General features: G+C 36.1%; 1 protein-coding gene across 5 annotated transcripts; it reads right to left on the minus strand.

Annotated features, from left to right (window-relative positions):
• Positions 1-10330: 10330 nt before the first annotated feature.
• Positions 10331-90848, minus strand: RTTN (rotatin). Of its 5 annotated transcripts, none has more exons than XM_071554904.1 (49): positions 90793-90848; positions 89547-89734; positions 88143-88284; positions 86415-86504; positions 85247-85325; positions 83945-84059; positions 83301-83451; positions 82206-82371; positions 79522-79703; positions 76135-76250; positions 74321-74491; positions 72805-73017; positions 71455-71567; positions 70191-70317; positions 68120-68245; positions 66575-66691; positions 64700-64839; positions 64288-64459; positions 63137-63236; positions 61617-61705; positions 59633-59750; positions 59305-59401; positions 58497-58565; positions 57981-58169; positions 56751-56990; positions 55408-55552; positions 53959-54113; positions 52495-52714; positions 50592-50720; positions 47778-47885; positions 46929-47087; positions 45605-45676; positions 42087-42279; positions 39964-40046; positions 33941-34052; positions 33044-33242; positions 31881-31971; positions 30718-30871; positions 30439-30576; positions 29318-29529; positions 27249-27354; positions 23125-23219; positions 19557-19634; positions 17958-18084; positions 15995-16194; positions 14028-14295; positions 12733-12836; positions 12334-12403; positions 10331-10793 (listed from the first exon to the last, which is right to left on the minus strand). In XM_071554904.1, the coding sequence occupies exons 1-49, from the start codon at positions 90821-90823 to the stop codon at positions 10711-10713; spliced, it is 6642 nt and encodes a 2213-aa protein (XP_071411005.1). In that variant the 5' UTR covers positions 90824-90848; the 3' UTR covers positions 10331-10710. The 5 variants fall into 5 exon arrangements, with proteins under 5 accessions (XP_071411005.1, XP_071411004.1, XP_071411007.1 ...); XM_071554903.1 differs by having other exon boundaries at positions 88143-88341; XM_071554905.1 differs by lacking the exons at positions 10331-10793; positions 12334-12403; positions 12733-12836; positions 14028-14295; positions 17958-18084 and having other exon boundaries at positions 16028-16194; positions 88143-88341.
• Positions 90849-116928: the final 26080 nt, after the last annotated feature.

The following is a 116928-nucleotide window of genomic DNA, read 5'->3' on the forward strand; positions in this document are numbered from 1 at the left end:
CAGTAGAGCTTTTGCAAGAAAGGTATCACAGTCAACTGTGAATTAATGGAACCAAGGAATATCTGCTGCAATCATTTGTTTTAGTAGAAGTAGCATAATAGTGCCATAAACTTCTGTCTGATACACTGCAACATATTACATCTGTTTTATGCTAATGTAGTTCCAAAGAAATCAGTTATATTTATACTGACACAAAGCAGTGGTGAGTCATATTCTCAATTAGTATCTTCAGTCTGAGAAGGAATATCAGGGATTTTTCTTTATTTTTCCAAAATTCAGCCTGTAACTGTATTCACTGATTATTTCTAAGAAGCTGAAAATTTAATTACATCTATAGGGCCTTATGAGCACCCATTAAAAATTATCACAAATTATTTTGGGCAGATTTAACTTTTAAATTGAATTATTGTGACTGCATAGATATTTTGTTTCATTAATATGTTCGTAACAAGAGGCACTGATTTCTGACAGATTTTTTTTTTAAACTATGTGTGTGTGATCTATAGGGATCATAAAAAACTTGTAAAGTAGTATATCTGCCCAAAAAACCTTATCAACTATCCTAACATAACTATCTTTACATATTGATGCTGCCATTAATTAACAATATTATGGTTTGATTTCTATGTTTGGATTCAACTCCCCTTAGCTGAAATCAAGTGTGAAGCCCCTGACAATTTTAAATACAGCACAGCTGAGAGGGCTGGAGTTGTTTGGCCTGGAGAAGAGGAGGCTTGGGAGAGACCTTATCAGTTCCTACAACTACCTGAAAGGAGGCTGTAGCCAGTGGGGGTTGGTCTCTTCTCCCAGGCAACTAGCAACAGAACAAGAGGAAATGTCCTGAAGTTGCACCAGGGGAGGGTCAGTTTGGACATTTTGAGAGTTTTCTTCATAGAAAGGGGTGTTAAGCATTGGAACAATGGTGGAGTCACCATCTCTGGAAGGATACAAGAAATGACTGGACATGGCATTTAGTGCCACGGTCTAGTTGACAAGGTGATGATCAGTCAAAGCCTGGACTCAGTGATCTTGGAGGTCTTTTCCAACATGTGTGATTCTGTGATTTGAAACACCCAAACTGCAAAACTGCAGGTATTTATTTTATTACAATTATGTCTTTCTATTTTTAGTGGAATTTTGCTTTATTTTTGTTAAAGAGATTTTTTTTTAAAGATGGTGATCTGAGTTTATGATGTGTGAATGTTCAAAGGCTTGCCAGAATAATCTGATGCATTAAGCAGAAAGGAATTTAATCAGATAATCTGAGATAAACCTTGTTAGGATAAATTTAAAGAGTTGGCTGACTGAGCTTAGTTTGATCAAGAATAACCAGAGACCTTGGCTTTGCAGGCAGTTAATTCCTAAAGATCTAATGGGAGAGGGCTCCTCATGCACACACTAGATTGTCACACATACAGCTTCAGGTTTTGGGTTATTCAAATGAACATCCTGGATCAAGATGTTCAAGGCCAAATTTGCATTTTTTTAACTTCCTTGCATCAGTGTTTGTATCCGTTGCAAACTATACTTATTTTGCAATGGCAAACCTGGCTATATAGAAACACTATTTTTGTTTGATTATTTTTCAAAACATAAAATGATTCATTGTATTATTATAGCTGTATTTTGTCCCTGGACTCCTGGGATTGAGGGCTTTGTGTATTGGTTTTTTTGTTTCTGTTGTAGATGATGGTAAATGATATTTCCTGGATATTACTTCTCAGTCTCAATGGACTTTTTGTATACAACTGAACCAACTATTTTTTTACTCAGCCTGAGATGAATATATATTTGTCCCCCTTTTATTTACGTAGACATTCTATTGCTTAAAAAAAATATATATATATATACACAAAATTCAATAATATACAAAATATGGCTGCTGAATGAATTCATCAAATGGTAAATAAATTCTTCTGAGAACAAAGATACAATTTTCTGTCATTCTGATATTAGTCATTCTTTGTACAGGAAGCGTAGCATTAAAAGCATCTTAAGTAGCTCTCAGTTTGCTTTTCTGAAAAGATTTTGACAGTGTTAATTACTTCTGCTAACAGAAATTTCTGACACTTTTATGACCTTCCTCTGCATATGAAAAAGGCTGTCATGGTTGGTGTACTGATACATGCAACGAAAATCCCAGGAAATGAAACTGAATGAAGCAAATCTTACCCTTAGCTTTGTTAGGTACCAAGTAAGGCATTTCCAATGACTTCATCAAAACATAGATGATACTTCTGATGGGGGAGGGGGATTTTTGTGTGAAGAAATTAACTCTGTTGGAATGCAGCAATAAAACACATTGATTGCAACCTTAAAGTGGCTGGAAAAAATCTATTGACTATTGAACTGTCATTCTTAGAGTAAGAGTCAACAAAAGTTTCTAGAACACCAGCAGTGGAAAACTCCTTAATTGGGTCATTGCTAAACACAAAGAAAAAAAAAGGGGGGAACAAAAATAAAGATTAAGCAAATGAAATTCAAACAAACTGATGACAGAGAGCTGCTGTTTTCACAGGTATTTATAACTTGTCCTTTGAACTTATTTTCTACAGTATTTGGCATTTTACCTGTTTTACTGTTTCTTTCTTCTTTTTAATTTTTTTAAAATGTTCTGTTTTAGTTAGATTTCAAGTCCTTGGTTTAGCACTTAGCACCTACCATTCTTTCCAGTTGTCCATTTTGTCTCTAACTAAAAATTAAGTTATGCCAGTATGTTGGAAAGGAAGCACAGAGCATTTTAAAGAATCATATGAACAAGTGTGTAGGCCGTTGAGGATCTTTCTTCCGATACATGATGGCAAATACACTTCCAGCACAGGATAAGGAGATTTATTACCATTAAGGGATATTTCAATTCAGAGAGAGAATAAAATAATCCACCCTGAAGAGCTGTGTTCTGGGTGATTACATTTTGACCTCAATTCCTGCTATATTCCCTAGAAAATTTGTCCATACAATAATGTTTCCCCTGCTGGGACCTAGTACAATACCACCTGAAGTTAGATTTTTCTATTGATTTTTATGGTCTTTTGCTTCTTAAAATCTGTTGTTGTTACATCCATAAAAAATTTTTGTCTATGCCCCTTGTTCTGTCACAAAATATTTTTTAAAGCATATTGGATAAATCCCACATTAAACTGCATGTTTAACCACATGCAGACTCAATAACATCCAGGGAATAATACAAATCCTTATAATCCATTGCTATGTTACAATTTTTTTCCTCATTTTATTTTTACAGGATGCAAACTTCCTGTCACTAAGAAAGTCAGCTTTAAAACCAATATTTAAAAAGCATTTTTGTGACCACAGCCTCAGTTGTACTGTCATCTAAAACAGTATAAAAATATTTGCTTTATTCAAATTGGAGTGGGGAGGGGATTGCCCTGTTGTATGATAAATGTAGCAAATGGAAATAATACCATGGCAAATTACTGTCAACAGACACCCAAAGTGAGCAGAGAATTTTTCTCCTATAATGCAAAATGAAAATAATAAGGAAAGAGTTTTGGAAACCCTGATTAGTTATAGGCTAAACATAACACCACTCACTTTCAAGTAATTCCTGTTATTTTGTCCAGTATTTGATTGCTGATTTTGCCTCCCTGCCAGCACAGGGCACAGACACGGAGGGAGTGGGACTCTTGAGCAGCAGAAGCAGGACAGGCTGCACAGTGCCACAAAAACTCAGAGTCTTCCTTGCTAGTTGTGCCAGCTTCTGACAAATCTCCCGCTGAATGCTCCACTCCTTATGTGTTAATACACATTTTTGCAGGGATGCTTTTCAAACATTTAATTATAGCAGAGCACTTTTGAACAACGCAAGATGTTTCACGCAAGAGTAGCAGTTTTATTAGGTCAGAAACCAGCATGAAGGTGAATTTAATATTCCTTTTTTAAGCTTATATTTAATGCTGAAAACTGTACATCTTGCAGGCATGAAGCAACTACACCAGTGGTTCTAAGGAACAGCCTCCTGAGTTGTGGATTAATGAGCAGATGATATCTTAATTTACACAAACAAATTAAAAATCACACCAAAAGTTTCAGAAAAATGTGAATTCCGGTGACAGTGCTTCTACCTGTGGGAGTGAAATTTCACAGTTATTTGCCATTTATGAGAAACTTTCAAACTGCAGAGCATAAAGGCACTAAAGCTTGTGAGTAGATCTACAGGATTCACAGAATTGTTACGGTTGGAAGGGACCTCTGGAGATCATCCAGTCCAATACCCATTCACCAAATTCTAGGTTCAGGAAGGCTCTGAAGTTCCAATAAAGTAGTTGTAATTGGAAGCAACTCCAAGTTTTTATTCAGGTACTTTTATTCAGCTCTGGAAGATACCTTTCTGGAAAAATATCCTTATGGGCAAGAAAAGGTCTGGCTGAGAAGGAGTGAGTCACTTTCCAGCTGCCATGGTAATGGCAGAACATCCCTCTGCAAAACCTCAGTTACAGAGTCATAGAATGAAAACCAAGAAGAAAGACAATTTTCCTTATCCTGATTTGGTGAAATTCACCCTTGAAGTTCAATCACTTTGAGCTTGTCTAGAGAGCTCTAAATTTGGATGTATGCAATGAGTACTACTATGCTGACACTTGCATGTTAATTTATGTTGCCTTAGTTGAGAGTTCTTCTTTCTCAACTCACCTAGATGTTGACAGCTGTTTTTCTCAAAATAGGTTTGTTTGTTTTGTTGGTTTTTTTTTCAGACACCCACTGATCTCTGAAGTCAGTGGAAGCCTGTGATGCAGCATTACACAGGAAATTAAACTGAGGACCTATTATCTTCTTGTTAAACTCAGTTAGCAAACATCATCTAAATTGGCTATAAATTTCTAAATAATACACATTTATTACCCCTGGATCTAAAACACAGACACAGGTAAGCCTATAACTCCCAGTATGTGTAAGATATGAGGCCACAGGCTGTGAGGACATCCCCCTGCTCCATTTCCTGTTCTGCTGTGTCTCTGTGAAGCTCTGCACTGCCACTTAGGGTTAGTGAAGGATATTGCTGTGAAGGAGAATATTTGGTTTTAAAAGGCACTCGCTGCTGCTACTGATCTCATATGTATTTCAACTTCAGGTCAGTATTCTGAAAATATTCTCAATTAGAAAACATTACTAAAACTGACTTTTTAAAGAAAAATGTGCAATACCAGTGAAAAATTACAAGTCACATATATTACTTATTCTAGTGAACTAAATCATGTACTACCTAAGCTCTAGGAATTACCAGCCTGTGTTCTTGTGGCTTCAAGTGCTTCAGACATTCAACTCAGTTTGTTCAAGTCTCTCTGCAGAGCCTTTCTACTCTACAGCAGATCAACACTCCTAACTGACTTAGCCTTAACACAGCCCTGAGGAACACCACTAGAGACTGGCTGTCAACTGGATTTAGCTCAATAAACCACAACTCTCTGGTTCTGGCCATCCTGCCAGGTTTTTACTCATTGAGCAATCAGCTACATCAGATTCCATATTTCAGAATGTTTTGTTTTCTTCAATATGCTTATTAAACAAGAATTCCAATATAAACAAAGAAATCTTGCCTGCAGGTTTAAAACACTTCATACACAGTGATACATTTGTCTAAAGTACTTAGAATATTGCATCATTTTTAATATGCATAATTTAGCATTAATAAAATATTTTCACTTGTGATACATAATGGTCACAACTATAAATTCTGATAACTTCTTTCACTGGATTTGCAAGGGAAGGAAGCAAGGTTAGCAAAGTTTTCAGCTTTTTGCAGAGAAAAGCACATTCTCTAAGTTACAGCAGCATATCTGACAGCTTAGAGATATAAAAAGCTTTCCTGCATCACCCATGCTTTGCAAATCTAGACCCAGATACCTGCTAGCTTCTTCAGAATCATCAGCTGCATTTGGTAGCAGGAGATCTCAGTAAATTCACTTGCATGTTGGTCTTAAGGTGGGGAAAGTAAAACAAACAACAGATGCTACTTAAAAAATACAGGATAATAAAAATTGTAATAAACCATTAAATTTTCAATTAAAAGCCAAAGAATATTGAAAAGTCTTTTCTCTGTTAATTTTAAAAGAATCAGTGTTCTATTTCTGAGCAGTTTCATAACAATGACATAATTATTCATATTAAGTATTAGAAATGTCAAATCAAATACAAGATTCATGTATTCAACAGAATCCCTGGGAAGAATTTACATTTTCAGGCTCTAAATAATGCATTATTGGATTTAAAGGGGAGATAATGGTGTGTCAGTGATCCACAACAAAGGTAAAGAGACAGAATAAAAGCAGAAAAACATTAGCACTGAAGTTATTCAAAATTTATTTGAATTTTCTGAAAAAATAGAACCATCTTAAAATACATGAAAAACCGATAAAATGTAATACTAATAAAAATATATTAATATATTTATTCTGTATAAAGTGGATTATTTGTACTTTAAGCTGAAGTAGAAACATAGAAATATTGCAGAACAAAAAATGAACTTGTTTCCAAACAGCTCCATCATCTGTTTATTGAAATCCCATCTCACTGCAACTCTCTCCCAACATTTCCATTTTGAACACAACACTACCATATGCAGTATTGATTTCTATTAAAATTCCATTTCTGCTCAGCAAAGACTTGCATGCACATAGTAAATGCTAAGGACTCAGATCTAAAAATGTACACATTTATAGTGCTTTTGGCAAGGAAACAAGAAGCTGGAATAACAACATAACATTCAGATTGATTGTTCAAAATAGGCCCATGTGCTTATGAAGAATGAGTACATTTATGACCCTGAGCACATACGTTTCCTGTAAATCCAAGACAGACTGACAGTCTCCATTTTGGATGCAGAAAACCAGGTGTTGTGAGAATCTTCCCTTCCAGTAAGATCGAGACCTGCTTTTCCTTGAAAAAAGGTTGTGGTGGCTGAGATAGGGTTGAAAGGCTGGAGGAAAACATGCAGATGAATACCAAATTGAGCTGTAAAATCCTTGCTGCTCATGTTCAGCACCTACACCACGAGCTGTAAAATAAAGATGTGCTCAAGAACAGCTGGAACTCAGGAGAGAGGACACAGACTGACTCTTGTCCCAAGGGGACAAATCCTTCTGGGTTAACACAACAGGGAGACTAACCAGGTCTTGGGAATACCCAGAGGCCACACAGAATTGCTGAATGAGGTCAGGTAATCCCTGAAGGATGATGATGAGGAGGTGATTAATGTAGAAGGCACATCTTCCACAGTGCAACCCAAAGGCCAAGAGGTGAGCCCACAAGGACTGCAGTGCTGTGAAATTATATTTATCATAACTCCCTCTCTATCCTGAAGTAAAGGCAGTATGACTGCTATCACAGCAGTGTAGCTGTAAATGATTACTTTAGGAGTCATCTGGGAGAGAGTTGAAGGAATTTTTTTTTTTTTTGCAACCAGAAGAAAACTCAAGTGAACTGTAGAGTGTCCCTAGACTTCCCCGTGGACAGCAATCTTCATGTGCCTGCTAACCACTTTATTTCCCCCTAGAAGATAGTAAAATGTTTCTCTGAAGGACAAGCAGATTTGAGAAGCTGTCACAATAGCTTCTACATTACTGTGCTGGGAAATCCTTATAAAATTCTGGGCCAAAGTCGCAGTAAAGAAAATTTCTGTCCCCAATCTGACCAGTACTGCTGCCACAAGCCCACAATTGCTGTAATTGGCAAGTTTGATATGGAGGAAAACCAACACAAAACTCCATCTGGGGCTGCGTAGCTGCTGAGTGGGGAGAATCCATACGACTAAATTGCTGGAAGAGCACAAAACAGTTCCTTTCTCATAAATGAAAATACTTTTTCTGAGGATTTTCAAGTAGGCTTGAAAATCCATTACGCAAAGGTTTGAAAACTTCATCAGCAAGTCATGGCTTAATGTCTCTATTTGCATGAACACACACAATCAAAACTAAATGATTTAAGTTTAATCTACAATTTTTTACCACTCAAGTGAAAATTATTTCTTTGAAAGATTTGAACGTGCACTAGATGACACATCCGTCTTTAAAAAAATCTGAAAGCCTGTCTTAGTGGATTTTATGCACTTACCTCTTTTGAATTTAATAACTTTTTTCTTGATTACGAGCTTATCATAAAAGATACAGCAACCAAGTAAGAGCATGATATATCTGCACTTAGTGCAAATGGTAATTGTGTTCTGCTTGCTAAGGATTTTCAAGAGACTTCTAGCTTGCATGGCCATGCCTCTTATGAGGGAAACCAGAGGAAAGCTGAATTATTATCTTTTAAAATTCTGTACTCTATTCAAGGAAAGCATCTTCACTTTAATTGCACTTTCCTCTACAGAGCAAGAAATGATTTTACAGCTTTTAGAATGTGAAGGTATTTTAGGGTTTAATTTCAACACTGATGGATCTCCAAAATTTTGAAATTAAGTTTAACTGTGAACAAGGTCTAAATATTTTCATTTTCTTTCATGAAAGCTATTGAGACTAAAGGTTATTGTGAGGTTATTTATGCTTATATAAGTGCCAGTGAACAGAAATTATATGGTCATATACGTTTTATAATTCACTTTAACATGCAGGAAGCCACTGTCTGTCCCCAGTTTTCAAGAAAAAATATGATGAAGGCAGTGCCTTCCCTTAGATAAATAAATAAATAAGCCCTTTCCTTAATATTGAAAGAGAAACGTTTTAAGCATTCACAATGAGATTATAGACATTTTCATTTTAGCCCTTAGAAGTTAAAAATTGTTTTGTTTTTCCAGAATAGCAAACAGAAGTATTTACTTATGCCATTTCTACAGTTGCTTTCCACAACTGTAAAATGTTGTAAAATAATGAGAAAATAGCAGTTAGATGTATGCTCATTTTGAGCTAAACACAGCACTTGCACTAAGACTTACTGCAACAACAAATGTATTAGCAATTTATCAAAATTTTCCATATGAATAGTTTCTTCAAGAACTTGTACAGCTTAGTAAAATACTAATGTGCAATAGAAAACAAACATCCAGATCTTCTATGGTGTTATTATATTGTATTTACATTTAATGAAGTCATGCAACTCTGTAGCCCTATTTCACCCCACAAAATCCACAACTATTTGTACACTTTGAATGAACTCTCGGCATCCTTGAGGGACTAGTTACTTTCATTAGAAACCATTTGGCATTGTGTGGTCTCATTTTTTATGTCTCTAAAATAGAAAAAATGGCAAACAATCTGCATATTGACTTATCAAACTAATTTATGAGAAAGATCAGTGGGGTTGAATATGCTGAAACATAAGTCTCTGAAGAGACTCAGCACCCACTAGTCTGAGGGGAAGAGACCGCCCCATCAAGCCCAGAGAGAAAATGCTGACTTGCAGAGCTGTCTGCTGTTGAAGCTCTCCTGCCCTGCAGCTGACTGTTCTGAAATACTACGGGATGAGCGTGACAGCATTTAACAATCACTGCAAAATTCAATCATCACACAACACAGCAAGTGGGAAAGAATTAGGCTCTGGGGGTCCATCCCTGCTTTTCGTTTGGAGGGGTGGGAGATCAGACGACAATTACATTTTTCGTAATGATTTAATCCAGCCATAAGTATCACTTATGGTCAGCTGAATAATTTACAAGCATTGCAAAACAAACAGACAAACAAAAATCCCCTTAGTCAGTGGAAAATCATCTGGTTAGAAAGAAAAGACTAATTACAGGTAGACATGGCCTTGCAATAACTTTTAGAGGTGTTACTTCTTGCTTTGAATTAGCTCAGTTCTCTCTGACCCTGACATAAAACAAAACCCTTATGTGTTGAAAGAAATTAAAACACCCTGCTAGGTACTCCAGAAGCACGGTCAGAAAAACTGTTGTGCTCAGACACAAAAGTATTTTTCTCTCAAACTTTCAGAATAGAATATTCAAAAACTTAGGACAATAGTTACATAGTAGCACTTCAAAGACAACACATGCCTGGATAATAGAGAGGTTTCTTGCCTCAAGCAAAAGATTTGAAGGGCTTATAAACTAGAAACCAGCAGATTTTTTCCTCAAATATTTTCTACAGTGTTGTAACATAACTAAAATGGATGCATACACCTCATATCCTGAACAAACTGCTATATTAACATAACTGTCATCTGTAATACCAGCAACTGAGAGCTCTTTTCCAATTGTTAGCATATTAAAAAAATGCAGCAGTTTGAACTGAAATCACCTCCGAAACTAAAACACACACCTTGTTGTTCTGAACCTAACATGTATAACACAACTGCCAACATTGTCAGTTCTTGAATCCAAGGATAGTGCACACCTGCAATGCTAAAAATTACAATTCACCAACAGCAAATGATGACCTCAGTTAAAAACCCCTTTATTAAGAACAATCCAAACCAGAAATTCTAATACATCACACAGTAACAATTTCCATGTTCAATTTAAGAAAATATTGATTTTTCACATCCTTTTCCCTATGCATTCCTTCTTCTCTGTACATACTTTACATAGTAGAATAATATCCCATTGGGATTACAGAGTAAGTAGTTTGAACCACATTTAGTGCAATTTCTTTGGTTCAAAGCAATGAACTCCATCTCCTTCCTCAAAGGCTTCATAAATTTCTTCCATAGCACTGATGCTGCTGCCACAGAACTGTGAATCAGAAGTGCTTTCTTTAAATTTCAGCCTCCCATTGAACAAGCTGTTCAATGTCAATACAAGAAGTAGGCTGATGATCACTAACAATCAAGAAGCTGAACTATATTCTCTAAGCATTTTATATAGTAGGCATGTAGTTCATTTTCTTCTGGCTGTGGAGAAGCTGAAAGAAATTAAAAAAGAATTTCTAGTTGATACTTAATACAAAATTACTTTTCCAAAATTACATCAAATGCCTTGCTAGAATTCATGGGGTTTTATGACCTTAACCTCTGTATTATGAGTAGCAAATCAAATACTAGTACTTTATGTTGCAAAGTCTGTTTTGGTTTTCTCTTTGGGTAGGACAAAGCAGGAGCTGTCAAAGAACAATAGCCATGTTGAAAAATTCTTCCACTGCACTCATCCCAATTATAACTATGAAATGATCAAAGCTTTAATAGTATAGGCTAGTTGTGAACCTTAATACAAGATGATATCAATGATAATATTGATGACACATTACATAACTGTCATAAAATCTTTTATACTCCATATTTTGATATGTAAGTACTTATTGAAATAAAAATCAATACTTCAGTCTAGGACCTTACGTTCTAAAGCAGAACACAAATAAATGGGGATTAATGTTATGATGCTCATCCATAAAGCTGCATATTTCTACCTTGTTGATTCAACATAGCATTTTGAAAAGTCTGATCAGTGGTAGCTATGCTATAAAGAACAATACAAACATATCTATTTATGAATATATTATCAGTATATCAAACGTTGCATTGTTATGTTCAATGATTGACTTAGTAAAGGCTGAGTTTGAAACAACAGTACATTCACAAAATCAGTGGATTTGGGTGCCAGTACAAGAATTATCATGAGATGTTCTATGAAATACACATCTCCTCCTTATTAGGATACCAACAATGGCAAATGTAGACAGAAAGTTTCTTGCAATTCTGTTGTGCAAAATACTATGGAAATACTATGGTCTTATAAGCCCTTCGATCAATAAACCTATTTATCTACAGAACAATTAAAATTAGTAGGAAAGCTCATTGACTTAAAATGAGACATTATCATATCTTTTCAAGATCAGAGTCATGATGTGTCTAACAACCAATAAACCCATTATTAGCTACTGAAGCTCCAGCTACATATCAGTGTTTTAACAAAACACCTTTCAGAATGAATGTTCTTCAGCTGAATGTATTGTATCAAAGCCATTCAAACAATAGTTAGGTTCAGTTACTTGAGCAAAAATCTCAGGCTTTCAAACATCAGGTAACTCATGATATTCATTTTAAGATTGGAAAAATGCTTTCTTCTGATCCCTTCTCTATGTAGTTGAACACTGAGTCTGAGCACTGTTAAGCAAAGTCAATGCTAAAAGAAAAATTTTTCTTATCACTATATTTAAGAATTAACACAGAACTGTACAGTGAAAATAATTTTGTTGCAAGCATGATCAGACCTACCAGTAGAAACTACCCTTAGCAATTATCCAGGGCCTTATTTACAGTTTGTTAACCAAAGGCATATTTCTCTATCTGTATTTATAAGATGCCTAACCATATTGCTACTTGTGATTTCAGAGACAAAATCCTTTCAAAACCTACTGCAAACAAAAACTTGCAGCGATGATATAAATTTAAATGTTATAATTATGGAAAAATAAAGAATTTGCATTAGGTGGCAGTAAGACTTACTTTTCTTCACTGAAGAATAAGCCTCATCTATTCTTCTCCTTACTGATGGATTCTTCAAAGTCACTTTTGCCTATAGGCACACACAAAATACAATGAGTTGATTTTCTTTCCCACATGATCACACTTCAAAAGCAAAGTTTAGAAAATTACAATAATTCAGTAGAACATGAGATGCAAGAATTTTAGAATGAATATATGACTGTGTCATCATACAGATTGCATTTATAGAAGCTGTCACAAATTAGATTCAGCCACTATGCGACTAAAATAAAATCAAATGACTACTGTAAACTTTATTAAACTTTATCAAATGACTACTGTAAACTTAGAGACTACTGTATTGTTTACAGCATAAAAGTATAACATTACAATTTCTTCAAGCATTTCTCAAACACTAACCTTCTGATAGTTGTGAAGCAAAGCCCAAAGAGAAGCTGCTCCTATTCTTTTAACAGCAGGACTTTCACTTTCCAAACAGGCAGACAGTACTGCAATTGCTTGATCTAGTGAGAGAAATAAAAAAAAAGAAACCAAAAGCATCTAGAAAATATAATCCAAAGCACACAAATATATTTACATACCTCAGTATATTGATGCTTGGAGGACACTTATTTTTATGACAAGTATTGGTATGGCAGAGGAATTACAGAAGCTTTATTATCGATTAAATTTCACTATTCTCATGAAATCAGCAGACTACATTGAAAGAAGTATTGAAAACAACATAGCAAAACAAAAGACAAGTGATGCTAAAAAATTAAGCTATCAGTAATAAAACATGTACATTATGTACAGCCATCAGCTATGCATAGGGACTGGGTAAGCCATGAAACTGTTTTATAACTCCCAGTAGCTGCAATTAGAGCCACATCAGGATGGATATTAAGATGTTTCTATTTTCCTTCATACTTATTATGCAGATGATTTGCAACCAATGAGAAATATCTGCCCCCCCACTGTAGGTGATTTAATTTTCTATCACTGCTGTGAAGCCAGACTCTTCCAGTTTGGTTGTTCACAACAAAAATTCACAGATATGTAACTGAATAATGTATGCTTAATCAAGGCAGCAAATCCATATCTTAGGAACGAACAAAAAGCATGGACACTATGAAAAACATGCTGAAAACGTATAACGAAGACAGGAGCATTCTCTCTGCAATTAAATGGGGAAAGAAACATGCCTTTTACTAACAACCAAGAAAAAACTTCTGTGCATGATGGGAGATTAAATATATAAGCCATGATCATAACTTTATCATTATCATAAATGTTTTCTGCACATGACAGAACACAAAATAGTTTGTCTCAACATCTCCTGACTTGCAGGAGCTAACAAGGTTTTGTTCAGCTGAAAGGCAGAATCTTCAGTTATTTCAAACTGACTGACACGAAGAATCCTTCAACCTCCCCAGAAAAACTAGCTGTTTGAGAAAACTACAAAACCTCTTTCATTCATAATGTGCTACTATAACCAAATGATCTGCCTCACAACAGTTCTTGATTTTCTTTTTTAAAACTCTTGATTTGCTTATCCTTTTACTATGTATTATTTTAATTGCCAAAATATGTGCTCTGTAACCACTTCTACAAAATTATTTTTCATAAAAATGCTTTTCTAAAAAGCAACATTGAGTTCTTGGTCAGTAACCCAAACCTCAAAGAAAATATGGTCTTCTGGAAGCCATACTTACCATTAGCTAATATCTTTGGTTTATTAGCTGGACTAAAACATATGTTATGTAGAATAAGAAGTGCCAGATGTTGGCTGCTCTTGTGTTTGCATTTACACATTTCCACGATCTGGTCTAAAAAGCCATTTATCTTCATGACCATCTGCTGTCCATCTTCTCCAAAAGATATGTTCAGTAGCAGCTTTAGCCAAAGAGTAGACACATTACCAGGATTTTTATTACTTCCTTTTGGTAATGAAAGAGACAAAAAGTTTTGCAGGAAGTTACTCTGTTAGAAAGAAGAAAAAGGATGTTAGAAGTGATAGTATTCCATGGTTTGTTCGCGGCTGTTTGATCTTCCAATCTATGTATTTAACCAAAACCTAGTAATTCATTTACCTATTTCAGACACCCCATTATTAGTCAAGGATTATTGAAAGAATTACATATGAAAAAGAATCTACTTCTTAGTTCAAAATAAATGGTAAAATAAATTTTCTCCTATAATAATTTATCTGTAAATACATGAAAGTTGATCCAACACAATATATTTCTTTAAAGGTTAATTCTCGCCACTATATAAGCTTTTTGTTTTGCACTTTGCATTTCTGCCCGAAAAATAAGCTAGAAACATTTTAAGTTGATCAATGCACTACTTAGATAATGTATTCTAGATGTTTTATTACTGCATGTGTTATTTGCAAATGTTAAAGGTATCACAGAATATCTCAATTTGGAAGTGACTTATAAGAAACTACAGCACCACTCCTCCCTTCACTGACAGCCATAGGAATGTTCTCTATTTTTGCAAGAATTCCTATAATTCCTATAATGAAAAAGTCCTTGACTGAATATTCCCAACCTCACTGTCCCTCGACAACATATACAAGCATCTGGTCAAAAGTAAACAAGGCAGCATACAAACTCATTGTGGTTTTCATCATGTGAATGTAATATTGGTAATTTAATTTTCAGAGATGGAATTGGTTATTTAGCATTGCTTACAATTATGAAAGGAGAGCTCAGGAGAGAGAACAAAGACTATCACACTAGAGTGAAACTGAAGAGAGTAAAAGCAAAAGCAAATCAGAGAATATAACAGCTGCTACAGAAAAGATCTCAAACTCATTGTTTTCATTAAGAAGTTTGAGCATTAGCCATTTTGTAATTTTATGACCAGGTTTTATATAATTAGCATCACAAAAAGATCATATTTCACCCTGCCTTTTCTAACAGGTAATTAGGTCCAGGTACATTAGAACATTATTAACAGAGATCAAAAGAAATAGTTGCAATTATCAAATTACTATAAAATATGCTAAAAACAAGCACACTTTTTATAATTTCTTTTGTGTTAGCTCATGAGGTCACTACTACAGCTGACTTTCTACATGGTATGGCTTCTCAAGGTGTTGAATTTACTTAAATGATCAAAGTTCAAGAGAAACAGACTTTTCAAAGAACATGTGATAAAACAGAGTAAGGATTATTCTATATATAAATTTTAAAAAGCAAAGATACTACATACCTTTGTGTAATAAGAATAGATTTCTATTCAATATCCAGTTACTGACATGTAGGACATCTTTGCTAAAACTTTCATAAAGATTATAATTCTCACAGTATACCTAATGATTGATAATGTTTAATTTTTTCTTTACTCACATGCAGTTTGTTCTACTGCATGTTCACTTTCATGATCCACTAGTGATTGTCATCAATATTTATGGGTATTAAAAATTTTACACTTCACTGAAATTGAGAGGTTTTAAAAAGGCTCTATCAAAAATTGTCCAGCTCCATATGTTGCTTCTGTCTAGACTGTGAATATGACTGAATTACATGCTGCTCTTAGGGAACAGTATCACAACTGACTGAGAAGACAAAATGGTTTTGATTCCTGCAGAAGCATTTCTATATGATCACAGGACACTCCATATTGAAATATCACCATTTATCACTATTTATCAAGAATACTATTTACTTACCTTCTGAATAATGCCTTTACAGTCATGAGACAGAGCAAGGTTAGAAATTAGACAAAAGACCACCTGCTGAACTGGGCTGTTATCATTTGACACTTGGGAAGCCAATTTCAAGATGCTATGCATTAATGAATTGCCAGTTGCACCTCGTGCAGCTGGAAGAGATGATTGTCCACCACTGGCCCAACAAAGTGAAGCACAACCTTAAAACAATGAAACATTTATCATATTAGAAATGCAGATATATATTTAAAATAAAAAGAAATCTATAGAAAGAGCATCTAGCAGCTCGGAGATTGAGATGGAACTTCTGAAAAGATCTTTTTACATATAATATATGTATGTATTTTTTCCTTGAACCACAATGAAGTCAGTGGTACATGCTTTGATTAGAAACCTGTCTGAATGTGGCAGTTTACTGGAATAGGCATCTACTGTCCTATTGTTCTAGAATTTAAGAGGCAATTCTGCTGTTAAATAGAATCCATTTCTCCATCTCAGAGTGTTTCCTTAAAAAACAAAGCATTCTATCTGAGGCATTATACAATTATTTGGCAACAGAATATGAGCGGATCCTCTGAAACTGGGTCAGGAAAAGAGACGTCTCTGTATAATCAGAAAGGACTAATACAAGTTTTTAAGAACATTTTTCTGAGAAATAAAACCCCTGTCTGCACCCATCATTACACTGTACAACAGTAGCATGCACAATCATATGCCACAGAGCTACAAGCTCAATTAATACAGCAGCAGGGAACAACTATGCTACCAACCTGATATTTATGCACAAATATAAACTTTTTATTTAGTGGCATTTGGCACCTGCAACAAGGGTTAGTTTCTGACATGGAAAAAGTAAATAAAAATAAAACATGATCTACATGTATTTCTTTGACTACCCTGAGGAGGAGTGGTTAACCAGTTCAGGGTAAATTTGGGACACCTCATAAACCAGCTATCATGAACAGAAAGAAAAACCACAACTGATCAGAGAAAACTTGCTTTTGTCAGCAAGGAAAATAAAAATGCAGCCTAGAGTCACTTGAAGCTAAGAAACAAGAAAGACCATCAGAACTTCAGCTTGATTTCTTGCACAGGACATTATATTTAAATTTTATACTCTGTGATGGACTAGTACACATTTGACCTTCCTTCAGTCCATATAAAAAAAAAATCTTTACAAAAAAAGCAGTTGCAAGATCATTTAAGGTTTGGAGACATTTAAACTTAAACACAAGAGTGAAAAAAGCTCAGAGATTTTTTGGTTAATATATTTTAACCCTGCTAACACTTATGGTGTCTTGATCAAGAGAAATGAACTGACATATATATCTCTTCAAGTCACTAGCAAGTCATTATCTGAGTAAATAACCAAGATATGGAATGAGAAAAATCCATACTAGAGAAAAGATCAGTTTTTAGTAGTGGGGATAACTATCAACAGAAATAAAAGTTTGCTCAAATGAAAAAGAGAATCCTTTTGAAAATTATACAAATGCAAGCTACTGAGTCCAAGGCATAAATAAATGGAAGAAATTTAATACAAAATTAAATTTGTTTATTGATTATTTCAAAACCAGGATTTTCTCAATAAGGATTGAAGTACAAACAGTATAAAGTACTGAAACACTGCTCTCTATCAAAGAATTCCTAGAGTAGTACTTCTATAACTATTCAGCTTGGTAGGACATTCAGTGAAACCTTCAAACGTACTGATTTGAATTAAATGCTATTTAATCCTTTAGTACAATTGTACTTTTGCTAAATCCAACTGTCTGAAACAGGATCCGAACAAAAGTCTTCAATATATTAAAATCAAAACTCTTTATAGCCTTTGATGGACCAGAGCTTTTATACTTTCCTCTTATGGTAGTAATAAACATTCTTTTCCTTTTATTATGCTTTTCCATCTTAATTATTCTGGTCAAATATTTTGATGTTTTACATCACAGAGTGACTCTCATACCTGCAGGATAGTTTGCAGTGTACATACAAAGCAAATGCAGAGCTATTTGCATTGAGGAATCATCTGCTAAAAACCACGGCCATAGTGAGTGCAGAACAGGAACAAGATGAGCTTTAAGTGCTGCCATCTACAAGAACATGAGGAAGAATTTAAACTATTATATTCTTAAATACTTTGAAAATGAAGTATAGAATAAGAAACGCATATTTTTATCTTATCGCTTAAAAGATTGTGCAGAGAAATGACATCTCATTTCAACACCAATGAAATTAACTCTATCCCAGTCAAAATTAGGATGTGTTTTAATTCCTGACAGACATGCAAACAAAAGTAAAGATCCTACTGTGATTGCTCAAGAGCTCTCTATTTAATAGTTCTATTCAAGTCCAACCAAAGTAACTATCGAAACTCAAAAAGCACGGAAATACAAGAGTGCAGTTGCGTACAGAGTAAATGACAGAAATCTTCAGCTATCAACAGCAACCTCCTTCTCTCCTCCAAGCAACTGTCTCTGCAGACCCTGATCAAAATAGGAAAAACATTCCACAATAATATTAACTGACATCATGACACAACCAAGTTATAGGGACATTAGAGATTAGATGGCTTATTCAGACACAGGTGTTCTCTTTACAAAAGGACGCTAACACATGCCCTAGAAAAGGGGTACTTCTGGAAATTCAGGAAATCTTATGGTTCCACTAATGTATTTGCTAAAAGCAGAACAAGTTGTATAAATAGCACAAGTAACACAATGCCAAGACAAATTAAACTGTGAAAGAGAAAATGAAAATAAATATGTGAAGGGTATCAGCCATAAGAAAGAGGAAGACCAGTGATCAGAAAAAAAAGAACACAAGAAAAAAGGAAAAAAATGTAACATTTTCCCTGTGGAAAAAATAGATAGGTAGAACAAATGAAGTTGAAAAGAATTTGAAAAGAAAAACACTTGAAAAGAGAAAAAGATAAAGAATGTGAAATGTGAAAGAATTTTAAGACTCTGAGGAAGAAAAATGATTTTAAAAAAAATCAAGATGAAAATAAAACTGTGTTTTGGAGGATTAGTGCACTTACTTTCAGATAAGAAAGTAAAGGGCAAATTATTGTTTATGATTTGTTTTTTGTGTGGGGTGCAATTTTGGTGGTTTTGTTTTGTTTTTTTTTCTGCTTGTTTGCTTTTTTGTCTTTCAGAAAGGGAAAGAATATAAGGAGAGAGGAATAAGGAGCAGAAACCACTTTCCTAGATCTGAAGTGTATTTCTGTGTGCCTTTCTGGTGGCCCAACACTTTTCTACACACCCATTTTTCATATTATATGCTTTGAAAATTAGAACTATTGAATTAAGCAAAACAGAAGTGGATATAAAAGATAACAGCCATCTGAAACCATTGGGAGATGATGTTTCAATAAGAACACCGAGTTCCTAATGAATGTATGAAATATTCTGGGAAACTGGGCTAATAATGAAATTTGAAGCATTTCCTGCCATTAAGATCAAACTTAAATTTAGCCAGCTTGAAAATAACATCAAAGTAGAAAAAAATTGTCTTCATTCACTAACTGAATGTGTTCATATTGCTTCAGTACAAGAATACTTACTTTGCATTCTTCATTTTGAAAAAGACAGTTTCTGAGGAGCTGCATAGAACACCTTAACTCCTTGAGAAGGTTATCCTCCTATCCAGAGAAAAATAATTGAAGTCATCAACATCAGACCAGAATGAATTTTGCACACGGAGGAAAGAGATTTCTAAGGAGAGGTGTAAATCTAAAGCATCAGCATTTGGGTCACATTTCTTCCACTGTTTTCTTCTGATCTCAAGTAGAATTCATCTCAGCTAGCTTCAAGCACATTTACTAAAGCCATTTATAACAAGTTACTTAGAGTCATCCTCATCCCTCTCACAACCCACATATACTATTTCCAGGGGCACCAATCTCACCAAATGCAGAAATCTGTAATGTTGAGCTCCATTTCTCTTACAACAGTGAAAAATGGCTGGGAACATTTCTGAGTATTTGGCTCCATCCTAATGTAAACATCTAAAACAAATCAAATTAATCACTCCTAGAAGCACCTTTTTTCTTCCTCAGATGAAAACAAGGTTAAATTAGCTCTGTCCTGCAGATCTCTACATTTGGTCACACTAATCCATCCTTATATTCTCAGGGTCATGGTCCCCTATCCTTAAAAAAGGAAATAGCTTCCAACCTGATAAAAATGTTATAAAGATAAATACAGAACTTTGGACTGTGAGGTACTATACTTAGATTCAAGTACACAAGTAAACAAAAAATTAATCTTCATGATAGAGCTGTGATGCTAGAGGCTAATGATAGCCATCCTAACTTCTATAAGGTTGACACACTAAACAACTTATGAAAAATGATCAAATTCCAACATGCTTGTTCACCAAAGGATACTCTCTCTTTCTGTCTTATAAAGGAACAAAAGTGTAAAATAGGATTCATGCTTAATCTCAGACAAGGCAAAAGAATAATATGTGCTTATACATCATAACATGCACTTTTGATAATATTTAGAGAAGAAGTAACAGTTAATGAAACAGGTTAATGCAAGTCAGGTGTAGTAGGTAAAGAAAAAACATACAAATCATCATTAAAAATACATTTTATAATGGTTTGTTTCATTTTTAGCCAAATAAAATGGTAACTCCAATACATTCTTTCAAGGAATTCCCTATGTATTAATTTAGTTAATAAATAAAATAGCACTAAAATGCTACAAGCTACAACTCATTTAATGAATAAACTTCCAGGAGGTTGAAAAAGTTATGGATTGCATTGATGATGCTGTTGCATCTATTTATTTTAGGATATCTTGATTTTTACTAAGATCCTATTTTAAGAGCTTTTTTTGAAAGCTTGACTGTTTGTAAATACTTTTCATGCTCTTGGTTGGCATCACACTAATTATTGTGAAAGAAATGGAATATCAACTAAAACACATCAGTTGCTCTGAGAATGAAGCCAGGTCAAACACAATTTTCCTAACAGTTTAAAGAAAAAAGAGAGAAAGAAAAAAGCTCTCATAACTTCCCTTTGAGAGCTGTACCTTGAAGTGCGCCAGGGGGCAGTTTTGTGAGTGATCAGCTGTATCTACTATGAAAGCAATGTCTCAGTTTCCTTCACATGAAATTGTTTGTCATTATGCACCACATATGATAAAAATCACACTTACATGTGATGAAGCAACCTACAGTCCCAGCTCAGCAGGAAAATCTGCCATGAAGTCTTTTGCAAATCTTTCGAAGAATTTTTAATTAAACATAAAGAGTCTTTCTGACCTTTCTCAGAGGCTCCTTTCCTCCAATTTTCTTCAAGTTTTAAATTCGTTCTATGTTTAGCAGAGGAGCAAATATTCCTAGTTTCCCTCTTCTCAAGACAACAACTGCAAAGAACTATCTGACTTCAACCTTACGGGACATATCCAGGGCAGGACACTTTCAGCCTTCAACCCTTGGAGAAGGGATAATAAAGGTGTTTAGGAGCTCTCAAGAAAAAATACTGTAGCCTTCAAATGTCAGGGTCAAACTCAAATTTTTTTAAGAGTTCATTGTTATAAAACATGGTTCCACACTCTCACAAATCAAGGTTAAAGTCTGTGCCAAAACCTCAGAGAAAACTATTGAGCTCAAGAAATGCAGAAATACTCTGCAGAAAGATGTTTTCTGCAATTTCTGCTTGATGTGGGAGTGGACAAGATATCAAACTTGACAGTAGAGGTTACTGCTTGTATCTTAATAATGCTCCTAGAAGAAAGTGGCAGAAAATAAGCAGATTGCAACAAAAATCTTATGAAACTGTTGTACGATGTAAGACATATTTTACATCTAGATGTGGTAAAGAAGGGTTGGGTAATACTACAGTCTGGAAGAACTGGAAGGTTGAAAAAAAAGGCTAAATAAAAAAATCTGTGAATGGAGAAAAGAAACTGGGAGTGCAGGCAGTGGAAAGACTCTAAGTATGAGGTTAAAAAAGAAACTGACAAAAAGTTAAAACCAGGGACAACAGCCTGATGACCAGAAACTGAAATATCCAGACCAAGTTTGAAAGAGAACAGAAAAAAAAGTACAATTGGAAGCCAGACAATAGGAGAAGGTGGAGAGGAAAAAAACTATGATTTATATGCCTAAGCAGACTGGAACTGGTTTGGGGATGGGAAGGAGACTGACTGACACAAGAACAGACAAAATCAAAATGGCTAGCACTGGTTGAAAGACACTGAGAGAAAACTTGAGAAAAACAAAAGTCATTTTTGTGGAAACAAGATGGGAAAAATTAGCTGGATTGGATAGGACCATGAAGTCACAGCTGAAAGACCAACTATGTTTCAAAACTAAAGTACTCTGATATTGCTCTAAGGCTAATAAATATCATAAATTACACACACTGACAATATTACAAAAGGATATTTGTGTATGTGACTGAATGTCTGAAACTGAACTTTGAACTCTCAGTCAGAAGCCTGCTAGTTGCTGGCTTCATCCAGAATGGGCCAGTTGCTAATTCTGATAACCTGAACTAAAAGTGGAAATACCTGAATCCTCCAGTTAATAAAAAGACATGAAACAGAACTGGTAACTCAGAGGCTGATCATGTGCTGTACTTCACATATAGATTATTAAGGTAAACAGGAGCTTGGAGCTCTGGAAAGAAAATGTGGTGGTAAAAGGATTCCAGCAAAGAAATATTCCCCTGAAAGAAAGAAATGGGCCCAAAAAGAACATGAAGATTCTGGCTAGGATGCTGCAACTGGGAGAAGATCCTGGGGACCAGAGAGATGAATGGAGAAAAACACCAGTACATGCTCAGGGGCTTTGTCCAGTAAAGACCGAAGACTGAGCAGCTGCAAAGTATGAATGGACATTCATTTGCCTGACATGCCTGAAATAGCAGTCATCTCTGTGTTAGAAAAGTAAGTTGAGACCTAGTAAGACCTCTGGGTGGGAGAGCATGTGAGATAATCAAGTTGGTAAAAGATCTAAAATAATTGAATCTTATCCAGATCTACTACACGTTGTCATTTATTCTGTCTCATCTGTGACAGATACAAGCAGTATCTGCCTCAAGAAGAAAAACAAAAACAAATGAAAGAGAGCTGGGAAGTGCCTTATCATATCAGTCTTTCAGTTTTTATAGCTACCTTTTTTCTCTGCGCTTTCCCAGGCTTTAGGGAATCCAAGTTCAGCTGTGCATGAACATGCTTCATGTTTTCTATACAGCTGTCTATCAGGTCAACTGGAAAACAAAAACCAGTAACATTTATAATTACATTCACAATCAAAAATATTTTAAGAAACACAAAATATCTTTCTGGCAATGATCTTCTTGATATCAGAAAGTAACTAACAGTTTCTGAGGTGAAGTGAATCTAGTTGAATGATCTTGAGAAGCAAGAATACATTTGAGTCCTCTTGCAATAGAGTTGCATGAGAAGAATTAAATCTTGGTTGTAATAATGCCAAGGTCATGGGTTCAATCCCATGTATGGTCCATTGACTTAAGAGTTGGACTCAATGATCCTTGTGGGTCCCTTCCAACTCAGAATAGATTCTGTGAATGCCCAGAGGAAGGACAGGTATGATGGAGAAGGGAAGATGATTTGGGGAGGAGAGAATAACAACTTGTAACTCTTCAAGATACCTTCCATGATGCTGCTTAGAAAAGTGAAGCTTCAAGAGGTTAGAGAATCCATTTGTATTACCCAATCCTTCCCCAATAACAGCAGATTTGCTGCATCTGAGGTGGGACAAAAGAAAGCAATAACATTTTGAGTTAGGGTCTTTTCTTTGGATCTAGAGTCTTGAACTCACTACAGGATCATGGAGTGATTACATGAGTGGACAAGGTAAGAGCTACAGATGTTGTCTATCTGGACTTCTGTAAGGCTTCTGACACGGTCCTCTACAACATCCTTCCAAATCGGAGAGTTATGTAATTGACAGGTGGACCGTACCACCAATGACGAATGGGTTAGATGCTCACTCAGAGGGGAGCAGTCAATGGCTCAAAGTCCAGATGGACACTGGTGACAAGTGGTGTCCCTCAGGGACCATATCTGGGCCAGTACTGTTTAATGTCTTCATCAATAACAGTGAGTGTAGCCTCAGCAAGTTTTCAGATGACACCAAGATGAGCAGTGTGATTGACAAGTCTGAGGAATGGGATGCCATCCAGAGGGACCTGGACAAGCTCAAAAAGTCTATCCAGATGAACCCTCATGATGTTCAACAATCATGTGCAAGATGCTGCAGTTGGGCTGGGCCAATCCCAGGCATCAGTACGGGTTGGGGGATAAAGGGATTGCAAACAGCCCTGACAACAAGAAATTAGGGCTGCTGGTGGATGAAAAGCTGGACATGACTCACCAATGTGGACTGACAGTCTAGAAGGCCAAATGCATCCTGGGCTGCATCAAAAGCAGCATGGCCAGCATGTTGAAGGAGGTGATTCTGCCCCTCTGCTTTTCTCTGCTGAGACCCCACCTGGAATACTGCATTCAGCTCTGGGGCCTCCAGCATGTGAAGGACCTGTTGGAGGGAGTCTAGAGGAGAGCCACAATAACAATGGGAGGGATGCGATACATCTATGAGGGCAGGCTGGAAGAGTTAGGATTGTTCAGCCTGGAGAAGAAAAGGCTCCAGGGAGACCTGATTGCAGTCTTCCACTACTTAAAAGGAGCTTAGAAGAAAGATGGGGACAAACTTTTTACCAGGGCCTGTTGGAATAGGTCAAGGTGTAATCATTTTAAACTATAAGAGGGCAGACTTAAGACTACATATGAGGTAGAAATTTTTTTACAATGAAGATAGTGACACACTGGTACAGGTTGCCCAGAGAGGTGTTGGATGCCCCATCCCTGGCAATATTTAAGGTCAGGCTGGACAGGGCTCTGAGCAATTTGACTAGTTCAAGATGTCCCTGATTATTGGAGGATTGGACTAGATGGCCTTTGAAGGCCCCTTTCCATGCAAACCATTTTATGACTCTATGATCATGGGATAATTCAAGTTGGAAGAGATGGCCTCCAGAAGTCAGAGTCCAACCTCCTGCTTAGAGTACACTCTATGAACAAAGTTTACCTGCAGCCTTATCCAGTTGGGTCTTGAAAATGTCCAAAGACAGAGACTGCATGCTATGTCTAGCTATGGCTTTACTGCCTTCAAGGGTTTACTTACAGGCAGTCTGACTCACATTTCAGTTTATGGCCATTCTCTTTCATCCTTCTACATCATGCACTGCTGTCACAAACTTGGCTCTCCTTTTTCAAATCTCATAGGTATGAGAAGACTGTTATGTCCTCTCAAAACCTTTTCTCCAGGCTGAACATAGTTCCATTAGCCTCTTGTCTAAGGACAAGCAGACACAACCACCCAAGTGGCCTTCTGCTGAACTTGCTCCTGTTTGTTGACATTTCTTGTACTGGGCCAAAACTGGAGGCACTAGGCTAGATTTAGTCTAACAAGTGATAAGTAAAGGAAAGATAAACCTTTTCCCTTGACCTACTGGCTGTGTTCTTGTTAATGCAGTCCAGGATGCTGTTAAAAGTCTTCTCACATTCAGCTTGCTACCCAGCTCTTTTCAGCTCTCCAGTCAGCCTCTATGGCTGTAAGGGGCTGTTCCTTTTGAGGTGCAGGACTTGGTATTTGTAACTTAAAGCAGTCCTTTAAAGCTGAACAGGTGATGTTAGAGCTACAGATGTCTTTAGGACAGTGATTCAAACTCCACAAGTCCTCTTCCTCTTTTCTAAGATCTATGTTGCCTGACAGCAAGGATGACTTGAAGGCTGCTCAAGAACAACATGATGCACTTCCTGCAGTGGAAGTGTCTTCATGCCAAGTCAGATCTTAAATGATCCAGTAGGTCATCAACAGAAAAAGAACCCTGACTGAAGCAAGGGCAGAGTACAGCACCAATACACTGGGAAAGAGTAGAAAACAGGATCTGAAGCTCAGAGTTTTCTGCCACTGTTGGGATCAGACACTGAGCAGATATGTCTAGGCTATCTATTTCAATGTAGTGTTGGTTTAAAAGCAAAAAAACCCCAACTCATAGATATAAGGAAAAAGAGAGCACCAAAGAAAGTGCACTTAGACTGATCAGAAGGTATTAAACACATGATACATGAGAAATGCAAATTAACCACTCTCCCCTGTATTCTAGAGGGCAGAAAAAGCCTTTGATTAGAAGTTGGTTTACTACTGTAAAAACCTTAGGCATGAAAGATATTGGACAGCAAGGGAAGAAGGTCCTTCTTTTAAACTGCAAAATGGGACTAAAGAAACAAAGAGGCAGACAAGAAAAAAGCTTTGAAAAAGAAGTCTCTTCTTGTCTAGGCACAGCTAGAACTGAGAATACAGGGCATACTTTCACCTATGAAAGTGATGCCTCAGAGGGTTTTTGACTTTTTTCTGGTTTTCTAATTTTTATAGATTTTAGAAGAAATTGTAGTGAAAATGCAGACTTTAATGTGTTAGTATTAAGTTCAATGTTTATACATGCCAACCTCTACTCCATATCAATGCCTCAAATTCTTTTAGCTATTTAGTCTTCTCTTCAAGGTAGAAGGCTGAATAATATCTTCAGGCCTGTGCTACAGACATAAACAGTGTCAGAGTGACCTCAAAGCCAGAACACTGGAAATCTCCAAGGGTCCTACGTGTCCTGAGGAAGACAAAGATGATGAAAACAGGGTCTCACTCTCCCCCAGGGGTAGGACAGGGCTGGGCCGAGGAATGTGGAAATAGCAGATTGGGTGGACAATATTATAAAAACCATGGAAAATCAGTGTTCAGTATGCACGTCGATATGTATTCCTATAGGCCTTAGGCCTGGACATTAAAGGACATTCCCTTTTTATCTTATCCCACACTAACTTGGCTCGGGGTTCTACTTTTTGGGGTCTCTCAAGGCATCAAAAGTGTCGGCATACCATAAAACAAGAAATGGAACATACTGCCAGTACAAAATCTTCAGTTTCAAATGGATGACTATGCCATTAGCAGTAAAAGCTCGCAGGTCTCTTCTCACTCTAACCCAGAGCTGTGACTTCCACGAGTTCTTAAACTAGCTACAACATAGTTTTTTATCTGCAGGTGAAAACTTTAATTATTAATAAGATTTCTTAGTAAAAATCCAAAAAAACCCTTGCCACTGAAACCTAGGTTTTTTGCTTTGACAAAAACCATTAGGATTTAAAGATAATATGTAAAACACCTGCAAGCATTTCATTCATAAATCATTTAACGTACATTTTGAAATGCTCACCTTCCAAAGCACATTTCTGGGCATTTTTGCTGACAGCTAACAGAGACAGCAGTGCATTTGTAGCAACTTCTTGCGGCACATCCTTTGAAGATTTTCTTTCACAGACCTACAAAAAATGCAATTTTAGTACAGAAATGAAAAAGTGACCATATTAAAAGTAGTATTCATATCTATAAATAAGTTGTCATAGTCTATATTTTCATTTGGATAATTCATCACTATATTCTTATATGGAGCTCTCTCTATATATATTTCTGTTTATGGTCAGTCTGCACTAAAGTGTTTCTTAATTTTTTGTAATTAAAACGCTTTTTAAAATTAAATTTTTCTTTTGCTCATAAGCCCACTGCTCTTACTCTTTTCTTAACATTCTATCTTTCTAAAGCCTAGATGACCAGCCATCGTATTCCAGGCTTTTCCTAATATTCAAGGCTTGCTATTGCAGACATGCCTTTAGTGCCATCTCACTTTTCTTCAACACAATGATGAAGAAGAGACACTAAATACTAATACTAAATACTTCCTTAGAATAAAAGTACCACTGATAACTATTTTAGATTTTTCTTCCACACACATAATGTATTAACAGCCCAAGAAATTTTTCAGATTTTAATATGCAATATTGATGCATTCTCTAGGGTTATCATTTATTAAAGTGTTCACTGCAACCAGGAGTGACAAGGTCAAGGAATAAAGACTAGGAAGTTGATAACTTGAAAAAAAAAACCCATCTACTCACTGATAAGGGCAACTGACACCAAATTAAAGCATCAAAGCATGGACTGGGTTCTGGGTTTATAACAAAAAAAAGAGAAATTTTCATTTTGATTACACCTATTTTATTAGATTTAGTGTGAAATCTCTGCTTAGAGGCTAGAGAGCCACAGTGCTGCAACACAACAGCAAAGGAATACAGTGCATGTGAGAGATGTTAGCTAGTTCAGGACAAGTCTTGGTAGGAGTAAGGTTATTCTACAAGATTTTAGCACTTAAAGCAAAAGGGGAGATGAAGTGATACTAAGAGAGCATTATTTTGGTCCCACCATCCAATATGTACGAATAAATGTCAAATCAATTACATTTTACATAGCAAAATCTTACTAAATAAAACACTTACTAAAAAAATAGTTGCAAGACAATGACTCTAGAACATTAGAAATCTCAAGCTACACTATATGAAATGTGCATCATTCAAACACTACACTTTGAATCATAGATCATTATTACTGTTACAGTGACAAACTGCATATAATTTAAAGGCAGACAATGGGTATGTAGATAAAAAAACTAATTTGTGAGGGAAACAAATTATACACAAATTTCACACGTAACTTTGCTTATTACTAAGTAATGGAAGACATTTTAGCAATCCACAAATAAGTGAAGGGTGTAAATACAAAGGAGGTAAAAGAGTAATTTAGGACAGTGTATCGAAATATTAATAAGAATGAGATTACACTAAGTAGGACAGGACACTCAGAACAAATCTCAAAAAAACCCCATCTTGTCACCAATATGTATTATGTTGGTTGACAAGTTCCTAAAAGAATTAGTGAAAATACGGTACCTGGCCAATTGAAAACTAGGTTGGAAAATACATTAATATGTGCTCCTTAAATGTAACAACACTGATCTTACACTATCACAGAATGAACTAGAAGGCTTAATGATTCATTTTGGTAAAAAAATTTTACAAAAGTTATTAAAAAATACAATGTCTCAAACTTTAAAATTATTATTACATGTTTGGAAAAGCAGGGAAAAAAATGTATTGGTATTTGGCCAAACATATTCTACCTATGTATCACCTTCTCTACGTAAGATTTCACACCCATACTGTTGCAGCATTTTTGACTTTTAAGGCACTTCCTAGAAGTTGCTTCTTTGCAACAGTTCCAACTTATTACATGAATTTCAAAAATGAGTGTATAACAGATGTCTCAAAATAAAGATGTCTTGGTTTATAACTGGAAACAATTGATTTTTATTAGGTAACTATATATTCCTTTTTAATAAAATACAAAAATGAAAAAATGTATCCTGTAATTACATTGTCAAATTTTAAATACCTGAATAATTAATGCAGTAAGTTGAGTTACTGATGCCTGGCATCCTTCAACATGATCCAGAAGAAAGCTAATAGTTGGATTTTGACACATGCTCGGTTTCTCTTGGAGCTGTCTTCTTCCTTCCTCATTCAAAAGGACAGAGAGGAACTGTAAACTAGCCACATATAAAGCAGGATATGTTGTAGACAGAGGAATACAATCAGAAATGGTATCTGAAAAGTTAAATAAAAAATAAAACTGTTTACATTTCATTGCAAATAAAGCTGAACTGTTTTGGAATTCAGAAAGACTTATGAAAGAAAGTATGCAAGCAAGAAGCAGTAATATCTGTGCACTGCAGAAGGAATTCTACAAATTCTATGCATCTAGTAAGTCTTTTAAAAGAAACTAATAAAGAAAAGTTTGAGGTTTATAAGATTTAAATAAATTAATTGCTCTGCAATGATTTGACTATAAACCAAAATAAGCCATTTCCATTTCACACAAATCACTCATTTGTTCAACAATTTTCTGAACTTCCCTCAGCTTAAATTTTAAAATCAACAGTATTATCAGCTGCTTTATGTGCAATGGGATTTGGATTCACTAGATCACTTAACATGCATCTGGTTGAAATCACAAGCGTGTCTGGACTATGCTCATATTTCAATATTAAAACACTGCACAGAATCTTGCCTGACTATGCAAGCAAGTAATGTGAGAATAATTAAGAAACAAACTTCTATATAATAATCTTAAATTCCTATGTCTCTTATCTCCCCTCAAAACTTTGCTTTCATTTTAAGCAAGATATTAAAAAAAAATTAGGAAAAATGAAGTGCTAATGGATCATTTCATGAATACCACATTTGGCCAAGGTTTACAACTAAAATCACTAATCTATACATGCAAAGAAAACTACTGAATTTATCTGGCAGTTCAAAAGTTTATCTGATGATACTAGAAAGAGTAATAAAAATTCATTTAACAAAACAAGTCAGTCAAGCTCTGGACACATTTGGCTTTCGTTCTGGAAATCTCATTGATAATTACTTAACAGCCTCTAAACATGAATGACTCTCTTTTCTATTTGCTTATTTTATTAGTTGCTAGGTTAAAATCTATCCAGGAATAGTCATTACCAATTATTGCTGTACAATGATTTGCAAGGGCTGCTGTCACAGATGGAAAAGATATCTGACCACTTTTCCACAATAATGTAGCCAGAAGGCAGAAAAAGTCTAGCCACGTTTCATGAAGTACTGATGTTAACTCAGGATCTGCAAAGACAACACAGAAAAATCAATGCATTTACAAATGTGCACAAATCTGGAAAGCTAAGCCTGACAACAACATGAAGGTGGTCCATAAATGAAGACCTGCCTCTGTCTGGTTATACTGGAAACAAAGTACTTTATTACCTAACCCATCTTTGGGGCGTATGGCAAGAATCCTGAAGGTATTTCTCAAGAAAGGTTTCAGCAATTCATTCTGGACTACAAGCTGAGAGTCCACCAATAAACATGATTTTAGAAGCCTGGACACAGATGACAAGTACTGAAGTAGAACTATGACCTGTTAAATATTTAGAGAAAGATATGAAATAAAGCCACAAATATACATCTGCCATATTATTTTCAATTCATTCACATCAACTTATTCATAACATTTTGAGTTAATATACATCACTTAAAATAAGTAATAGGACATAAAATAAAAAAGTGTTCCCTTCATTTTTACTGTTGAAAATGAAACAGAAGGCCTAGTCTGGAAACATATGCGTGCAATCACTTTCCTAGTAACAAAAAAAAAGGTTTCCTATGAGAAAGTTATGACTCTTGCCACATATACAGAAGCACAGTCACTGGAAACTCACAAAGATAAACATAAAAATGGTCATTAATATTGAGAAATACATGTGTATTTCCTGAAAACAGAAGGTTAATTTGAAGATTTAGGAAAAAAATACCCCAGACATATTTATTTATTCTTGTAAGATTTCTGCAGAAAATGCGTTTCTTTAATCACAGGAGTAAGTTTCTTCAAAATAAATCACAATGCAGAGCAGCAGAAGCTATAAAATGGTGCTGTGCCATGAAACAGTATGTTCTATATGTTGTATATACAGAACTAAATATGATAAAAAAGTAGTTCTATCAGCAGTAACCCTACATGGTTTTCATTCATCGTATTTTGAAAACTATGTAAGTGTCTGCAGGATCAGAGACAAAGCAAAGCAGTCAGGTTTGTGCAGTGTATGTGTCAGTAACTGCATCTGGCTCATACCTCAATACTACACAGAGAAATATTATTTTATAATTTCTTTAATGACTAAATTCAATTTATATTTTAAAAACACAACTAATTTTCAGTTTTATGATTCTAATATAGTTCTAAGACAGAAATTAATTATTCTGGGTTGAATAAAATGGTTTATTTTCACTTAAGCCTTATCTAAAGCACAGAGACTCACAGGAGTGCAGCCGATAGCAGCATGTCTGGACTACGTTAATGATACAGATTATGCTAACAAAATTAATTTCACAACTTCAAAAAGTTAGAAAGTAACAAATGCTTCTCTAACCTGAGCTTTTACATGTTCTGTATGACATGGATGACCCAACAGAGCTTTCAGTTCCAAGATATATCTCTCAACCAGATCAGCATTTACAAGACTAAAATAAAAACTTGGTTAGAAATATAGTTAAAGAATCGAACATTCTACTAAACATTACATAAAAGAGAACGATACAAATAAACAGCAAAAATAAAAGAAGAAGCATTTACTGGTAAACTCCCCTATTTTGAGAATATCAAGGGCAATAGCAACTATAGTAGCAATTTCGTTGTTTCAAAATAGTTAGACTAATGTAAATTCCAATAGCTGTTTACTGTACTGGCAAAAATCAATTGTTTCTATTTGATTGTTTATTTTCTTTCTTCTGGAAAAATAAACAGCTCTGTGATGATATAAACTGAATTCAAACCAGGGTTGTTAGGGTCTTTTGTTTGGTTGGTTTTCTTTCATTTTTCCACTAATTGCACTATGAAGAGCAACTATAAAAGCTCTTGAAAACCTTTGCAAAACAACTGAACTAATTTTTCATGCTTCACTTCAGGACTTCCAAACACCTTCCACGGATGAAAGTATTTTTTTAATGGTAGGATTAGAAAATGGAAAACAATCTGAAGACTATTTTGAAGTGGTTCCTTCTTCTAAAAGAAGAACACTAGGGTTCATCATCCACACTTTCTCAAATTTGGCCCGTGTTACTTAATCTCTGTTAGTGTGAGAGTCCTTGGTCTATCTTCAGAATATTCCATACAATTCAAAGTACAATGTCATAAAGTGAACTGAAATTATGTGCAATTCCACATACTTTACTATAACATACATTGTTTTACTAAAAAAATAAACTAAAAATTACCCATGCAAAAGAGATGATTAAATGGCCATCTAGACAAAAACCTAGAACATTATGAGAGGAACAGAGTTGTCCCGTAGAAGACAGACACCACAAACTGAATCAGCACTAAGAATATCTATTCTGTGAAAAAAATAAATAATCCTGATTCTTTACTTCATTGTTTTTCTTTTTAAAAAAGGCATTTCTGAACACTTCAGAAGCCAGAAGTGATCACTATGTTTAACAGCTTTTGTAAGAAACACAGGTAGATCTCATTTGAAAATTTTGAAACCTCTATTGCTACACCCTGTTTATAGTTTAACAGTTACTGATCTCATACCTGCTGAGAGCTGTTAGCAAATGTGCCTGTTGAAGAGCAATTCCAGTATCATTTGGTGTGACAACCAGCAGATTGTGCAGAAGACTGCAAACAGCTGACAAAAGGGCAGGTGTGACTACACCACGTTGTTTAGACAGAGCAGCAGACAGGGGAAAATCATGTTGACTTGGAGACTCTGTTATGGTTGTATCACTTTGACCTAGAGTGTGTTTAATAAAAAAACCAAAAACCACAAAAGATTAAATTACAGCAGTTACATAAAACAGTTTTTTATTTATTTTTAAGAAAACATCCAAATCCTCTCTGTATTTAAACTGTATATTCTGGAAAGAATAAAAAAAACAAACCCAAAGAAATTAGTTAAAAAAATAGTTCTGAATAGTTAGTTCTGATGACTCTACCGTGCACTACTTGTTAAAGACAAACAGTAAATTTGGAAAGACATTCTCATACTTGAACAGAAACATATTTTATATTTGTACATAGTTCTCTCTACATAAATGATTTCGTATGTATTTTTTCATTATATTCATTTTTATATTTTTACAGACAAAGAGAAACATCTCTGTGCATGTGTGTGCACTTGAGTGTGCATGTATGTACATGACAGCTTTATCTTGATTGATTTTTTTGTAAGGGTGACTAGATGCCAGGAATAGAATCTAGATCTTGACTTGCATTTCAAGCAGTAGTAACTATTTTCACTTACTTCTGTCAAATGTATTTAACCCCGCTTCATTTTAAAGGAATTGTTTGTCTTTTAAAACAGGAAGCATCAATGGTGATTGTTCCAGCAATATGAAAGCTGTACAAATGTATAGTATGGACAAATACTGAAATATAGGCAGGCTAATACACTGTAGTCATCATTATATGCACAACTCAAGCTTGACTTACCTTGTGCCATAAGCCGATCAACTACAGTTTCAGGAATAAAACTGGTTGAACTGGTTGGAACTGTTGTCTGAAGCTCAGTAACACTCCCCAGCAATGGTGAGGCAGACAGAATCTAGAAAGCCAGGAAAAGGAAACTAGCTGATTCCAGCTTTTGTAGACCAGGTCTTCTATTTATTCTTTCTTGGAATAGGAGAACAACCCACCATAACCAACAAATGCACAAATCCAAAAATTATATATATATTACTGTCCAAAACAAACTTGATCAAATTTTGTCCATTATTTGTGTGTGTATATATATAAAATAAACATCCAGTAATTGGAACTATTGAAATATGTGCAATAAGAACAGCCTGAAACATTTCAGTTAAAAACTGATCAATGCCCATGTTACTGGAAATACCTTCCCCCTTCATCCTTCTTTGTCATTCACATAATTGACTCAACGTACATTTGGATAAAGATAGAAAGATACTACTGAAGCATTTTTTAAACTCAAGTTTTTCATGGACTATTTGTTCTACTGAGAACATCAGCACTTGTCTATTTATACCAGAATACACTCCAATAAAGATATCACAAGCACATTTGTTGATGTCCCAGCGTCTTTCCAACTCTAGGTATTTCTCTTAACCTTAGTCCTGTGATCCTTATATTCACTAATTTCATAGTGAAGATATGAGATAGTACATGAGAATAGATAATTTTACTGCCATATTACCATGCTCCTCCTATCAATTTCACATCATCTACATTATGAATTTTGAATGTTTTCAAAAGTTCTTAATGCTCTTGCTACTGTGTTTAAAACCACAAGCTTGAGATCAGACCTGTATGATTTGTTTTTGTAATATGGGAAAACCAGTGATCTGTTTCGGAGGATGGGACAAGTATATATCATGTCAAGTCACTTTTTTCACTTCTGATTTTTATTTTCTAGATGGTCAATTCACATCAAACAATTTTCTTCAAGCATGTTAGTGTACAGTGCAAAGAATACAGAATGTTGGGGAATCCAATGAAATTCCAACACAGTTACAGCTTGAAGAAGACAAATGTTATGAGACTTTTCCCCACAGTGAGCTTTCTAAGGAAGATTGAAATATTTCAAAGGTTTGGGTTTTTTCTTTTAAGTTTTACTAGAATAACTGTTGGAATATTTTTTTCCCTAAGGAAATGTAAAAAATTATTTAACTGGCAAAAAGGGTGGATAGAAGGAAATCAGAGATCACTCGCTTCCTAGCTATTGTATCCTTGCAACCTGCATGTTGCAACTCCTTTCTCTCTCACATTTTGTTCTGGTCTATTATTCCACTATTATTCATCCTACAGTCATGAATTTTTCTCCTCAAGCCTGCTCAGTTGCTCCCCTCAAAAAGCAATGAGGTTATGGTAACACAGAAAACAATCTACAGTAAAAATGGGGATGTGTGTCCAAAACCCAGGATTCACACAGAGCTTGGGTCACATAAACACTTGGGCAACACTTGGCTAAATAATTTCTTGTTAAGCAAAATGTAGTACCAAACTGTACTGAGCAATTGAAATTCAAATTCTATTTTTATTATACAAATAAAACCCATATTTGCCAATTGAAATAGGCTATTTAAAGTTTTATGCTTGCTAATTTAAATAATTATTAACATCCATTATTTATATTAAACCCATCCAGCTTGACACATGGTAAATTTTGCATTTATTCAGCCCTATACTTAAATTCCAAGCATACTAGTAGGTAAAAAAACCCAACTCTTTTCCTTAAATAGTACAAACCCAAAATGTAACTTCTATCAGTCCATATGGTTCTTCTGAAAGAAGTAAAGCCCTAAAAGGAATTATAACTATACTGAGTGTCTTCTTACAAATATTATTACGAATTATACAAGCTTTCACATATTAGTAAATAGTATCAGCTAAATTGCACAATAATTCTTTATCTTCTACACTTGTTTAAACACTTTGGGCAAGGAAATAAAAACAAGTCCTTAGTTATGTTAAAAAAAAAGTTAAAAAAAATATCGGTAAAAGCTTTATCTGGTTAGAAAAATATCAGCTTCCTGCACTGATGGAACATTTATTGGTAATTGCTTCACAGTGGGATATAGGTTAAAACTATAAATTTTTTGCTGTCTTAACGGAAAACACACAGTAATACAATTAAGTTGTTTCCACACTCTTCTGCCTTCCAGGAAAAAAAAAAGATACGAACACTTTTATAAATCACCTGTGATAAGGATGAACTGGGAGTCTGGGACATAGCATCTAGTAAAGGATATTTACTACTGCCACCATAATGTTTCTGGGAGCAATGAGGCATTGTGTTGCTTAACAGTGAGACTTTGCAAGGGGGTTTAATAGGGGAAAAGGTTCATGTGTGTGGAGAGGGAGATGACGACTGCCCATTAGAAGTAATTCAAAAGAATACACAAATTGTCAGAGTGGAAACACAGGAGAAATGCAAGGGTTTTGCTATTAATCTACTAGATAGGAATAAAAGGTCTTTTCTTAACCTCTAATACAAAAATCCCTCTGGCATTGCTTTAATAGGTTTGCAGTGATTAATTCTATTCAGTTCCCTTTTCAAAGGTTTAAATCACTTAACTCTATAGCACTCTGGTAACCATGGTTCCACAAAATAAAGCACACATTTTTATAAAATAGCAAGAAGATTTCATAGCAAAGAACAGCCATGAATTAAAGCTATCTCAGAAATGTCTTAGATCTTTAACCCACACCTTTTGTATCTCAGCATTTTAAATAACTGCTCACTTTCCTAAGCTGTCATGGGCACAGAATAGCCCTAGAGTATTTATACAGTGTGAAGCAAGTTGGTATCTCCATGCAGATTGGTGGTCTCTTATCATATGTACTAAACAAAAACCAAACATCTTGGTTAGAATAAGGGTAAGGATTTTCACTCTCTAATTATAATGTGAATTAATGTTTAAGCTATTAATTCTATAAAAGACCAAGACTTTTAATCCTCTCAGACCAGGGCTTTTGAAGTATACACATTGCAGGTCACAGAAAATAAAAATAAATGTGACAAAAATCTGTAATCCACTGGGATCTTAAATATAAAAAATGCCAAGCATATGAGTTAAGAGATTACAAACAATCCACTTCTGTTGCTGTCTTTTACCATAATGCTGAATCACTGATTACATCCCACATGGCAATTCTTATAAAATGAGCAAAACTGTACTTATGGCCCCTGCAAGATCACTGATTTCCTTTTCAATTTTCTCAATTTTTCTTTCTGCAAATTCGGAGAAATATTTGGAGATGGGAGGAAAAAAGATGAAGTCAAAAAGTAATATAGATGCAATTTTCACTTAAGGTCATATGACCCTATGTGGAATCAGCTCTTGTTAACAGAGAGCTCAAATAAACTACTGATTGCATGAAATCCGAAAGCAGAGAAAATTAATAGTGTGTTAGGAACAGGAATGGATTTGGACATATTTAGAAAAATTTTTTTAAAAAAGGTAATAAAATACTACAGAAGAGTTTCTGACAGAAACAATTCTACTCTGTTTGATTGCTAGTTATCAGTTATTTGTGGCTGCTGTCATCAAATCTGTATTATGCACAAAAAAACCCCCATTTTTCCCTTCAATAAGATCTGTAGCTTCCTTTTCATCTGTGATGGGGAAAGCACGCCATCTCGTGGGCTTGGAATAACACCACCTTCCTGGTACCACCGACATGAAAATTGCAGTGACAAACTTTACGAATTTTTGGTAATGCCTTTATAAATGTATGTCTTTCACTTGCATATCAAAACTTTGGGCCAAAAATTTGAAGTTATATAAGAATAAAGTACAAATGTCTGATTTCAGGGCAAGTTTGAGTTTTCAAAAGTATTTCCTAACTTTACTAGATGGACACTTAACTGCTCTTTGAAACACAGTTTGCAATTAGGCTCAGCTAAAGTTAGATTCCTCCATCTTTTTGTCCTAATAAATACTGGCACTGGAACATCAGACCTCTGCATCTTGCCCTTTAGCTTGGAAACTTAGAATCCTATCATGTCAGCACTGGTATTTTTTTAAAGGTAAGAAACTTAGTTAATTAAAAAAAAAAGAATTTGCAGATGCTAAAAAGGTCAGTGAAGGACAAATGGAAATTAACTTGTAGAAAGGACGATCAAAAGCCTTTGTGAGCTATCTTCATATGTATCAGAGAAAGAAGGAAAAAACCCCAAATGAAACACAAACTTTTACAAAACTCTCACAGTTAGCTGTAAGACTATAACCTTAAGCAAGTATGAAGTACAATATGTGGAAGAGTGATATAAAAGAGTGTATCTTAGTATTACATTCTGCTTTTCTCTTTTAATAATTAGTTGTCCATATGTTGAAGGGAACTGTTGAGCTAAGCTTTTATGCTAAACTATGATGCTACTTTACACATATAACACATTAATTTGATCTAGTAGATTCCAAATTATTGTTTCCTTTTTTTTTTTTTTTAAACTAATGAAGCTGAGGAAATTTAACGTAATGAACTCTTCAATTCTTCATAAAAACTCCAGCACAATTTTAAGTAGATCAGACATCCAGCCCTGATAAGAATTGTTGAAATTCAACTTTTCCTTCAAGTAACATGAACAAAACAACATGAAATTTGTTTAACTTTCATTCCTATTAGCAAGTGGCATTCAATTTACTCAGTAAAAAGCAATCTGGAAAAAAGAGCTTATAAAAACCCTGAGATTCTTCATGTAAATGCTTTTCATCAGCAATCATGATACCATATACTTCCTGATTTACACACACTTTCATTTATTTTAGTTTTAATCTTCAAATTTGAATATTTGTGGTTAAAATAAACTTACAGGGCTGGGGTGAGGGGTTGTTTTGGATCAATTAAAATCAAATTAATAAAAATTAATAAAAAAATTAACTTAAAACTAGAGTATATTTTTTCCTCAATTATTAAAAACATGCTAGACAACAGTACTAGACAGCAAAACATTTATAAGAGGGAAGCAAAACAGTAAGAAAATTATACTTGTGGAATATTTTGAAACAAAACTTCAATACTGGCTTTTCTGGTTTTATTTTTATTGTGTTTCATAGCAAAACAGGGCATAGCAATTTTAGGCTTAAGATCTTGCAATTTTTCAGACATTGTTATATCAGCATGGACATCTGTTTAACATAAAAGAAATTTCTGAGTGATGCTATTCTGGCTTCCATAACAGATTAGACGGTTATTCATAAATGAAAAATTCTTGAATATAAAACTAAAAAAATGGATTTCAGTGCAACATGTCAAGGTTTTCTTGGAGCTATACTGCAGTCTTTGAAAAATAAATTATTTTTACCAGGTAACTAATGACTGCTATAGAAGCTTCCTCTACAGTCTCAAACTGTAAATCTACCTGGAATTGAAAGAATGTATTTCAACTTCTCCTCGTTTGCATTTGCCAGAGATGGCACATGTTTACAGCCTTTCATTGCGATAGTCATCCTTGCCAGAACCAAATTTTTCAAGTATGTCTATTTTGGATCTTGCAAACACTTGTCCCACTTTTATATTCTACAGAAGTATTTTCAGAATCCAGAGCTAATTATGACACAGAATACCCAATGTACTTATGTGGTTTTGATTGATCCAGTTCTGTTGCTGCGTCGTGCAAATAGGAGTTCACTCCGAAAGGACAGTTTGGATAAAAGCAGCAGAAATGACGAGAGATGGAGATGTTCATATTTTGTCAATAAAGCCAATTACAAAGTAATCTCTACAGAATACGCCTTGCTGTAAGAAGCTACAGAATTTAGCACTGCCTTATGCACTTAGCTAGTCAAAGTAAGCTATCTTATTTACTTTTGCTTAGGTTAATAACCATAAAAGGTTTTTCCAGCATATTAAAGCTACTCTAGAGAAAATTTCTAATTGATTTCAGGTTTTGTGTTTTGCTAGAGTTTTCTAACATTTCCAAGAGTGCTAATTTTCTTGAAAGCATTTCACAGAGAATTCTATATTTAAAATAAATAGATTATTCTGCTAGTTACCATAGTTTCAGATGTTGAGTGAGAATGTGAAGATTTGCTTTGACTGGATGGAGCCTTCCAAAGATTAAGAGAATCATCAAAATCTGTAGAAAAAAAAAGAATAATAATCAAAACTACTGTAAGACCAGCAGAGATCATAACAAGCTTTTCAGAGGACTATTTCAGTGAAAAAGCAGCCAACTGCAGCTATCCTGAAGATCTCTGAATGTAGGTTTTCGCACATTGTGCCTATGAATTCTTATACATCAAATTCCTTGAATAAACAGAAATTAAATAAAATACTTTCAGTGCAATATAAAATAGTCTGGAAAAAGCTACACTTAGCTCAAACTGCAGTTGCATAGCCCTTAGTAATTTGAAATAGTTCAGATTTAGTTTTATTCAAAATGCAATAGTACAGAAGTATTGAAGATACTGGGGTCTCAAAGCTGAAGTATAATGAACATGGTAGACATCCTTGTCTTCCAAAAACTTCAAATTCACATTTTAAGACAAGGAGTTTCAAGGAATCCATATTGCTAAATATAATGAAGGCAGAATTACTTTGTAAATCTGTTTCAGAATAAAAAGTGCCAAAAAATTTTATAGTACAAATCTGTCAATAACAGGTTTTGAAGCTTTCATATATTTAGAAAAGAAAATAACAAAGAATAAAGCACAAGACTACACAGATTGTGAGTGCAAACTGCACAAAAGTAGAAGTCCTATATGTATCTTCACTAACTAAACTGAGCGAACTATTTTATTTTAATATAAATTTGCAGATGAGTATTTTACATTCCTGAAAAGTGCGAGAAAAATACTTAGGGAAAACCAAAACAAAAATGTTTCTAGGCCCTGTTCTTCCTTTTTTACAGAACCAAAATTTTGTTAGTTATTCCTGAAATACTACAGATTATTTCAAAGCTCCTGTAAAAGAAATTTTCTGGCTTTGCTTTTTAATGACCTGATATAACATATCTCAATTTCTAACTGAACAGTTCTATAATCCTAGAGTTTGAGCTGCTCTTAGATATGATATTGCATCACCTAACAGAACTGCCAAAAGGCACAAATAAGGACCCATGGGAGCAGTGAAATATGTTGGATTGAAAAAATTACACTTAAATAAAGCAGACACTGAGAAACTGAGGGTTTTTAAGGCTGGCATTTCGTGTGCTGCTGAGGTATTCCTCTTATAACCCAGTAAGTTAACCAAGAATGTTTCTTTTCCTTGGGTCTGCCATAAAGTCATAACTTAGCTGGGGAAATAACATTCCTCTTCTGTTCATGCTTCTGTAACCTAAGTTTAACAGAAGCAGACTTAAAAAAACCTGTTTAAATCTGCAGCACTAAAAGATGGAAATACAGACACTTAGGCCCCCCAAAAAGAAAGCAAACAAAAACCCAGAACTTTTTAATTTTCTATCCCTTGAAATTTTTATTAATTGACCTCTGAAAAATTCCTCAGCTTTCTAAACTTAAGGTCATAATAAATATTTGGACAAGAATGTGTGTTCCCACAATGCATCATAGTGAGCCTCAGAAATATTGTTCAGAAAATAACTATTAAACATAAAATTTATATCTGAGATACTCCAAAGATATAGAGGTTAAAAACCAATAAATAAATCCAATATGAGTATTAAATTTGATCAGTATATGAATTAAATTGTACCTGAACATCTTAGAATGCAACTATATTCAGCATATTAGTCCATTCCTACCCATGTAACTTTGAAGATGAACACATCAAGAAACAGGAGTCTTAAAAATAGTCCATATATTTTTTTCCCTGAACTTTCATTGTACTGAATGTCATGAACTGATAACTGCTAAAAGTATTTTACCTACCATATTTTGAAAGAAAATGTTCTGCAGAACCAGTTACATCTTTTCCATGTGCAACTTTTTGCAGATGTAAGTAAGTAGCAACTCCGAACTTTTATCTGAGATATATTAAACTAGTGACTTTTCTACTTAAATACTCAGATGAATTAACTTGACTTCACAGCATATTTACGTGCATGGTTTCTATATTTTCAGTTCCACTTCTATGAAGAATTATTGGCGGTAAGTTGCTCAAAACTAGGAGCTGTTTAAGTAGGTTTAAAATACTACAAGACTACATTAATGTCACTTACCAGTTACACCACCTTTTTCTATGCTGAGGTTGTCTTCCTTATAAGAATTCAAATCAAACATGTAACATCCTAGGTAACAGTGTTTCACCATCTGATTCACATGTTCATAGAACTGGCAGTGGTACAAAAGGGCCTTAAGTGCAGGTATTCCTGTCTGAGAGAGCCCAGATTCTTCATTATGTACACAAGGACCCTGCAGACAGGAAATTTACAAACATAAGTTCTTTAAAGAAATGTTTTACATAAAATAAACTGTCAAAACCCCACACTCTAATTAAAGCTAAGACTGTGTATGTGTGTCTATACTGCTTTACAGGCTATAACTAAAGAGATTCCAAAAATGAAATGCAGATTTTAAGGCTGAGCTAAATCACAATATTTTACAAAACTGTCATGATTTAGCAAAATGTAAGTCACTATTTACTTCAGTAGAAGTGTGCTAAAAGCTAAGTAGAAACCTATGAAAAGCTCTACATGAGTGGCTTTAAGACAGTATATGTATCAGTAGACTTTACAATTTTAATATCTTGTTTAATTCTACTTACAAATACCAAGTAATGAAAAAGTTTTCTCTGGAAAAAACAGTACACTTATACTAACATAAGAGTAAATATCCCAAAAAAGTCATCCTGCTCTTCTGTATTGACACAGTAGCTATATGAATCTTCTATGAGAAAAGATATATTCAGAAAATAAGACACAAACTGAAAGAAAACCTCTTTGAAGCATGGTTTTCAGTCATTATTTTTAAATACTGACTTCAGGGAAAACTTCCTAGAGCAGTGGATTTATACCTGATGATAACGACTTCATAGTCTTATTTCAAAAAAACCCTGATTTGACTGCCTTTGTTAGTGTTTCTTCAGTGTTTTCCATGGTAAAACAAGAAGCTTTTTAAAGATACACAATATGGTTTAGACTGACCCTAAAAATTAGAAGTGCAAAGAAGGAAAAAGAACTCAGACTGAGAAAAATTCAACCCACTTGCATTCTGCAAGGCAGTTTTAGAAGGCATCTTGCAGCAGTTCAAAAAGAAACTAGTTAAAATTATGCAAAGAAAAATTTTCAGTGCTAATTAGAAACTTTCTTTGGTAGTCAGGAGAGAGCAGCGTTTGATCAGTGAAAATGAGTAATTTGAAAACACTATTTAACCCCAGGAAGCTATCCCCCAACCCCTCCATTTACACTGAATACAAGTTTATTTCCCAATAAAGCAAAACAAAAACAAAACCAGATCAAGCAGAAGCAGTAAAACTACTTTGTATTACAGGATAAGTTATAAACAAAGTTTTAGATGGCTACTGTCATTCTTTTTGGTTGTTATAATATAGGAACTATTTTCACTATTTACCTTTTACGCCAATTAGTCACATATGACAGTTTGGAGCAGAAAGAAGTATTTCAAATGAACTATTTATGATGAATTATAAAACTCTACTCATACACTGTCAGCATTATACCTAGACTGTATCAACTATGACAAAAGCAAACTTTGCAAATCCTGTTGAATTTGGTCCAAATTTTACTACTCAGAATTGTCTTTGCCAATTTAAAAAGCCATGCGAGATACTTTATTGTACACTGGGGACTTTGAAAGAGTTCTTCATCAATTACACTCACTGAATGCTCTGACTTCAACAATCTTTATGCCACACAGTATGATTCAGCCTTAAAATATTTTACACAAGTTGATTTTACTAATGACTAAAGAGCAGCATAGGAAAATTTTTAAGCAACATAGCAAAATGCATTATTATAAGGCAGATCAACTAGACAACAGTAACACTGGAGACCTTCTCATGAAGATACTGGCCCATAAACTATTTATAGTCTTTTCTTTTCCAGTCCCATTTCTCTAAGGGATAAAACTATAATGTTCTACTTTGGCTATGGTACAGTATTCCTACTATTTCCCAATTACAGGAAACAGGCAAATCTCATTCAGTTTCAGGGAAAAAATAACTCTGAAATATCAGATTTATCCTGATGGTATCTTACAGTTTTAACTGTTTTTTGTATTTTGAACAGTTTTAATTTACCAGTTGCCATAAAGTGTTGTTTGATAATACCTTTCAGCATGAACACTTATTAAGTGATGAGCAATTTCCATTAAATTGCAGTTCTTAATAAGAATCACATTGACTCAAAACTTCTTTTAATTGCTCTGGAATTCATCCAGAATTCTGCAACTGGATTCAATTTTTGTCACCTCACCACAGTCACTGAAATTTTTAAAAAGGACTAAAAAAAGTAACTTTTAATAGAGTCTATATTGCAAGTTACAATGGCTGCCCCTTTGTAATTCCCCTGCTATTATGAATTTCAACAATTACTATTTATACCGATAAATTAGATGTAATAAGACTGAAACGAAGACCAGATTTGCATAACTGCTTTCCCATCTTCCTTTATGATCACATGTAAAGAAAACATAAGACATTCTGTACAATTCAACTCTGTAAGAAATAGCATAATTGATTTTCGGTGCAGCCAAATCATAGATAACCTATCCTAGTGAAACAGCTGGAACGTCTTTCAGCACTAATTTGATCTTTTGCAGAAAGGAACAGACAAAAGACGATATGGTTGCATCATCAAATTTGTTCAAAAACTAACACACACTGTTCTCATATAGGTATGATCTCACATACTGGAAGGAGGAAAACAGAAAGAGCAGGCATCAAGGACACTAAAATCATAAAAATTGGAAACTAAGATCTAAACATCTGTATGTACAATGGACCAGACTTGCTGAAAGTAAAATGAGATGACTTCCAGTTCTGCTCTTGAGTCAAAAGTCTCCAGTGGATCTTACCAGTTTGCATGAATATCTGATTTATGCAATGGTACGAGAAGGTAAAGAGAGACAGGCTCTTCTTGTTGGTATCCAATGACTTATTGGTATCCAAGGAGAAAAGGCAAGGAGTAAAAACTGATATAGAGGAAATTCTGTTTAAACCTAAGAAAAAAATTTTTCTATCTGAGGGTAGTCAAACATTTAAATAAGTTGTCAGGAAGGTTGTGGAGTTTTCATTCTTGGAGAGACTGAACAACCTGCTCTAGTTCACCCTGCTTTGAGCACAGGGCTGTCTTTTGGAAGCATTTAAACTGACCTAAGTAATAATCTCTTTTATCTTTCTTTAAAAACATTTTATGAACATCACATTCTTAAAATTTCCTCATACCCTTCAAATCATGTTTTATCCACATCCCAAGTGTGGGTAAAATAAATGAGCAATTTCTACCCTAAAACATTAACGATATTATGTAAGTAAGCCAATTTCCCAGGAGTTCATATTCATGAAATGCAGCATATATACAAACTAAATTTTGTTCTTTTATTGAGCTTGCTGGCAGTTTGAAAGAAGTCTGTCAATTTATTTCTCTTTCCAAAATGTAACCTTAGACAGTAATCTTTAAGTTGATATTTTATAGGTATGCTGACACAAGTTTTCATATCAAATGACAATCTCTCTGTGACACTACGACCTTTCTCATCAAATGTAATAATCACTCACTTGCCAAATGCAATCTTTCATGTCTTCTGTAGGAATTGGAATCACAAGGAGATTTTGTAGAATAAAAGCAGCCTGAAAGAAATTACAATATCAATATTGCCATCTAGCTATCACAGTTCAAAAAAACCACATCAGATTAAATAGTACAGCCTATGTTATTACTCCACTGTTTCAGATGTATGCTGAAACACAAAGAATTGTCATATTCATGTTGGGAAGAAATAATTAGAAGGGTATAACTTAAAAGCCCTCAAGCTTTACCTACAACACATGTCATTAGGGCATGGCATAAAAGAAAGTTGGTAAGAAAAATAGATAAGGAAAAGATGGAATAGAAATCACTAGGAAATGAATTTATTTTTCTGTGAAATACTTCCAGTACCATCAATCCTATTGAATGAGCATTACCTGGTAAGAAGTTCTAGAAGAAAGAACTCCTGAAACTGAAAACCTAGATAACTGTTTATGATCACACACTCTTTTAGCCTCATGTTTTTGGACATTTTTAATTATTATAAAATAATTGGGAAAATGTGGGGAACACACTAGGACTCAAAGACAATTTTCAAATATTTTCCTTTCTAAATGCGTGGCATGTCTGTTTATCTAATTTATATTACACACATTTCACATCTCTATGTGTGGATTATATAAAATAATAAAGCACGCATTCTCAAAAATATTTTGCATATATAAATTCAAATATTACTTTGAAAAATGTAATTAGCTGAGCAATAGACCTGAGAAAAAAGAACTCACGGAGTGTCAGGGGTTTTTCTTATTGATTGGAAGAGAAAAACCTTACCACTACAACTGATAGAAAGTTGCAAATAAAACATACAGTTCTACAGTTATATAGTTCTATGTGCTGGTCTACCAAGCTTTCAGTTCTCATGCATTAACCTTACTGCCTAGACAAATTAGATTATTTCAAGTCTGCAATGAAGAGATATTTACTGCAGATCAAGTGATAAGTTTGTACTGAAGCATTCATAAATGGAACAGAGCAGCCATTAAAGTCTTGGCTAATTAGTTATGCTTTAGCAACCTACTTGTCTGCTTGAATAAGTCTCAGGGGGTTTTAAGTGTTCACTTGTATTGTTTACATCATTTCTGTTTTTAAACAAGTAATCTGTATTTGTTCCATCTTGAGTAATTCTAAATAAGGTGGTAAACACTTATTTTAATCAGGTAGTGTCTAACTTTCAAAGCAGCAGGCATTGTACAGCATCAGATAATAGATACCTAGAATTAAAAAAATATTTTCTCTGTAATGAAAGAGAACTTGACAACCTACAACAGTAGAAAGACACAAGAAACATACCTCCCTGCGTACCATGCTACATTCCGATTGATCCAGGAGGATGTTCATCGCCGTTCCCCACAGGCCTCCTGAAATATTCTGGCAACTTCCTGCTAAAGCAATACATCCTACTTCAAGAGATGTAAGAGCTGATCCTATTCCAAGTGCTGTAAATCTGACCTAGTACATATAAGCACAACACAAAATGATATTTATTTCTTCTGGTAATTAGGCAACACTTTTTTTTTTAATTATTAAGTTGTAGCAACTGAATCTGGAGCTTAAGGAAATCTCTTAAAAAGGAACAACCTTTTTTCATATATTTCTCTGGGTCTATATTCATAATCATAGAATCATAGAATCGATTGGGCTGGAAAAGACCTCCAAGATCATCGAGTCCAACCCTAACTATGTGCATGCAAAAAATGACAAAAGTATTTTTAAGTATTCAAAAATCTATACATTAGTTTTCAATATTCTTCATATTTTACCACTTGAATATAGTTCCATTTAGCAAACTCATATAGTTTAACATATTTGCATCAAATACATTTGCTCTAAATATGTCATTCATGTAAATGTTTCTGTTTTGCAGCTACGTAACAGCAATGACAATCTAAAGTGCCCATGAATCATGATCAGGAGTGAAGAATGAAAGCATAGAACAGAGAAGAGGTAGGGAAGGATTTCTCAGATGATGTTTATAAGGAAACATTCTCCCTAATGTATTACTATTGTTATTTATGATACAGTAACATTTTAAGTATTTCAAAACAGCAGTTTCAGTATTAAACAAATTAATGAAACAAAAGATTTTCCAAATGCTTAAGGGTCCAAATAAGATACAAACTTAATATTGCATTAACTAACCTCAGGGTCTCTGTCTACCCATAATGGAATCAGCCATGCCAGACCTAGATGAGACAGAACTTGTTCTTCACTGTTTTCATAGGGCAAAGACCAAAGAGATATCCAGTCCTGATTAGAAAAACAGAGAACAAATTAAGAATTATTTTATAAATCTTTCAATCCATTCTGGTCTACCAACAGCCTGAGCTACCATCTATGTACTAAAACACTTTAAATGCACACAAAACTGCTATACCAGGAAAAAAGACTCTACAACTATAAACATTTATTTAACCTGCTGGTTTTACCTACAGGATTAAATTAAATTATGTCGTCTTCTTCATAGAATGAGGGCACTAGTGCTACAGGGAGATTAAATATTTCTCTTCAAACACTGGGATAATTATTTCCATTCCAAATTTACTGCTTACGTGTTTTATTTTTGCTTATTATTTTAACATCTGCCTTCCTCTCTTATACATGTGCAGAAAACTACAAAATGTGTTATTTCCTTGCTCATAATTCATTATTTTCTTCATGTACCTGCCACATGATGAAATAAAAATCTTGCAAACTACCTCATACCAGTTAGCTGCAGATTCCATGAAATCTTACTTGACTTTGTCAATCAATTTATTTAGCTCAGGTTAAAAAGAAAAAACAAAACAATTCACAAACCATACCTGCAAAATGTGGGGTTTAATCATGGTACTGCATCTACCTTATCACCCACAGGGGGCTGGACTAATTGAACGTATGAATATAACAGAGGCAGTACGAGTTCTGAACAATCGAGCATTAACTCCTACTACGACTCCTCTGCTTTTAATGAAAAGAGAATCTCCCACAATCTGTAAAATTAATATTAATGCCCAGATATCTTACCAAACAGGTGATCAGTATGATATAGTAGGTGGAACCACAATTTTGGAGCTTAGCAATAAAGCTCCACACAATTATGGACCACAAAAAGTCAAATGATCATAATGAATCGTGACAAGTAAAATTTCATGTATGTGCCTTTGACAATCTCAGTCCTGTATAATTGTACCTAGTAGACAGCTACTGTTTTATTTGGAGCAGAATATTCTGCATGGATTTTCTCAGTATACACAATATCAATTACAAAAAGTGCTGTAGTCTATAACCTGTAACTTTGGAGAGAGAGAACATTAAAATATAAAATTTAATAAAAAACCAGGTCAATAAAACACAACCAGTGAAATGACCACAGCAAACAAACAAAACATTGCAGCAGTACAGCCTAAGTATACGCTCTATTTCTCATGTACTCCTACAAATATCTGTGGAGTCCATCAGTATAAGCTAAAGGATCTTATGTCTGACTTAACAAGGTGGCTTTTCAAATAACAAAGAACCAAAATGGTTCATAATACTCTTAATGAGAAAAAAAATGCCTTAACTAGTTTTAATTGCAAGTCATTAGACTATGCATTTTAAGTTACAGCGTTTTTTAAGGTAACTTTTGGCCAGTGTACTTTATACAACTTTGCTTGCACAGAGGAAGGATAATTTTGTATTTCTCCTTCCACAAGGACTTAACACTAGATCACATGATTGTAAACAACAGCCAGAATTTAAAGTTTCTTTGAGAAGGTAAACAAAAATCAGTTCAAGTCTACTCCTTCATCCATGTATTTATGATCTAATTCTTCGGAGGCTTCAATTTTCCTCCAGTGTACTTAATACTCTGTTGCCCTGTAATTTTAATAAACTCTGTCAGTACTTAATATCTTGAGAAAGAAGTAGAGAACTGAAGAAACAGACATCTGCAATGTAGAGAAGCAGGCACACTGCTATTTCTAGTTACATGTGTGCTTAATCATAATGAAAGGTTTTCACTTATGGCTATCACAAATATTAATTGGAGTGGATTTTAATTCTCTAAAATGATTACACTTAATTGCAGAATTTGCTTTACTTTCTTCAGGATAAACGCTGCTTTTTCCCTAAATTCCCAAAAATCTAGCTCAAAATATGCACACAGACACAACGAACAGATACGAATTTTGCTAATAAGTAATGACAGCTCCTTTTATCCAAAAATCCTTGTTTCATGTATACATATATATATATATACACACGTGAAAGAATACACACAATATGTTTAAACATGTTAGAAAGCCAGTTATCTCTATGAGACTGAAGAAATCATGATGTCGTAAATCCTTAAACTTATTCATCCTGTGGGGGGAATGGCTTAATTCTACAGAGGAAGATCATCCCAAGGAAGTATGGGCAATGTAGTTGCAGTATGTCCCTGAGGAAAATGCCTGACCTGCATATGGCCACGGGACTGCCTTGAGGAGAACCCGCAGGAAATAGCACACTCTCCCTCTGATGAATGTTTAACTGACTGAGTGTGCTCCCCATAACAGACTGAGAGCCAATTGGATGGGGGAGCAACGTGATCCCCATGGGTCACTGTAACTGTCCTCTCTGAAGGGGATAAAAGGAGTCCTAAATCCATTAAACGATTAACCAGCTGGCTGGGTGGTCCATGTCTCTTTGTCACTCATCCCATATAAAACCCTAATTTTTCATTTTTTATAAGAAAAAATTATACCTTATTCTCAAAGAAGGCTTTTCAAAATCCACAGAATTATTTACAAAATATTTTCAGTAAGGCTAGAACTGATTGTTCAGCTTTCTTGCATACTATATCCTATTGTGTACATTTATCTGACATTATATACCAAATGAGATCAGCACTTACAAGACATCAGCTCCACCATGTATGGAAATTATCATTTAAAACATATCTGTGCATAGCCCTCACAAATGACAAGATAAGGACAACTGTAATGCACTCACCGTATCCTTGGCTTGAGTCATCATTTCATGAGATAAGTGAAGCAAGCAAAGAACTGTGCTTTTTGTAACACCTTTTCCCATGAAGGACATGGCATTTCCCCCCCATTCAACATAAAACGATGAGATGACCTAGGATTAGGGGTACAAGTTCAGGGGAGCTTTACTGTAAGCACTATTACAAAGACTCTTACATACCAAATCATAACTTAAACTCATAAAAAGATGACAGATTTTTAGCTGAATTATAAGAATTTCTTTATTTCTGAGCCATTTGGTCATGTGATGCTTTCCTATACAATTAAACTTCTGAAGATCTGTGTTTTCTAATTGCTTATTCAAATGAAGAAAGCAGTCAAGCTTAATAATAAGCACAAAATCGAATAGAAACCTGAAAGTTTCTATTCATGGACCTGAAAGTTCATTTATTGTTCCCTGGGCTTCTTTTGTTGTTTGTAATTAAAAATAAAATTTGTTTTCAAAATTCTATGTTCAAAGAAAAGGACAATTTATATCTTTTATTGCAACTTGAATTGGAATAAATTTATCAGCTTTCTATATCAAATACTAATAGACAGAAACTCACAGATCATAACAGAAATAAGGGTCATTGGACCATAACAGAAAAATATGCTCTCTGACCAAATATCTAAACATACATATTAAAATAAAGGTTTCATCAAAACATGCCCAAAAATACTTGTTAAAAAATAATAATCTAAAAACTTACATCTCTAGATATGTTTTTCTCTGAAAAATGTTGTTCTTTCTCTCAGTGTCCCACTCTACCAAAATTCTTTTAAACCCACTTCCTCCCCTTGTCCCAGAAAAGAAACCAACATTTACTTTCATATTCAGGTGAAGTAAAACTGCATAACTCTTCTATACATAGAGCTTATGCATCACTACTTGATTTCATTCCTTAATATCATTATTTTTTCCAGTAATTATCTTTCTTTTGCATGATAACAGCTATAACCTTGGTGCCATTTTTAGTCTAGACTTCAAGTCACAAGAGTTCATCTAATCAAATAACTCTAAAACATTTATTATTTTTTTCACTCAAGAAATCTTGGAAAGGTAAGACCCACTCCCAAAACACTAATTTATTTTGCATCATAAATGTGATTAACATCTACATACTATTATTCCAGATACTTATCTAGTTGTTATTCACATCATTCAGAATCACAAATTAATTAAAACTACCTTAAAGCTTTTAAAGCCTCTCCCAGTATAACAAATAGATTTTGGTATTTGAAACAAAAAAACCCAAAACCTTCTAAATGTACATTACTGAATACTTGTTAAACAAAGAGAAAGTCAGAATTATGCTTTTTCCTACAGTTTTAAAACTGCAGTTTTCAAAATATATAATTTTAGGAGTAAAAATTAGTTGTCTACCACATCCAGGGAGTTAGCAAACTAATCAGAAAAAACAAATAAGAATAAAATGTTGTCTTCCCAACAACTGGAGCATCTTGAACTACCTCCTTCCTGCTTTTTCAGTGTTAACAATCTACCTAAAGAGTTACTGTATCCCAAGACCACCTTTCATGGATGGATATTGCCTGTGGGAGATTATCTGGGATTTCTCCTCTTAGCATTTCAGCCATCAGAAACACCACACATAATCTTCATCTTGATTTTAAATCTATTTGTATTATCTCTTAAACTGGTAACGAAAGCACAGGCAGTACAACAAACCTTCATAACTACACATACACATCACTCAATCAAGTCTCTATATTTTTTCTATTCATTTGGCACAAAAAGCATCTTTCCCACAGATATTCTTAGTGATGACATTCACTAAAAGTACATTGTAAAAAGTACAGTGTCATTGGTTACACAGCTCTTTACAAGCATTCAAACCCAAAGCTAAGTAAGAACATAAGCTACTTACCTCAAGAAGACCTATTAAGTATTTCTTACATATTGTGACAGGTTCAACTGCAGCAGAATAGGTACTCCAGTCTGGAAGTGCAGTAACATGAACCATTCCACGTAATGTTCTCTCCAGTGAAGGAAGTCCATAAAAGTGTGGTGCATCTGTTAGCCTTAAGCATTGAAGCAACTTCAGAGCCAGCTCTGTTCTGAAAGAGCCAGCAAGTTCCAGGCCCTCTCTGGTTTAATTGTAAAAAACAAAAAAGATCAGCCATCAACACGAAGCTGTTACAATGAATCATTTTGCAAGAGGCCAAGGCCTCATTCTTCTTACTGTTAAGTCTGTGAGGCTCAGCATCTCAATTAGCTAACACTGTGTTATGCAGAGAATAACACCAAATTAAATTTGACATTTCTAGCTAGCTTCATCCAGGTTCTGAAAACATAATATTGCATCTGATTACAACAGGGCTACTTAACTAAAAAAAAAAAGACAAATAAGATACAACTCTCATCATTAAGGAGCATGTTAAATAAAGACCAAAAGATTGAGGATGATGGATGTCACAATGAGAAGAGTTGCAAAGCTCAGCAGTAACAGAATCAAAGAATACTCTCAGTTAGAAGGGACCCACAAGGATCAGGGAGTCCAGCTCTTACATGAATGGTGTGTTACACGTGTTTGTTCTGATTCAAGAGACAAGTGAAAAATATTTCCTGGAAAATACAATAAATCTAGAATTCAGTACATAAAAAATACAGGAGTGTGAGATATAACTAGCAGGAATTTCTAGAATATGTCCCTTTTCCCACTGTCAAAATTTTTAGAATACAACCAAGTGGGAATGACGATGAAGGTAACATTTTAAAAGAATACTGACAAACAGTTTTATTGTGGCACTCAAATAAATAAATATTATCTTAAACTGCAATTTTAGTAGCTCTTAGAATACACTTGGATAGATTTAGTGTTGGGGAGGTTTTATGAGAAACTTGAATTAAAAATAATATAAATTTATTTCTGTGTTTGCACAATTGACAGAAAGTTCATGCTAAAAAGCAGTTGGCCTAAATAGGCCAAAAAGGAGTTTAACGAATATAGACATTTCTTGATATTTTAAAATATTTCAATGTTCTACTTTGCAATAAATGTTACAAAATCAAAGAATTATCATTTGCTCAAGTAAATTTTCAGCAGTGAAAAATAAAAAGCCTGTCTTCTCCATGCAACCAATTTAATTATCCAGTTACTGAAGTGACCACTAGCACAGACTTTGTCAAGTATCCTAGTTAATTTCCTTACTCTACAGCAAAAAGGACTATCTAATGTTGATCTTCACTTCAAGAAGCGTATATTCCATTTTTAGAGTTCAGAACAACTGAGTGATGATGGAATTATATTGAAATTCTGACCAGAATTCAGCAGCAATAGGTGCTATGATTCCCAGTCAGAAGTACACAGGCAAGTCCATTGACACTGTACCTGTCAGCCACTGACATGGAACAAACTAACAACATGTTGAAAAGACAAATGAGTTCTTTATCCAGTCGCTGCCTGACAGCAGTCTGTGTTTCATCCATTTCATCCCGCACTTGGGATTCTGGTCGTACCAGGAGGTCCAAAAGGGATTTTGGCTGCTATAAGAAACGAATAAAAATACAGTCACATAATGCATTGTTTAAACTCTGTTTTAAAATCTGCATTAAAGTAGTTTTTCTGTTAAAAGCTTGAAAATTGCACACATTATAAATCACAAATTCCATTATTCTTTTACTAAGAAGTAACTCTGTAAAATGCACAGTGAAAAATTCCTGTAACTAGTAATAACTTAAATCTTGACTCTCCTAAATGCCATAAAAGAATCTACTGTTAAGGCCTTTAAAATTTCCTCGCATTAAATACAGTGTATTTTGAAGCATGAAAGAAAACTCAAAGTTACATACAGCAATAACCCGCAATGAAAAACAGACCACAAAAAAACAGAAAACACAATCATAGCAATATCAGTTCAGGTTGTATCTTGCATATTTCAGCTGCTTGAAAGACTTTATATCAAATGGTTTTAAGATTTTATATTAATACATTGAACGGGCCATAGCTAAAATTTATAGGTTTATCAGCTAATGATATAAATTGAAGCACTTGTACTCTATAAGAAATTGAAATTAGGTCTAAGAGCATTTTTTCTTAAATGTTTAGATTCTGTTTTCAGTTGGGAAAATGCAAGTGCACACAGACTGTATTTAACACAACATACCCTTTGTAAGACCATGAATAATCTTGCCTATGAGAAGAATGGCCTTGCTTTGTAAAGAAAAGTACTTCAAAAACTTCTAAAACTGCAGCCATCACTTTTATCCTTAGTATTTTACTATTGTTTTCATGCACCAAGGCTGAATTATTATATTTCACCAAATATAATACAAGTTGTTCTATATTGCTTTATATTAGTTTCTATTTATTTTTATAATTTCCAATTTTACATATCTTAAATGAATGGATCTCAAATATAAAGCACAGGAGACTAGAAAAAATGGGAGAAAAATCCCTTCTTTAAATATTACACAAGTATTATACTTACAGCAACTAAACTATAACACTCATATAATACCTTTCTTGTGCTTATAAGTATTTTATTTACACATAAAGTGCACCTGAAGTCCGAAGTTTACTGAGAAACACACTGAAAGTAAAAGCCTATGTTCTAACTTTCAGTTCTTGCTCTTAATGTGGGACAGATAATGTTTATTTATCTCTCTCTGTCAAACAGAAGCTTCCAATATAACCATATGGAACCTCACCCTCTAAGTTACATAGATTATATATATATATGTAGCTAAGCTTAATCTTATGCAGATCTATATGAATGTAACATGCATGCCAGTTACATAGTCAAACAAATCATATACATATATACAATCCCATTCTTACATTTTTAAGCAATGATTGCAAGATCCACTTTAGATGGTCTGACTCCAGACTTGATCTCTGCTGTCTAAGCAACTTGTTTAAAAATCTTAAAACATCTACTAAAAGCTTTTCATCCTCCACAGAAGCTGGAAGCACTTGGAGAAACCTGCAACATAAACAAAAATACTTTCATACTTGTTGCACATTAAAATAGAGTTTAAAATCTCAGGCTAATAGGACTGAAGTCACCTGAAAGTGTGAAATTATATAGAACAAATATGTCTATTACACAGATTCAAATACGGAAAACATGGAATTATATTAATATATTATACATATCATGTATTAACTATATTTAAACAGTTTTATGTCAAATACTGGATATATTAAACAATATTATCTGTGTATTATTATAATAGAAAATCGTGATTTATATTTTAAAATGTATTTATATACAGTAAGTATATAATTCTATATAGTAAAAGGTCACTGACAGTAAAGTTAATTAGCTATTAAATACAAGCATTTAATAATAACAACAAAGGCTACCTACACATTCTAAACAATCCTTATTTTAAACATAACATTTTAAATATTAGATGGTTTTTTTGTATATACATTAAAAAACCACATAATTTTTGAGACTGGAAGGGACTTCTGAGGTCACCTGGTCCCTGCCATCCTGCTCACAGCCTGCAGCTGGTTGCTCAGGACCATGTCCAGGCAGCTTTTGACTAACTCCAATGATGGAGATGCCAGAATTTCTCTTTCAACCTCTACCACTGCTTGGGGACCCCTTCACAGTAAAAAAATGTTTCCTGATGTTCAGAAGAAACCGATTGTGCTTCAGTTTGTGGCCACTGCCTCTTGTCACCGGGCACCACTGATATGGTCCTCATTCTGAGCCTTCTCTTCTCCAAGATTCATCAGTCCCAGGTCTCTCACCCTTTCCTCACAGGAATGATGCTCCAGTCTTTCATCAACTTTATGGTGCTTCATTGGATTCCCTCCTGTATATATTCTCCATATGATTCTCTATTATAGTGTAGAGTCCAAAACTGGACAGAGCACTCCAGATATGGCCTCCCCAGTGCTGAGTAGAGGGGAAGGATCACCTGTCTCAACCTGCTGCCCACACTCTTTCTAAAGCAGCCCAGGATACCATTTACCTTCCTTGCTGCAAGGGCACATTGCTGGCTCACGTTCAGCTTGGCATCCATAAGGACTCCCAGGTCCTTTTCTGCAAAACTGCTTTTTAGCTTGGTGAGCCCCAGCTCAATTCCAGAAATTTAAAATATGAGAAGTAGGAATTTACCATTTTAGCATCACAATCTTTAATGGATTTTCGTAGTCAATATGCTTACCTGTTCATTGCTTTTTGCCAAACAAAGCTCTTTAAAATGGTTCCACAAGACCCAGAACTGCATTTTAAGGCAAGTCTGTCATTCAGAACATAGAAACTAAGTCTGATGACAGCACTCCTAACATCCTTGTGGGATGCTGCCTGAATGATTGAATTAAGACAATCCTGCAATCCGTAGTTTGTGTGAGTTATTTTCATTATAAGAATGTCTTCTGGAGATAGTTTTAGCAAGTCTAAAAATCTGAAAAGGTATAGAGAAAAACTGTTAACAGTCAGTATCTTTACAAACTGTTTCAGAGTGTTGACTTCTTCCCTCTCCTGTTTAAATAAAAAGATAAAACAGAAATCACCTTAAAAATTTATTTTGGTTAATTAATTCTTTCTCAAAAAAACCCCCCAACAACAAAAAAAAGCACTTTTTAAATCATGAGGTGTTTGGGTTTTTTTGAGAAATGGCAACTCTCAAAAAGTTACCCAAAAGGTGCTATTTCAACTGTAACAAACTTTTCCTCCATGTTATTATAAATCTTGGTCATTTGGACTATTTTATTTTCCTGTTCCCTTTTTAAGAAATTGCTTTTGCTTTGCCAGAGGGCACATAAAATTAAAATGATCTGTCAAATCAATTACTGCAGGTTCCAGTGCTTCAGTACTACACTATTTACTAATAAAACCTGTAGGACCCTTTACAGAACACAAGCTAAACTTAAGAAATTGTGAAGATGGACAAAGTCATAGATACCATCATTTCCATACTATTAAATCAGGAATCTGCTCAATTAAGAGCCAAAGGAACCACAGAAAAATTTCTTCATTTTCTATTCTTAGTATTGCCATTAAAAAGAATAATTATTTGAAATTTAAATCCTCAAGGATAGAAAGGGCATGCAATTTTAAAGTTGGATAGTTTGTAGTAGAGGAAGACAGGTAGCTTCCTAAAAATCCACAAGGAAAAAGAGCCACAGCACCCATTTAAGATTGTTTGAAATTAGCCTAACCATCAATAATTGTTCTAGACTTCGTGTTAAAATGGAATTTAGGTAAAAAATATTAGCTGTGAGAACATATCTTCATCCTCTGGAGATGCAATCCTTTATGTTTGAAAGAATAGCATTCTCAAACCAGTACCAACTTGAACTGCTATGTGAAGTCAAACACCTATTAAAACTTAATGGAACACTAATTTAACTGAAATATATTGGGATTTGAAATGAAAGATAAAATGGCTCACATTTCTGCTTCCTTCTCATAATTTGTCAGTTGCAATAGGTTTTCAATCCCATGGTACCATGACAGATTCCAAGCCATCTTAAGCATATCTGACACAGGTTTCATAGCCAAGCACTCAGAAGACAATGGCATCACAACAGCATTAGGGCTAACGACATGATGAGCATTGATCCTGACTGGGAGATGATACCTAAAAACAAATAGCAATAATAATTTTTAAAAGTTGTTGGTGAGTGGTTTTTTGTTTCCTTGGTTTTTTAAAAAATTAAATCCTCTATTAGTGCTACCTTTTAAACTTGCAAATCAAGTTTTTGAAACTCTTTTTTTTCAGAAAACAAAGACTTGTGAAAAAAGCTCCATGTTTAAAAACGTTGACAACTTTTGATGTTAAATCCAAGGTTTCCCTTCATTCTCCCACCTCCATACTTCAGGAAGGACAACAAATGGAAAGCAGTAAACTGTAAAATAAACAAAACCAACCACACAAAATAAAACCAACCAAAAAACCATGACCTACCTTCTAACAACAGCAGCAGGTAAACTGAAGGTAGGCATGCCAGTCTCATTATTGGTTATGCCATCAGTCCTGCAAGAGATTTAGTCATAATTATTGTACTCTCTTTTAAAATTTCACTTTCTCATAATGCTACAGTCATTATTTCCTTATTATTTTTATATAGATGTATTTTTTCCTTCAGATAGATCTTGAGAAACCCATTGATGAATAATTTGTATTAATAAACAATGTTTCTTCATGATTATGCAATATTAAGATAGTTATTAGATGGAAAACTTGTTGCAAATATAGTGTACATTAAAAGTCCCACATGCGTGTCTCCCTTTTTCTATTAGAAAAACAAAATAGGCACTGTAATTCTTTTCAGGATATTTCATGTGTGTGAATTTTAAAAGAATATTTTTTTCTCATGTCTATGCAAATTTTAGCTGACATCTTTAAAGACAACTGCTACACAAAAGTCAAAGTAAATAGAAGAATTCTAATTAAGTTAAATTACATGACTATAGATAGTTATTTCATTGTGAAGTTTCTATTTATGGAAAAAGATGTATTACAGACCAATCATGGTTTTTTGAAAAATAAAGTAAACTTACCACTAAGGTATTTTTACTGCAAAAATATGTCATGTACACCTATACAGCATGTAAGCCAAGTGTTGAAACAACTTTATTTGGACTACAAATATGTGATTTTGGATCTATAAAAGTTTAGGGCATAACTTGATAGGAGAGTCAAAATTTATTTCCATTTAAACCTTAGAATTGGAACTAGAGAATATGCTATTAGGTAACCAGCTTTTTCATACCATGTTTCTGTTCTTGCTACTTCATCAAACAACAGAAGACAAAGCAATATTGTAGTTTCAGTTAAAACTGCACGATCACTTTGGAGTGTCAGGGAAACTGAATAAAATAAAGATAATTAAAAACATGTTAGGAAAACATTAACACCTAATAATACATAGGACACTAGTTAAAAGCAGTTGCTCTCCACAGTTTTGTGCCAACATCTTCAACAGATGCCACAACATGGGTAACGCTATCACACAATAGTTTATCATTTAAATATCAGACTCAAGTGATCCAAAGTTCTTAAGAAAGTGATTGGTTAAACATCCAAAATACAATCTTTACCTCTGAATAGCAAAAGCAGTACAGAGGATTGCTGCGCTAGGGACAGGCGAATTTCTGGATCAGCATACACAAGTTTGCGCAAGAGTGTTAGACATGGTAACGCTATGGATTCCATAATCTGCAGGACCAGAGAAAAAAATTAAACAGAGATAACTACTAGCATTATCTATTATGAACTGCTTAGTACATACTATCATACTAGTAAGCAATGTATTCCATCATTTATAATAGAGAAATCTAGAACTTCTTTAGACAAAAACGTTTCATCCAGATGACAACTGTAAATTCATTAAAAATTTTTATTCATTTTTTGTTTGTTTTTTTTTTTATTAATTGATGGTCATTTTAATGGTTTCTGGCTTCACAATACAATAAGTATCAGTGAGTGGCCAACAACATGACCAAACTCACAGCTCCTAGGAGTGAGAAAACAGTATTTCACAGTACCATTACTTTGCCTGTGAGTTTCTCCCTTTAAAATTTGTTTTGTAAACTGTCAACAAATACAGCTAATAGTTTAATTCTGAATGAACAAAAGCTCTGCTTATTTACCATGGAGTCATTTGCACAGCTATAGATAAAACCTTATTTAAATGGTGCTTTTTCTGTCTACTACTTATTTTATCCTCCTCAGTAGCACCTTTTCTAAGAACATCTATGATTTTTTGTTGGTTTTTCTTTGAGGGGAGACCCACAATCTGCAGTAGATTCCCTCAGGATAGCATTCTAATGTCAATGGAGAGTTGTTGCTTGAGCGCTGTCTGGACTAAATTGAAGTTTACAAAGGGCTAAAAATATTATTCTAACGTTCATACCAGGCTCTTACTTGGCTATGAAGGATCTGCTTAGGGCAATATATTTCCAATGCTTGTACTTCTGTAGTATTAGGCAGTATCTACTCACTACACAAACCAAAAATAGCTGCATTACTCTAACGAAGGTAAAATACCAAAAAACTGACATTAAAAAAAAAAACACAGTAACAAAATTGAGAAATCCAAATATTTCAATTGTTTTCAAATGCGTTTGAGTGGTTTACAGAAGTACTTGTATACAAGCCATCATAAACTGGACAAGACATTCCTAAATGCTACAGTGATAAAACAATCTTAGCTATTCATAATTAGGAAAAAACATAACCATTACTGAAGGAGAATACAATTTCCATTAGTTTGAAAAAAATAAGGATTTCCACTAAGCATCAAGAAGTTCTTCTCTCTGGTACACTTCTTGGAAAGAAGTCACTGCTACATGAGAATTCTCATGGTTTCTTAAAATAACTCAAGGTTTGGACTGCTGGACTGTGATAACAATACTGTGCAATCAAGTCAAGAAATATGCAAAAGATTTATCAACTGAAGTTACATTGAGCACCTCATAGCCTAAATATGCTCGCATAAAATGATTTCAAAGAATAAATTTCAGAAAGAAAATCAACAATCTGATTAGACACATTACAAAATGTAAGGCTCCACCACATCTACAACAAATATACAATCAACTCTAAATAGCATCTTATCTCTTGAGACCCTCCTTGGTGAGGTGATCTACTGGTCATAAAATCTGACACATTTATAATACCATGTCATACAATAATATGTAGTTTTTAACTATAATTTGCTTCAGAATTTAAGTTCAGAGCCTATGATATATAACTTAACACTCTGGGGTTTTTTAAGGTCATTAGATTTTTTTTTAGTCTCTACTGAGAAAGCTTCAAGGAAGCTCTGGTATGCTTCAGAATTACACCATACATGGTTATCTGGTTAGCTCTTCTCATAGGTAGGCAAACCATTCCCTCATTAAGAGAATCTCAGCATTATCAGAAATAGAATAAAATACACATTGCAATTACAATTGTTACTAAACATTTGAATTCAGTGCAGTATTAAAGTACAAAATCTAGTGTTATAAGTGCAGAAAAAGGCAAAGTCTACTACTGTCATGCTGCAGTGCTTGCAGAAGAACCTGTAACAAGTTTTACCTTGCCATCCACATGTATGCACTCTTTAAGGTAAGCCAATATCTTTTCTACCACACCCAACTTTTTCACAATGTCATGCATTTTGGTATCTGTAGGAAAAACAGAAGATAGTAAGAATAACTGATTCCACATAAATTTAATACTGAACTTCTTTTTGTAAGATCACAAACACTTGATGTTGACAATGAGTTGCCAAAATTTCCAGTCGTACAGATTTCTACTACCAAGGCAAGCCTCCTCAAACTCTTGTTACCTGGTTACTGTAGCCTCTTAAACACCAGATTCTTAAATATCTTACATAACTTCTTGTAAGAATTTTATGTTCAAGAATTAGAGCAATTCACAATGCAACTCAATTTCAGTCAAATGAAGATTTCACCTTTTTATATTTTAAAATTGCTTATAATTGAATATGGAATTGAAAACGGTATTTACTCAATCACCATATTTTCCACCAATATCCCCCCACAGGATACCTGCTTTAGGAATATTCATCAGCAACCAAAAAGGTATGTCATTTGAGTTTGTTTGGTTTTTAATAACTAAAAAATGATCCTTCATATGACATTTGTCTTGATAAAGCTACATTTTTTTCCTTTACAATTTCATCCTATGCTATGTTTCAATTTTGAAACATCTGAAATCTTTGGCAGCCATAACCAAATGTACTTTTTGAGACAAATAGGTTTATGAGACAGAGTAGGTATTTCCTCATTTTTCTGATAATTTTTCTGACCACAAAAAGTTATTTTTAATATTATGTAAGATTTCACCTTCCCATGGTGAAAAGCTTACACTCTACCATTAGAATTTAAATTCCTTGAAGAAAACATTCTTGAATCAGACATTGAGTATATAGAGTACAAATATCTAGGTTTGAAACTACAGTTATGACCCTGCCTAGAGTAAAATAATGCTCTAAGCAAGATTGTTTATTTGTATCTTAATTCAATCATATCTCCTTTACCAGAATTGATAACTTCTCCCCATGTGAGCAACAGAACTATAAAAAACACCTGTGATTCTTCACTAAGTATAAAATATCTTTAATTCACCTGTGTAATCTAAGAATTAACTTCTCTAACTAAAAAACACCAACAACATAAACATATATATATTTTATATATAAATGATTGCGCATCAGAGTTAGCAATAGCACACAATTTGAATCACCATTGTTTCTGAGACAGATCAACAAACTGATGAACATTAAAAAGGAAAAGCAGAAGGAAAGCCCTTGCAGAGCTTACAGAATTCAGCTTCCTCCTCTACTACCAAAAGGAGCTGTTTTTTTTAAATAAGATTACTGCTCTTTCTTGTTCTTGAGGACAAGAACGACAAATAACTATTTTTATTTTATTTGAGCCAGGACATTACCCACAACAGTGCTAATATTCTGGTCCAACAATATATATAAAAATTACAAAGAGTACTCTTAGCATAAGCATATAGAAAACACAGCAAAACTGTAAGCTCTCAATTGACCAGCATGTGAATACAATTTTTCTGAAGAATTTTACCTTCCAAAATGACAACAAGCTGCTCAGCTGCAGACTTCCTTAAAACTAGGTCAACAGCATCAGAAGTCAAGATATCATACAGCTTTTCAACAGTTTCTGTCTAAAAGTAAAACTATATTAGATTTGTATCCAGTATGGTATCATGACACAAGGTAACCAGCCAAATTTCCCAATGAAAGTGGAAAATAAAAATATCTAAATTCCTTAACAGAATGTATTTGGTTAGGTCCCACATGATATAATAGGAATGTGTGAGGTTAGAATATTTTCGCAACAGATCTCTAATAATACCTGTGGAATATAATAGTCCAACAGTATCTAGTGCACAACAGATACAGATTTATAATAAATAATGGTCAATTGAAGTACTACTACTCTAATTCAAGGACTACGTAAAGCTCAACACTATACAGAAATGCTACAAAATACACTTCCAAGTCTGAAGGGAACTAACTTATGATGGCAACAGGGTTACAGAAGTGGATGGTTAGGATGTAGAGAAAAAGAGTACAAATCAACTGTACAATGAACTGTCAGAATAACTTTTTTCAGAGGGCAAGCATCTTATCGTTTGTTTATCATATTGTTAATCTGTAAGAATTGAGGCTAAGGAAAGAAACAGGATGGAGGGGGGATGACAGAAACGGAAAATCAAAAAGGATATAAGTTTCCCCATGGGTAAAATACTCATGATTTGCTTTTCACTTCGAAAAAGCAGCAACATTAAAAAAACCCACAGACCAAAGTTTCTAATCTGTTTTAGAGTATTCAGTGTCAAAAATCATTGGTGTCTGTTTCAGGAAAAATTCATTTTGTGGGGAAATAAAACCTCTATGTGAGGAAAAAAAAGTAAGATTCTATCCATGCACAATGAAATTGTTATAAACAAAGCAGGCCTGTGTTCTCTGCACTCAGGTTAAGTTTTCTCTGCAGAGAAATAAAAAAAGAAAAGGATTTTTTTTCTTATTGCTGCATATGGTAGCATAAAAATTACTGTTAAAGTTCATACAGAAAGAATGTATCAATGGATTTCTTTTTATGAAACAAGCCAATTTGTATGAAATATTGCAAACTTCTGAAAGGATAACTACAGTGACTGGGTAGGTAGAAGAGCTCACCAATGACACAAAATTTAGACATACTTTACTCACCTTAATTATCGACTCCATTTTATCATCCAATTTTAGCTCAATAGCTCTTTCTATAATAAATAAGTTGGAAATGCTGGCAAGCACATTACTATCCAGATGTGGGCGTTTCAGGTTTGCCCCTTCTTCATTCAACAGATGGAATGCTAAATGCTTAGGTGCTACAGAACGAACCCTATATGAGTAAACAATTAAAATAAATAAATGAAGCCCTCATACTGGAAAATTTTAGTTGTGCAGTTAGAAATTACTTTATAAAATGAATACCGGGGAGGGGAGTAATTATTCAACTCAATATTGATTAATCAACCTTTCCAATCAACCCACTGCATAACAATCAGTGTTTTTTTTAAGAGAAGACATTGTTGTCATCAGCATCAGAGGAGATGCTGAAATGCTACAGAGCATTACTTACAACTGCTTTTTTGAGAAGAGAAGACGCAGAGCAGCCTGTAGCCTAGCAGTTCTGGAGAGCAGACCCTCTCCTTTCTCAGAGCTTGTTTCACTCAAAGAGAGGATGCAGTTACCTAAAGTATCTTTTGTGTCAGCATAACCCTAAGAAAAAAACCAAAAATTTCCAAAATTAAAAAAATGCACTTACTAACTTAGAAAATTAGACAAGCTAACTCCATTTTTAGAGGTTAAGGGAGGCTGGGGAAGAAAAAAATTAAGTAAGTATTCAAAATCTGCAGACTAATATTCCACTCTGAAAACAATTTTAAAAAATAGTAAATGAACCTGTACATAAATAAAAATAAAGATTTTTTTACATGGCCCAGAGGTACTTTGACCTGAAGTTTTACCCTTCATTATATTACCATGATGCTGCTCTGTAAGGCCAGTTTCCATTTCAATAAACAGAATTCAGTCCCTACAAGAAAGTTGCTTCAAAACTTTAAATTCTATCTATCTACAGATCTTTGTCAAAGCATTTTCACATACAAACAGAAAAAACAGATTCAGTTATGTCAAGCAATGATACTGCAAACCTTTTAAAAGTAGAGTAAAATACATTGCCTTTTATATGCATTGGGTAAACAGAGGCCTCTCTAAAGCTCTACTCAAATATCTATTGTGCATAGCCACTACAGGCTATAGAGGGAAATTCTACTCACAAAAATTTCTCACATTTAGCCTACAGCTTATACTAAATCCCCATCTATTTAATCTTGAATATCAATCATATGTTGGATGTGTATGCACATAACAGAACACCTAAAACTACTGGTTGAGAAAAATCTTAAGTAATCTTTCTCCCGCCCCTTTCAAGTTCTCAGTGTATTTCCTCTGCATATCTCTCTGCCTGAGCCACCTATTTCATAGCCCGCCTTATTTGTAATTATTTTTGCCTTGATTTTTGTGCAGCTTGAGTAAAGGCTTAAGTTCCACAAGCAGCTTTTTCAACTTATGGCAACTGAGATGCAGGCAACTAATGAATACACAGCAGTGAAACAATTCAGTAGGTATAAATATCAGGAGAGGTATTTTTAGAGAAAACAAAGACAAAATGTATACTTGGATATATTAACTAAGTTTAAAAAAAACAGAAATAAGGCAAAAAAGAAGGTACATGCAGTAAAATATCTAATCTGGAAGTCTACAGCCAGATCACAAAAAGGAAATTTCAAGTACTAGAGAAAAAAACAGCAAATAATTCAGATGAAGTAATTAGGCTGAAAATCAGACTTAGAAAGGCAAAAGTTCTCAGTATATCAAGCTGAGAGTAAAGATAACGAAAATAAAATTTACACATTGTTGGAAATATAAAGACTAAGGTCTAAAGATAATAGTAACTGCTGATACTTGTATAATACTGGAAGCAAAGAAACAAAAAATTATCAAAATATACTGAAAATACAGCTTACACCTTTTGCTATTTTTTGAGTATGTGTTTGATCAGAAAACTGTATCAATATCATAGAGGAGTTATAATTTTCGAATTTTGGATATGAAGGACATTCTAATAATTATCATCTGATTTTAAAAAGCATACATGTTTTAATCTGTACTTGGATTATCCATTTGTGTCTTCAAACCATTTACGTTCCAGACAGTACTCGCCCATTTGTACAACATCCCAAATTTCATATTCAGTAATACCTGTTTAAAATTTGTCCAAAAATTCAGCATATTAACTCTGATAGATATTAGGACCCCTATAAAATATTTCTCCATTTGACATCTGTCTGTAGGTATACTACTGCTAATCTATTTTCCATCTCCTGTCTGTTATTTAACATGATCTACATGATTTTGTACATCAAATTCAGACTGAAGCACTTAAAAGTACCTGTAAAACAGGAACGACAGGACAGAGGGCCTCAATAAACTTGTTCCAAGTCAGTACTTCCATCATTAACTGTCCTTGTAATAAATGTATCAGAATGGCCTTGGCTGTTGAGTTCACCTGCTCAATAACAAACAAAACCATACCACAAATGCAACTTCCAACGTGCCTAAGTTAGTTTGTCAATGGTGTAATTGGAAATGTTATACAAAAACATGTCAAAGACAAATATTATTACGGTAGAATGTTACTTTTATATTGCCAGTTAGAATAAACTTTAAGCTGTTCGAAAAGCCTCTCACAGGAAACACACAAATAGTTCTGCCTAAATAGCATCCAATCTTTCCCCTTAGAACTCTGGCTTGTCTTGTCTGAAATAAAATAAATCATTACTTCAATTTATAGTATTGGTCTGTCTATCCTGCCATTAAAAATATTCTGTTTCTTTTCTTTCCTGATCCTCCCTTTCTGGGGCATTTTAATCCCAATTTATGATAAGCATCTGGAGATACAGGAAGAGGAGAGACTTAAAGCCTCTTACATGGCCATTTCACTTGCTTGAGGCAAACAGTCAGAAAAAGGTTACCAATTATTTCAAATTGTACAATAATTCATCTGAAGTGCTTTAGCAAAAAGGAAAGAAGGTATATGATAGAGCAGTTATACTGTATTCATGTACGCAGTATACAATCTATACAATATGCAATATTAAAGTATTTACAAGCTATAACTACTACCTCAATTGGAATAAAGGGGAAAATCCACTTCTCAGAATTCACTCTTCCTTACATAGCCTAAAAACACCTACTATTAGCAGCTAAAATCCTGCATTTTATGCCAGAGCTAAAAAACTCTCTCAGCCCAGCCAATAAGGACAGGCTTTGATTACACAACTCTAGCCTATCTTTAAACAGAGACTGGCTTTATAAAATCATATGGCAAATCTTAAGCCCAACCTTGGAATACAAGGTTCTTCTCAATTTTTTCTCATTGTTACATGCCTGAAAGATTCAATTGATGCTTTATGGAAACTTAAGTAGCAGATATACATCCAAGAAGTAAGAAAAAAAAAGGCTTGGATATGATCTTCATTATCTATTCTGTTAAAAGTAAAATAAAAATACAATATAAGGTAAGGAGAACAAAATTTTGTAAACATACATTCTCTGTCTCTGATAATTTTAAATTCAACATGCAATATCAATTGAAATCTATTTCTTATGCTTGCCCAACCAGTAAGAGAAAACTGTCAGTCTTTTCCATATGGCATCCATTGAAGTAGTCAAAATAAATACTTTCCTTGCAAAAGACAAATAACATACAAAGTATAAACATATAGCACATTAAATATATTTAATTCTCCTTTTAAAATGCTCAGATCATAAAAAAAATTTCCATTTACTACAACTTCACTATTTGCACAGCTCTTCTATATAAAAAAAAATATTTAGTCAAAACTTCAGGTAAGCCTCAGATAACTGTGGAGAATATCAACACGTACTTTTTGTGTGCACATCAACTTATAAATATAGCTAGTAAACACAGTACCTCATTCTTATCTTCCTGAAGGCCAAATGTACAGATTTCATATAACACTTTAGGATGTAGAAGAAAATGTACTCCGTGGCAGATTGAAGACTTTGGCTTTGCAATATTACGAATACCTAAACAGTCCTTCAGTAGAAATAAAGTCAGTTAGTTTAAAAATTCAAAACAGTCTCCAGTACTACATCTTATTTTACAGACTGCCTGAAGCTGTCATGCAGGGAAAGGCTTCATCCATGTACTTTGGATGACTAGTTCTGAAAGCTAAACATTACAGCCCTAGAAGAAACACAATCTTTATAGACCACTGATTGAAAATTCCTGTTACTACACAGGACTAAGAAATAAAAAATAATTTTGTTTTTATTTTAAATAATAGTGAAAATAAATCAGAACAACTATATATGTTGTTCAGCATTACATTAAAATAAGGAAAATCTGTATCAGGTAGGTAAAAATCTCACAAAAACCGACAAGTATCATTCAGAGGAGATAGAGGGTTTTTTCAGAAAAGACTAGCTCCAGCATATTTGCACATTAGTGAATTACACTATAAGCATACTAAGTATAGATTATGTCCATTATAGAAAATAAAAATTACAATGAAGCAGCATAACAATACACAAAAGTGATTTATATTTTGTGAGCCAATTTTACTGAATAGCTAAAATGACATGATGAATATGACAATGTCATTCTCAACATAGAGTACAGCCATACTTCTAGGAAGTTCACGCTCTTTATTCCTTGGACTATCATTACAAAAAACTAAGGCAGTGATAAAATATCCATATAAAGCAAAAATCAAGACACACACAATCCACACATACACACACACACAAACTCCTCAAAAAATCCAAGAAACCAAACCAAAAAACAACAAAACAAGGAGTACATGAAAGGATTCACGTGTTCTTAAACACAACTCATATATTACACATATATTATGTATACACATGAACAAAATAAAAAAAAAATCAAAGAGAAGTGAAAAATCCCTATGAAGCAAATTGAATCTGTCCTTGAAAAATGGGCCTCTGTGGACCTCATGAAGTTCCAGCATGGACAAGTGCAAGGCCCTACACCTGGGCTGGGGCAATCCCCAATATTGATACAGACTGGGGAATGAACAGATTTAGAGCAGCCCTATGGAGAATGATTTGGGGATTCTGGTGGATGTAAAGCTGGGCATGAGTTCACAATGTATACTCATAGCCCAGAAAGCCAAACTGCTGCATCCAGGGCTGCATCAAAAGAAGCGTGGCCAGCAGGTCAAGGGAGGCGATTCTGCTCCTCTACTCTGCTCTCATGAGACCCCACCTGGAGTGCTGCATTCAGGTCTGGGGTCCCCACCACAAGAAAGCCAGGGACCTGCTAGGCCACAAAGGAGGGCCACAAAGATGATCGGGGGCTAAAAGAGTTGGGGCTGTTCAGCCTGGAGAAGAGAAGGCTCTGGGGAGACCTCATAGTAGCCTTCCAGTATTTTCTAAGCGGTCTTGTAAGAAATATGGTTTTAAACACAGAGAGGGCAGATTTAGACCAGATACAAGGAACAAGTTTTTTACTATCAGAGTGATAAAACAGGTTGCCCACAGAGGTGATATATCCCTGGAAATAGTTAAGGTCTGGTTAGATGGGGCTCTGAGCAACGTGATCTAGTTAAATGCCCCACCTCAAATGAGTCTGTGATTCAAAGAATCTCATGTCAGCAGACAAACTGAACACTTAAATTCTTTTCAAATGGAAAACAAAACAAAAAATCTGTATAACAGCAGCCAGAACACAAAGTAACCAGCATTATTAAGAAGCCTTTAAAAAATTCCCTCTTTTCAGTTGCCACTTTTCCCCCTCTAGAGATCCCATCACTTTGAAATGCAGTACCAGATATATAACCTAACCAAGCTGATTTAACACCAAAAATATAACAGCAAACTGCAAACCCAGGCCTACAAAGATTTTCCAGCAGTTAACATGGTAAACTGACATTGCATTAAAAATGATTTTAATCATGAAATCATGTAATATGCATTATTGAGTGCAACACAAAGAGTGTTAAGGCAGTATTAGTTCTAACCTTAACCACTTCCAAACAGCAGCGATAGGCTTCGGCTTTTATATTCAACAAAGGATTAGACAACAGACGGAGAAGCACCTTCTGACCATCTGCCTGGAGCAATGAGTTGGCCTCAGCAGACTTCCAACTAAAAATGAGAAATAATTAATTTCACTATTGTTTACTTTACAGTACCCAAAGAAGTCTACAAAAACTTTCCTGTTCAATTTCCGGATAATTTCTGAAAAATACTTCCTGGAAGGGTATACATCCTGAAAAATAGACAAAGTCCAGAGATCACAATATATTTGCCAAAATCATAGTATCAATCTTCATGCTTGTATATTTATTTTATACATGTAGGTAATCAAAGACTATACATTTCCAAAATTCTCTCATTGAATCAAGAGCCTGACAAACATTTATGTTCATCTGAAAACATAAAATTCGACTCAGCTTCAATAGGCCCCTTAGATCATAGATGTGATTGCAAAAAAACACCTGTGCTTTCAGTATTTTTTCATTATGAGGTCCATCTCACTATCACAAAGTGAATTGAAGTCAGTTAAAAAAAATGAATTCCCTGTGTGAAACACTAAGCAAATATTAATTAATTCTAAAAGCATTGGAACACTGAAAAATGTTTTGACATTTCATAACTTAAAAACATTTACTGGACAGTTCTCCAATGCAGTTCCCTTTGAAAAAAAAATCCCTAACATCAAGTTCTGAATCAGTATAAAATTAAATTTTTGCTTTTCTAATCCAGTATTCAATACAGAACTTTTTCAGACATCAGAGGGGTAACTTATTCTCTAACTAGAGACATGGAAAATCTAAAAAGCAAGAAAAACATGCTGTTTAATAAATGAGATGCCATATTGTAACATTAAGTATTTACAATAAAGTAAGTCCTTCACAATTTGTGAAAGTAAAATAAAACTAAGTCATACAAATATACTCGTAACAAAGGACTTAAAAAGTCTGAAGAACAAGTCCAAGTGTTTTAAGATTGTTTCTCTGTATATCACATAACTTCAAATATAAAATCATAAAAGTTTATACATAGAATAAAACATTAAGTTTCTAGCACCTGAAATTCAAATTTCAAGAAATCCACTACAGAATAACACAAATCAGTCAGAAGAGACCTTTCAATGGCTAAATGAAAACAACTGTTCAAATACAGTGAATAAACAAGTTGAGCTTCTATTTGAGAAACTTTAACGATTAAAAAAAAAGATTATATTTTCACAAGCAGTGTTTTAAATAGTAATGTACTCACATAATTGAGCATATGTGGATGCATTCCTGAAGCAAGGGAAAGTGTTGGTGGAAAGGTAGACTAATCAAGGCCTGATCTGCCAACTCTACTAATTCAGAAAGATTCTTGTCTCCCTGTGAAATAAAATGAAGAGAAGAAAGAAACTATTAGAATTCATAACATTAAAAGCATCCAATGTTATTGTATAACCTTTAAGAAGTTATCATAATTTAATATTAAGTAGGTTTTGGTTTAGTCTTTCACAGAGAAGTTTGTAATTAACTAATTCAATACATTTCAAACGAAAAAAAAAATTAGAATCTGCTCCTGAGAGCTGAAAACCCTTCAGCTGCTGAATCCAAATCAAATTCTGTAAACTCTGTGGGAATAATGTATGTCTAACATTTCACAGCATGAATACTATAACTCTATTTTTTTAATCATTATGCATTTTATGTGAGACGAGTATAATGGCAGATTTAACTATTAAACATTTTTAAAAATCACTATTAATATTAAAGAGCAAGTTTCATTTTTAAAAATTTCAATACATATGTCTCCATCATATTTGGTTACCAAATACATTAAACATGAGCTATTTAAATTTGATAGAGTTAACTTCATTGTAAACAGTATTTTATGAACAAAGTATTGCTTCTGTTAAGTTCAGAACCAGCCTAAATAAAAGAGAGATTAACTCTGATTTAAGACAGCACTATATTTATATTGCTGTATTTTATTCATATTTATTTTCGTATCAGTGGAATCAGTACTTTGCAAAATTGTTTGTCTATTTAGATAATAGAGAAGAGTATTTCAGTACTGTGCTAGAAACTCTTGACTAATAAAGCAAGGTACATTGGTTGTGCTCATAAAAAAGTGAAACACACAAATCTCAGCCAGCCTAGAAGCAGTTGTTTATTAAAGGTACAATTCTCAAAGTAGATGGGATTTAAAATTTTCTGAACAATATATTTAACTACTAGACAACATATATACACACATACTATATATTTAAATAAAAATAAAATGAATAGGGTATTATAAATATATTTATCATATATGGGGATATATTTATATAAATAAAAATAAATAAATAATTCCCTGCTTCTTATTTCTTTGCCCATAAAAGGTCCTGTGCTCACATCCAATCTCCAGTTGTTTATTTCTTTGTCTTTACTTGGGACAAGATTTTTTTACAATCAAGACTAGTATTATGAAAACAAATATAAATTAACTAGATCTTGCTTCATATGGAATTCTCATACTTATGGATCTTCTGCTATGTGTTACTCTACAATTTTTACCACAGAAAAAACAAAGGAAGGAGATTTGCCTGCAGAAAGTATTTTATATAATAAAATTCCACACCTTTTTATGAACTTCAGCCATAAAGCTACAAGTGCATTCAATCGAATATGCAGCTTCTGAAACCTGTTTATAAATACTGTAGTTCTCAGTGCTCATCTGCTCCAGATAGGCTGCAATGGATTCATGAATGCTTGGATATTCCAAGGAGAAGGACATGTCCAGAGAGAGAAGAAATAAAGCATTCAGCAAACTCTTTTGTATAACTTTACTCGCCTTTGAAAAAGAAAACAACTGTAAGAATAACAGCCTGGAAATACAGTAAAACCAACAATAGTATTTGCAGTCATTCAACAAGTACAATCACTACTGCTGGTTAAAAATTAGAGAAATTAGTATTGTTCAATGAGTTATGTATGTAGATTTTTTTTTCATTGAAAGGTGACAGTTGATTAGATGTCACTCCTAATATCAGACCTTCAACCGTCACATAAATTGTGTATAATCCAGGCACAGCACTAACACATACAGCTGGCCAGCGTCAATTCACTGTCTGACCACGAGATGGCAGAGAATACACGGACCACAACTACCCATGCATTTAATGAAAAGCTATCTACAATTCCATGTGGTCATATTGCAAACTAAAAGCTGGGATTTCCCTTTTTGGTTTCATTTTTTTTTATTTTTAACTGCAATTATTCAGTATTCTTTCAACTAAAATTTTGACCTCAAATACAGTAACTTTTTTCCAACTCCTTCCTGTCATACACAGAATGGAAATTTTATGTTATGCACATAAGACATAAAGGCAAGAATTATAAAAACTCATTAGATTAGTATGCACTTATTTTCAGGTACAAGATGTAAAATTTGTGACAAAACCCCTGTAACTGAAAATCAATCTTCAACTCTGATTGAATAATGTCTGAAAAAAAGCTACACTTCACTAAAAATTGGTCCAAAAAATTTTAAACCCATTTAGGTTTAAACACCTAATGCTTTCCATCACACAAAAATTTCATCGGACTTTCCTATCTGAAATTAACAGAAAAACCTCCACCCTAAAAAAACCAACCAAACAACAAAAAAATCCCGGAAGAGCTACATCATAGTTTCTTGTAAAGAGCACTGGAAGCAAAGAACAATTAAAATCACTATGATGTACGCAACATAACTCCTTACTATGTTTCCTCAGATTAAGAGTGGTGATTTTAAATGTTATGCAGTTCTGGTTTTACTTGCATGGATACTATAAATGAGCAGGGGGTAGCAGAGCTTTGCAAACTGTGTATCATCCCAGAAAAAAATCACTAGGAGGCGAAAGAACACTGAATTTCAAAAACTCGTTTAAAAACTATTAAAAACGATTTTTAAGATTTGAAATCTGTGGTACACACTGATAACTGAAGAATGGACAAAGCTGCCCTCTGTGTTCATACATCAGCCAGTGTAAAATAGATCAATTTCTCTGTCCAGTGCTATTTTCCCAGTATTAATCCCTGAGGCAGGCATCACTTTCTGCCCTCTTAAAATGCATACACAAAAAAACAATCACTTATAATTAGTAATGTCATACCTTTTCTACAGGGAGAAGTATTTGCAGCAATCTAACAGTGAAGAGTGAAATGCTAATAAATGCCATTCTGTGATGCACCAACATCACCTTGGGCTGTTCTGCACTTATATTGGTTTTGTGATATAATATAGTTTCTCCAAGCAAACCCAAGACCAGAAGCAATTTGTCTTTCTGAAAACAAAATCAGAAATACAATAATCAGAAAAAAAAAGAAACATTCCATATTTACAGTGTTTATACAGCACCCACAGTAACACAATTATACCAAATAAGCTAAAATTGCATAAATACCCAGCACAGTTAGTCATACAGAACTCTGCAGTAGACCTCAGTCTACTTTCACTTTTACTTCTGAATACTTGCTCGGTAATTACCCTTTACCGGTTGCTCTTGCACCTTTCCTCTCCCACTTTTCTCCCCTCACCCTCACCTTAATTTCTGCACCCCACACTTTCAAACTTCAGTTTTAACATGGAAGTATTAAAGCCTGATCTGAACCTTCAAATAAAGTTTTCTTTACTATAAATACATAAATAAATAAATAAATAAATTCAAATCCTAAACTTTGTCAACATCAAAGGTTTTTTTCATCTCATTCATTCTCAAAGGAAAGACCAAAGTTGTTTTTTCCCTCTCTCCTTTAAAAAAAAATCAGTCTAATTGTATACAATTACCCAGCTTATTTGCCGAATTTTGCTTGTTAGTAGCCTGGAAGTAAACATTATCCTACTAATAATGGTCAGTATGATATACATGTGATGATGCCCACAGTTTATATGTCAGTTTGATAGAGTTGTAGACAATGAAACATACTGCTTCAGATCATAAAACAACTAGACAAAGAGATATTAAGTTTCTTAGATGAAATGTTCTGCAAGACATCTTCAGCACTGACTTGATAAATTCTAGTAGATTTTCACAGATCAGTAGCTTAAATTAAAAAAAATTCTCATTTTCCATTAGATCCTATAAATAATACAAAGGTCAACATTTATAAAATAGAAAATAAGGAAGCCTACAGCTGTATTTCAATTAACTAATATTGCAGTTATTACTGTTTCTTATTCAGTGGTATTTTCATGAATTCTAACAAGTCAGGTGCATTTAAGACTACATTTAATTCAAGTTTTTACACAAGTTTCGGTCTGAAACTCTGGCATGTTTGCTGTGTGCCTAAGCTATGTTAGCTTACACTTCAGCTTTCACTTCTCTTCAAAAAAGTAAGTCAGCCAATATTATTTCATCTGTTATTCACATTTCATATATATAACACAACTGTGCTCAGGTGTATTTCCAGCCATGTGAATTATTTGGTCAACCTTATTAATTCTTTGAATCTCTTTCTTTCTCAGCTAAGAAACATAGTTAAGGACAGCTGAAATCTTTGCAAGGATCCTGTTCCTGTGTAGGAAATGGCTAGCATGTATGCATCTTACAATTCTAGTCTAGAATATAAACAGTTATCTCCCTAATTTTAAATAGATAGTTTATAAGGAGTAAAGAATGTGAAAATGGCCATTTATAGCAAATCAGTCTCCAACATTTATAGACAGTGCTTTCCACTCAGATTCCCTTCCCTATATGTGTTTCTCTCAATGGTTGCTTATTTTCTTGAGATGAAACTCCAAGTATTGTCTGGTAAAAGAACTTACATTTTTAAAAAATAATAATAGAATTAGTAATAGAACACTTAAAATTTTCAAAAGAGTAGATCAGCAAAATAATAGACATGTGCATGAATCACTGCAGAAAATGTCAAAGGCTTATAAAAGAAGACTGCTAAATATGTCTGAACAAAGCCTGAGGAATATTACCAATTCCAATGCAAAAAGGCTATCATCTTCCCAAACATTTTCAGAAATAGCATCACCAATAAGGAACATGTCTTCAACAAGCAATTCAAGAACTTCCACTGTCACTCTCCGACTGCCTAGGAACACAAACGAGAGGATAAATTCAAATGCACACAAAATATTATATTTTGATATTCAGAAGACACCATTGCAAACAAGGGTTTATTCTAAATATAAAATTAATTTTCCCATACACTCCTACAAAACTAATGCTAACTTTCCTCAACCACCAAGAGCTCTGAGTCACAGAAGATGAAAACCAGCCAAAACTACACAGAAGACATTAAAGCAATTGTATACTTGAAAAAGTCTACATTTCCTTAAATCCTATAGTAAAATTATTTAAGAAAATAATAATGAACTTAATTACAAGTGTAAATCTGATTACTGAACTTCTTCAAAATTCAGAATAATGTCACTGGTTTCCCCCACCCAGACTGCTGTACATCAAATCCTGTGTATGTATTACCTAGTCCTGTTAATCTGCATTTTGGTATAGCAGGAGCACCTTTCTTCACAGATCATTTTGTTTGAGATCTTCTTTTGACAGGTAAGATGAATATCCACTTTATCTACTTGGACTATTCCTCATAACAATTTTTCCCCTTTGTTTTTAGGCTAATATTTATTCATTTGTATTGCTTCTTCTGAGTTTCTCTCAAGAACAAGGCAAAGCTGGCATACTAGTGACTTTCATACTTTGTACAGCTTTAAACTTGAACACATGGCCACAGAAAAAAATGAGCTTAAACAGGTACAGCCTACATTTACTACAAATATAAACCTCCCTCTAATTTCCCCAGATAATAAGAGAACAGAGGAGAAGCAGTTCAAGGCTAGAAGGTTTGGTGAAGAACAAGGCAGAATACCTGGAGCCAGACCAAATACTTTCAGCCACATCCAACGGAGAATGCCAAAACTGTCTGGCATCCTAAGGAACCATACGGTGACAGTTTCCCCTAAATACTCGATTTACTGCAACTGTTGGCTTCCTTACTTGTGGACAGTATGTTTCTATAAAAAACCATGGATGGATTTCACACAACACCACTGAATTTCCAATTTATTTTTTACCTAAGATAAAATTTTTGCATCTTTCAGAATCCTCAAAACAAAACCTGTTTAAAAAAAAGAAAGTTCTACTTGTTTGTTACAATTAAATAGTAATTTATTTGTCACTTTTTCTATCACTTGGAGAGTTTACACACTGCAGAAACCTTGTTGATATACTTGAGGAAAAAATTTGTATCTGTATGTGTGACCAGACATGTAGTGACAATGACCACAGCTCATACAATTTGCAGCTTCAGTCATACTTCTCTGAGTCAGCATATGACAGAGAATGGCACAAGGCCTTTTTGAAAGCTTGCTTTTATCTCTCATGGAAGTGCTGTTTCTCATTCATTTTATGCAAAAATGCTGCCAATTTGACTTAAAAATTCCTTCATTACAATAAAATGATCAGAAATCCCATCAAACTGAAACGAAAAACCCCTCAATCCACACCACTACTGATATCTGCAATGACTGCTCACATAAGACAGGGCAGCACAAAAGAAAAACTCTAGTGAACGTCTCCACAAGGAAAGGAATTTAAGCTTAACTAAAATACATGTTATATTGCAAAATACAAGGAAGCAAATTTTACAGTAAGGTTACTGTTTTTCCTTTACCCAGTAATTTAAACAGAAGAAAATCTATATTATACCATATCAGTTGATAATAATATTCATAAAAGTGTGTGCTGATTTTAGTGAAGACAAAAACCTCAAAATATAACCACAGGAGCAATGGTGTGGTACTGTCTCACAGTATCACAGTCTCACAGTGTGCCTTCAGATCACAGGCTTTCAGATCAGATATTCGTTTCCTTACAATCTGTGTCTCATTACAGCACAGTGGAAGAATGGAGAAACATTATCTAGTAGAGTTTAAAAGGTGTAAAAAACCTGAAGGGAAAAGAAACACAGACAGATCAACTTTACCTGCAAGTGAAACTATTTTAGGTCACAGAATCACAGAATATCCTGAATTGGAAGGGACTCACAAGGATCATCAAGTCCAACTCTTAGCCCTGCACAGGACCATTCCCAAGAGTCACCACGTGCCTGAGAATATCTCCCAAACGCTTCTTGAGCTCTGTCAGGCTTGGTGCTGTACCCCCTTCCCTGGGGAGCCTCTTCCAGTGCCCAACCGCCTTTGGGGTGAAGAACCTTTTCCTAATATCCAACCTAAACATTCCCTGGCACAACTTCAGGCCATTCCCTGTCACTGGTCACAGACAAGAGATCAGTGTCTGCCCCTCTTCTTCCTCTCATAAGGAAGTTGGAGACTGATGAGGTCTCCCCTCAGTCTCCTCTTCTCCAGGCTGAACAGACCAAGTGACCTTATCTGCTCCTCATACAGTTTATGATCAGATTCAAAAGAAAGAATCTTGAAAGGTGGAAAAACTGTATTTTAACTCTGCAGATTTGAAGTGACAGGCGCCAGAAAAGGAAAATATAGAAAATACATTTTCTGCAGTTCTACATTATAAATAAAAGATGCCAGAAGTCACGAATGTGCTTGTGACTAATTAATATTTAAATATCACTGTTCTGAAAGGGAAAAACAAAACTTTAATTCATTTTAGTTGGTTTATTAAAAAAAAGAGGATTGAATAATTTTCATACATATTTCATACAATTTTCTTAAGTTAAAAGCACTTTTACTATCCCATCATTGATAGATAGATGTACATTTCCACATCCAGCAATACCTGTTTTGAATTACATAACATTTTAGAGCTAAATACTGCTTTAGACAACCCAAGAACAAGAAGACTCTCCTTCAAAAAGGCTTTGCAATTTAGAACCTTTATAGGTTCAAATTAAAATCATTGTAGCAATTAGACTATCATTATTTATGTTTCTTAAATCAATTATAATTTGTTACTACATTCATATGAATAAAAAGAAACCTTTCCCCAGAATTTTTGTTTATTTTTTGTTGAACAGGAGGTAAACACTATGCTCAAAGAGATCAGAACACGTTTGGTTAAGCGTGGTTGTTTTTTCATCTGCTTGTATGACATTTTATCCAGCCATATCATTTTTTCACCACACACCCACTTCTTCCCACCATGAGTAAAAAGTACTTAAAATTTCTGCAGCAATTCAAGCTTCAGAAGATTCAAGCTTTATGACCTGAAAAAGTCCCTAGAAAAGAACTGTTGTAACTAGTTACAGTACTTCACTAATTATCTGTACCTTATTTATTTGAGCTGCTCAGCTCACAATACCAGTTCCTTGAAAGGTCTGTATTAAAGATGGGAAGGATACATAAGTGAAATATATAACATTTGCTCACCTGTTCTTAGAAGAGGCACTGCATTTTCCAATATGGAAACACAGAACTGTGGAAGGCTAAGTTGCTTCATCTGTAATTCCAATGTGTCCTCATTTTCAGTATCTGGTAGGTCAGTATGTCCTACATCAAGTGGGGAATGCAGGTAGATTCTGGAGTTTGCATTTGCTTGAGTACTGTTTCCACTTAAAACAACAAGCAAATAAAAATTCAAAATAAAAAGAAAGAGACACAGTTAACTCTTGCAAAGAGAAAACCCTTATAAGTTCAAAAATAGCATCAAGTGTTTTCATGTCCTCCTTCCTTAGGCATATCTTTCCTTCCATCTCAGTCTTTCTCTGCTATCCACCAGTGTTGCAGGAAGAGGGGGATTTTGTTTGGTTGGTTTTTTAAATGTCAGAACTGGTAACATCACAAGTGAATGCCTAATGTATTATCAATCATCTTCAAATGCACTTAGCACTGTGTACTGGAAGAAATATAGATGCAATGAATACAATATTGCAAGAGAAACATAAGTTGAATTGAAACTTGCTTTATTTGATGAAAAAAAAATCTCTGTTGCAAGGTCCCTTACTAAATCGAATTTCATCCTGAATGGTACTGACTATATTAAAGCAATTCTACACAGGTAGCCATTGGAATCGTTAGAAGGAAAATTTAAGAAGCATGCCCTGTGTTAAAGGCTTAGGTCTACCCTGCCAACTATAAACCAGAAAGCATTACCTTGCTCAAGAAAGCCTTAAGTGCAATCAAGTATATATTACAAAATATACAGTGTTATTACTTTACAGACATATTTTAATTATTAAATATACATTAAATATATATATTATATATAGTTCCTACATGATGAACAGTATATACCACCTAATTGTATTATTTTCAAATGTTTTTAAAAATAATCTAATTCTGTTGTCAGTTTTATAACTAATACAACCCAGAACAGATGTTTTTTATGGTTTTTTCCTTATTATGAACCACTTTTAGCAATCATGATTTGCTTTAAAAACCTGTATGACTCCTCATTTGGTTCCTTTTTTATTATTAAACAAGCTGAAGAAAATGAATTGTGGCATGACTGTGACATTCTATTGTCTAATCAGATGTAAAAGATATCTAAAGAATATCAATTAAGAATTTAAATGCCAGCTTATTAAGAGGTCAGTAGAAGACTACAAGCAAAATAGAGTTTGCTAGTCTGTAGTGCATTTGGCTGCACTTACCAGAGGGTAAGGAAGAAGTATCAGTCATAAAAACAATTCAGAAGAGGAAAAGTTAAGTTTCCAGGCAGAATTTGAAACAGACAAACAGACAGATTGAAGAGTCTCGAGATTTAAGAACAAGGAAAAAGAAGAGTTACATATAGAATAGCAATAAACAAACAATTTACATTACAATTATTTTGAAAAAGACAAGATTCACTAAAAGCAGCCCTTCCATATCATAATTAGCAATGTCAGAGCAACCCTTCTGTCATTTCTCTCTATCATATCTTCTATTTAATATCATGTTTTGTTTTATGCTACATCTGGGCTAAATTATATCTTTGTAGGAAGTTGGATTTATGAGCAGTAAGCAGTTCTATGACAGCACACAGGATGCAAGAAGATAAAACTGTACAGTCATGAACAGCTCATAATATGGCCTTATACTTCTAATAAATTGCCACTCCCTGGTTTCTGGATGTCTCATCACCACCTTCCCTGGCACTCATTCTTACACAGATTTGATTACTAGACTGACAGCCAGGCCGTCTCTGTCCCTTGCACAAAATACACCAGCTACTTTTAAATGGTGAAATGTTCAAAATGATCAGGTCCTAAAACACACAAAGCCTGGAGCTGACCGACATTAACAAATTAGCTACATAATTAAAAATTAATATATTTGACTTGAGTGAAAAATAAACTTGTAATATAATGACTCTTAACAGGTATTTACAATTAAATACACAAGCTATACTCATCACTGTCTATTTGAAAACCTAGGAGTTATTCAATTACTAAGCCCATACACCACAGAGACTCAAAAGAACTACTAACAAGCCCACAGTAAAGATTTACAAGGACTTTTAAACTCCTACATACTAAGAGACATTTGCTCTTGAACAGCAGATTTAAGTCTGCCATGTTAAGATAAGTTATACCATCACAAATAAACCTCTTCATTTTGAGTGTATACAGACAATTCAAAATGTCATATTGGAGTAAAATTTTTAGATGTTTTAGAACTGAATTTTGTTGTCAGATTTAAAAACAAAATTTAAAGACTTTAAGGGAAATCTTTCTATAGCATAGCATTTTTGAAAATACAATACACTGTCACCTACAGGATGGCCATTCTACTCAAAGGAACTTATGAGGTCATCTGCAGAAAGAAAGAAAAATCCCTGACTTTACAGCAACAGTCTCAATAAAAGACTTTTTGTTTATTACAAATACACGCACAAGCAATAACAATTGATACTAAGAGATTTTTGGAGAAGTGGTTGGGTACAAAATGTGACAACGATCTTATGCATTCCAAACATCACTTAAAGAACAGTTTAACTCATAAACATGGTTTGAATTTTCACAGGTTACCAAAACTCTTGCATCATTCCACACATTGACGAGGAGCTGATGACATAATCCTACATTAATAATTTTTTAATTGATGTGTAAGTTATATCCTGTTTTATTCACCTGGAAGATACTGCATCCCAATCTTGACCATCTCCTCTAGGACGCTGAACTGTCCGCCCAATTACAGATGGCCGAGGGCTACTACTGCCAGGGGATGGATTCTGAGAACGAAGAGGACCTCTTGCTTCTTGACAGTAAGATATAGATGAATTCTGGGAAGCTGTGCCTTTAGGTAACACAAAGCATTTATTTTCCATTACTGGAATCCACTATTCTGAAAGATACCACACAGTGCATAGTAGAAGTATCTAAGGTCGGATATGGAAAACTCAAGTAAACACTGGTGAGCTAGAACAACCTGGAACTGGCAAGTAGCAGAGTTTGGAAACCCAATTCCAAGGCAAAACCAAATGAAGATCCCAGTTGAATCATAAATCTTGAGTTTTAAAAATAGAAACATAGTGTCTGGCTAAGGCTATTGAAATTGTCAATGTTACAACTGAATCAGCAGCCAGTATAATTTATTAAGACACCAATTACAGCAGCATTCTTACAAAGACTACCAATTTACAGAAAGAGGTGATTCAATTCAGATGACAAAATGTAAACAGGAAGACTATTATAAATAAATTATACCACTAAAGCTTAACATTTTAGCATTAAGAACATCGTGAGGTAGCCCTAATGACTGCAAAACTCAAAACAATGATTAAACTATTTTTATCCACCAGCATGAAAAAAAAGTTAACCAGCTCATTAAATTAGTTAACCACATTGTTAAGTACCAACAGCTTGAAAACTTTTCTGAAACTGCTCACTTTTATTTTACAGATTTAATTTAGTTCTGGTTAAAAATCCCTCTTCTGCTGACATAGACAGTTGGATACTGGGGAAAGCTGATGAATGGGGAATCACAGGAAACTGTAAAAATGAGTAAATACTGTAAAACAATGCAAGTACTCAAAATTATTTTTATTAAGATTAGTAGTACTGAACACCATTTATTCAACAAAACAATTTCACAAGATTATGTTTGCCATAAGATTCTGGGGTTTCTTTTCTAAAATCATTTTAGGCAATCTTAACTGTAATAAAACCAACAGTATCTTAACTGTAGCAAAAGTAACACTATCTTAAATACTTAAAAATACCTACCCTGTTCTGTGGAAGAAAAGCTTGGATCTCTGTGAAAGTTAAGCCTGCTTCTCAAGAAGATGCACAACTGTTGCAAGCATGACACAGCCTGCAAAGTTAACCGATGTCTTCCATCTCCTCCAAAAGCCAGGTTTAGCAAGGACAAAAGACTCTGCAAAGACAAAACCATCAACACCAACAGCTGAACATGGATCACCTTCGTGGACAACTATGTCAACATGAGTCTTGCACTAAAAATAGTTCAGTACATTAATATAGTTTCCAAGTGTTTCCAAGTGTTTTTCAGTTCTAAGGAAAATCTGAATTCCACACTGTATTTCCAACTAAGTCACTACTTTCATTATGGAAGCCCATCAGAGGGTGTGGATACAACCAGGACAGGAATTTATCTTACACAGAAGAAACAAAGTATTACTTCAGAACACACTTCTTTACTGATTAGCAATATACATTATTACAACAAAAAATTTTTCTAAACACAATATGTAACCAATGTCCTCTTTCCTTTGCACCTACAGTAAACAAAGGAACTTCTTGTTTCGCTATTTTGTTTACAAACATATTGTATCGTTTACATCAATTCTTCCTTGGTACAACTTATACCACGGCACAGTAAAAACTTTAAACTTTATGTGAATTCTTGCCTGTACAATCTTTGGCCTTTGAAGGAAGATCTCAGCAGGAAAATCTTGCATGATCACATCCTGAAGAAGCTCACATGTACTCCAAATTAAACTTTGGTTGTTACTTCTCAGAGAGCTAAAAGTTCATATTTAAATATGTATTAAAATTTTAAAAAACAGTAATTATTAGATTGAGCAAGTCTTTACAAGTTATAATCCCAATATTAAAGAATCTAAAGAAAAAAAAGCCTCTGTAATTCTATTGTCATATCATTTTTAAAGTTAAATTATTCCTAAGCCATGCTAATCCTATACAGAATAAAGAACAAACTCAATTCCAGCTGTTATCAAGCCACATTTAAAATTAGGTTCCAAAAAGAAAAATAACTTTATCGATACTGAATTTGAAATTAAAATAACAAATATTGGAAATTCCCTCTGAAGCCAGCAATTATCTCAGTGGTACACAGCAGGTAATGTAACTCAAACAAGTTAGAAAGTTTCTTTCATTTGGAGGTTCATGTATAACCTAAAAGCACTTGAGTTACATATGTGGGAAGTTCCATAAAGGAAGACATTTATTAGCTATTCTCTAAGATGTATATTAGTAAATAAGAACCTTTAGGATATTCTAATTCACTTTTTTCCGTTTGAATTGTTTTAGAAACCATTGCAAAAAAAATTAAGTATGTCCAGTTTTACAAATCTCTGGGGTTTTTTTATACTCAGGCATAAAGGAAATTAAATATTAGAGAGGTTTTCCAGCTTCAGAGATCTTTCAAAAGGAAAAAACAAGGAAAAAAAGCTCATTAAGGAATCCCAATTACAGAAATTTTCATCGGTCCACTTCAAACATTGTTTTTCTAAATTGAAGTTAAAATCAAAAAATAAAATCACTGCAGAAAGACACTCTGAATGACTCAATGACTGAATAAGGCCCTGTACCTGAACTTATTGACCTAAACCCAGTCAAGCTACTACTGAAAGTAGGGATTTTCCTGCCAAGTGGACAAGGGCACAAAGTAGATCATGACTTTATTCCAGCTTATTCTAATATTAACCAAATAAAATCTTTGATCCACTTCAGAAATTTAGAAGGCAGTCTGATGTGCCATGAACAAAAAAACCCAAACATACTCTAATTTAAATACTAAATGGAGAGTGACACTGCCCAACTTTAGTACAGCTTTTACAGTCATTTATAAAAAATTAGCTCATTATGTTCTTTACAAGAAGAACCTTATGATGCAGGACAGAAATTTACAACCACTATTCCAGCAAAATAAAAACTACAAGCAAATTGTACTATTACTATTACTGCACCTTTCATTTGACGAAAGTACATGTCTATCTGTTGAAGTCAGAGTTAGCCAAGGAAATGTGGAAAATTTCAAGCATTTCACTGCAAAAAAACAAAGCAGATATTTTGCGATATATTTTACAGAAGTATTATACTGTATATATCCAATGTCAGACACTTGTGAACTGTATAGAATTTGAAAAAGAACTATCTCTTACTAAATACAGACTTGCACAAATTCAGGTGCTTTTATGAGAACTTTCAGCCATATAAAAACACCAGTAAAGTCATCTTAAATCCAAATGAAATATATTTCCTGAAAGAAGTTTTAGCAAACCACAGACACAGCATTAGTAGACAAGTACTTGGTTCTCCACATCCTGCTTTCATACAAATTGTAATTTTATTCTGGTACTAGAGCATGATCTCTAAAAATGGTAAATTGACCTCATACGTTTACTCTTAAAGCAGTAGCAATTATCGCTCTTACCAAATTAAGACATAACTTTTTAAAGAAAATAAATTTATAGCTATTTTGAACTTAAAGTTTGTAATAACTGCTGTGCAATTCTTAAGAGAGCTTATACACTACTAAAAACGTAAACTGATGATTTACATACAGTAACTGTATGTTAAATATGACACACTCCTGTGAACTGCTACTAACATAGTGGTACAGGCAAAGACTTGCCAAAATATTATTGGTCTCTCCTTGTCAGTGAAACACTTCATAACATCTTACTGACAAAAAAAATCAAAGCATAACACTGGTTTTCATTTAGATACAAGCTAAACATTCCCAAAGCATCTAATCCAGTTTTAACAACTACAAAGGTACTTCAGACTGTTTTGTTGAAATAAAAGGTACTTAAACAGCCATTTTTAACTATGAAACACAGATCTTCTGCAAAGTAGTAACAATTTAAATATTTTTTTTAATTGCAGCACTTCTTAACATACTTTACTTATTCCAAAGAGCTACATTATTTACTAGAAAATGGAAAGATCTATTAAGATGAGTGTCATTTTTATAAGCATTATAATTGTAGTTTCTGTGGTACTTCATTTCAAAGAGTAACAACAGGAAAAAGAATAACCAATACTGCTGTGCACATTTCTAATGGAATTCAATCTAAATTGCAACTCTAAGCATTTTATGTAATTAACATAGTCTGTCATAACTACACATACCAACTGTTCTTTTGGGAGGTATTTCTAACTGTGGCAGATGACTTCTACCTTGACAAAAATATCCAGTGAATAATTCCTCTTGAGGCAGAACTAAAATAAAAAAAGATTAAGTTTAAAAAATGTACACATAAAAAAAAGAAAAACTCAATTTATTTTTCTGTTTTTCCTGAACTACCTCATTTTGCCCTTGAGTTTTAAATCAGTCTCCTTAACAGGTTAATAGTCTCAGATAAGAAAAATGGAGTAAAGAGAATGTGTCATTTTATTTTTTCAGGATCATATTCTGCAATACCATTCAAGCAATAGCAAAAAAAACCAAACCACATAGAATGTATTGCCTGATGGAGAACTGGCAGACAAACAGGTTTTCCTTTAATCTACTTATGTAGCAATAAAATTAATCTTTTCATTAACTACCTAAAACCTTTTTCTACCAAAACTGCTTTCTTCTCAGGTCACCAGAAAAGTTGTCCCCCTTGTATATGGTAAGTATATTGTTCAATACATACCATTCATATCCAAAATGCATAAAAATATACACAAGGTAACATTAAAAGCAATCTCTCCAGATCATAATATGCCTAGATTATTAGTTTACATTTTTTCCCTGTGACTGAAGAACAAACAGAAAAATACAATACTCTTGTTAGGAAGCATTAAGATTATTTCACCCAGACATACACACAATTTACAGCGTAACTAACTTCAGTTGAGTAGTTTCAAAAAGGTGGGATGAGAATGCACATGTAGAAGATTATTATATTCTTCCCCATACAGTGGAAACATGAAGTAAAAATCTACCCCTATGAGTGCACAGGAAGGAAAAAAGAAAAAACCAAACAAAACAACCCACAATCACCAGGCACCACATAAGTTCTAGCAAACTAGAACTCCAAGCATTAGACAGGCTGCAGAAACCACAGAAAAACTGCTTTTATTTCCGAAACTGCACAGTATGAGTGACAGAGGTGTGGCCATTACTACAGCATGCACTGTAACAGCAGTGCCTTTCCCACAACAACCAGAAGTAAGGACCTTCACAATATGTAATTTTCTCCTCCAAACTTTGTGCTAAAATGTTTAAGGCAGAAGAGGAGAACCACATGGGTTACATTAGATTTAAGAGGCACTGTAAATCATTGTAACAGGTAGATAACGAGCTAGATAACAGAGGCAAGTAATATCACTTTGCACACATGTGAAGTACATCACCCATGACATTTTAAAGAAGTCTATGTATTTTACTATGACAAATACTTATCCAAAACTAAGCAGATAGTGCATACAGCTAATGTAGTTTTAAAAATCATTCTACTAGGATAAACTACCCTTTATTTGCTTTTTTTTTGAAGATTTGAGTTGCTCTAAAAGCTAAAAAGCCACTATACAATGAACAGCAGCAAAGTATACTGGTGAAATTACAGATTTATTGGAAGTTGCTACACTTGCTGCCATACAGTTAATCTCAAAAGTTGTGTCATGCTCTTTGTGCATTATAGAAAACAGATACTACACTCTGAAGAAATGGACAGAGAATTCCATTACAAGAATGGCACTGGGTGGTTTAGTTAAGGTCACACTGTCTCTGGCAGAATCTGATTACCACACACTTCACTGATTTCTCAGGAATAATTTGCCTGCTATGCCTGAAAACATCAGCTTTTCACAGTCTTTCCATTTACTTTCCTTTAATTTCAAATAAATTACACTTCAAAACATGTAATTTACCTGGTTGATCTACTGCAGGCTGAGACTGAGCTTGATAACATACTGATACAGAACTAGAAGGAAGTTCAGAAGGAAGGAAGAACAGTCCATCCACAATCCCATCAATTATGGCCTGCAAGTTTGGATCCACGTCAGGGCGAAGCTGAGAGAAAAATTCCACTGCACCAATTCCAATCATTTTCTCCGCAGCAAGTGGATGCTACATTAGGACAAATGACTGACAAAGTTAGTCTGAAAAGTCTCAAGGTCTCTGGATGGGGGATAGAGAGCAGCAAAGGGAGGAAAAAAACCAGAATTGTAGTATCTATTTTGCCTTTATTGGTTGAGACCACTGTGCTGAGGTAAAAGTTCATTTTCTCCACAGTGGCTGGTATGGGGCTGTGTGAACACAGGGTAGATAATACAGAGATGTTTCTGTTATTGCTGAGCAGTGATTACACAGACCCAAAGACTTTTCTGCTTCCATACTGCTACGCTGGCAAGGGTTTGGGAGTGCATGGGAGGCTGGGAGGAGACACAGCTGGGACAGGTGACCCCAACTGACCAAAGAACCATGAAATGGCCTGGGTTGGAAAGGACATTAAAGATATCTAGTTCCAACAGCATGCTCAGTCTATAAAGTGGGGGAGAGGAGGAGGAAGGGAGGGACATTTAGAGTGATGCTGTTTGTCTTCCTATGTCACCATTACGGGTGAGGGAGCCCTGCTTTCATCGGGATGGGTGAACACCTGCCTGCCCATGGGAACTGGTGAATGAATTCCTTGCTTTGCCTTGCTTGTGCACACTGCTTTTTCTTTCCCTATTAAACTGTCTTTCTGTCAACCCACAATTTTCCTACCCTTTACCCTTCCAATTCTCTCCCTGGTCCCACTGGTGGGGGAGTGAGCGAGTGGCTGTGTGGGAACTGGTGTCTGGCTGGGGTTAAATCATGACAACCATTCACCAGTATCAAGGACCGTGATCTTTTGTTTTCTCTGCAGAGATGCTGTTTAGTGATTAAAACAAAAGAATGTAAAAATCCGAGATATCTGAAATTTCTGAAACATTTTATTCATTTTCTCAAGATAAATTGCACCAATGTCCCAAAACAGTGCAAATGCTTAGCAGCAAAAAATGCTCCAAGGTAAAAAATGAAACACCAAGAGAGAAACTGAAGAAGCAGAGAAACTAAAGTAGAAACCAAGAAAACAAGAATTTTTCTCACTATCCTTCTAACCCAATTCAAGTCACTCAAACTATTTTAAATTTGGTCTACACACAGTGGCTTTATTATTTCTGTCTTACAAAAACACTCTAAAAAATCTCATTATATGGAGCTACAAAGTCAAACAATATCCAGTTTTATTTAGCTTTGGCATTCTAAAGACATATAGCTAAAAATAAATAAATGTTAGTATGTCATACCTTGATCAAACTGTTCACAAAATTTAGTACTTCCTCTTTCATTGGTACAACTGGGAAATTGAACCACTCCAAAAGGTTACGAAAAAGCACTTTTTCGTGGACCAAATCAGCGTATGAAATCAAGTTGTGATCTAACTTAAGCAGAATAGTCTTCAGAGATCGCTCTCTTATCTCTGTCAGTTCGTGGCCTGCCCCAAGATAAAAAGGGATTAAGAAACCCAAACAATTACTACATTACTTTTTTCTTATTTGAACAAACAGAATACTGACAAAGAGACAATATTACACTCAGCAAGTATGTTTGCATGGTTAGAAAATGGTGAGACACTACAAACTACACTGATATAATTGGTGCCAAGCGCACTTCTCCTCACAGAGCCTGGTGCCCGAACCTCTACCAGAATATGTTGGGGATATGCAAAACTGCCTCGGACTCCCCAGTCGGCAAAAAATTACCCAAGCCCACTGAATCGAAAGGCATCGTATCTGAAGGAGAAGCCTTCGGCATTTCCTAGGGAAGCATCTCCACCTAGGGAAGCATCTCCAGCTAGGGAAGCACCTCCAGCTAGGGAAGCACCTCCAGCTAGGGAAGCACCTCCAGCTAGGGAAGCATCTCCAACTAGGGAAGCACCTCCAGCTAGGGAAGCATCTCCAGCTAGGGAAGCACCTCCACCTAGGGAAGCACCTCCACCTAGGGAAGCACCTCCACCTAGGGAAGCACCTCCACCTAGGGAAGCACCTCCACCTAGGGAAGCACCTCCACCTAGGGAAGCACCTCCACCTAGGGAAGCACCTCCACCTAGGGAAGCACCTCCACCTAGGGAAGCACCTCCACCTAGGGAAGCACCTCCACCTAGGGAAGCACCTCCACCTAGGGAAGCACCTCCACCTAGGGAAGCACCTCCACCTAGGGAAGCACCTCCAGCTAGGGAAGCACCTCCACCTAGGGAAGCACCTCCAGCTAGGGAAGCACCTCCAGCTAGGGAAGCACCTCCACCTAGGGAAGCACCTCCACCTAGGGAAGCACCTCCACCTAGGGAAGCACCTCCACCTAGGGAAGCACCTCCACCTAGGGAAGGGCCGCCGTCCCCTCCAGGTCTGCAGCGGGGGCCGAGCGGGACAGCAGAAGGCAGAAGGGCGGCGGAGGCCGTGCAGGCGCAGCTGAGCTCCCCCCAGCACGGCCCCTGGCCGCCGCCCGGCACAGAGCCGCAGGAGCAGCGGGGTCGGGGCAGAGGGGAGCCCTTACCGAGCTTCCTGACGAGCGACGACAACTCCATCGCGCCGCTCCCCTCCGCGTTCAACCGCCGCGCCGGCCCCGCCCGCCCGGCCGAGGGGCGCGCGGGGCACCTCGGGAATCGTAGTCGGCCCGCTGCCGCCTCGGGCCCGCCGCCTCCACTGCCGCCCTTCGCCGCGCGCAAAGCACGCCTGGAGCTTGCCATCGCCCCGCGGCGAGCCGGCGGGAGTGCAGAAAACTACAACTCCCAGAGGGCACCGCGCCGAGCGCGCCGCCGCGCCTTGAGTCATCGTGTGTGTGCGCGTGCGCAGTTGCCTGAGGGGGCTCCGGCGGGGAGCGGCCTCCTCTGCCTGGGAACCAGGCATGGGATGGAAGGACGGGATCCTGAGCTACGCCAGGGGAGTTTGGGGTTGGACCTTGGAAAGAATTTCTTCACAGAAGGGGTTATTAGACACGGGAATGGGCTGCCCAGGGAGGTGGTGGAGTCACCGTCCCTGCAGGTGTTTAAGGAAAGACCGGACGTGGCCCTGAGCTCTGTGGGGGTGTTGGGTGGGCGACAGGATGCAGTGGGTGGCCTCTTCCGGCCGAGGTGACTGTGTGACTGTGTGACTGTTTGACTGGGTGACTGGGTGACTGTATAACTGTTTGACTGGGTGACTGTGCGACTGTGCCGCTCGCCCGGCCTGTGCTGCCGGAGCTGTGAGCGCCCCAGGGCAGCGTTGTCACTGCCCCTCCTCACAGCCTCACCCCTGGCGTCAGTCTCTGCAACAGTAACTTCTGCAAACGTCGAGTTATTTACTTATTTCGTCGTTTGTTTGTGTTTGTCTGAGTCCAGACACTAAATTAAAAAGAAAAACGCGTGTTTCTTCAGCCTTCACTGCCCACATGGCCCCGATAGGGAAGCCAGAGAATTATTTATTCCTTCCAGTACTGAAAGGACCTGGCAAGAAAGACGGAGAGGGACTTTTTACGAGGACATGTAGTGACAGGACAAGGGGGAATGGCTTCAGACTGAAAGAGGGTGGCGTGGTGAGGCACTGGAACAGGTTGCCCAGAGAAGCTGTGGTTGTGCCATCTGTGCAATTGTTCAAGGCCAGGTTGGATGGGGGTTTGAACAACCTGGTCTAGTGAAAGGTCTCCCTGCTCATGGCAGGGAAGCTGGAACTAGATGACCTTTAAGGTCCCACCCAAGCCATTCTACAATTTATAATAATAACTGAGTATTTGCTAATGTCACTTTGATGTGTATGACAGCATTCAGGAAATAGGTCTTACTATTCTGTAAAGCAAAGGGATGAGGAGGTGAAGCAAGAGGTAAATCATTACGGGGTTTGGGTTTTCATTTTTGTGTACCCTAGACTCTAGAACTACATTGCTTTATGTGAAATGGAAGGTAATTTCACAAAGCAGGTGTTTCTTAAATGTGTAATAATGCTGTATACTTCATCATTGGTCATCTGATCAGAGAGCTGACCTTATTTTTGAAAGTTTGTGCTTGTCATCATAATTGGAAAAAGTAAACATGATAGGTGGACCAGTGATGGACATTGTCTTGTTTATATGCTCCTGAATTTTTTGCATGTAACTGCAGGTGCACAAAAGAAGATGGCCTTGTAATACTCACAGGGGATTTCTTTATACCCTACATTGCATGAGAAACTACATTTTTATCAGCACCCAACAAAAATGTAAAAGGGTGGTACAGTATATTCAAATGCTTTCCAAAAGGATGTATGGCACTGCCCTCTCAGTTTGTAGCTAATTTTTTTCCACTCTGGTTTCCATCACTGTGCTGCTCTCTCATAGTAAACTCGGATCAACATCCTCCATGTGCTGTGTCAAGATTGTACTAAATTATTAATTGTAACTCAGGACTGGGTGTTGTTTTCCAAGACAGTATTTCTATCCATGGAGCAATAAAACAAAGGGACTCTATGAAGCCAACTTTAAATGTATGGTGATTGCTGCAACAAGGGTTTGTTTTCCACAAGAGACTAAAATCTCATGGATCTATCAGTGCTTTTTCAAGAGCAATTACAAAATAAGTATCATAGACTGAGTAATAAATTCCTTTTAGCTGTGCATGAAATGCTCGTGCAGTGAAATGTGAAGAGCTCTGACCAGATGCACACAAGGCTACTCACATTTCCCCAAATAAGACTGGGGGGAGCTTTATGAGACCCCGTGTGATACAATAATAAAATGGATTCATATCTCATTTGTCCTGCAAAGAGAAGGAATTGTCCAAGCAGGCATTTCCTAAAATAAAAACATTTCTTCAGGAGGAAGAGATGCATCATTCACATCTATGAGTGTTTGATCCAGGTCCTTCTCACCTCTTCAAATATGGTCAATCTACATTGCATCAGAGAAACAAATGTTTTCTTACACTGCCTTCAGTGTCAGAGTTAGGAGCTGCAAAAGTGATTCATAGAGTCATTACTAACACAGAGAAGACACCATTGCCAATATACTCCTGAGCTCTAAGCACGGGCATTTTAGTCAGGTTTTCTTAAATGAAGACCTAATTAGGTCAAACTTCAAGAGGTAATCCTAACCTTGAAGAGCAACTCCAATCTTGCTGCTCTTGTTTTAGACCAGAAAAGGGGTAGTTATTTACCCCAAACACTGATCTGTCTGAGAGCACACTGTATCAGCTGGTACAATGCATTTTATGCTACTGTTGTAGTTTGGGATTATTATGTAAATTCTCTCCCCTGCCACTTAACTGCCCGGGCCAGCGGTTAACAAAAGAAGTAGTTAACTGTGATCACTGGGGTGGGGGCAGGTTTGTCTCTTTTGGTTTTTTTTTTGGATATTCTCCTCAGTCTTGGCTCGGCGGAAGGGGGGAGTGGGGGCTCCAAGGAGGCAGGCTGCCCTGCTGGTTACTGCTGGGGTTTTCCCTGGCTGTCTTGCCGCTGCCTACTTCGGATTACTTTTTCCTGCCGTGCTGCTGCCTGCCTTGGATTTGCTGCTGGTTGCTCGTACCTTTCGGCTTCTTGGACGGGGAACACAGGGGGAAGAGACTGAGTCCATCTGAAAGCCCACTGCTCGTCTGTTTCGCTGGAGAGGGACTGAAACTCACTCTGCAGCCAGCGGGCTGTGACAAGGACACTTAAGTATAACCTTTTCTCCCGGAGGAAAACCTGCTGGGTTTTTGTTGTTGTTGTTTTTTTTTCCTCTTATGGTGTTGGGGAAGTGGGTTGCACTAGTCTGTTTACATATATATATATATATATATAGCAGTTATCCTTCTTGTATTAAAATTCCTTTTCTTAAATTTGATAAAGAGTGGTGTGATTATTGAGGAGGAGGCCCCTCCCCTGCTTGTGGGTAAAACATTTTGGTTTTTCCCCTCAAACCGAGACATTTCTTGGCGCCCAACGTGTGGGGCTTGTAAACAAAGAAGGATAACTGCTATTTTGTGGCACCATGTGGGTCTTGAGCTTAGAGTTCATCAGGACCATCCTGTATAATATATTGGCTTTTTGTTGGTACAAATTCATGCCAAAAGGAGCGGCAGGTTTAAGTCTTATCAACAAATCAATGAGCAAAACTCAAATAGCCGCAATTATTATTGAGTTCTTACTCTGGATTTATGGTGCCATGAATTCGATGCCTTTGGATGTCATGTGGGTGGTGCTCTCCAGGCTGTTTTCCTGCCGCAACCTAAGCTGCTACCTCTGGGGATTCAGTGATAATAGTACGGACCCTTGGGAAGGAACAAAGGGGAATCTCTTCTCCCAACCCTTTGTCCATTCCCCATTCAAGTCTGCTACAACAGCTTTTGAGATGTTTAAATTCTCCCTGGATGCCAGAGATATCTTGCTCTTTATGGTTTTTCTGCAGGGTTGTATCCCTGCAGCTTACAGAATGTTTGAAGGTAGGGCCAGGGTTTTTCCAGAATGCATTCAGAAACCTAGCCCAGTGAAGGGGGAAAAGCGAGAGAATAAAACCCCTGATGCCACAGTGAAGGGAGAAAAGGATGAGGCTAAACCAGGAGGACAGGCCAAGCCTATGGAAGTTGCCCCTATTCAGAAAAGGAAATATAAGACCAAATTAGACCATCCAGCAGACGATGAGGGGGCTGCTGCACCTCCACAGCAAGCAGACCCAGAGCCTGAGATTATCACTGAGTCATTGTCATTTGATAATCTCCGTAGTTTGAGGAAAGACATTGCTCGACACCCGGGTGAGCCCATCCTGACTTGGTTGATCCGAGTTTGGGACCTTATGGGTGAAACCTTACAACTGGATGGTGCTGAAGCCAGGTTTTTGGGGGCTCTGGCCCAGGACGTGGCTATTGAACAGGTGTTCGTGAGGGAATCAAAGCCCCTTTCACTCTGGGCACGACTTCTAACGAGTGTAAGAGAGAAGTTTGTTTATAGAGAAATCCTGCAGGAACATCATATTAGGAAGACTTGGAAGACGATGGAAGAAGGAATTTTACGTCTGAGGGAGATGGCAATGATGGACGTGCTTTTTGGAAGAGGTGGGCAAGCCAATAATGACCCTGACAAGGTCAGATGCACACCACATATGTGGTGGGACCTTTCACGCTCGGGGCCAGCTGAATACACCGATTTCCTGGCATCCATGTATAGGGAAGAGAACCATGAAACAGTGGGCGCAGTAGCAAATAAGCTCCGGATATATGAAAGCATGACCCACAGCCCAACGCAGGCCCGTATTTCTGCTGTAGAGACATTGGTTGAGAGTCTCAAGACGCTGCCTGCAGAGGTAAAAGCGATCAGAGAGGAAATTAGGGAAAGTCTCCAAGTGGCACCAGTGCGAATGAGAACCTCTGAAGTCAGAGCCAGACGCCCCCCAGCCAGAGGAAGTGGACAGACCTCACGAACTGAGATGTGGTACTTCCTGGCCAAACATGGAGAAGACATGGGACGGTGGGATGGGAAACCCACCCGTGCCCTTGCAGCCCGAGTACAAGAACTGAAGGAGAATGGAAGAAGGTCAGTGAGAGTAAGTGCAGTCCCAGTTTCCCACGGGCAAGAATCTGACCCACAGGAGGGCACCTCCCAGGTGTACTCATCGAGAAAAGGTTCTGACCGCTATGACCAGGATCAGTGTTAGAGGGGCCCTGCCTCTAGCCAGGTAGAGGCACGGGACAACCGTGTCTATTGGACTGTGTGGATTCGATGGCCTGGTACATCAGACCCACAAAAGTATAAGGCTTTGGTTGATACTGGCGCTCAATGCACATTAATGCCATCAGGACATGTGGGCTCAGAAACTATTTCTATTTCTGGGGTGACAGGGGGATCTCAAGAGTTGACTGTGCTAGAAGCTGAAGTGAGCTTGACAGGGAGAGATTGGCAGAAACACCCCATTGTGACTGGTCCAGCCGCCCCATGTATCCTGGGCATTGACTACCTCAGGAATGGATATTTTAAGGACCCAAAGGGGCATAGATGGGCTTTTGGAATAGCCACTGTACAGACAGAAGGGATTGAACAATTGAACTCATTGCCAGGTCTCTCAGAAAGTCCTTCTGCTGTTGGACTGTTGAAAGTTGAGGAACAGCAAGTGCCAATTGCCACCACGACAGTGCACCGTCGGCAATACCGAACGAACCGTGATGCTGTGATCCCCATCCATAAGATGATCCGTGAACTGGAGAGCCAAGGGGTGGTCAGCAAAACCCACTCACCCTTCAACAGCCCCATCTGGCCTGTGCATAAGTCTGATGGAGAATGGAGATTGACTGTGGACTATCGTGGCTTGAATGAAGTTACCCCACCGCTGAGTGCCGCTGTGCCGGACATGCTGGAGCTCCAGTATGAACTGGAGTCCAGGGCAGCAAAGTGGTATGCCACTATTGACATTGCTAATGCGTTCTTCTCCATTCCTCTGGCACCAGAGTGCAGGCCACAGTTTGCTTTCACCTGGAGGGGCGTGCAGTACACCTGGAACCGACTACCCCAGGGGTGGAAACACAGTCCCACCATCTGTCATGGACTGATCCAGACTGCACTGGAGAAGGGTGAGGCTCCAGAACACCTGCAATACATTGATGACATCATTGTGTGGGGGGACACAGCAGAAGAGGTTTTTCAGAAAGGAGAGAAAATCATCCAGATCCTTTTGGGAGCTGGCTTTGCCATCAAACGGAGTAAGGTTAAGGGACCAGCCCAAGAGATCCAGTTCCTGGGAGTGAAGTGGCAGGATGGACGCCGTCAGATTCCAACAGAAGTCATCAATAAGATCACAGCAATGTCTCCACCTACCAGCAAAAAGGAAACACAAGCCTTCCTGGGTGCCATAGGGTTCTGGAGGATGCATATCCCAGCATACAGTCAGATCGTAAGCCCTCTCTACTTGGTAACCCGTAAGAAGAATGATTTCCACTGGGGCCCTGAGCAGCAACAAGCCTTTGACCAGATCAAGCATGAGATTGCTCAGGCTGTAGCCCTTGGACCAGTCAGGACAGGACCAGACGTACAGAACATGCTCTACTCCGCCGCCGGGAATAATGGCCTGTCTTGGAGCCTTTGGCAGAAGGTGCCTGGTGAGACTCGAGGCCGACCACTTGGATTCTGGAGCCGAGGCTACAGAGGATCTGAAGCCAACTATACCCCCACAGAGAAAGAGATCCTAGCCGCCTATGAAGGAGTCCAAGCCGCCTCAGAGGTGATTGGCACAGAAGCACAGCTGTTTCTGGCACCTCGACTACCAGTGCTGAAGTGGATGTTGTCAGGACAGGCTGCCTCTACACATCACGCCACTGATGCTACCTGGAGCAAGTGGATTGCCCTGATTACGCAGCGCGCCCGTATAGGAAAATCAAATCGCCCTGGGATCCTGGAAATCATCACAAACTGGCCTGAAGGTGAAAATTTTGGTCTAGCAGATGAAGAGGAAGAGCAGGTGACACGTGCGGAAGAAGCTCCACCATACAATCAATTGCCAAAAGAGGAAATACGCTACGCCCTCTTCACCGATGGCTCCTGTCGCATTGTAGGGACTAATCGCAAATGGAAAGCAGCTGTATGGAGTCCCACACGACAAGTTGCAGAAGCTACTGAAGGAGAAGGTGGGTCGAGTCAGTTTGCAGAGCTTAAAGCCGTGCAGTTGGCCCTGGACATTGCTGAACGAGAGAAATGGCCAAAGCTTTACCTCTACACCGACTCATGGATGGTGGCCAATGCTCTCTGGGGATGGTTAGACCGATGGAAGAAAACCAATTGGAAACGCAGAGGGAAACCCATCTGGGCTGCCGATATATGGCAAGATATTGCCACCCGAGTAGAGAAGCTCATTGTGAGAGTCCGCCACGTAGACGCACACGTGCCCAAAAATCGGGCCAATGAGGAACATCTCAACAACCAACAGGCAGACCGAGCTGCGCAAGTGAAAGTATCACAGACAGATCTGGACTGGCAGCACAAGGGAGAGCTGTTCTTGGCTCGATGGGCCCATGATGCCTCGGGCCATCAGGGCAGAGATGCCACTTATAAATGGGCACGAGACCGAGGGGTGGATTTAACCATGGACATTATCTCTCAGGTTATCCATGACTGCGAGACATGTGCTGCCATTAAGCAGGCTAAGAGAGTGAAGCCCCTGTGGTATGGTGGACGCTGGGATAAGTATAAGTACGGGGAGGCCTGGCAGGTTGACTACATCACACTGCCACAGACCCGCCAAGGCAAGCGCTATGTGCTCACCATGGTGGAAGCAACCACAGGGTGGCTGGAGACACACCCAGTGCCTCACGCCACTGCTCGGAACACCATCCTAGGCCTGGAAAAACAAGTGCTGTGGCGACATGGCACCCCAGAACGAATTGAGTCAGATAATGGAACTCATTTCAAAAACAGCTTAGTTGCTACCTGGGCGAGAGAACATGGCATTGAGTGGGTGTATCATATCCCCTACCATGCACCAGCTGCCGGGAAAGTTGAGCGGTGTAATGGACTGTTGAAAACCACTTTGAAGGCGTTGGGTGGAGGGACTTTCAAACACTGGGATCAACACTTAGCAAAGGCTACATGGCTAGTCAACACTAGAGGCTCTGTCAATCGAGCCGGCCCTGCCCAATCAGAACCCCTTCACACTGTAGATGGAGACAAAGTCCCTGTAATACACCTGAGAGGTATGCTAGGGAAAACAGTCTGGATCAACCCTGCCTCAGGCAAAGGCAAACCCATTCGTGGGGTTGTCTTTGCTCAAGGATCTGGTTCCACCTGGTGGGTGATGCAGGAAGATGGAGAGACACGATGTGTACCTCAAGGGGAACTTATCTCTGGGTAAACGACTCATATTACTGTATTTGTAAACACTTAATTATTTGAAAGAAAATTTAAGTTTAATGTAGAGTATCGGCATGGAAGAGAATTTAGGGGTGGATAATGTTGTAGTTTGGGATTATTATGTAAATTCTCTCCCCTGCCACTTAACTGCCCGGGCCAGCGGTTAACAAAAGAAGTAGTTAACTGTGATCACTGGGGTGGGGGCAGGTTTGTCTCTTTTGGTTTTTTTTTTGGATATTCTCCTCAGTCTTGGCTCGGCGGAAGGGGGGAGTGGGGGCTCCAAGGAGGCAGGCTGCCCTGCTGGTTACTGCTGGGGTTTTCCCTGGCTGTCTTGCCGCTGCCTACTTCGGATTACTTTTTCCTGCCGTGCTGCTGCCTGCCTTGGATTTGCTGCTGGTTGCTCGTACCTTTCGGCTTCTTGGACGGGGAACACAGGGGGAAGAGACTGAGTCCATCTGAAAGCCCACTGCTCGTCTGTTTCGCTGGAGAGGGACTGAAACTCACTCTGCAGCCAGCGGGCTGTGACAAGGACACTTAAGTATAACCTTTTCTCCCGGAGGAAAACCTGCTGGGTTTTTGTTGTTGTTGTTTTTTTTTCCTCTTATGGTGTTGGGGAAGTGGGTTGCACTAGTCTGTTTACATATATATATATATATATAGCAGTTATCCTTCTTGTATTAAAATTCCTTTTCTTAAATTTGATAAAGAGTGGTGTGATTATTGAGGAGGAGGCCCCTCCCCTGCTTGTGGGTAAAACATTTTGGTTTTTCCCCTCAAACCGAGACAGCTACCGTCGCTCAAAACTGGTATTCAAGGTGATCACCAGCAAGAAAAGGTTTTGTTGTTACAAATGGAGGAGTAATATATTAAGGGGAGAGTGTGTATCTCAATAAAAGTAATAAACCACACACACACACAAAAACATTTACTGGATATTAGAAATGAAAAGAAATGGTGGATGGGTTCAAAAATTATTGTTGGTGTTGTGAAACTACTTAAAAATATGAGGAGATTAATCCCTCATTACTGGGAGCACTGATTTCCTTTGTGTCTGGATCTCCTGTTTTGGACTCCCAGTAGTGCCTCCAGTTTCCCTCTTACCTGCTTGTTCCCTTTCTCTTGTATATTCCTGTAACTGCTTCTGAAGCCAGTTAGACTTTTTCCTCTCCATTGGCATTATTTAACATGGATGTCTCTTCTACCACATGTATTCTTACTGATTTGCAGTTAAAACATGTAGGAGTTCCACCACTGAGGAAATTAGTCACTCAATCTCATTCACATTGTCCCTTGTTGCTTCCTTACTGAACTCTATGTAAGATGAACTTTAAAGAGCTGCCTACTCCTGACTCCCCACAAGGTTGTTTTCTATAATTCAAATAACTTTATATATATATTTTCTGTATCAGATAAGTTCTCTCCCAATAACTTGATGACAGATGTACAAGTAGTAGATATTGCTGTTCTATTCTTATGACGGTTTTGCATGTAACTACAGGTGCTCAAATGAAGATAGTTTTGTAATTCTCATAGTTCATTAAGCTTTTTTTATCAAAAGTCATCTTTTAGCAATTTCAATATGGGTGCTATTCTTTTAAATTTCCCTTCTTATAAATGTTGTAGAGAGAGATGAGCTTGAAAAAACTTATTTTGAGAGGGTTTTTAAGGAGTTTTCAGTTTCCTTTTATTTTTATTTACCATTTCTGTGACTCATCCATTGCAGGATGAAGTCTCATTATCTCTTCATCCTTTTTTCAAAGCTATCTATGCATAACATTTTTTCCCTTCCTTACTGCTCTGAGTCCTGTCCTTTCCTAAAGTTCTCTGAAGTTCAAACACATCAAAGGCTCTATCTGACAGGGTCTTGAGCATTATTGATAATATCCTTACTGTACTTTGGAGTTTAACTATTGCAACTTCCAATTCTCTGTGAATTTCCTGCTGTCTGGCTCTTCACGTATGTCCAGGTGAGGCAATCTTACGAGGAAATATCAGGGCATGTCAGATGCAAAAAAACATGAATTCCAGATGCCTCTCTGATGGGAATGCCAAATAGGGACTGTCCAAACATCACTGACCACTGTAGTTAAAATGAGCCTTATGACTTGCCAGCTGAAAAAAGGTTGCAAAAAGGAAGGAGAGAAAGCAAAGAAAATGGGAGCATTGGGAATGGAAGAGGGCAGAAATGAACAGGAGAGTTTAGGTAAGGACTTCCCCAGGAGAAGAGGAAGGAGAAAATTATCCCTGTATATTAACCATTTTCTCCATCCACCTCTCAATTAATTTCAGAGTCTGGTTAACAGTGTCATTTCTGGTCCTGAAGGCCTGCCATGCTTGCTGGTACCCCAGGCATTCTCATCTTTCTCTATTCACTAGCTGCTATTGGTAAAAAAAGTACACCAGTATCTGAAATTTAATAAACCCCCCAGCTGTTTGTTACCTATATACATGCAGTCTGTACTGGACCTACTGCTCATGCATAATAAAGACAACCATATGCATATGCAGCAGCTGTGTGTTTAATGCTTTCACTGACTACCAAATTCCTGAAATTAGTATTCTAAATCAGTAGGATGATAGCAGACTTCTAAAGGTTTTCTGTAAATGTCAGTGGAACTGCATGTATAAAAGCCCTTTCTTTTGTGCTTTCTGCAGCAAGGAACAGCAATTAATTATTGCATTATTCCGAAGTTTGTGGCATGACCTCAACAGGTGCTTTAATGTAAATGTCTGAATTTTACTGCTTCTAAATCAGTGCAAAATACCCAACCTAAATACATGTTACAAATCTTTGTATTTGCAGCAGTGCAGATGCAAATTTGAAAGCTCATTTATGATATTATTAATTTATTGTTTATATTTTCTTTCCTAGTGAGACTTTCTAATTTCTCTTTTTTCCTTTATTATTTTCCATTTAACTGGATCCATCTTCTAGGGTAAATTGCATATGCAGATATGGAATTGACTTATAGAGTGGTGCAGAAAAAACATTTGCATCTAAATAATGGCTAGACAATTTAATTTCATATAGATTATTGTATTTGGTGAGTCGGTCAATATCAATAAATGCCTACTATGAACTGCAAAACAAAAGGACATTAAAAAACCTAAATTAGAATGTCTTTCTTCTGTGATGTTTGTTTAAAACCTATAAAAGCATATTTTTACACCACAGGTAATGAACTCAGGGAATTTGTTGGCACAGGAGGTTGTCAATGCAGATAGTAACAGTAACCCCCCCAAAAGTTTAGGCAAATTCATGGAGGACAGGTCCATACATACCAGAAGCAGAGGCATGGATGTGCCCACTGACCTGCCAAGGTTGTGGTGCCTGGGCAGGACAGGGCAGGCAGACCAGAGAAAGCAGCTCTCCCCCAGCAGTGTCTTTGGTCATCGTTTGGGGACAGCTAGATCAATGTCCCCTGGTAAGGCATTTCTTACTTTCACTGGATATCTGAGTTTAGATCCCATCAAAGGAAACTCACCAGGACCAGAAGGGAAACTTCAGGAACGCAGATGGAAAAGATTATTAGCCTTTACAACTCTGAAAAAAGCTCCTGCTTTTAGCATTTGTCAGATTCCAAACCCTTCAAAAGAGAGATACAGCCCACAGATTTTTAATTACCTTTTCACAGGTAATAAGCATCTTCTTCCCTCAGAAATATTAAGCCAAATTAAAGTGAACATTGACATGTTTGTGGTTTGGAGGGTTTTTTGCTTAAATTAAAAGGCTGCATTACCATGCCATTAATTGTATCTTCATCCACTTCACAGAGGGAGTTGGCAAGGCAATACCTAACATACATAACTGGTTTGCTTCACTTGAGGGCACAGTGCATTACATACGAATTTTGGCTCAAGATGCATAATTGCCACATATATTTTCCCTTTTATGAAGAAATTCTGTGGTTAGATCATTCAAAATTAATAAACCACTGATGAAACCTTTGATGTTATTAAAACATCTAGGATTTTAGTTTGTATCAGGGCACTTCTGTACTACTTTATATAATTTAGCACATTGTTTAGTGCACTTTCTTCATGAGGACAGTTTATTCTAAAGGGAACTTCTGTAGTTTATTGCTTGGATAATATTAAATATTGCAATATGGTTTGCTATTCTAGAAAACAAAATGTTTTTGAGAACTGTTAAATTGTCATGGAGGTTACCCTTTTCTACTAATGCTAATGCTGTACATCATTGCAAAGGATAAAAACATTTAAGTAATCAGTTCTTGGATTTGTAATATTTGTAATATTCCCACTTTAGCCAATATTAAATCATATTTGTTTTTATTCTGATGTAACTGTAATTAAGTTAACAAGTCTAGGTCAAAACAGGAAATAATTCTTCTTAAAATACTGATGGAGTAATCATTTTGTAGCATTAATTTATGGACTTGTAAAAATTTGGGGTGGCATTAATAGAGCTCAATATAATTTTGAACATTATCACTATTAATTAGTAATAATAGCATTTGCAAACTATGTAATGGTCTTTATTTGTCTCAGAAAATGAGTTTTCCAAGCTCATGTCATCACCCCCACACATCTCAGCCACATGGTCCTATTCACAAGTCTGGCCATTAATTAACCACTGCACTTAGTTCAGAGTCTCTACATTACAGAAGAAAAGAAAAGCCAATGTTGAGTGCCTCCCATTTAATATTTTTTCTCTAGTATTTTTCTTCCCTTAGAACTAATTAAATAAGCAAAAATGGCACCAAAGAAAGAAGAAATGAGATTTTGTTTCCAATCTCTCTTTTCAAGAATCTTCCAAGTTCCTCAAAATTATGGTTCTCATCACACAAATAAGAGGTGGCCTGCTGTTCACACATGGGGCTTGCATCCTCCAAACACTGTAGATTCTCATTGGGCAGAAAGGGCAAGAGGGAGAAAACTACTAAGACAACTGCTGTAGTGTAAATTGCATCCTCACTTTCTGGAAAGAAAGATGTACTCACAAAGCACTGATTTGACTGGAGATGCAGTTAGAATTACATATTTTTTGTTCTCAACTTTTCTAGCTTTTGAAAAATGTTGAAATGTTGAAAACGCAATAGTTGTATGTTGAAATATTTGACAATGGAGTTAGATGCTCTTTATCTCATGTTCAATGAGACAAAATGTATTAGGAAATTTTTCTGTCATGAATATCCTAAAAATAATAAAAATATCTGTATTTCTATCTTGAATACAGTTTCAAAGTGGTATATGCATGAATTCCAGATTTAGACTTTTTTTTAAAATATATATTGTCCCTAACATAAATTTGATTTTTCATGTGATTTTCCTAGACTTTGAAACTCAAGCTTGAACTCCAGGTACTTGCAATACCATTCCTTGTCCTCTAAATATTACTTTGCTGTTTCATTTTTACTGCATGTTTTTATATAGGCTCAGTAACTTTTAGAGGCTCTAACACTGCACATTGCTCAGTCACTGTTTGTGAAGGCAGCAGAAAGTCACATGACTTGTCATTGCCCACAAATCTGACATCATGACATCTGCAAGAGCTGTAATTGCCTGAATGTTCTTGGGCAGTAAATGAACAATGTGAGATTTCTCAATTTTTGGCAAGCTTTCAGAGCTTGTTAGACAACTAAACAGTCTTGAAACAATATGTACATTTTTCTGTTACTAAAGAACTGAAAGATAAGGTATTCATTTCTGATAATGTGATCTGTAAACTGATCTAAATTATTTGATATAATTGTAATTCTGCTGTGTTCCTTACCATGTTTTCCTACTCAGCCTCCTATCTCCCTTGAATTGCTAAAATTTGAAGAGTGTCAGCTGGCATGTTCTGAATGGCAACCTTTACATATTTTTTTTTGAACCCAGAAACACTTTTTCGAAAGCATCATACTCAAATTCACCTGTAGCACTTGTAATAGATACAGTGTATGCAGAAAACCTATTTTCTGTACAAAACTTCAGTTCTGTCTTTAAAAACAGGCATTTTTCCAAATATCCTGAGAACATTTTTCAGAAGTCAGTTTAAAAATGTAACCATATGTATGCCTTCACCTAGTCACATTTTCTTAGTGAGCTGACAAAAATAAGTTTTAGATAATGTCACACTGTGAAGTCAGAATAGCTGGAATAGCTGCCAAGCAGTGAGCTGGATGGACTGTATTCTGCCTCCAGAATCGACCACATGGCTGGTTATTAGCAAGATCAAATCTCTTGGTCTTCAGTGGTGGTAAGCAATGAATGACAGAGAGGAGAGAGGGCACAGTACATGGAAGCCCTTTCTTATTGTACTGCCTGAGAGAATAAGTGAGACATCAGCAGAGACACACCCAGCAGAGTTGCCAATCTGTCATTTTTACAATTTTTGATCACAATTTCATTTTGTTAACATGTTAAATATGAAACACAGAAGCTTCAGTTGTACTCAGTGAAGAAGAGGTCATGTGTTAAAACACTGAAGCTTAGTTGTCAGCACTACTCAAAAAGGCAGAACAAAACTAACACCTATGTTTCACCAGCACTGTGGACTTATATATATATTTATTTTAACTTTATTATTGGATGTGTATACATATCTGTATAAGTAACACAAGGAAAAGCTTTTAACTAAGTGTCTTTTCACCTGTCTCTTTCACCTTCTTTTAGCTCTAATTTTGCCAGGGCTGCCTAAAGGAGTCCATTTCTGATGGCACACATTATCTGGGGTTTTATTTTCAAATGTAGGCACTTTCAAGGCATGTTAACAATCTGAAGTATTCATAAGCATGAAAATATGGAAAGCTTTCTGCTATTATCAATGAGTCACTTTTAATTGGTTTTCAAAGTGTAAATGCCAAAAATTTAAATTTTTGCAATCCCTGGCAATGCCTTTTTCTGGTTTCATATAGGAAAACTTTATTAATAGCATCCTAAAGATGCGAGATATATGACACATGCTGGGCTAAAAATATTTTTATTCAGTACTGAATTCTTTATCATCTTAGTTCACACATTCATCTTTAAGTAGTAGCAAATTTCACACAAAATATGCGTATTTGAATGTACCGGTGATAAAATTATAAGCTGTTTTAATTTTCATTTTTTTCATAGAAAAATTCTGTTTGCTGGTACTATTCAAATGTTCCAAACCACTATATTTACTGAAGAAAAATACACTGTTTTTTTAATGAATAATGTAATGGTGGCCATTAGGAGAGCTAACACTGTTTTGTTGGACAATGTTTCCATTCTTCACTTTATGGTTTAAAAGAAAACTAAGATGTCTATCTGGAGTAGGAACAGGGCCCCTTCCCAAAAACCACTACAACCTTGGAAATTAAGAGACTTTAATCAGAAAATGTATAGAAAAGCGTAACAGTTCGTTACTACAAATATATGTATAAATAATAAGGAAAAAACAAACAAACAAACCCAGAACAGAACAAACAGCAACACTGTAACCAAAAACTTTCAAGCAGATCAAGTCCTGTTTCTGCCCCCTCAGTGCAGCTTTACAGACAGCGCGAAGCAGTGGCCCCAGAAGTCACCCACAGGCTCCAGTGAGACAAAGGTGGGGGCAGGGAGAGGTGCTGGTTCCGAAAAACTCACATAGGAATGGCAGCCACAAGGATGTGATGAAACTTTTCCCGTGGGCAGTGTAAAGACCCTCTCCTTGTTTTTGGTCCGAAAGCGTGAGGCAGGTGGGGGTTTAGCAACTCCTCTGCAAGTGACGTCAGCTCTCAAGTAGTCTGTGGCAAATCCAGGTAATGCCACCTACTCTCTGTCTCTCCAAAGAATAGCTCAGGGTGCCCGGCGTTGGGGGGCTGAACCAGGTGAGCTCCCTCCAAATGCTTCCACCAGCCCACCAAGTGGTGGCTAGCACCCACACAGCAGCCAGAGGAGAGAAACGTGCCAAAAAAACTGGAAAAAACCTCTCTCCCCACATCCCACCTCTCCCAGTCCTCCCCAGCCATTAAGTTGAAATGCAAAGCTATCAGCCATCCTTTTGGTACCTGCTTCTGGGATCAGGTCCCATGGTGTAATGGAGAGCACTCCGGACTCTGAAGCTCAAGGTCATGAGTTCAATATCTCGGATGCTCTCAGCAGGGTCAGCCCTGGTTAGTACTGGGTGCTGTAGACAGTCCCAGAGAGTTTTTTACTGTTACTGTCCAAGCTTGCTCGGTTGTGGCAGATGGACCGTAGGACTTAAACGGTGGGGCCAGCTCTATGCACTCTGTGCCTCACCTAAAAAACTTCCACTGAGCAGGTTGGAAGAGCACACCCATGTGAAGAGAGCCCTTCCCAAGTCTTCCTTCGTGAAGTTTGGCCATACATACTAGGATCAGGTAGTAGAGGGCTGGGCATCATCAGCTCTTAAACGTCTGTGTTGGTAAGGAAGAGAAAAAATTTCATGAAAGATTTTGAAACTATAACAAACAGAAATCTGTGTTTCTTTACATAAGCATATTTTGGAAGACTGTCTTTTTGTTGGGTTTTTTTGTTTGTTTTTCTTTGGTTTAGGGTGAGGGTTTTTTGTTGGTTGTGGCTTTTTAGTGATTTAAATCCTATATATTGAGTGTAGGCCAATGCAAAAGAGCCACCTAGCTATTTATCTTCCCTTTGCTAATGTCAGGAGCATATCTACATGTTTATGTAGATGTATACTTATCTCTAAGAGAGATATTTGTTATAAAGTCATGCTGTGAAATTATCTTAGTTTGCACTAAAAAAATATTCTCCACAGATACTGAAAGACACCTGGATTAAACAGGTATGGCAGAGGTTCAGCCAGCCTAAAGTAGTTCAACTGCCATTTTAATAAAGCTGTAGCTGAAGAATGTGAGTACTGTTTCCAGCGCCAGCAGATCTCTCTTTACAATCTAATAAGATCTGCAATTAGTTAATAACTCATTTCATTAAAAATCCATTTGAGCTGTGCGAGCCTTTCAGAAAGCAGCATGTAAATTCTCTGTTAGTAGTGCTAGATAACAATTTTGTCCAGTAGGCACCAAAAATCACTTCTTAGATCTCAATCTTGTAATTCTGTCTAGTAAGGAGTCTATTACTGGCTCACACTTTAGTAAAAAGATGACTGTGGGTTCATGTCCCCTTGCTATATATATATTAAACAGCATTTAGCTGGTGACACTTCAAAGTGAGAAGTTTGGTCCCAAATTGTGCCTCCCCAGATTTCTCTTTTAGCTCCAAGCCACCCATTTAGCTTTCTGAAAGCTGTATTACTATGTAGACATCTCTCAGTGAAATGACAAGCTGTTGGCTAGCATTTCTCCATAAATGTATGCAGAGAAATAAAGATGAAGAATAGCATATTCTTCTGTTTCCTTATTTTGCTCTATTCAGAACTTCATCTATTTCATCAGGACCTGTCAAAAGTGATGACAGAAACCTGATTAATGGTAGGCAGCAGCCGTGACATCCTTCAGGTGATGATACTATTTGTACACAGATGTCAGCAGAGATGGACTGGTGTAGGAGAGGGTGTGCACAACTCTCCGCAAGGGCAGCAGTAGCTGCTGTGTGTGCACTCCCAGCACAACAGGGAGTATTGCTGGGAACTGTTATTAGTGTACAGCTCATCTTCCTCACTGCTAGCATGAGGTGAAAATTGCAATCTAGCCCCAAATTACTGCTTGATAGGTTGTACACTCCAAAATTACATGATCTTGCTCTGGTTCAGCAGCAGCATATTTGTCTGAAGACCCCAGCTGCTGCCTCACTGTTCTGGGTTTATAGACACCCATTAGCTGACACGTGGTTTACAGCACATGCCCACTAATGGAAAACAAGTGTAATTAAAGATTTTTAGGGGTTTTTTGTTCTGTTTTTAAAGGAAATGTTCTAAAACTTGAGAGAGGTAGGGCACCCTCTGAGCAACTTGAGCCACTGTACAAAAAACTGTCAATGCAGCACAAGACCACTTTTCTGTTCCCTGAGGACTGAAGTGCAGCAGAAGGACAACTTGGAAAAATGGGAAACTCTCTGAGATGTGCAACAGATAGCAGCACATTTTAGCAGTCACACCAGAATATACTCAGAGAAATCAATATCAACTTCTGTTTGATCACTAGGTATATTATCACAACTGAGTGACTTCTGTGGGCAGGGGGAAAAAAGCAAAACAAACAACCCCCCCAAAAGCTGGTGATTATCCCTTGAAAACATTTCTCAGATCTCCTATATTAAGCCAGCAATTATCTTTAATTAATCATGCAACTTTTCAAAATAGTTTTTCAAAATACCTGATGCATATTCTAGATTCCTGCTTTTCCTTCTACACCCAGCCATCACTGATGCAAGCAGCAAAACCTGGGACACCTGGTAAAGGGCAGAATAGAATTTACTCATGGTCCATAGGCAGTGAGAAGGAAAACTGATTTCCTGCATGTCCCTTTGAGAAATATTAAGGGAATATTTAATGAAGTAAACTACTTCATTAGTATAGTAACTGTCCTGAGACAGAGTACAAAAAAAAGCAATGCATGACCTGTAACAACAACAAAAGAGAGGAGAGAAACACCCTTTATCTCATCAAAGGCTGTAGATTTTTTACAAAACACCTTTTTCACAAAAAATAAAAATGGCAGATTAGGGCTCAGAGTTTTCATAAGAAGCTAAGAGAGCTAGATATTCCAGTCCTGGTGACAATAAGAAAACTGGACATTTGCTGTTGCTAGGCAGTCTTGCAACATCTCCATCTAGAAACTGCAAACAAAAGAAAGAAAGTCTAGAAAATCTTCCAGCTCAGTTTTGCATTGAAGAAAAGAATGTACTGTCTAGCCCTTATGAAGGCTTTATTTAGCCTATTTCAACTGTTTCTAATGATTTCTTATGTTTGATTTCTGTAAATATTCTGAACTGTTTTTTTTTTTACTTTATATATTTTTCACTAAAGATAAATCTTGTTTCTCTGCATTCCATTTTATGTGCTTACATTTTCATTCCTGACAGACAACAGACTATTTATACCCCTCTGATTCTAACACCCTCTATATATTTATCATTGGGTAGCACGTTGTTTGTCTCAAACCTTCTTCCCCCATGCAATTCCTATACATATTCATTTTATTCTTTATCTTAAAACATCAGTTTCTTCAAGCTTTGCCTTCTCTAAAGAAACTCAAGATTAATCGATGTGATTTTCAAATATAGTGCATAAAAATGCAAGCCCACTGACATTATTGCAAACTGCACACCAGCCTGGAGTGTATATTAGTTATCTTTCAAAAAGAACCTAGTTCTTTACTTTTAAGAATTCAGTTTTCCTGTTAAATATTTTGCTGTCCTCTCAGAAAAATAGGACTGTCAAATCCTGATATCAAAATACTAGGACTCAAAACAGAGGGAGAAAATTATCCCTCAGTATGACTCAGTCCCAAAATATTTCTGGTTTATATTTTATTCAGATCAAGTCAGAGATGATTTAAGCAGTATTTTACAACTAATTTTAAAAGTGATTTCCAGATTTGAGGCCTTATATGATAAACATGCATGCTGGAATTGTTTGACAATTCATGGCTAGGCTTCGCAAATGAAGATTTGGGAAGGGCACTACCCACGCTTGCTGCAAGCGTGCTGGTGGCTGAAAAGGCCGATACGGGATAGGCAGGTCTGGTCACAAAAGGCACAGAGGAACGTCTCCCTGGGTGACATTGGCAAGGAACGGTTCTTTCTGCGTTGTCTTTTCTCCTCAAGACTGACTCTCCGTGCATTCTCAAAGGAAGAAGCAGCATCGTGAATGGTGTGTCTCCATGAATCCCGATTGGAGGCCAGAGTGGACCATTGGTGGCAGTCAATATGGCCAAGGCTGAGGTGTTGTTTCAGGGAGTCCTTGTATCTCTTCTTTGGGGCTCCTCTCTTGCAGCAGCCGGTGGCGAGTTCACCATAGAGCACAATCTTCGGAAGGCGGTGATCCTCCATCCTGGAGACGTGCCCTGCCCAGCGCAGCTGCGTTCTCATCAGCATGGCCTCGAGACTGCTGACCCCTACCTGTTCAAGAACAGACACATTGGACACGTAATCAGACCAGTGGATGTTTAGGATTGAACGGAGGCAGCGCTGATGGAAGTGTTCAAGAAGCCGCAGGTGGTGGCGGTAGATGACCCAGGATTCAGACCCATGTAAAAGAGTAGACAGTACAGTGGCTCTGTAGACACTGAGCTTTGTACTTTTCTTCAGGTGTTTATTGGACCAGACTCTTTTATGAAGTTTTCTGAAGGCTCTGTATGCCTTTGCTAGCCTGTTGTCTATCTCTTTGTCAATCTTACTGTCTGAGGAAATGATGCTTCCCAGATAGGTGAACTGCTGGACTGACTTAAACTCTGAATTGCCTATGGTGATGCGAGGATGATGGAAGACTTCTTGAGGTGCAGGTTGGTAGAGAACTTCCGTCTTCTTCAGACTGACTTCCAGCCCAAAAAGCTCAGCAGCCTCTGCAAAGCAGGATGTTAAGCGCTGCAGAGCTGCTTCCATATGAGCAACGAGGGCGGCATCATCAGCAAAAAGCAGCTCGTGGGCAAGGTGATTCAGGGTCTTGGTGTGGGCCTTCAGTCGCCTTAGGTTGGATAGGCTTCCATCGGTACAATATCAGATGTAGATGCCGTCTTCTTCATCGAGGTCTGCTGTGGCTCTTTGGAGCATCATGCTGAAGAAGACTGTGAACAGAGTTGGTGCAAGAACGCAACCTTGTTTCACACCACTGGTTATTGGAAAGGGCTCAGAGAGTGCATCGCCATATCTGACTTGTCCACGCTGATCCTCATGTAGGAGGATGATCATTTTGAGGAACTTGGGGTGATATCCTAAACGTTCCAGGACCTGCCACAGGCCTTTTCTGCTCACAGTGTCGAAAGCTTTGGTGAGGTCAACGAAGGTTACATAGAGACCTTTGTTCTGTTCCCTACACTTCTCTTGTAGTTGTCTGAGAACAAACACCATGTCTGTGGTGCTCCTATTAGCTCTGAAACCACACTGGCTTTCAGGTAGAAGATCTTCTGAAATAGTGCTCCAGCATAGCTCTCAACCTCATGAGGGCACGCAAGCTTCTCCCCCGCGACAAGGCGGTGTCCTCGGAGAAGGTTTGACAATTACCAGCTTCAAAAAAGCAGAGCTAAACAGCGTGACACTGAGGTAACCCCAGCTATTCTGCTGCTTCTAAGATAAAATGATATATTACAATAAAATATACAGCTACATCTACCATTCTTTCTGAGAAAATGAGCAGTAAAAAAGGAGATCCTACGGACTTTATAATCTGTGTAGACTTGAGTGCTCTCTGAAAGAATGCCACTAGAAACCCAGAAAGATCCTGTTAGTTAATTATTTCATCACAAGTTATTTCTTATTGATGTGACAGTTTTCATAGTTAGCACAGCAAGCTATCTCATCCAGCAGCACTAAAATGTCCTTTTCTGGAAGAGATCTTGTCCTCAGGTGTGAAGGATATTTAAGTAAAACTTGCAGGAGTGAGAGTGCACTTGCACATGTAGTCAAAGGTGGTAGCAACCATCAGCTTATACTCCAGCCTGAAGTCTGACTTTTCATTAAACCTCCTGTCTCTCATTCTCACTTTTTTAAGGAATTATTTTCATAGTTCCTTTTGCTTTAGGTTGGTTGAGAAGAGTCAAATACAGCTGTGGGCTGAGACAGGGACAAGTACAGAAGGGGATGCCAGCGAGCCAGTCACCACATCGTGGCCTCAGCCAAGTCCTGTACTTTAAGGAATCCTAGGGGCTCAGTTTAGTATTTGGTCAATTTAGAAAATAGTTGCATCTCCTAAGCTTTCAACAGCATTACACAATTATCTTGGTAGTTGAGAGAGGAGTGAGATTTCCTCTCTAGATGTAGCATCCCACACTGGGCAAAGCTTTAAATAGATTACCAGGTTTAGATAGGATGTTTATGCAGATGTTGATCAGGTGTAATAAATCCTGTCTTTGTATCCTTCCATGACACAAATAAAACTAGTGGTTTTTTTCTCTCTGTGTTACAGTTTGTTTAATCCGAGGTGTTAACATTGCAAATTTTTTACTTTGAAAGATTCTAAACAGTTTTGAAGTTTCAGACTGCAGTTGTAAAACAGTTTTCTAAAGCTGATGTTCATTCTTTTGATAACAGATGAGTCAGAGAAGAATGAGACATGGGCTTCTTGCCTGTAAACCTATATTAATAGAACTTCCTTGTCTGAGAAAATTGTTCATAACTTCAAAAACAGATAACGCAGCTGAAGTAAACACTCTCAAGTAGCCGGATATGACTAGTTTTGGAAATAAAAGGTATTGATATTAGACATAATTTAGCTCAGTAGTGTATCAGAACAGCTACAATGAACAGCACAGCATTTCAGGATGCATTTTAGTGCTTATTCCTGGCAAATGACATGGAAAAATTTCTTGCAAAATGTAGAAAGATATAAGAAGTTACTGTGGATTGCCAGATATATTATGTTATAGTCATGTGTGATATAGCAATTAAAGCAAAAATAAAACATACTCTAAAGAATTATGAGCTATCTAGTTATCAATAAAATGGACAGAAAATGTCTATGCTGGAATTACTACTTTATTTGCATACAGATGAGCAGACAAATTTTTAAAGAAGGTCTGACTCTTGGCTGGGATAGAGATCTTCAACAAAGGCAAAAAATTCAACACTTTTATAGATTTGTATTTTGCCAAAGCACTAAGGTAGATTTATAATTACGTGGAAGGATTTATCCCCATGCATCACTGAATTTACTGGGACTATGACTTGAAACACGGGAAGTGTTGGCCATTGAACCTAAGAAAGAAGAAAATGAGATAAATATATGGTCAATCATACTCATCATTATACATTTCATTATTAGTAGTTTATATTATATAAAAAAATCTAACATCCCAGTATTTGTTCTTTCTTTTCCTATTTTTTGAAATAGAAATTAATACTCTATGGAATTCTGTATGATTTTATTGCTTGTAAAATCTCTGTGGGAAATCCTAAACATATGGGAAAGTCCTAAATAGAAAATTCTAATGACTATACTGAACTACATTTATATAACTGTAACAGAAAAAAGTTCCCATTGATTCTCAAATTAAATTTTTCAAGTCAAACAAAACGGAATATAAAAGCAGTGACAGTAAGGAAACAGGTTATAGCCTTTCAGTGGAGACTTATTGCCTCTACTCAACTATGTCTTACACGTAATAATTCCCATGCATGTTTAGTGAAAAGACGTTAAAATTTGGGAACAGGAAGTGCCTTACAGTTTATGTAACTCATTTGTTATGCCAAAGGGCTGCATGTCCCACATACATACATCAGTGTGCCATCAAATTTTGAAATTTTTTGATTTATGATTAACAACATAAAATAGATTAATTTTTCTTTTATATGGAATCATCCATAATTGAAAGTCAAACTTTAAGGAATAAATGCCACAAGGATGCTTGGTTCAGAGTTCATGAAGTTTTATATAATGCAAACCTATTTTACAAACAACTGCTGAGTCACAAAAAATTTATGTAAATCATATACAGAACAAATTTATAAGACCAAACTGCCCATCTCTTGGCTGTTACAGAATTGTTTTGTACACTCTCTACTACAGTCCACTTCATTATCATAAAAAAGTGCAGTTAATGTAATCTGAATCCCCCTATAACAGATTTTGCATTCAAATCAATATAACTGTCATGCCTAAATATTTTGCTATTTTAGACTACTGTACTCCTTCCTGCTTCCCCCAATTTAATACAGTTTAAATGGGCATTCCATGGGATAGCACATATCCTTTCTGAGGATCCTGAGATTTGACAGCAACTGCACCAAAAATGCTCTACACAATACGCTACACTGAAATCAATCAATGTGATTATTTTAGTCATGTGTAATGCCCTTTAAATATGCCTTGTGAAGAAATAAAACATGAATAAGCACCTAAAAACACTTCTGGATTGAGATAAACTTGCTTCTCAATGTAAACTTTCTTTGTTTCTTTTCTTTTCCTCCTCGGGTTTTAACAGCCTGAACTCTCTGATAAACTGAATTTACACCTTTCCTTTCTCTCTGTTGTTTCTTGGATGTGAGACCCTTATTCCTCCACCAAGAACCAGTTCATTTATTTTCAGATATTCATGCTATTAATGACAGCAGATGTGGACAACTGGGAAAATCAGTGCTAACTTCTTGTTTCTTTCTTTGTATCTTAGTCTACTGGTCATTTGCATATATTGTCGTGTAGTTGAGTTACAACAAGGACTGTCCTAAATGGCACATTGCAGCAGATTTGCATGACTAACAATAACAAGCAGTGAAGGCTCACAAATGGCTTTGTTTGCTAATTTGTAGTGTGGAGGTCAGATATAATGGAATCTGACCTCCGAGGGTAAGAGGAATTGGCCATATGTTGTTCCCAGCTTCAGAAACAAAAGCTCTACACATAAAGTGAAACTATTGTTGAACCGCTGTTACATGGAGAACACTTGATTCTTTATTTCTTTGTTTGTTCTGTAAGCCATTTTCTCAAAACTTGGTTACATTGGTACAAAATGCAACCAAGATCTGCTCCAACTTTGAAGGTCTGTCTCAGCCTAGATTTAAAAAAACAAAAACAAAAAAACAACAAACGAACGGAACAAAAATGACCAAATTTTTGTAAGCAACTCCAATTATGTTTTCAGAACCTTAAAGTAGTCAGGAATGTGAAATGTCATTTATCCAAGATAAAATTAAAAAGAAAGTAAAATTTTACTCTTTTATTTTGTTTTCTTCAAGGATATTATATTGTTTCACTGAGCCTATATTAGTGATATAATTTAATCATTGGAGTAAAGATAAGATTTCCCTTTAAAAGAAGTAACAAATCCATTAGCAGTATATGTGCACATATTATACTGTTTCTACAGACAAGCTTCAGTAAAATATTTTTAGTTTGACTTGATATTAACTGGAACTCTAAACCCCAAATCATAGCCAACTAGTTGCAGTTTAAAGAATTGTAAATTTGAACATCAGAGGACGTGACAGTCAGTGACATAACTATAATTATCAAGCTGTACCAAAATACTGAGGAAAAGAAAAAAATTTCAAGTTTTGCAAAGCTAATTTTAAGCTATTTAACACCAAAGTTGACTAATAGTCACTTAAAATTCAGGACAAATTTGAAAGTTATTTAGATATTCAGATATTTGTGAATTTGAAAAAGTACACAAGTTATAGTTCTTGATTTGATGATGGAAGAAAAAAAGATTGTTTTGCTCTCATACACTGCCTTGAATGTATCTTGAAATAGGTGATTTTTTAAAAAATAATTTCTTTTAAAAAATTATTACAGTTGCAGACACCTAAAGTTTTTGCAGAAAAATCACTCATTAAAAAAAAAGAAGTTTGAATATCAAAGCTTGTAAAATTGCATATTTAAATTTTAACATGGTTGATTTAGTCTTTATTTTTTCTTTATAAGTGGAGTACCACACCATTTACATAGTTTTTGTATCATTATATGGATTAGATTTTTGATTTAATGTAACAAATTCAGATGTCTCTGTTTCATATGGATAGTGCCACAATTTGTTTTGTACATTACCAGTACAGAGATTTTCCCATGGTCTTTCACTTAGCTTTTCCTATTATGTGTGTTAGCGTATAAGGACCTTCATTTCCTTAGTCTATTTTCTACGGGATATAGATTAGACAAACAGAAAGAGAGAAAACTTATCCAGTCTGTCCAGAATTTAGATCCCTTGATAAAAAAGTGGCTTTTTTTCCAAGAAGCTTTGAAGTTTACTTTGAATTTATGGAGGAAAACAACAGGGAAGTTTACCTCAGCCAAATATGCTAAATATGATTGGGTACATTTTAACTAACTGCAGCCTATTTGATACTGGCATTAAATAAATTACTGTTTAATAATGGAAATGGTACG

The sequence above is a fragment of the Pithys albifrons genome, chromosome 4 (assembly GCF_047495875.1).
Source record: "Pithys albifrons albifrons isolate INPA30051 chromosome 4, PitAlb_v1, whole genome shotgun sequence".
Taxonomy (NCBI): Eukaryota; Metazoa; Chordata; class Aves; order Passeriformes; family Thamnophilidae; genus Pithys; species Pithys albifrons.

What these genes read in the sequence shown, in the direction of transcription:
- RTTN (XM_071554903.1), bottom strand. Translation starts at nt 90,823, where the DNA reads ATGGAGTTGTCGTCGCTCGTCAGGAAGCTCG. An exon ending in CCTGCTGCTGTTGTTAGAAG is followed by an intron (nt 58,170 to 58,496) that starts GTAGGTCATGGT and finishes ATTTGTTTTTAG; the next exon opens with GTATCATCTCCCAGTCAGGA. An exon ending in TTACTGCATTAATTATTCAG is followed by an intron (nt 27,355 to 29,317) that starts GTATTTAAAATT and finishes CATTTTTTGTAG; the next exon opens with GTCTGTGAAAGAAAATCTTC.